The 111968-nt window shown below is 41.1% G+C and overlaps 2 protein-coding genes and 1 non-coding gene across 5 annotated transcripts; all 3 read right to left on the bottom strand.

The window, feature by feature from the left end:
• Positions 1-2878: 2878 nt before the first annotated feature.
• Positions 2879-34438, bottom strand: MTMR12 (myotubularin related protein 12). Its single transcript, XM_069880099.1, has 16 exons — positions 34311-34438; positions 25830-25884; positions 24859-24998; positions 22982-23054; positions 21633-21763; positions 20919-21012; positions 19023-19146; positions 17797-17872; positions 15916-16022; positions 13558-13682; positions 12156-12234; positions 10460-10530; positions 9244-9416; positions 8334-8501; positions 7274-7435; positions 2879-5684 (listed from the first exon to the last, which is right to left on the bottom strand). Exons 1-16 carry the CDS (start codon positions 34368-34370, stop codon positions 5109-5111), a joined length of 2214 nt encoding a protein of 737 aa, XP_069736200.1. The 5' UTR covers positions 34371-34438; the 3' UTR covers positions 2879-5108.
• Positions 34439-48965: 14527 nt separating this feature from the next.
• ZFR (zinc finger RNA binding protein) lies at positions 48966-97487 on the bottom strand. 3 transcript variants are annotated; one of them, XM_069880083.1, is made up of 20 exons: positions 97379-97487; positions 96782-96866; positions 79083-79365; positions 77266-77410; positions 76258-76476; positions 74751-74998; positions 73556-73747; positions 70704-71004; positions 69581-69774; positions 67115-67234; positions 65998-66143; positions 65461-65623; positions 63489-63694; positions 63105-63255; positions 61566-61707; positions 56505-56602; positions 55591-55686; positions 51261-51372; positions 51053-51150; positions 48966-50466 (listed from the first exon to the last, which is right to left on the bottom strand). In XM_069880083.1, the coding sequence occupies exons 1-20, from the start codon at positions 97413-97415 to the stop codon at positions 50287-50289; spliced, it is 3216 nt and encodes a 1071-aa protein (XP_069736184.1). In that variant the 5' UTR covers positions 97416-97487; the 3' UTR covers positions 48966-50286. The 3 variants fall into 3 exon arrangements, 2 of the variants coding, with proteins under 2 accessions (XP_069736184.1, XP_069736185.1); XM_069880084.1 differs by having other exon boundaries at positions 70716-71004; XR_011339376.1 differs by lacking the exons at positions 48966-50466; positions 51053-51150; positions 56505-56602 and having other exon boundaries at positions 51339-51372.
• Positions 83420-83556, bottom strand: LOC138733758 (small nucleolar RNA SNORA66). The gene has a single exon (XR_011339450.1). It is a non-coding gene; the product is annotated as a small nucleolar RNA SNORA66 (small nucleolar RNA).
• Positions 97488-111968: the final 14481 nt, after the last annotated feature.

The raw sequence follows: 111968 nt of genomic DNA, 5'->3' as shown, positions 1-111968 counted from the left end.
ATGATAAAGAAATAATTGCATTAAGAGAAACTGAGATACTTGTTCTGAGGTTATTCTCCCTCTGTACTCGGCACTGGTGAGACTGCTTCTCGAATCCTGTGTTCAGTTCTGGGCCCCTCACCACAAGAAGGATGTTGAGGCTCTGGAGCGAGTCCAGAGAAGAGCAACAAAGCTGGTGAAGGGGCTGGAGAACAGGCCTTATGAGGAGCAGCTGAGAGAGCTGGGGGTGTTTAGCCTGGAGGAGACTGAGGGGAGACCTCATTGCTCTCTACAACTACCTGAAAGGAGGTTGTAGAGAGGAGGGTGCTGGCCTCTTCTCCCAAGTGACAGGGGACAGGACAAGAGGGAATGGCCTCAAGCTCCGCCAGGGGAGGTTTAGGCTGGACATTAGGAAAAAAAAATTCACGGAAGGGGTCATTGGGCCCTGGACCAGGCTGCCCAGGGAGGTGGTTGATTCACCTTCCCTGGAGGTGTTTAAGGCACGGGTGGACGAGGTGCTAGGGGGCATGGTTTAGTGTTTGTTAGGAATGGTTGGACTCAGTGATCCGGTGGGTCTCTTCCAACATGGTTATTCTATGATTCTATGATTCTATGACTGTGAAGGAGCAGATTTTCCTACGTGGGAGATGCACTGCTTTTAGCTTCAGAGCTGCAGGTACAGGGGTTTTAGTTTCACTCTCCCACCTTGATTTCTGTAGTAACCACACAGGGCAGCTCATCTGATTCCTCTTCACCCACCTGCACCAAAGCTTTGGAAAACAGATAATTTTGATTGTACTTGACAGATTTCCAAAGTTACTGGATTCCAACAGGCAGCCAAGTCATGTCCATTTACTTGGTCCGTCAGGAACCAAGATACTGAATTTGGCTTGCCCAGCAAGTCAGCAGCAATGACAAACCTGTTATCTGTTGGTACAGCAGGTGGTGTAAGAACAGAGAGGAGATGGATGGAGGGAAGGCTGAAGGTGCCGTGCATGAGCAAGGGTGTAATGCCATAATAAAGGACAAAGTTGAGGGACCTGCAGTATGGCCACAAACAAGACAACTCCATGGGAAATCAGTCTTCATAGTTTTGCTGTTCACAACATTAATTAACAAATGCACTTCCTAGATAAATGTTATCTGCCTGCTTTTAGCAGCCAGACATAATATTAAGGGAAGTATCTGTTATTTTACTGGATTGCTGAAGTGAAAAACTGAGAAACAAATGCTCGCTGGAAATGGAGTAGCATGCTGCAATTGAGCAACAGTGTTTAGCATTCCCTTTATGAAGACGGGGTTTCACAGTAGTCCAAAACACGGCAGCATTAAGCATCCCTTCCCCATATATACACTTGCCAAAATGTTAGCTGTCGTTATTAACACCTCAGCCTCTGTAACAAGTTTAAAGCTGATACTCTTCAAAGTCAAACTTACCTCCAAGCAAGCCTCTCCAGGACTCAGAACTGTTGGCAGTCTCTACCATGTTCTTCCAAAACAGCCCAAACAACCCTCATTTCTACTCCTCCTATATTCGATGTGGAGGTGCCTCCCCACAAAATTGTTTGTCCAGCTCAAAGATCAGCTGTCCTCACCCCTTGTGTCTAATCCTTTGTAAGATAACCCTACTATCCCACCAGGTAAAATATCTGCCATTCTGTAAATGCTGACAAAATACATTTGTCACTAGATAACTTTGCTGTAAACTGAGATAAAGGACCTGAGATCTTGAGACAGACAGATTTTGCCCCTCCCACCCACTAAATTAATCCTGGAAGAGCATATGTAGTTCTGTATATAGAATGCTCTTTTTAGACTCAAGAGTTCACTAATCCACTTTCTCCCTGTCCCAGAAAATGAAGTCCATCCCACATAATTTCTAAACAGAGCTTTATGCTAAAGCTGGCTCTATTCAAGAGAGCACCAGGCAGTAAATACTGCATATGAACTTTCCAGATAAAGATCAGAATGAAGGTAACCTCTGCTGTGACAAAAGTAATCCATCATAAGGCATCTAGAGCAGAAAGTGTTGTACTGCATCCTGAAGAAGTTATGCTTCCATGCTTTAAGCATGAATAGAGAAAACTGTAGCTGGAGCACAAGATCAGGAGGCCGAGTTCTGGCAAGTACATATTTGTACTCCAGTATGGTGTACATCAGTAACTGAACATTTACACTCGTGAACAGAGTCTTAAAGCCAGGTAGTCAAAGTACACTCACCTATCCTTAGGCGATGTGGGTGAGGCAGAGGCGCACATGGTGTTACGTGACCCAGAACTTCACAGACACTGCAAAAGCTATTGCTCTGTATCTGACTTCAAGAACAAGTCTGTGGCAGTCTTGTAACATTTTTATCTATGAAATACCTGAAGTGGCATCATTTTTTGAATGTATGATCTATGCTAGTGCTTTTTTGTACAGAAGCTAGTAATTCATAATCTTGGAAAAAAGAACTTAATTTATACTCAGAACTTAATTTATACTCAGTGGGTTGCTATGACCGTTTCCCAGTCCATGCTCAATACACTTTTGGTTTGAGAAACCCAGCTCTAGCGATTTCAAGAAGTTGTTTAGTTTCACATTGTGAGAACAACATTCCCCCCCTGAAACAAGACAAGTACATTGCTAAGACTGAAATAAACAGACCCTCAAACACTGATAGGCAGCAGACAGTGTCTAGACCACCTTAGTTACTTCTGCTACACGGCACTGAACTTTCCTCTTTCCTGAACTGACAGCGCCTCTTCCACCAAGCACAGCACAGCTTCCTCCTCAGAACAGCCTGTTAAAACCAAGCCTGTAACTAGAAATGCTGTGTCAGCACAGATTGTCAAGTTTGCTGTGGCTTAAGGTATTGCTTGCAAAATCCAAGCTTAAACATACATTCTCATTTCAGGACAAATACGTTAAAAGTATATTTTATTGATGTTCTCTGAACAGCCCGCTAGAGAGAATGACAGTATTAAAAAAAACCCCAAAACTGTAAAGCTTCTAGCTTGCATTCAGTGTAAAAACTTGGAGGTAAAAACAGAAGCCTAGAGTAAAAATATTAAGTACGTTTCCAATCCCACAGTGCAGAAAACCAATAACAATGGTATTTGCTTTACATTAGATGTGTTCCCATGTTTAATTCCACATATATGTTACTCTTCTACATAAACTTCTGATAACTTCTATACAAATAAGATGTCCATCTGTTCTTTAATATAAATAAGTAATCTTCATGACTGACACATTACAACAGTTTGATCAAAAGTATAGAAAAATCCATTTATTTTTTTTATAATGGCAGTGTTTAAATATCCCCTTGAATGCAGATGACTGTAGAATAATAGTTATTTCTTCATCATAAAAATGCACTGCTCATTCAACATGCAAAGCATTATTGCATACATGAGTCACTTGCACTACAATAATAGAGTCTGAAAGACATGTGCTGGACAGCCCATTCTTGCAAGTGCTAACTGTAAGGTCTTCTGTATCACAGAAGAAAGCATAAGTACTAGTGTATTTTTAAATAAAACAATACAAACTCAAGTATTGTCCTCGCACTACTAAGACTTAAGGCAATCAAGCTGGGAAACCTCAGTTTGGCATAGCTGCATTAAGCTCTCACCATTTCCCAACTAATGCATTTAAATATGTTACAATAAACTCTTTTTTTTTGAGAGCTGCTGATACACTTTTGCTATACATGTTAACAACTCAGTGTGAAGTGACTGGTCAGTAACCTAGCTTAATATCCCCAACTACACTGAGCTGCTCCAGGTTACGCAACAGCCAAGTTTTCCAGCATGGATTTCTAAATTGGTATGAGCATAGAGAAAATACTCAATGTCTGCCCTCTCAGTGTAACTGATCTTATCACTTGCATCCATTCTTGGGGTATTCTAGAATTTAAGGGTTTAAAATAGATTTGACAGTCACCTAATATTCAGCTTTACAAAGGGCAATTATTTGCAGTAGAAATACTTTATACATAAACATACACACAGTAGATCAAAGTCAACAGGTGTTTCTCTATGGCTTTTTTCACTGAGGTACTGTTAGAACATCCAGCAACAGGATGCAAGTGTTCATCTGGTATGAACGCCACATTCATAATCAGTACCACCAACTCATGACAAGTGGCACCACACTGCAAATCCGACTTCACTGTGGGATTACAGAAAGAGTCTCCCCTTCCATGTGAAGGGTCTCAGTGCAAGCTACAGAAAGCCTCAAAGGCAACTGGCATAAAGAGGGAAAGTAAAAATGAAACTCTCACTATATTAAAAGGAGATAAAAAATACAGCAAATTAAGAATCTCACAGTCAGGCCACTTCTTACAGTTAAAAGAAAATATTTGGGACTTAATATTCCAAGGCAGCAAGGGCATATAGCACAGCAGCCACACAATGAGACTTGAAATGTGTAGTTAAGCTCTTGCATCTGATCCTTAAGCTAGGTGCATGCACAGGCTTAGGGCGGCCAAGCTGCTATGGTAATACTGCACACAGTGAAATGCTGCAAGCCAGAGATAAGCATTGTCAGAAAAGATGAGGTCGACAAGCACACGACTTCAGCTGATGCCACAGCAGACATAAAATCCCAGGTGACCACAAGTTCATTCCTCAGCTTTAAAACGTTACTTGCGAATGCACATGTTACCGTACTTCCCCTGTTTGTTTTACACGGTGTGGGGGGAAATGCAGATGTATTGACAGTCCCTAGTCATGGTCCTTCCAATTCAGGTACTCTTAGCATAAGGAGAAGAAGTTTTATTTTAAAATAGTGATTGTTGCTGTATCTATTTAGTATTCTATCTTTACATCAGAAAATAATGGGGTTTGTGGTGGTTTTTTTGGATTTTTTTACTAAGTGGCCAAACGGCTACTGCAGCCCAGACACCCATTTTTATTATACTTATGCTAAAAATGTGTTTCTGCAATAAATACTTCTAGAGTGAAACAGAAATTCAAAATACACTCAGTTAATTGTGGCAACTAATTCTTTCCAACCAAGCTGTTTTTTAACTCCACAAACACAGTAAACAGGCTGCAGATGCTTGACTCAGTTCTTTATGCAATACAGCAAAACATATAAAACTTTGAGCTTAGCCACATACAACTCATTAATTTATATACAATTTATGACATATCGCCACTTAGATCAACAAATTCGTCATCCCTCTTGACTAAGTCATCTTCATCTTCCAAGTCTTTCCAGGTGCTAGTAGGTAAAGCTGGTTTGATAGACTGTCTCTGAAGTAAAGCAAATGGAAACAAGGAGGACAAACGGGCAGAATTTCTCAGCATTGGAACAGAATGTACATTCCCAGAAATAGCTTGACTATGTTCTTCATCCATTTTTACCTGCAAGCTTTGCACCTCCTCCATCAAGTCCAAAATCTTGGCAGCTGTAGCTATTGTACCACCACCATGGAGCTGGGCTTCAGGAATCCATCGTAAATACCGTTGTGCCCAGACTTTGATTTCAGGGCCATCGATGCGAGGTAGCAGAAGACCATGATAGTCAACAGGTTTACTATGCCAGCTATCATAAAATTCCCTGAAGCTATTAGGAGGTTCATCTGAAGAATTTATGAGCTTGCCAAATCTTTTACCCAGAATGTTTTTAATTAAGTGATCTGTTTCCTCCCTGAAAAATCCTCGCTTCGTGGAAGGTTTTGTTTGTGTCAATGGCAAAGAAAGTTGCCGTTGATGCTTTAGAAGGAAAGAAAAGAAAAATATACTGAGATAAATATTGATGGGACTTCAGAATACATCTTAAGAAAAACATAACTTGTACTCAGAAAATACATAAAAGCAACGAAGTCACTTAAACACAGCCACTGCTTTGCTCTATAACCTAGAACTGTTAATCATTGATGGCTAATCCACCAAGTAAGCTGCCTGGAGGAGAGGGACCTGGAGGTGTTGGTTGACAGCCGTCTGAACATGAGCCAGCAGTGGCCCAGGTGGCCAAGAAGGCCAATGGCATCTTGGCTTGGATCAGAAACGGTGTGACCAGCAGGTCCAGGGAGATTACTCTGCCTCTATACTCTGCACTGGTGAGACCGCACCTCGAGTACTGTGTTCAGTTCTGGGCCCTTAACTACAAGAAGGATGTTGAGTCCAGAGAAGAGCAACGAGGCTGGTGAAGGGGCTGGAGAACAAGTCTTATGAGGAGCCGTTGAGAGAGCTGGAGTTGTTTAGCCTGGAGAAGAGGAGGCTGAAGGAAGACCTTATTGCTCTCTGCAAGTACCTGGAAGGAGACTGCAGAGAGGAGGGTGCTGGCCTCTTCTCCCAAGTGACAGGGGACAGGACAAGAGAGAATGGCCTCAAGCTGCACCAGGGAATGCTCAGACTGGACATCAGAAAGGGTGATTGAGCACTGGCAGAGGCTGCCCAGGGAGGTGGTTGAGTCACCATCCCTGGAAGGTGTTTAAAAGACAGGGAGATAAGGTGCTCAGGGACATGGTTTAGTGGCAGATAGGAATGGTTGGACTCAGTGATCCAAGAGGTCTTTTCCAGCCTGGTGATTCTTTGAGTTTATGATCAAATACTTAACACAGCACACTTCATATTCCCAGATACCTTCCCCACACTGTAACTATAACAACGAAGTAACAATGAATAAGGTGTTTTTCTTTGAAAAAGGAGAACTCTTCACATACATTCAAGAATTACACAGACTTCCGTGTTTCCTTTAAGCTATCTATCACTTGAGGATGCTTTGTACATAACAGAATTTAACTAACAGGGAATTGAAAGAGGATACTCTCAACAAACTTCTTACTGAAGTGTAATGAAGTGGTCCACCCATAATCCTCCATAACTCAACAACAGTTTCTGTTGTTGTTGTCCCCCTCCCCCTCCAAGAGCGCGCACACACATTCCAATTACACTCACACAAAATTAGGGAGGTCATTATAATCCTCCTTCATATTTCAATTCAGTACTCTGTGGAATAACGAAATAAACTCACTCCAAACAACTGAACTGCAGTTATCACAGTTAACATGAGTAACCACTACACTTACATAGAATTACGAAAAGCATAACAGATCCCTAGTATAAAGGAATCCCTAAGGTCACAGCTATGCACAGTAGCTGCAAAGCCATGACTTATAACTGAGGTGGGTGCAAATTGCATTCTTAAGATAGATTCAGGTGAGTTTGAGGTGGACATGTATTTTGTAAATTAAAAACTTCACACCAATACTTCACTGTGAGTACATTTGAAGCATGAGTTGTGCAAAATACTTATATAATATAAAAAAAATAAAATAGTTAAACAACACACATCTTACTTTGAATCGTGCAGTTTTCCGTTGACTTTTATCTGGTTTTGGCTTCTCTGCATAAAGAGGGTTGTTCAGGAAAGCCTGGGCCTTGGGGTCAAACTGCACAGACCAGTCCCACACAGTCAGAAATCTGAAAGGACCACTTTGTGTCTTAAGGCTTTCACCACTCTGCCAAAACAAACAGGTCACAACTAATACTGCTAGGAAGGAATTCTGACCAAGTCAAGGTGAAATTAAGAAACTGGCTTTTCACAGAAAAGGCCAAAGAGTTGCAACAACACACAGTTCCTATGTATTCAATAGCTGAACATTATTAGATTTGAGTATAGACACAAAGGATCTCTCTGCATAATTAACTCTAACTTCAGGCAGTATTTCATTTCAACAGTGCAATCAGACAGCACCAAGAATGGCTGCCACTGTTTAAAATTAGCTTAAACAATCCAAGGAAAAAAGAGTTCTCAAAGTTGGGCCGGGGAGACACTTGAAATTTTCAAATGTAGGGGGCATATTAGGATTTGCAGTATAAACCTCTCCAAACACCAAGAGTTAATTGCAGTTATGCAGTGCTACCAGTTTAAATTTTATGATCAATGCTTTATTTACATGCAAGACAGCAATCTCAATTTTTTTGTCCACAATTGCTTCTAGCTTCTGAGGCTAGAGACAAGCATGAACCAAATGTAAATCAACATTCAGGAAATGTTGATTTTGGAAGAGAACAGAAGACACTATACAGCCATTTAATAGATAACTTATTCTGCAGGACAGAAGGATATTCCTCTTAAAGTTAAGGAGCTCCATTTTCACTGAAGAGCAGTAAACACGAACCCACAGCCAAACATTAGGAGGAATATGTTCCTGAGTTATCTTCCTTTTGTCATTATAAACTCTTAAGTACTGAACTTGACTCATTACACCCAAATCTGCACTCATTCGCCCTCCAAGACACCAGCCTTCATATAAGTATGGAAAAATGTGCTGCTAGGGACTTTTTTTTTAGTTTTCCTTGCTTGCTAGTCAAACCTGTTCAACAAATTGCATCCACAAAATTACAAATCCTTACCGTGTTAGTGTCTTTTTGATGTTGTGAGTTGAAGAAGAAAGTGCTAAAAATAGGCACATAGAGGCTGTCTGACAAGACAGTTAAGTAAGTTTCTGTGAACTCAAATGCTGGAGGATACTGTTGTACCAACTGCCAAACGCAATTTAGCAGGAGCAGAAAAATGGGAGCCTAAGTTAAGAAAATATTTCATCAGTTTAAAAAAAAAAAAGTATGTTTCACCATGCAGAGTACTTATAGTATGTAGTGTCTCTAAATACAGATCTCAAGTAAAACAATCTGGTTAACTGCAGAACTGCTGCATACAACTGTGGCTGAAGCCTGAGGAATATGTTCTGAGTTGTCCTTGCCAACAGTTGACAGAAGAGATGAACACTTTCTAACCTGAATTTGCAGACATAAACTTGCTATTAAAGTTGTTGCTATGCAGCCTTTTAAAGTTGGCAAATAATAAGATAGTTTATAGCAATTCTTTATCAGAATCAGTTTACACTTACAATTTTTATTCTGTATGGTAATTTGATCTATTTGCAAAATATAAACAAAAATGGAGAGGTGAGACTGCAACATTTAGCAAGACAGTATAAACTCCAGATGTGACAAGAATAGGCAGTTCACTTGAATTATTTCTTCGGACACTACTACCATTTAACAATTTATAAGGACATGAAATGTCCTTAGTCAAAAGTCAAAAGACTTCAAGACTGAATGGGAAATTTTACATTTGTTCTCTTTATTTACAAAGACAACTCTAAACTCTAAACAGCAAAAATGGTACAAGAACTGTACAAAACATCAACCCATAAAACAAAATGAAAAATTAAAGATCCTGGAACTTCTGGATTGATATCTAAACCCCTTCTTATGCAGACTAAATTTTTAAACAGTAAGTAAGTAATAGAAGAAATCATACCTCCTCTTTGTCACTTTTATGTAAGTGATTACAACGATCCAAAAAGCCATGTCCTCCAGCTACCCACTCCTTCTGAATAAGGCTCTGAAACCCTGACTTTGTTCTGCTGTGTGAGTCCGTCATCACTTGAACCAGACTAGAGATTACACAGCACAGATCAGTAGCACTCTCTTCTACAGAACAGAACAGAAACCACATTGTCAACTAAGCCACTCCTAAAACTCTGGGTTAGAAAGCAACGTACTGTTAGCTTCACATGAACAAAACTGTATTTCAAGATTAGAGAAGCACAATTTGTTTGAAGTGTTACACCAGAGAGTTAATCCATGTTTCAAATACATTCTTTGTGAAAATGTACAGTTTCTTGTACACTTAGACTAGGATAATGCTTTGATTATAAAACCTGAAAACCCCTAGCTTTTATTACTATAATTTTGATGCCTACGCTCCCCAGGCTCCAACAATGCACTCACTGCCCCTCCTGCCCCATGCCACCAGGCCAGCTGTCTGCCCTCACCCTTCCTGTCCTGCACGCATCTTATCACAAGGTGTGAAATGGCCTTCTCATGAAACATGCATTCCCCAACCTTAAGGGTTCTTCTAGAAACATCTCTTCCCTCTGCTAGGGTGGCAGCAGTGTGTGGAAAAAACAACTAAATAACTTATCCAAAAATAGCTTAATGGTTACCATGTAGTTTGGTTTTCCACACAATCGCTTTACTCAATCTAGGAAAGCAAACTGCTCAAGATGTGTACAAGAAGCATATTCTTTTATATGCTTTTAATAAAAAGACTATGTAGTATTCAGTGTCTATTTAGAACATTGAAAAGTCTTTCTAGAAAGGCCTTCATGCTCCACATTCTTTGTCGTGTTTGCCTGCTCACTCCTTGAAATTACAGCAAAAGGTCTAGAAGACCTATAATAAAATAAGCTAGGAAACAGGAACGCATAAACAAGAGGTAGCATGGGTCTCCTGCCAGTTTACCAGCAGCCTTCTCATTTACACTATACTTCTCTTAGCTGGAACTATGCTCACTGAGTTTTTTAATAGCAGGAAGTATTTCCAGGAGTGTGAGATGTAGGTGTTTGGTACTTTAGGTACTCTCTGGACTTCACCAGCTTCTACCATAATTATAAACATGACAGGTAAATCTACATGTAAAGAAAGAAAAAGAAATTTAAAAAATGTGTAAGATAATCTCATTAAATTCTCACCTATAAGGAGAACGTTTGTGTGCTGTCTTTCCAGACACTCCACAACTTCAATTGCTTTCTTCAAGACTCTCCTGTTGCAATACAGGAAAAAACACATCAACATTTCCACAGAGTTCTTTACAATTAAGTTTCTTACATTAGCTTCCCTAAAAGGGATTAGAATGTCATACTGAACTTGATGAGTCCTTTAAAACAATAAAATCTATGCTTGGCTTGTGTAAATGAAGAACTGTTTAGCCTCCAAGAGGTATCCTTACTTGGCCATTGGTCATGCATTTCCAGTTATCTTTGTACATTTGTAATGTAATACTTTATTTTCTATCAACAGAAGCCACCACACACATACACTGAAATATTACAATTGCTAAAAGCAGGATCCTTATCCTGGAAAGACTCAACATCACCACACTTACGTTTCAGTCTGCTGCATCCCACATTTGTCCCATAATTGTTTTTAAGAGGCTGAGGGAAAGATCAGCAATCAAATCTTGCAAATAGGCAGACAAAATTTATTCAGAGGTTATAATTACATAAGGAAGACTGAATGGAATTAAAGATCACATAAACCCAGATGTAACGGCATTGGCTTCTAGACCTAAGTCTTCACAAAGTTGGTTATCTTCTGTGTAAGTTTGTGTAAAGATTAGGATTCTCACAGTTGTTCAGGTCACTAATAGAAGCCGACAGCTTATTTCATAAGTGTGGAGTTGTCAGATTCTTTATTCTAGAATCTAAAATAGCTGAGAAGGCATTCCTGCTAACTGCAGAAGCCAAGAACAGGCTGATCCAGGAAGCAACTGGATCCAAGTATGGAAATGACCAGTCTCAAAACAACATAAGGACAGGAACTTGGGATGGGGTTTACTTTAAACCATTTCTGATTCTGGTTATGTCAATGCGTTTCTCAACATATGATCTTCACCCAGAACCTCTCATTCAAGATATATTTAAATCCTGAATTAAGGAAGGACTAACTATAAACATTTATTAATTGTTACTAAGACTAGAAAAAAAAAGAAGCTGATGGCAGAAGTGCTTCATGATAACAAGCTGCTCACAGAATAAACTGGCAGACAATACAGCTAGCACAAAGTAACACTGAAAACAAATAAAACCCCTCAACATTCCACTATAACAAGCCTTGAGTTAGCCAACACCATTCCAACACTTACTGTGGACTGCTGAGAGAAGAAAAAAGAACTTGAGGAACAGTCAGGAGAGGAAGGGGACAAAACTGAGAACAACTGTCATTTTATAAATCTTTGGTGGGCTAACATCTTGAATACTGCAGTTCATCCCGTCCTAAAGGATTTACAGAAGTAGAGAGTACAGAGAAGAATGGCAAGGCTAGTCAGAGACACAGAATAGGTTTCATGCAAGAAATAAACAGGATTCTTCAGTTTTGAAAGAAGGTGACTGAGTGAAGGTTTTAATAGGTTTGCTGAAGAGTTGTAATTAGAATGATCTGCTGCTTCTCACATCCTTTAATGTGGGAGGCTTAACACAAACCTCCACTGTAAAAATACTGTCTCAAGTTGTAGAAATAAGATATATAAGAGGAACCATAGGTCTGTCTTAATTTTCTTTCCTACTGGAGGTGAAGGATGTCGTCGTAATTCAAGAAACTAGCTAGAAAACCCAGCATAAATGCATTTAACAACAATCTGAAACTCGGAAAGTTACAGATAGAACAAACCTGATGATCTCTAGCCAGTTTGTGCTTTCCAGTAACGAAAACCATTTCACATCAGTTGCCCAGAAGTCTGTACTGTTATCTGAAAAACAAAACCAAACAAAAACATGGTTTGTTCACATATACGTAGTGCTAATTAACAGCCATCTTCAGTTATGAACTGTTATAAAACAATTAATAGTAAGGAATCAATAAATCCTAATCGATCGATATTAAAGTTGACACTATCTAAATAAGGAAGTAAGGCAGACCTACAAACATTAGTCACTTTTTATAGCACTGCTGCCTTTTAGAAAAAGTATGCTGTAGTTTCATAGCAACCAAACAAAGTAAATAAATCTGTTGAAAAATATGTGAAAGGAAAAGAAAAGAATTTTCAGAGAGGCGATGGTTCTTCAGTTTCCAGTTGCCTTGACTCTAAAGCATGAGCAATATGAAGTTTAACATGAGGACACTGGATTTTGAATGTCACTACCATTAAGTCAGAAACACAAGTGGGTTTTAGAAGGAGGTTACATACATGTATGGAACATTCCTGGAAAAGGTTTTAAACAGTTTCCACTGCAACTGAAGAGGCATTACAGAACACTGAAAGTAGAATAGCCAAGATAAACCAGGAGGCCAGGGGCAATACCACAAAGTCATTAGTGAAGTTCAACAAAGGCAAGTGTAGAGTTCTGCATCTGTGGGGGGAATAACCCCATGCACCAGTGGAGTTGAGGGGTTGACTGGCTGGAAAATATCTCCATGGAGAAGGACCTGGGAGTCCTGGTGGACAATAAGTTGACCATGAGCTAGCAATGTGCCCTTGTGACCAAGAAGGTCAGTGATATCCTTATTTTAAAAGCTGTCAGACAAAGACACTTAATGGAATGCAGTTTTACTCCTTTCAAGTGGACTTATTTACATTACCCATGTTTAGCCCCACGGCCAGAGTGACAGAATTTTAATCCAAGCTCATGTTTCATACATTTTGCGATGTGGCTAGTTTGCAACAAAAGCTAAGGCAAAAATCAATTAGCATTTAGTCTCAACTCTTGACATAGCAATAAGGCTTAAACAGTTAATACTTCACATTCAATTTCAGTGGACCACAGATGATGGAAAAAAGCTCTCCCATGAACTTCAATCCCACTAACATTTAAACTCCATGTTTACTCTCTTTGAAAGTCACTTTCAGATACTGTGACTGCTCAGCAAGAGGTAGTAAGTGTAAGAACTACAAACCTCAGTTAAGACCAGACATAAGCACAGTCTTCAGTTATATATTCAATAATCTGCTTCTAACAACTGTTAAAAGCAAGACACCAGTCAAGACAAGGACTGCATTTATAAGACACAAACCAGCATTGTTATGCTTTGGATCTCAGTCATTTTAGAGCCAAAATACTAAAACTTGACTTACCAATCAAAAACAGCTGTTTAAATCTTGTGTATGCAGTCTGGATATCTTGCAGAGATGGAAGGCTGCTTGACAAGTCATCCATCTTCAGAAGTTCATAGGGTGGTTTGCTAATTGTCTTATAGATTCTAAATCAAATCATCAAGAGATTAAACCTTCTGCTTCACAAGTCAAATAATGCACTAACTACCACTAAAGACAAAGTTAATAGGCATGGTTCAGGAAACAGTTGTAAGACAAAAAGATAAACACCCTGGAAAGCTAATGGCCTCCATGCATTTTTAATACTTGCTGGAAGCCAGCCTATGAGCATATGGTAAGTTTTGCTGCTTTTAACTGTTACACTAATAAAATGATATTTGTGCCTATTTGTGCAGTAAGCAATATTACAAGCATTACTTGATTTTTACTGGTACACAGAATCACTAGGTTGGAAAAGACCTCCAAGATCATTGAGTCCAACCGTACTTCTTTAGTACTGACTTCCCCAGACACACCAGAATTACTTTACTAGCAAGCCGTGTAGAGTGCAATCCAGAAAGAGGAGATGGATAGCAACAGCCAAACTTCCCAGTAGATGCTTATAATTTTTTATGATTTTTACCAACCAAATTACATTCCAATACCTAGCTGCCGAGGCTGCTAATGAAAAACACAACTGAAAGAGAGAAGAAACAATCTGGACTCAAACAAGACTATATTCCTGCCTTGTATTTCCCTACATATCTGCTATTCTTTTCACTAGGAGGAGAGTAAAAAGTACCAGGCCAGACAGAGCTTTGGTTTGGACACAGTGTCGCCTTTTGTTCAGACACCATCACTCAGATGAACATCAGCTTAGCAAATACCTCTGATGTCCTGCTGGCTTTTTATTATAAAGATTTGAGGAAATCTGCTCTGGTAGATACTTCAGAACTGAAGCCTTGCAGGCACCTGTCCACATAGGACAGAGTACTTCATTTCCTGCATGCTGCAGCTCAGAAGCCTGCATTAAGTGAGAACTACAGGAGTCCACATCAGAACTGCATGTTACTAGACCTACCAGAAAGTACATCATATAGGAGAACTGAGGCAAAGCAATCATTTGTCAGTTACAATACTTCTTCCAAATTGAAGCAAGCAATATGTACTAGATCTGGCTCTAAACAACTTTTATTGAAAAAGAAGCTGTTAATTTTAAACATCTGCTGTGTTCTTGTGTTCTGACTACTATTACGATGGTACATGAACACACCCTTATTTACAATTTTTAGATATATTTTTATTAGTGTTTAACCACCAGCACTGAATAGCAGAGAAAACCACCAGTACTGCCCCAAGTTCAGATGGCCACAGACAAGAGATAAAAATATCAATTGCTGCCTTGTTACAGCTTACTGATAGTTCTACTTACTTGCACACTATGAAACAGCATTATAAAGAGCTGTAAGTCACGTAAACTTCCCCATTTCAGGGAAGAATCATCAGACGATCCACAGGAAGAGTCAAAAGCCTTTCCAATGCAAGTATAATTAATTTTACAAACGAGGTTTTAAGAGCTTTAGCAAGATATTTTCTGTTAGGTCTGTGTGATTAACAGGTTCTCCATCTACTAGGAGAAAAAAGCTGGTGGTGAAGCAGTACAAATTGCGCATGCTAGCCTGAGGTAATAGCTGGCTAATAACAAAGAAGTTCTCCCCAGGACACCTAACAGGTTAAAAAAAGCCAGAAAAAAAACTCCCAAACACAGTGAGTCATTACTGTAACTCTCAGCTAGGGACTTGCCCTCTTCCCCTTACGTTAACTTTGGCATTTTTCAGACTGCTGAGCTAGTTCAGCTCACTAACTCAGCTGAAGAAAAGTGCTCTCTCCCATTGTACCTGGAACTAGCAGGAGTGAACTCAAGATTGTCTCAGTCATTGTAGGTCACTTTATATAAACTTATTTAAGAACACAAATCTAGTTCTAAGAAGACAATAGAGTTCAGAGATATTTAAAACTCTGCTTGCAAATTCACGTTTAGAGATGGACTCCAGACTACACTTAAATGAAAATGTTACTGAGCCCATCGTCTAGCGCTATTTTAACTGTGATTAAGGCATACAAACTTTGGTGCTGCTTTACCTAATAACAAGCTATGGTTTGTACCAAGATTCATCCGAGATATATATGTGTATTTCCACAAATAAGTCTTCAGTAACATTATGGTCCTGCACAATTGACCCATGCTGCTAGGCTTAAACCCATTCCACTACAGAAAACTACTTTTAGATCTAGAACTTGTTTCCTAATGCGTGCAAGCTTAAAGATATAGCATATATGGAAAAGAGAAGCAAGGTTCATACCAAGCAAAGTGTTGTGGACAGAATAGCTATTACTGACCCATCCAAGAAGGCTTTTTGCGTTTGTGCAGTGCTGTCATCCTGCTCTTTGGGAAACGCAGACATTTTGAGAAGAGCAGCACCATTATGGCAAGACCAACACCAAATCTGCAGAAAGACATTTACTGGGTGATAAAAATTGGTAAACTGTCCTGTACAAAGTATTTACTTAAGTGACTGAGAGATTAGAATAAATTTCTGTGCTGCGATTTATTCAATTTTTATTGTATTCAATGAACCCATCAATAGCAGCAAACTTCTTCGTCTGCACCAAAACTACATGCCTCAGCACAATGAGTTATCACTTGCAAGCTTTAAGTTAAGCTTTATACAGGCACAAGGAAATACATATCAGATTGTATCAGAATGTTACTTTCTCAACTGTGTTCATACGTGAAAAAGACATCAAAATGTCTATGGCCAAATTATGTTGGAAGACATACAACAGCAAGATGGCTCTTGTAACTCATGTATTAGCCATCAGCTTCTCCACACAGATATTGTAGTGGTTTTTTTACAACTCAGCCTTGAGATAACACACAATAGATACAATGCCAGGCCTTTCTACGTGAGGTACACATAAAAGGGTCAAAAAAAGATACCAAAACAAACAAACAAAAAAAACCCCTGCATAACTATATCAGATTGCATAGTTACAGTTGTTATCTGTAGCAAGTCAGTCCTCAAAGCTTATTAATTCCCTTTTTACACATGATTTCTTGACTTACATTTACTGCTTGAACCTCTCAAGTTGATCTTTAACCTCACTTTGAAACTGGAAGTCAGTTATTTTTCATCCGGAGTATTACACCACTCCAATTAGGAAGTACAGTTCTCCTACCAATTTACAGTAGCCCCAAGGTGAACTTCAGAAGGATGCAGAAGTCTCACAATCATCAAGAATGGAAAATGTAACTGTATTGTCCTTTCAGTGCCACCTCACACTGATTCAATACAGTCAAGCTATTTTGACAGTAGCTCCCCAAAAATGATTTGGAAATAGTTAGAAGAGTTCTACAAGGCCTCTCAACAACACAAGATGCAATTAAAAGTCAGTTCTCTTTCTGTGTAACAGCCACTCTAATTTGTTTGGTTAACTATCTGAGAAAAAGTGAACCAAACTATTTCAAACTTCACTACCTGAAAAGACAGACTGGGCAGGACTTCTCAATGGACTGATTAATTTAAGAGCATGAAGTGAACATAATTTTCCTTGGCAAACTTGATAGGCATGCAGCAACTACAATAAGACCTCATAAATGAGGTTAATTTGCTCCTTGTTTCTACCTACTCTGTCTTACCGTTTCTTAAACTCTAGTGTGACGTAGGAAGCCAAAGCCAGGTTGCTACAGGGCACAAAACAGTATATATAACCTCGTTTTCTGTTGAGACTGGCTGAACTAGTTTTTTCAGCTAGGCCACTTGGCTTTGTAAAAATGCTACTTCATCACAGCCCTACTACTTACCAGTACCCAAGCTGGGCAACTGAAGGTGCTCAGCTGTATTTGAACATTCATGGTCTTCACTTCAACATCCAAAGAGCATTTCAAGCCTTACATCCTGCCCAGCTAGATGCCAGTCAGTACTCAGTTTCATGAAAACCAGGATAAATGGACTACGAGCACATGAAGACTATCAGAAATTAGACACCTGGTATAAAAGAATGGGGGCTGTGAACCTCTATTTTGCTTTACACTGTTTAAGAGGAATATAGAATACTTTGAGGACCTCTCTTTCCAGCATCTGTTTCCCCTTCTATAGGTGACTATGTGTAAGAGTAAGCTGTTAAAACAGAGTTCTAAGAATATTACACAGTAACACCTGAAGTGCTTGTTGAAAGCTCACTAAGATTTCTTATCCTCAGCCATGCATATATACTTACAGGAATGCCTCTGCCTTCGTACTTCAAGATATTCTCCTCAGAAACGCATGTGGGAACAACAAAATACAAAGGCAACCTAAAATAACAAAAGAAGAGTTTCTTGCACTTAAAAACTAAACAAAGAACAATTTCCAAGCTCCTTTTAATGATGGTGAGTGTTCTAGCCCATGTGCTATATAATTATATAAGCACTCTTACAGCTACAATAATCCTTCCTAGTAGATAATTATATTGCCCTGAACACCTTCCCTTTTTTCCAGCTGGATAAGGTATTTTCTTTCAACATTGAGCTGTTCATTATTTTCACTGTAACATTCCCCTAGCTTTCAAAGGCTGCAATTAAGTCCTACATGCAATTCTAAGACAGAATAAGACCACCTCGGTTCCCTCACACTTTGTTATTTCAAAAGATCCCCCTGTACTATTAGATAACTAGTTTTGTTTCCATGCCTTGTAAGCAGTTCACATCACAATTCAAGGATGTCATGAATTTCTAGTCCCAGCCAACACTACACTCAAGGTCCACAGAAGCAACAAGGATGACTGCTAACCTCAGCTTGGGCCTCTCAAGACAAGGTTCTAGAATAAATAGTCAAGTCTTGTTTGAAAATTGCTGTTCCCAAGGTCTGTAAAGCCTTCCAGGATTTGACTAACAGTAGTGCACAAAGCGTTGTATACATCCTAAAGTGTTCACCAACAGATACTATTCAGCTAAACTGGTGGAGTATACATCAATAACCTTCCACTAAAGGCAATGCATTTTAACTTCCATCACCACACTCTGCAGACATTCTTTAAACCAGTTACTCTTTCCCCACCCTGTCCCCCAAACAAAACAGAAAACCCAAAGTGCATCGAACTTTTAAATTTTACAACAGTAAAGGTACAGGACTGAGAAAATGTTGTCGCAACAAGCAAGAATGACACGTGTTGGTACAAGACCTACATTTTCTATTCCATTTTACGGTAGTACTCTCCACCGCTAAAGCTAATCAAAGCTTGACTGACCAAGGTCCTGAATAGCCTGACCTAATGTTGAAGTCTACCCTATTTGAGCATGGTTGAGTAAGATGACCTCCTGAGGTCCCAAATCAAAGTACCCCATAAATCAAAATGGAAACCAAATCCTAAAAAATCCTAAACAACACTAATGCCTAGCATCAAAGGTAGCACTGATTTTTGCAACTCTTATATCCAAAGGTAACTCTTAACCACGGCAAGCTTACTTTTCAGAGACTCTGTAGCCTTCATTGGTAGTCACCACTTTGTATTTCACATTCCCTTTGGTCCTCTCCAACTCATCACGCCAGTCCTCAAGAGTATCAAACATCACAGTTTGGTTTCTTCCATCTGTCAGGCATCAATAACGTTATACTCGATGATCCGGTGGGTCTCTTCCAACCTGGTTATTCTATGATTCTATGACTATGGGGAACTCTAGCATGAAAGCATTCCTGAATCAAGTTGTTAGTTTTCACTAAGGTAAACAAGGAAAACCTCTTGTGTACAGAAAGCCCCAAGTCAAAGATAAAATGTCTTTTGTACAGCACTGTCCCTGTCTGATCTTTAACGAATGTTCTGTCAAATACTGCTTTAACTAATAACTTCAGGAATAGTTTCTCTTGTAGAAATGTATCAGTTCTTACTGAACTTCCATACAGCTGAGGCTGTCCTCACATCCACCCTAAAACTCAGCGTGCTGTGCAGCAAATACCACTATATACTAGTGCAGCTGACTGGTATCTAATAATATATATTTAAACATAGAATTAGAAATTATACCAAAAGCCTTTCTGCAATTCAGATATTGCATTGCCTTTAAAATTCATTCTTTGATCACAGATAAGAGTTTTGTACAAACATTTCGGGCACTTGATAAACACACAAAACTACAGCAGAAAATTGATTATGGCAATTCAGTCAATCACTTCAATTGAGAACGTTTCCTGTATTGCTACTTAGCCAACTTAGCAACAGTTAGGACCACAGGCTGATTTAGCCTCAGATCCTGTATAATAACTATATAATTCATGGAGTAAGGCAAATTGTTTTAGACTTCCGTCACAATTAAGTATCCTGCAACATCAACTAACACAGAAATACCAAACAAAGTAGAATTTCCATGGAAGATACAGTGGCAAGTGGAAAATTTCCACTGTAAGATGATAAGGTAGGTGAAAAATTTACTGCTGGAAACAGAACATTATTAATAAGCTGTAAGGGAGATATTCAAAACCTAAGTGGATATTACCCTGACAAGCTTGCTGAAGTTAACCCTACTGTAAACAGAAGCACATGGACAAGAACATGACTAGATGACCTCCAGAGGTTTTTTCCTAATCTAAATGAGTCTAATTCCTTGACATATTTTGATAAATGTCTGATTAATAATCTGGGTCAATCAAAATTTCCCTCTGTGAAAGGAAGTGCACTAACAATCAGGTTCCTAATTCAAAACAGCACTATTACTTCAGTTGAAGTCTCAACTATGCAACATTAGACAGTGCACTAACATTTTCCCTTGAATCTTGCAGCTCACCATATTATTAAGCTAAGTCTGATAAACTGGGAAGATTATGTAATAGATCAGCTATAGGAGGAAGCCCAGTGTCTACCGGAATCTTGCTATGCAAACCTATGCTTTTTTGCAGCTGCCTGGGAGAAACAGATCACTTGCAAATAACAGCAAAAAGGGAAATACTTTCTGTCAGATGCTGCTGAAAATGTAAGAATTTAGGAATTAAGAGCAGGAAGTTTGGTTCACTGCAATAGTACAGAAAGAAACCATTGTTAAAATAGGCAAAAATATTTTCTACATGAGAGCGCTCTAGTCAGAAGCACATGAAGCATTTGCACACAGACATCACAAAGTTTTCAAACCAGTGACACTATTCTTGCTTGGAAAATTTCTTGTGCAACTACACTGAAGAACACAAAAAAACAACAGAATTTGCAGATTCTTAACGAGTTTAACAACATATAACAAGAGAAAAAATAATCTTGAGGCCATCTACCACCAAGGCAGAGTCACAAGATGAGCACAAACTCAGCTACTAAGTATCTTAGACTACTTAACAAACTAGCAGTATGCAACAAATACAAATCAAATCCAGAATATTTACCTGTGTTGTTTGGGGCCGCTGATGCATAAGAGAACAGAAACAAGCGTTTAAGCAGCTTAGGAGTCTGGCTATGATGAACTATACCACTGACGATCTAGGAAAGGACCAAAAATTATCACTCTAACACAGAGTAAGACTGTCAGTGTAAAAAAGTTATATTTTACCCTCTCTCCCAGGTTTCAAACAAAACTATGCAATGGGCTCTGTCCCCAACATTTTAAAAATTACTTTTAGAAAGCCTTCTCTGTTGTCTGCAAGCCACTATATCTACTTGGCTTAATGAGAAGTATTAAACATGTTCAACTTCCTGAATGAGTCTTATTTTTTAAATAAAGGTAGCAAAGTCCTGGTTTGGCGTTCAGGTTAACCTGTCAAAAGAACTCAAGTTGTTCAGGAAAATAATTGCTTTGAAAAAGGCAAAAAATGTAATAAAAATGTAACAACATGTAAATAAATATAAAATGTAATAGAAATATTTATCACAAAAAGAACAACTTTACAAGTTTGCCTGAGATGAAGCTGATTAAATGACGTTTAATGAGTAAGTTTAGCTAAAAATCACAGTCTTTTACTTTCCCTCTTCACTGGAATGATCAGAAAACACTTCAAGTTTAAGGGATTTCTCTGCTTGAATTTCATCATTCCCTCATCCCCACAACTACACACCCAACAATAAACTTAAGACAGAAAAACAAAGCAAGTTTCTATACTTACTCTTTTCACTTCCTCTTCTTTTGTATACCTCAGGCAGAAATGAAATACTCTAAGGTCTTTACAGTAGATAATTAGCTTCTCTGGGTATTTTCTCAGTTGTCCAGTTAGAAGTTTCTTTTTCTCATCATAAACTGAAAAATTAAAAGCCTAAGTAAACATCAAAAAGAAATTTGCCCTCAGCTAATAAAGTTATCCCTGCTTCACTCTTCAAAATTGTCAAGAAACTAATTCAAGGCCAAGTTTTAGCAAGTCAAAATAAGCACTAGAACACAGACTGGCAAGTGCTTGTGCTAATACACTCAAACTACTTCCTGTGAGGTAGTAACCAAATATGCACCAAGCCAGCAGCGTGGTGACTATTTCTGCTCACATTCTGACTATGTGGCAAGTTTAAAGTTCTGAGACAGATAAAGAATATAGCAGTTTTACCCAAAGAAAAGTTCCAAAACAGCTGAGATAATTCCGAGTTCCTAAAAGAACTTTCTATTTTTTTTTAATCACCACATAGTCCCCAAGAGAGCCTTTGTGAACGTCTGCTTGAGGACGTATTATTTCACAAGTTCACAAGCTGTCAGCTAGGCTATTGTACATGAAACTAAACAAGGTTTCATAACGAGACTCCACTTGCCCCCCCCGGTATACTTCTTCACAAATCCACACCACCATTCATAAATATTCTGCATACTCTAACACTACTCCAAAGTCAGGCTTCTCAATAAAGCCTTCCTCACCCCTTACAAATTACCAGCTCCATTCTTGTTTACATTTTTAGCAACATGGGCACACTTGTAAGCCCTGCTGCAAAACTCTTTGATTTATTTGTAAATTAAAACCTTATTTTCTGTCTCCTTTGGTATTTTGAAGATATAATAATTCTCATAAGACAAAGTTCCTTTGCACAAACAAATACACTGTTTGTGAATTTGGCACCTGTTCCTCCTGCAGGGCTGCTGCTGCTCAGATGAAGTGAACACTTTGATATTTATGGAAAGAGCTGATATACTAGAAGATCCTTGTGCACCAATCTTAATTAGAGACTTTTCACAGTGCACACTACTTTGAATCTACATAGCATTTTGAAGGAATTGTTTTGTCTGTCCCAGTAAGACAACTAATCAAAACACAGTTTTGACAGTCTTGTGGGATAAGACTGAATTCTGATAGATCTGTCATTTCATTGTTAAATGTAACAGCAGCTGTTTTTCCTAGACTACACAGTCCTAGTTTCCAAAGTGACATCTCTCATAACTTTTCTAAAAAGGATGTACGTGTATAGACAAAGAGCACCAGCATTGTAAGATAGTTTGAAGTGTATGGCATGTTAAACGATAAGGAGAAAGCTCACCTACCTCCATAGATTTGATCTACACATTGCAGGGTTATGTCATTTTCTCCTACAATCTTATTCTTAAATTGTGGCTCCTAGAACATGAAAAAAACTACTTAGAAACCTCACACTACTAAGCAGTAGCACCTTGTCACAAGTAAAGGATGTATTTAGAACATATTCTAATATCAGCATAAATTCTTATATGCTGTGTGAGGCAGAACATTGAAGAATAGTTGTTAAAATACAGACAGGTGCAGGCATAATTTATAAACTGCAGATTCAGTTTTATTTAAATCTCAGCCATACTTGAAATGTAGATAAGAGTTTTTACTTTTCAAAATAGCTTCAAAGCATGCATTTCTGTGCAGTCACTTTTCAAACTGGAATCGTTACAGTAAACAGGAAATACAGTGACGATGTAATCCAAGCCCTTTGATGACAAATTTCCTTGCTATGGGAACCTGGCAGGAAACAAAGCTTCTTCAAAGAAAGAGTATGCCAAGAATATTCCAACATATCAGCCAGATTTATCCCTGAGTAGAATGAAGGCACACACAACACTATTATCTACTGTTTTGTATGTTTTAAATTATTTGGGGCTCTCTTCACTTTTATCATTCCCAGAGTTCAGAGTTAAAATTTACATTTGAGTCATGCCACAATTAAACCTCATTATGTTAAATATGATTACTAGAAGGTCGATGAGCAAATAACATTTTTCACATGAAGACAGCTGTGAATAGAGTTAACTTCGTTCCAGTTATTTCCAGATCTGCACTACTTTGAATCAGGTGGCTAAACTTCTTTTAAAAGAAATACTAAACTTCTTCTAAAAGAAATATAGTTGATTTGGCACATTATAAGCCCAAGACCTAAAGTAGGTGATGTTTCAGAACTAGCATAGTCACTACCAACTTCAGCGCAAATCTCACATGATCTGTGGAAAGGGCTCTGCAGCTTTTTCCCATTTACTTTCCAAAGGTCCAAGAATCCGTATTTGGCTGCAGAAGCCTTACTTTAACATTTAAATTCCCTGAAATTTTACACCATTAAACTTTTGACTACAATCAACACGTGCCAAATCAATTTTCCCATTATTCTCCACTGTAAAGATACTCTTGCATTTGGGAGACACATACTAGGCTCTCCTTCACTTTCATCACCTAAATAGGCCAGACTGTTTCAGATACTCAAATGAGTCAAAAAAAGGCACTGCAATACCATTTCCCTTTGACAGCTGAATTTGAGCACCTAAAACAAAGGAAACAGCTTCAATTCTAAGATTTAGAGACTTTTTAGCTTTTTAAATGTTTGCCAGCTCAACAGTATTAGGTTTTAAAATCTTTGCAGTCTAACACTTGACTTTGAACGGAATAATTCAGTACTTTACAGAGCCACACAAACCATTATCTAGAGTATTTCCATTTAATATCATCTTACTCAGTCTTGGGCACTGAACCTTGAAATGGTTATGCAGAGGTAGCCAAAATCAAGTTAGACAGAGATTATAGAACACTAGAAGTACATTTGACATTCATACTTTTGCAATAACTACTAGCTAAGTAGCCAGAAATTAGGTTTAAACAAACAGCTGATTTAAACAATTAATTCTTTTAACTTAAGTTTCACAAAATTACCAACTCACTAAAGTTATAAACTATGTCTAATGCAAGTCTTGTACCATTGTTACTCAAATAAGCCATCACAGCTTGAGGAAGGATCTGCACAGACCAAGCAGGTGCAGGCTGATTACAATTAGTCTGCAGCTATTAAAACTTTTCATAAATCTATTTTCATTCTGCATCCATCTATAACGGAAAGGTATGATTACTCAATCAGATACACTATAAGTCTTCAGAGCCTGTTTGGTCATAATTAGAAGATTTGTCTTCCTACATTATCATCTGAAGCAGAATCATCATCAAGGAAAGCAATCTTGAAGTTTGTGCACACAAGTTTCCCATACGTGCCACGATTTGACCCATCTTCTTGTATGTACTTGTATACTGTGCTGGCCTCGCAAAGCAGCAGTTCACCTGTGTAAGAGAAACATGGACTTGCAACATAACTGACGTTCACAACTGAACTATTACAACTTCTATCTTAAACTCAGCATTAACTTCCTGACAGCTTCTCAGAACTGTATGCCTGAAGATATTTCATCACTGTTTAGGATGCAAGTGTTTAGGAGTTCTGTAACCACAGGTACCTGTACCACGGCCTGCTGTAAGTGGTAGGAAAACAACACATGGAGTTGCAAAGAGCAACCATGTAAGTGCTTACTTGGAAAAAAAAAAAATATCAAAGCCCACTGAAGAATAGGCAATACAGCCAATAAACAAGTTGAAAATTGTTCCAGTTTTCCTTATTGCTAAACTCTCAGAATGCTGAAACAGTTGAGCTGATTACTACAAGTTCAGTGTAGTTCATTTTTCATAGCTTTTACTGGAGATGTTGCTTATTTTACCAGTTCCAGGGCTATTTTAAAGTTCTCAAACACAAGTTTGCATAAATAATGGTCAATGAAGTTCTAATCTTAAAGTTACCAGGATCTGAACTTCAAGTTTAAGAAAGTAAAACCAATTTTTAACACATATAATTAGTTCAACTCTTGGTCTTTCCTATCAAATGCAGCTTACCTGAAGACACCACATTGTACAAAAATTTCAATTTTTGTGATTTTGCAACAACCCATACAGATATAGGTATATAATACATTTCAACCTGTTGTTACACCAAAACCTTTACTTTACTACTAGGGACACTGATGTTGCATAAGTGTTTGCTACAGACATAGGAATATTTAAATATTGGTTACATTATTAACTTTGCATTACTTAATTCCAATAATAAAATGCACAAGTTACCTGGTAATAAGTGAGGATTTACTTCCTTTTCTATGGGTTCCTTTATGTGTATTTCCTGAAGAAAGAACGAACAACTATTATTCTGCAAGCATCATACCTTTAAAATATGCTGTAACATGCCCTCTCTTAAATTCCTCGCATTCTAGCAAACAGGCTAATTAAAAACAAGGAAAAGAACTTCCTAAATGAAGGAGAGTAAGTTTGCAATGTGTTTCTTCCACTAAAGGTCAGTAGCCTACCAGCTAAATAATTAAGTCAGTGGCTTGACACCCACGGTGTCAGTTACAAGCAGCTGTGAAGACAAAACAAGGAAACACATTATTCGTATAAGTAACAGATAGAAATAAAGCATTACCAATACTTGTAAAGTCCTCCCAGAATACGTAAATGGGTTAGCATCAACTTAGTATTACAGCACCACATCCCAGAGTTCATTCATAAGCTTTTCCACATATAATTTAATATTTGTTTCTAATTTACCCTTCACAGTTTCTCAAGCATCACCCTCGATTGTCTTGTTTCTGATTGCCTTACACGTATTAATGTAATGAAGGTACAGAAGTTACTTAAACAGTACTACCAAGATTTTAGGGAAAGGGATTTCAGAATCTCAGAGCCAAAAGGTAAAATCAGGCACAGCGCATCCTTTTGGTTGGACTCAAACTGCATAAAACAAACCTATTAAACTCTCTGTCACATTCCATCCTTGAGGCACCGACAGGCTAAAATCTCCAGCCAAAAGACTATTAAACTAGAGGACATGCTACACCCTTCCTGCTCAGCCAGTTCAGAACTTCCTCCTCCAATTCCGGATCACTTCACATGCACTGGAGTGTCCCTGGAAAACTATTACTTAACTGGAGACCCCCCACCATGGGACCACAGAAGTAAGCAGGCTAATTTTTGTCACCAACATCCAGAGTCATATATTTCAAATCAAGGAAAACAATCAAAAGAAGACATAAGCAATAACACTTTTGCTGGATTAAATACAGAGAAACAAAAGCCTCAGAGAGCACAAAAATAATCCTCCTTTGCCATTCATATAAGCAATTGGTCTCAACACTCAGAAGACCCAAAACAAAGCCTGAAGGCTGCACAGAAGAACTATAACCACCAGGAAATGAAGCCTTAGAAACAGCAGAGACATTCAAGACAGGCTGAAAAGAGGCAAAGGTTATAAAATGAAAGTGGTAGTTGTGTGAAAAAAGAAATCAGTAACTACAGCTGGCAACTAATGCAGAAAACAAAACACAATTTCCTACCTTTGACTTCCAAGTCTGGATGTTATGTAAGCAAATTTTAACCTGAGTTCATGCTTGTCAGCTAAATAAGTTACTGTACAAGCATGGCTCAAGCTGAACACTGCGGCATTCAGTGTTCAGCAAAGAAATACACACACTTTTTCCCAATGTTGCCTCTTCACCACTGGTAGCTCTAAGCTTACTAGTCCCTTTACAGCTGTCTTCCACTAGCACTATTCATGTGCAACTAAATGCAGTGCTGTTTGCTCACAAACTATATGCCAACAATCATTGCTACAGAACAGCAAAGCAGCACAGTAACTAGGTGTTTTCCCAGTACCTTTTACTTTGGAAGATATAATTAGGTATGTAATAACTACTGTTCATCATATTTACTGCTTGACTGTTCATACTTGTTGCTATCAGTACCAGTTTATGCCAGTGTTGGCAGGTAAGACCTTCAGCAAAAAAAAATACTTGACCCCAAAGAAGTTCTTTGTGCTTATATCCATTTGTTAAAAAGCAATGAAACTTTAGTAACAGGTATACAGAGGCAAATAATTCTGAACAAGTGGTTTGGGCTTTGGTTACAAGTTAAACTGGTTTTCTTCAGAAAGGAATTAGAATTTTAATTAAACAGCATCAGATCTCACACAGTGCGATCAGCTCGTGAAGTCCAGTTTCACTCTGTGTTGACAGAAGCCCACAGACATTATACATACTATATGCAGAATCCTGTTACATACAGCAGTTTCCAAGAGTTGAGTCTCTAAAAGAGTTCTATTTAGAAGTCAATATTTATAATTTTATTATAGAAGTATCAATATTTTAAAGATGGTTTACATTCTACACACGAGGTATAACAATGTTCATGGCTTGCCTTCTAGCTGAAGAATCTATGCTGCTCCACTGATTTGCTAATGAAGGGTATTAAAATCCATTAAATTCTACTGATGTCATATATGGTGTTTGTTCTTTTAAGAAAGAAGGCAAAAATCTTTATGAATAAAAGTTAACTCACCATGGGTTAGTGCAAGTTGTGTGGGAGCCCCTCTGCACTCAGTTTCAATTTTATTTTTCTAGTGGATTTTGGGTTCAGGGCAATACAGATCTTAAGACTAACCTAAGAGCCTGCTGACACTAGAATGCATGCTCCTCAACAACCCTGTCATCAGTCATGCGGCTTGTACTCACCCACCCACTCCTTTTACCCCCTGGGTTTATCTGACTGCATGGTGAGGTAATTTGATGTATAAGATCATCTGGGAAATGTGTGCTTGTGCTACATTTGGTTTTGTTGTTAGTGCCTACTGTTAGCAGAACTGGCTCATCAACAGGTCAGGTCAGATAAGCACAAAAATGAAAGAAAGGGAAGCAGCAGAAGCAACTCTCTCCTTTTCCACAAGTTACTAAACCCTCTCAGCCCTCGGGAAAGTTCACAAACAAATGGCTGGCCATTTAAGTGAAGCACGCAAGCACTTCCACATATGACCACTGAAAGCTCCATGCACCTCTAGACAGATACTTCTTCATCCATAGCTTCCCTGTTCTGAACGCCCCAAGCAGCATATTGGCACTTCTTACTCAAGATACAACAAAGCAAACCCTCCTATCAGCAACAGCTGAAGGCAAATACCCGTAGGATGCTATGCAAATACAGAAAAAGACTTTTGTATTTTCTCAGAAATGACAGAAACAAGGACCTCATCTCTGCTGCAGCTTTTAGAAACGTCTTACTCAGAGGTGCTTCCCACTTGCACACTTACCTTGTGCTACATTCCTTTGTCCCGGTCACCAGAGCAAGCAGTGGCAGCCAATACAGGAACACCCCAAAATTACCAATTGTAACAGCACAGAGTAGCAAACCATACCAAAATCGCAAGCTGATACCATATTACACCATACTAATTCAAAATGCATCATAACTTCAGCTGATAGCACTACAAAACCATGAAGTACTCAGAAAAGGAGACACCAAGCTCCTTGCAGGTGCTCTGCTTCAACAAGGGAAAGACAACACAGTTCTGGGCCTCTCACCACAAGAAGGATGTTGAGGCTCTGGAGCGAGTCCAGAGAAGAGCAACAAAGCTGGGGAAGGGGCTGGAGAACAGGCCTTATGAGGAGCGGCTAAGAGAGCTGGGGTTGTTTAGCCTGGAGAAGAGGAGGCTGAGGGGAGACCTCATTGCTCTCTACAACTACCTGAAAGGAGGTTGTAGAGAGGAGGGTGCTGGCCTCTTCTCCCAAGTGTTAGGGGACACGACAAGAGGGAATGGCCTCAAGCTCCATCAGGGGAGATTTAGGCTGGACATTAGGAAAAAACTCTTCACAGAAAGGGTCGTTGGGCACTGGAACAGGCTGCCCAGGGAGATGGTTGAGTCACCTTCCCTGGAGGTGTTTAAGGCACAGGTGGACGAGGTGCTAAGGAGCATGGTTTAGTGTTTGATAGGAATGGTTGGACTCGATGATCCGGTGGGTTTCTTCCAACCTGGTGATTCTATGATTCTATGATTTATCTTTATCAGTTGTACAAGTCAAGCTGTATACTGAAATATTTGCAATTTATTTGTGGTGCTTCAAAAAGTGAATAGAGCATTAGAGCATTCCTGAATAAAATAAACCAAACATATGTCTAGCAGTTCCACTAGAACTTCACACAAAAGAGGAAATACCCGTGGACATGTTTAGCGTGTACTTGTATTCAAAAATTAACCAGAATACAATTGGTATTTTCTGAAAGACATTTTCCTGGTCACACAAGCCTAATGCCATGCAATCCAGAGAGATAGCTACTACACTTTAATAACAATGCTGAAAATAATCTCTAAATGCCTGTTTTCCTTCCTTTCACAGCTCCATGATCCAACAGCCCATTAGATCATAGTGCATATTTTCCATGTCCGTTTCATCTTTTATCCTCTCCTCTTTCCTTAGATTTTCCTGTCCATCTCCTCTGACTTCAGCACCAGGCTTCCCCCACGTCAGTCCAGAGCCCAGCTGTCCACTCCGGTAACTCCTATTCCTTATGCCACCCTCAATTCCATTGCTCCAGTTTAGGAATGTCATACTATTTTAGAAGTGATCACTACAGAACATACAATATCATACTGAGGTTCACAAGCAAGAAGTATTCGTAGTGATTATAAGCTAACAGCCATGCAGATCTGAGACACAAAACAGAAGTACAAAAGCTGCCCTCAACTCAGCAGCCTGAGATACACCCCACATTTCACAAACAAGCAGCAGGAAGTAGATGGAATAATACAAGAACTAATATCCTATAAGAAATAACACAAAGGATTTAACTTCTAAGAATGCACACACAAAAAGTTAACATTAAGCTTCAAATTAAGTTTAATATATACATTTTTATTCAAATTAAAACTTCTAAGGAAAACATGATCGGCTTGAAAGCCTTGCAAGTGCTTTCAGTTTCAAAATATTAGAGCTAGAACTCTGAAATAATCCACTGGTTCTTGTTTCTACATCTCCATGGACAAATATCCCTCGTCTATGATCAGACACATCAAAACACCGATTTTTATACGCTGGTGTTCACCTCACTTCCTGCAAGGTAGCCAAGTCTGTCCAAAAGGGAAGTGTGTCACTAGTATCAACATCCTACAGTCTCACTCTCAACAGACCATTGATTGATCTGTTGTTCCATACAGCAGAGCATAAGAAATGTCAGATGTCAAAAATGCTGCTTTTTCAGACATTCTGGGGTTTCACAGCTGAAATAATTTCTGTTCTTTTAATTAACAGTATTTTCTGTTCACTCCTTATTTCTATTATATCTTGCCATACATTAACACAGTTCGCATTTCTTTCTATATTCAAACAAACAAACCCCAAAAGCAGTTTAAAGCTAACTTAGTTTTATTTTTCTGAACATTGCCTAGGGTGCCCTTTGGGTGTTTGAGGAAGCACTATATAGAACAAAACTCAGCTCTGCCTGTTGCAGCAGCTTTCAGTCTCAAATAACTTTCCAAGTGAACAAAGATAAGCCAAATGAACCCAGAGGTTGAAAACAAGGGGTCTACAGCTTAACACCACTTTAATGCTCTGTATTGTATTGTTTCAAGCCAGAAGCATAAACAGACTCAAGGAAAGGTTCCTTAAGTTCACAGATAAGTACATCATTAACTCAGATGCCATCTAGATGTAACCTCAAACTCACGAAATCCCTGAACTGCCAATTCCCACCTTCTGACAGGAACTATCCGAGGAAACAGGACACCAAACAACCTGTAGAGCTCCCCAAGCATCTGCTACTGAAAGAGACAGGGTGTCACTTTGCCCTGATATGGCAGTAACACTGTCTTTATGAAAGGAAAGTTCCCAGTTGACCAAACTGTTTTCTGTGTAAGAGGGATTAAAGTTTATTTCCACCATTCTACCAGTCTAGCCCCATTTTTAAAATTCAACTACATGAAAGTTAATAGGTACAAGAAATTGCTGTTCAGAAAGTTACTTTTCTCACATACATACAGAATTTGAGTTCCTTGAGAAATGCTCACTTCCTCTTATTTTAAAATATGTAATCAATATAAATTTTCCAGACCCCCAATTAGCCTCACAGTCACAGGTTTCATGACTTATATTAAAAGGTTTATTTTTAATCCTCATAAAACCCATTGGAGTCTTCAGCTACCTGTGGAACCGTCCCATGAAGGCAGCTATATGCCATCAAAGGGAGAGCAGTACCCAACAGATCAAAAGCACTAAACTTGCCTTACTTCCTACTGGAATCTGACCTCGGTTTCACCGAGCTTTTGAAGCTGTGAAAGACACCACTTCTATGGGAGAAGTCAGGTCTATGCTTGTGTGGCAGGAGCCCAAGAAATTCTTAAAATTAAATGCATCAAGTAGATAGTTAAAAGCAGCATTAATAAATAAAGTGAATGACTGCAAGCTCCAGTGCACCACAACATTTCATTAAGAGCTTCACTTGCAGTATTAACTACCCTTGTTATTCTTCCTGCAGCCATCAGGATCATTGAAGAGTTACACCACTGTAGTTATAACCATGTTAAAGCACTCTTTGTTGTTTGGTATCTTACTGTACTACATGTGTTTGACTTGCACCTTTTCCCACTGGCCATTTTTTCCAGCAAGCTTTAACCATGCAGCATGCTCGTTTAAACGGTGAAGTGCCTTTCAGTAATTCCAATGAGGCAAGTTCTAGCCTTCCCAAAACTCAGTTCCTTCTGCACACACTTTTTTGTATGTTTGTACGATGTACTTTCTGAAGGCAAAAGACTTACTTCACACAGAGGCATATCTGCTGACTCCAAAAATATCTATACCTATCATTAACATCCGTTTTCACTGGGAAATACATGGAAGGTAGAAAGCTTTCAAAGTAAACTGACATAATTATGAGTCACCAGGGCTGAACAACATATTAAAAAAAAAACCAAAGCCAAACCAACAAACAAATCAGAGCCACTACTGTGAAATAAGGACATAAGTTTTAAACAGCACTGTTGACTTAAGCCATAACTCCTCTGCATTTTTAGCTCAGGTTCAGTGAAAAATAAAACCAGGAGGTTCTCCGAGGTCCTATCAGTGACAAACTCTGTACTAATTAACAAGATAGACAAAAATAACTTCCTTAAGATGCTATCTAGAGAACTGAATAATTAAGGAGAACCAGCTTGACAAGATTACAAAGAACTATGGAGAGGTAAAAAAAAAATAAAAAATCTAGTTTTCCTTAAGATTAGTCTTCCTAGAAAAGTGCCATTTACTAGGAATAAGAATGAAGGAATACTGAATAATACTGACCTAATACCACCTGCTAACAACACAATCTCAGTAAATCAACCCTAAAGCCACTTCAGCCAAGCTGCCAGAAGACATTTCAATAAATAAAAAGAAAACAGGAAGAACAATGTGAAAGACGTGCACAGCCAAAAGTTCACCTTCAAGCTGTGAAGGAGAAAGACCCAGGGCTCTGCAGGGAGGGAACCGAAAACGCGCAGTGGGCACAAGGGGATGTCCAGGGACGTGGGCAAAGCCGGGCTCGGAGTGTCCCACCTCATATGCTGAGAAGTCACAACCACAGCCTGGCACCCAGGCAACCTCACAGAAACAACTCAAGTGAGGCATCATTGTGGGGAAACCATCTGGAAACCAAGCAGTCAGGTATATTTCACAGAATCACGGAATCTTAAAGTTCGAAAAGACCCACTGGATCATCGAGTCCAACCATTTCTACCAGTCACTAAGCCATGCCCCTCAGCACCTCATCCACCTGTTTCTTAAATCACCTCCAAGGAACGTGACTCAACCACCTCCCTGGGCAGCCTGTTCCAGTGCCCAATGACCCTTTCTGTAAAAAACTTTTTCCTGATGTCAAGCTTGAACCTCCCCTGGCGGAGCTTGAGGCCATTCCCTGTCATCCTGTCCCCTGTCACTTGGGAGGCCATCACCCTCCTCTCCACAACCTCCTTTCAGGTAGTTGTAGAGAGCAATGAGGTCTCCCCTCAGCCTCCTCTTCTCCAGGCTAAACAACCCCAGCTCTCTCAGCCATTCCTCATAAGGCCTGTTCTCCAGCCCCTTCACCAGCTTGGTTGCTCTTCTCTGGACTCACTCCAGAGCCTCAACATCCTTCTGAGCTCCCTCGCGCAGGAAGGGGAAAATCAGCTCGAAACCGAGCGGCCGGATACATTCAGGAGCTGTCTCGCGTAGGAAAGAGGAAAAAGCTTTGCAAAGCGAGCAGGAAGATACATTTTTGAGCTCTCCCGGGCAGAAAGGGAAAAAAATCGGCTGGAAACCAAGCAGCCAGATATATTTAGAAGCAATCTCGGGCAGAAAAGGAGGAAGATCAGCAGGAAACCGAGCTTGCAGGTATATTTCTGAGCTCTCCCGGGCAGAAACGTGGAGAAATTAGCTGGAAACCCAGTAACCAGATATATTTAGGAGCTGCCTCGGGTTGAAAGAGGAAAAAAATCAGGTGGAAGCTGAGCAGTCAGATGGGTTTCTGAGCTCTCTGGCGCGAAGGGGGAAAAATCACATGGAAACCGAGCAACCGGCTACATTTCTGAAATCTCCCTGGCAGAAACGGGGGGAAAAAAAACAAACAAACGAGCAGGCGGATACATTTCGGAGCTGTCTCGGGCGGGACGTTCCACCCTCCCCGCTCCCGTCGCGGCGCGTCGCGTCCCCCGCGGGGTCGAGCAGCCCCGCCGACCCCTCGGGAGTGGAGACCGCGCCCGCCCCGCCGTCCCCGCACCTCCGGGCTGATGTAGGACACGAAGGATGGCTTGGCCGCCCGGGCGCCGCCGCCCAGCATGGCTCCGGCCGCTCCGGCTCCGCTCTCCGGGTTCCGCCTCGGGGCGCCGCGGCCGCCGGGGGCGGGGACCGCGCGAGGCCGCTTCCGGTGACGTCACCGGGCACGCCCACGCGGGGATCCGAGCTGCCATTGGCCGGAGCCGCCGCCAATCAGGGGCGCGTCCGCCCCCCAGCGGGGCCTGAGGGCGGGGCGGCCGCTGCCCGCGCTGATTGGCCGCGGCCGGTCGGGGTGCGGGGTGTGAGAGGGGAGAGGAGGGGCTGGGCCGCGGGGCTGAGGGCTGCGGGGTGGGGTTCTACAGGACCAAATGGCGGGTCCTGCCCTTGGGGCACAACAACCCTGTGCAGCTACAGACTAGGAGAAGTCTGACTGGAAAGCTGCCTGGAGGAGAGGGACCTGGGGGTGTTGGTTGACAGCGACTGAACATGAGCCAGCAGTGGCCCAGGTGGCCAAGAAGGCCAATGGCATCTTGGCTTGGATCAGAAACGGCGTGGCCAGCAGGTCCAGGGAGGTTATTCTCCCTCTGTACTCGGCGCTGGTGAGACCGCTCCTCGAATCCTGTGTTCAGTTCTGGGCCCCTCACCACAAGAAGGATGTTGAGGCTCTGGAGCGAGTCCAGAGAAGAGCAACAAAGCTGGTGAAGGGGCTGGAGAACAGGCCTTATGAGGAACGGCTGAGAGAGCTGGGGTGTTTAGCCTGGAGAAGAGGAGGCTGAGGGGAGACCTCATTGCTCTCTACAACTACCTGAAAGGAGGTTGTAGAGGGGAGGGAGCTGGCCTCTTCTCCCCAGTGACAGGGGACAGGACAAGAGGGAATGGCCTCAAGCTCCGCCAGGGGAGGTTCAGACTGGATATCGGGTAAAAATTTTTCACAGAAAGGGTCATTGGGCACTGGAAGAAGCTGCCCAGGGAGGTGGTTGAGTCACCATCCCTGGAGGTGTTTAAGAGACAGGTAGACAAGGTGCCAAGGGACATGGTTTAGTGGCAGATGGGAATGGTTGGACTCAATGACCCAAGAGGTCTTTTTCAACTTCATGATTCTGTGATTCAATAAAAGGTGCACCCACCTCGTGGCATGCCTGGTCCTCCATGTGTCCCACTCAACACCTTCTTTCCCGTATGACCCCCCTCCCAGTGTGTTGTACGATGCTCCTTCTTTTCCATGTGTCCGCCATGCATTCCACACTGCCTCTGCTTTGCAGAGCGATGGATGGCTGGGCTTCTGCTGTTTTTTTTTTTTATTTTGGGGCACCCATGTGTGTTTCACGTCTCTGCGGACACTGCCTGCTTCTTCCCTGATCTTTGGGCCAGCTGCCCTTGGCTTACATCTGTTTCTGATGGCAGGAAATGGTCCCCAGTTTCCCCATGGGAGGATTAGATTAGATATTAGGAAAAATTTCTTTACTGAAAGACTGCTGAAGCTTTGGAACTTAATCCTCACTTCCTGTTGTTGTTCACGTAGTGGTGTTATGCATGGTTCACTTTGTTTAAAAATCAAAAGAATTGTTCTAGTCGTAATGCAGTTGCACATCAGTATAAGAAAATAAAGTTCATTTCTGTTTAAATAATTAAAACTTTGATGTATTCAGCACGGATGAGGCTGCACCTTGAATGCTGTGTTCATTTTTGTGCCACTGACTACAAGACAGACATTGAGGGGCTGGAGCATCCAGAGAAGGGCAATGGAGCTGGTGAAGGGTCTGGAGAACAAATCTTACAAGGAGCAGCCGAAGGAACTGGGGCTGCTTAGCCTGGAGAAGATGAGGCTGAAGGGAGACCTTGTTACTGTCTACAACTCTGAAAGGAGGTTATAGAGAGGTGGGTGTTAGTCTCCTCTCCCAAGTAAGAAGTGATATGATGAAAGGGAATGGCCTCAGGCTGTGCCAGAGGAGGTTTAGATTGGCGATTAGGACAATTTCTTTACTGAAAGAGTGGTGAGGCAATGGAAATGCTTTGCCCAGGGGAGCAGTGGAGTCTCCATCCCTGGGGGTGTTCAGAAAATGTGTGGCATTTTGGGACATGGGTTAGTAGGCATGGTGGTGTTGGGCTGATGATTGGACTGGAGGATCTTAGGAGTCTTTTCCAGCCTCAGTGATTCTGTGACCATGTTGTGTCTGTGCACCCTCAGGAAAGAACTGAAATGCTAACTAAAATCCAAAGAAAACATTGAGATGCTGGGGTTTACAGCAGACGTTCAAGGAAAATGGCAGAAAATGGGCCCTCCATTGAAATAATTTTCTGAAAGTCCTTTAATTTTTAGGGGACTTCTAGAAATCCTCCATACTCTGACGGCTGACACACCCCGCTAGGTCCTGTGCCCCACATCTATTAAAGCGTTACAGCCACAGCCTTCCTGGAATGTCCTCTCTGGACACTGTATAATCAGAGCTGTAAATGAACTCCTGGTTTACCAGGTATCTAGGTTACTTTTAAAAGCTTAGCTTTTACACGGGTACAGAACAATGCACACATTGTGGGCTGCCCGTGGCCACGCAGCAGGCCTACCCAGCAATTTAAATGATGAATGGAACACAGGCAGCTGCTTCCAACAGAGCAGACTTTATGGAAATGTTTTTACAAAAATAAAATGTACTTTACAAACTTCAGCAGACCATAGGATGTGCAAATCAACAGCTCTTTCAAATTCTAATGATAAGTACTTTTAATATTGTTCCCCCACTCTTCATATCGCTCCCCCCTGTTCCTTGCAATGCTTCACTCTGTTTAGCTTGCTCCAAGCCCAAACCTAGGGAAACTAAAGGAGGAGGAAAGAGCAGCATGGAGCTACAGTTGGACTGATGATCCTGCAGTTGGACTTGATGATCTTTAAGGTCTTTTCCAACTTAAATGATTCTGTGTTCTGAGTCATAAGACAGCATTTATAAAAACAAAATAGAGTGACTGTTTTGTTTCAGTAATAAATTAATTTCCCTATTTTCAGTCTCAGGGAATGAAAAGTCTTTTGGAATTAATGACCTTCTGCCTGAAAAAAAAAAAAATAGAAAACTCAGAGACTAGGCTGCGTTAGCATCTTTATAACAAAATCTGTTCTGGTGTGGGATCCCATGCAGAAGAACTCTCATGTTTTACTCCGCAGCTGCTCCCACATAATTCCTTTGCAGTGTGAATCTGACCTCAGCTGCATAGGTCAAAAGTACAGTGTGATTACATTGGTGTGAGACTAGGGTGAGGAGGTACCTCCATGCTTTCCAGTGTTTTAAAATATAAAAAGAGTAGCGCTGTATATAAAATTTTTGAAAGCATCTGAATTTAAAATGGAAACAGCAGGATTACCTCCAAGCATGCCCTGAAAAAAAGCAAAAAGCAGCTACTTAGTGGCCTAGCAATATCAGAAAGGAAGGGATATTTTGACACCAGGCCAGAATCTTAACCCTGATGCGAAGTGCAAAAGGAGCTTTAACTCCCACATAACACATGGGAATTCATTCTTCAACAACTCATCAAAAAAGCTCTACATCCCCGAAATAGGAATGTAACTGCTATTCTGCTTCAGCAAAATATCAACATTGTCCCGTATCCTGTCCCTAGTAATGAAGAGGGAGTGCTCCTTCCTGGGGTTTGCTCCCCAGACTCCCAAATGTGCCAGGTTGAAGCTGTGGCAGAAGGGGTTTGAAGCCCTTTTACTGGAATTTGAGGGTATGTTTTAGATCCCCACTTCATCAGTCAGTTCGTTGATCCAGAAAGGACTAAACAAAATTTCTTTTACCGAGTAAAAATGCTGGAGGGAGAGGGCACATGAAAATAACAGAAAAGTTAATATGTGACTACATAAATGAGAGGCAGTGGGTGACCACAAAGGGAGTGTAAAGAAAAGATGGCTTCAGCCTGCTGAACTGATTTCACAAGGCACCCAAAGCACCAGGCTGTCTCTTGAAGCTGTTTGTGAACAGGGAGTTTATTCAGTTACCCCCATTGCCTTTGGAAGGTGCCTATTTCCCTGCACTGTCTGCAGGGGAGACCTACAGTGCCTGGCTTTTGTGAATGCTCCTCACAGGCACTCAAGAAATTAAAAGAGAAAGGGGGGAAACTGCTCAGAGATCTTTCTGGGGAAAGAGAAGATAATCAAAGCTCTTGGTTCTCTGTAACGTGGAGCTGCACTACTCTGTAGTGTTTTTCTGAGTCACTCCCTCCCTGTGAGGAAATAAGATGGTTCAGTGTTATATCATTTGGGGTTGTTATTAAGACTTATAAAGATGTTTTAAAAATAATCTCTGCAACAAATTGCAGTTCCTGGGGTGTTGTATTAACAAGATCAGTCTTCCCATGTTACTTCTAAATGGGAAGTCTTGTTCCATTCTGCCAATGACTTCCTATCCATTAAGGGGAAAAAAAAAGAGTTGATGAAGTCCTGTCACTTGTTTTTGTTCCATTTTAGATGTATGTCAATGACAGTCATGCAAATATAGAAGAGTAAAACTTTTTAAAAGTGAAGTTCTAGTTTTGCTGTTGTGGGTGAAGAACTTACGGCATTTCACTGCCCCATCTTATCCTTATGTATTTTGCATTCTTTCTAAAAATATAATCATGATATTTACCTTTAAAGTTGTCTGCAGGAGTCATTTCTCATGAACAGAGATTGCTTTGTTTGAAAAACTTACACACCATAGATTATTTCTTTGGGCTGAATTCTCAGCTGTGTCCAGGCTCAGTAGGAACAGCTGATAGAGGGGAGCCACAAAGAGGATGTTTGCAGCTTTCCTATCAGTTTTCTTTCAGGGATCCTGTTATCTACAAATAGTATCTTGTATTTTCTTTTGTGGCAGTCTTTCTTGTCATGATTGCCTTGGCTCTGGGAAATGGTAATGTTATCATAAGCAATATCTAGAGCACAGTTGTCAAAGATGACTGAATACAGCTTCATATCACATTCATCTTTTCTGAGTCTGGGGCTTTGTAAACCTCAGTGCCCTGGGGATTCCTAAGGGTGTTCGGAGAAGCAGGGGTGGCAGGTCAGTCTGTTGGAGCACTTCGGTGTAGGTTGGGCAGGTGTAACTAGTTAAGTATTAAAACCCATTCCTGAGTGTTGAGCAAACTTGCGTGGCTACATCTTAATTTCTACTCCCTATTTCCTCGTTTTGAGGGAAATAAAGGGAGGCTTTGTCATGCTGTAGACCTGCAGAGTTATGGGTGTCTGCAGAGCTTCTGTTCCAGGGTGGTAAATCACTGGCAGGGTTCTGAAACTGTGCTTCCCCTTTGACCCCACACTGCAGCTGGCTCCAGGTCTGGACTGCTTTTAGTAGATATACTTGTGATGATGACACAGTTCAAGATTTTGGAGCAGCAGCTGGAAACAGAATCCCACTGTTACCAATTGTCAAAGTTTCTCAATCCTCTTTTTATCCAGAGGAGCTACCTGGGTAGAATTTGAACATTTACTTGCTTTATGCTGGCCTGGACATTATCAGAACAGTTGCCCCTAGATGTACAGATCTGGAAATTTCTGTAGTTAATACATAATTAATCTGACAATTCCCAGAGATCTGGAGACGGCCATGTGGGCTTAGAAGGCGAAGTGTTGGATTTATCCTGAGTATACAGAGATTGACCATGCATATTGGGTCTTATACTCCCTATTTGTATTGTTTGATTAAACAACTCCATTTAGGGCTTAGTGTGTTAAACAGCATGAGACCACGTTAAAATCTCTACAATCAGTATGCCAGAAAGATAGGAGACTTAAGATTAATCTGGAAGTCAGACTACTGGAAACTATCAAAGAGAAAAAATCAGAAATGAGGATTGTACTGTGATGTGCTTTGGGGAAAGGTCAGCAAATCAGTCTGCCTATGAACAGCCAGCAGCTATTTCTGCTTTACACAGGTTAATTTCCTGCTAGAAGTCATGTATGTTAGCTTTATTGCAAATTAAGACATCTCCAAATAAAAAAGAAAAAGAGAAGGTGAGAAAAGCAGGGCTGTGCTGTAAGATGATGGTTTTAGCACTTGATTCACATTGATGTTTTTGTCTGCTGGAACTTTCAGGTATCCTTTGGGAGTTAGTTTCTATACTCATCATTTACAGACTGGGACCTTCATCGTGAATGCCAAGGTAATATTTAGAGCTTTGGAATATAACTGTTGTTTTCATTCTCACTTACTATGTATATGGTTGGAGGTTGTGTAATGCTGTCCCCTGTGAAATCTCTGTCTTTATCTTTGTTGCAGTGCTCTTTTTTTACTGTATCGCGTTTCAATTTCTATTCATTGTTGTGACAACCCAATTTCTCTGGGGAGGTTTGGCATGGATCTCCCTCAGTCAAAAGAAAGCAGCTCTACACCAGCTTTCCTCTTCCAAGACCTCCAACTCCTGCACTATCCCATGCCTCAGTCCACAGACATGATATGCGCAGTTGCTCCCTGAACGTGATTGAAGAGATGCATTTTATTTCTTAAGTAAAGCCACCCGGGAGGTCTCACATGGCCAGTTCATATCTCAGAGGGCAAAAAGCAGTTCCTTCAGCGGTAGCAAGACAGGCTATTGCAATTTTGCATCCATAGCTTAATTATTGGATGGTTTTGTTCTACGAGAGCCTTCCAGAGCTAATGAGCAAACTGAATGTTTATGTTTTTGTCAAGTGATAGTCTAGATACTAAAAGGCTGCAGAGAGGGGCCATGGGGACATCCCACCTCTTACCAGGAAGGTCCAACTGCCATTCATGCACGCAGTGCCAAAACACTAATGCAGAAAAGTGCACGACTAAATGAACGAGTGCATAATGAAGAGTAGGACAGAGGCATTAACTGCTGAGAACACACCCTGGACCAGAGTGTTTACTTTAGTCATAGAGACGCGGCTGAGAATTACATGTTTTAAACGTGATGATGGAAAACAAAATACTGCTGTGAGACTATTGAAAACAGAGGTAACAAAGCACCTCACATCTAATAGCAAAACCACCTCCTTTTCTTAGCTACAAGTGGGAGAAGAGGAAGTGAGTAACTAATAACTCTGGTTACCCAAGGAAGTGTGGGTATCACAAACAAGAACACAGGAGCTAGGGAAGTTCCCCGCCTTTTTTTAGCTCTCTTGAAAGCAAACACAATTACTTGTTCACAGGCACACAGAGACTTCTTTGTTGTGTGGTGAACATCTTCCTCTTATTCTCCAAAAGGCCAATTACTTCAGGCTACAGCCTTCTTTTCCTTAACAGTACTCAAAGGGTGAGCCAAAGCACATTCATACCTGGAGAAAAAACTACGTCACAGCTGGATATGAGGCAGAGTTACGTCAGAACTTGCTTCTCACCCTTAGTTCTTATCAACCTGCAGTCCTAAGTGAGATGCTAGGGATTGTAAGCTCTTAGGAGACAAGAATGATCAAGAGCTACACGGTCCTCCTGATATCAAAGAGCTCAAACTGATTCTTCTGTCTTGAAATGAACTACAGGAAAGAAAAAAGCAACACTCAGCTCCCAGTTTGTCTGCCAGTCCCTGAACGGGGCGATGGAAAAAGATGCCAAGTGGTCCTGCTGGAGTTACTAGGTAGCCCAAATTCTTTCTGCTGAAATATTTTCTCCAAACACAATGTGGATGGAAAGTCCTTGGAGAGTTATTTCCAGCTCTCCAAAACAGGCTGGGAGTATGGTCCATCTAATTAAATAGACATTCCCTACAGGGCTCTCCCTACTGGCCATGAGGATTCCTGCTGCTGGAGAACAGGAGCTTGTGGGAACTGTCCAGCATCCAAGTCACAGGGCAGAGGACAGGCAGGTTCTAGTGTATGTGTAGGGAGAAATACTTGGTATCAGGTATAGACAGTAGCTTCTTCTCTTTGTGAGGTACACACAGAGACTTGAAGCTTTTGCTAGTGGTGTCCTGTCTCTTCTCTTCTTTCCCTTATCAGTGAAAACTATCTGCTGCTTAACTGTAGTAAAACATGTGCTTGGTTTACTTTGCCTACCAGGCTCTTGACATATTCTTGGCTTTGATTTCCTAATGACAAATGTATGTGTGAGTCACTAATCACAGATGTTGGGTATTGACAGAAGCCATCCAGTTAAATGTATGTGGTGTTGTCCTCGGCTACCATACAGCTGCTTTAACTAAAAAGTCCAGCCAGATAATTTAATAAACAGGCACAAACCTACCTCTTAAGTAAAGCTAAATGCTTGTAGAAGAAACCAACAGTAAATCACAAATGTGAGTCTAGAGGCTGGCTCTAGCCCACCTTTGTCTAAGCAAGTTAAACCTTTATTTGGCTAAAACAAACCACTGTGAGGTAGCAAACTTCCTAGAAGCAGAAAATCTTGTATCATGAAACCATATATTCTTCGCGGTTAGTAACTGTCTTTGATTTGCTAGAACATTTTTCTCCAGAATCGCTGTAGTTTTCAGTTCTAGGCCTTTGGAATGTTTCTTGACCAAACTTTCTAGAATTAAAACATATTCACTCTGAGATCTGCATGGGAATTTGGCCTGCCTAAATGTCAGATGAGTATTTGGAAACGTGTCTCAGGGACTCCAGAACTCACTTGTACTTTCAGAACTCCAGAAGGTTTTCCCAAGGAAATATTTTAAACCTTCTATTCTTCTTTGATGCGTGGGTGACATTTGTAGAGGGACTGTTCCTCAGGGAGAATACATAAGCGAGCAGAGGGTCAGGGGAAGTTTCTTGTGTGGACTTTGTTCCAAGCCCTTGGCTTTCGGGTCTGTTTTCTCTCACTCTGCTTCAGTGCTCCTTGGGAATTATTTTAGTCTTTGATACTGCTGTAACAGGAACGCTGAATTGGTCACACAGCTTGTAAACTGGCACATCTTATGCCTTTGAATATGCCGGAGCACATGTTGGGAACATTAGTTAACACATCCAGGATCCTGGGTTATGATTTACTACTGCCATAGGAGGAATGTTTAGCCTGAAGCTATTGCCCCAAAATCACCCCTGGCAGCAGCTGCTAGAAGTTTAAGAAATGGACGCAAGAAAGCAAAAATACCTTCTCACACAAGAATTGCATCTGAAATGTCTGTCTTCTGTTCCCAAAGATTTGCCTATTATACTCTTCTGACATATTTTCCTAAGATTTCCTTTATAACTTCTTTTTTCGGGTCTACTTCCTCAGCAGGAAGCCTAACCTGGGAGAACTGAGGCAGCTCTTCTTTGCAGCCACTCAGTCTCTGGAGAAATTTAATCTCTGTTCTCCCTTCTCCTGTAGCCTAGTCTGAAATGCTTCAGTTCCTTACCCCCAAAAGTATTTACTTTGAATTCATTCATGAGACAGTCTTGGTTGTATTTCCAACCTCTGCTCTCTTCTTATGCTCTAGCTGAGATTTTCTATTGGATTTTGCAGCATTTTTTTTTAAATTAATTTTTAAATTTGTTTAAAATGCATTCTTTGGCAATAGGAAGGAACACTGAAACAGATGAAATCCCACAGTTTTCACTTTGTTCTTGTCACAGAAAGGTGAAAATCAAGGCTGCCTTTCCCAAGGAAACTGCTGCTAACTACGTAGCACTCCCTGCTGCTGTGAGCACACAGAGACATTTCAAGCATTGGCCAGTCTGTTCATTTACTTCATGATACTGTATTTTGGTATTTGGCTGTGCAGCATTTTGATTTACAAGTGTTTGGAGAAGCGTGCTCACACACCCCCCCCCAGCACTCTTTTTTGTTCATATGTTAGGCAGTGAGGCACTGACACTAGAAGCACCGTATTGTCTGTGAAATAGGATGGACACACAAAAGGTCAGTCCTTTTTCTTCATCTTTCTCTTCACCTTTCCTCCCAACTCATCTCCAGTGATGTATCATTTAAGTTTTTAACACCTGGCCTAAACCTTTTCGGTCTCAGCCTCCTTAATTACCTGGAACTTCTTTTTTCTTCAGTCTTTTTGTGAAGCACTGCAGTTACTGCATGGGTGGCAAATCATGAACTGGACCAGGTATTCTCTTTCCATGAAATAGAGCCTTTCTCTTCATTTTCCTACAATATTTTTGTAGTTTGCATCTGTTTTACTACTTGATATAACTTTTCTTTCATTTTTAATTTAGCTTTGATTTGTAACTCTCAAAAAGCCGTGCTCATTTTATTTCTTCTTCAGTTGGACCCAGTTAATCAGTCCTGTTCTTGTTTCTGATACCATTTTTCTTGGGTTCCTTTCCCTCTGCTCAAAGGCGTAATTCACTGAAAATCTACTTTTCATTGGAAAAGCACAGCTCTTGAGGTGATTGACCATCAAAGGGAAAAAGGGTGGGAAAAGCAGACATTTTCCTGCTAAAATGTGTGCACCCTTGGTTTTGTCAAAGACCATCAAAGTGATTATGAAACAGGATATATTATCAGAAACTGCATAGGGCACAGAGATCTGTGTACATCAAAGACAGAAGGATTATTGATGTCAGAAATACCAGGAGCACCTGGCAACAGTCACCTAGGTATTAGGACTTTGCCCCCTAAAAAGGTGGATCAATAGCTCAAGTGCATCTACACCTACGCATTTACGTTAAGGAGTGTTTTGGCTGTCTAGAGCTCGACAATGGTGACAATAGGGTTGGGTGTTTACAGGTGAGTCAAGGGGAAGGCCAACAAAGTGTCATGGTGGGAGTCTATTACAGACACTCAACCAGGATGAAGAGACAGACAAAATATTCTGTAAGTAGTTGTGAAAATCCTCACAATCAAGAGCCCTTGTCCTCATAGTGGACTTTAACTTACCAGGTATCTGCTGGAAATACAACAAAAAATAGCCCAGGTCTCCCCTCAGCCTCCTTTTCTCCAGATTAAACAGCCCCAGTTCCCTCAGCTGCTCCTCATAGACTTGTTCTCCAGCCCCTTCACCAGTTTTGCTGCCCTTCTCTGGACACGCTCCAGGATCTCACTGCCTTTCTTCTAGCGAAGGGCCCAGAACTGAACACAGTGTTCGAGGTGCAGCCTCATCAATGCTGAGTACACGGGCAGACTAACCTACCTGCTCCTGCTGGCCACACTGTTTCTGATGCAAGCCAAGATGCTGTTCCTCTTCTTGACCACCTTAGCATACTATCTCATTTTTAATATTAAAATAACCTTTTACTGTAGAGAAAGTGATTTTTTTTCCTCAGTCAGCTGTTCTGTTCTCTTGGATTTTTAAACATAGAAATTTGAAAAATCCATAGAGGTTTCTTTATCATATCCTGTGTTTCTTTGGATTTAGGTTATCAACCTGAAATAGCGTTGATGTAGAATACACGTGAAGTATTTAAGCTAGGCTCAGCCTCTAAAAGCTGATAGACTTAAAACTCCCCTGTAATAACTAAATCACTGTCTTCGAATAAACATTAATGGCTGTGGGTTTGTGAAGCAGTTTAAGAAAACATTTATTGAAGAAGACAACTCTTCATGACGACCCTTGCTAAAGCAGATAGATCATTGGGAAGCATGCACTGAGCAGGACAAAACTCCCCGCAACAGCTGCCAATCGTGCACCCATGAAAAACAAGAACCATTACCCTGTTAGGATCTATACACTGGTTAAATATTATTAGGCAGAGTTCCTTAAAATGCAAACTGTAAAACATCAGAAAGCAACAATAAACAAGATTGGAGGACTCTCTGTACTAGGAATACATATGCATATTTTCATAACCCAAACAAGAAAGGAGAACAAAATGGGAGAATACAAATTAACAGCTACAGTATAAAGCCTGATTTTTATTTGGATGTGAATCAAAACCATTGTGGTAACTGTAGATGGTAGACACTCCTTGGATTTTTTCTTTTTCCTCCCCAAAAGACTAGATGTCTGTTTCATTTTAAAAAGGCTGAGAAAACCACATTGAAGGAAAAATGTCTTGAGAAGATGTATAAGAGAATCTCTCAGGAGAAATTTAATTTGCCCGCCTTTTTGGCTAGAAAGCTCTTTGGCTTACAGCTTTTAGACAAAAAAAAACAAAGAGAAGGAAAACAGAAGTTTTTGCTGAATGTATTACTGTATTTTGTAAACCTACAATGTAAGTGGAAAAAAAGACTGCAAATTGCACCTACTACGCTTTTCCTCCCCTCTATTATTAATGCTATGCTACTAAAATCCATTTGTGCAGTGCAAAGAGGTCTTAACTGTTTAATGAAGAAATGAATTCAGCATTGCTTGAACACTCCACAGACTAATGATAAGCAGATATCCAGCCAGCAACAAGAATGTTAAATATGCATACAAATTGTTCAGAAATATTTGAATTTGATTCTAACTCTCAGAAATTTGCTAGGTACAACTTTAACTACTATGAAATAACTTCTGAGTTATGAAATAGGTCTAAAAATAGAAGTAGTAAATGAGCCTATCACATTCAATACCTCTATGAGATTAACAGTTCATCTTGATTTTCATAACAGGGCAAGAATTATTTCTAGCAAGGCCCCTATGCAGGAATCCATGTGCAACCACACCGCACACAGAGAGAATGCACTGACAAGCCAGGCAGAGAAATCGAAGTGTGAAAAAGCTTCAAACCAGAACAGTGCACACTTTCAGAAACTGCTCCCCTAAGGTGAGCACTGAGGGAAAATCCTTGCTGTGCACCTTTCTCTTCTGTGTACCGTTCCGGACTATGGTGTCTGGGATTGTGATTTAACGCGCAGCATTGCTGAATAAAAAAAGGCAACCACTGCTTATTAGTAAACCACTAGCGTTACCAAAGCCACAAAATGTTAAAATGATTACATGTTCATAGATTGATTACTTGGTCTTGGTTTTGTCTTCCTACAAGCACAGTGTAATGTTTGAAGTCAAAGCTAGCCCAATAGTTATTAAAACCTTCTTCTCCCATTCTCCTCAGAATAACCACAGAAAGGTAAAAAGGGTAGAGAAGATGACGCTGGGATCTACCAAACTGTCTGCCTCACTTCTGTGCCTGGGAAAATCATGGAGCAGATCGTCCTAGAAGTTACAATAGGGCACACAGAGTATGGGGAGGTGATTTCTGGCAGCCAGCACGGCTTCACCGGGGGCAAATCCTGTCTGACCAACCTAGTGGCTTTCTATGATGGGGAAACCAGACAGCAGACAGGAAGACAACTACCTGGACTTCTGTAAAGCCTGTGACCCAGTCCCCCACAACATCCTTCTCTCTAAATTGGAGAGATATGGATTTGATGGGTGGACTGTTCAGTGGATGAGAAACAGGTTGGATGTTCGTATTCAGAGTAGTGGTCAACAGCTCGAAGCCCCGATGGAGATCCGTGACAAGTGGTGTCCCTCGGGGGTCTGTACTGGGACCAGGGCTATTTAGTATCTTCATCAATGATATAGACAGTGAGATTGAGTGCACCCTCAGCAAGTTTGCAGGTGACACCAAGCCGAGTGGTGCAGTTGTCACACCAGAATGATAGGACATCATCCAGATGAACTTGGACAAGCTGGAGGAGCTGAAAGGGGAAGATTTAGATTATACATTAATAAGAAATTTTTCATAATGAGGTTGCTGAGGCACTGGCACAGGCTGCGCAGGGAAGCTGTAGATGCCCCATCCCTGGAGTGTTCAAGGCAGGGTTGGATGGAGCCTTGGGCAGCCTGGTCTGATGGGAGGTGTCATAGCAGAGTCCCATAGCAGAGCAGTTGGAACTGGATGATATTTAAGGTCATCTAATGCAAATCATTCTGTAACTCTGATTCTAACAAGAGTCAAAAGTTAACTGAAACAGGCCCATTATAATGGGCAGGAGAACTGGAAACAAACTGCAAATTCATTCTTTACCACACAGTGAAAAAATCATGGTCACAGCTTCATATTTAATGTGGAATCAAATTTAAGTATACAATATTTCAAAATATCCAGAAACTTGTTAAGAGTTAAAAGTCAGTAGAACAAAAATAAAGGAAATTAAAGTACATCTTTGACCTTTTTAATCCTAAATTTTAGCATCTTATGCCTGAATAGACAAGTTCACTTTACGAGGAAAGAAACTTTGGTATAGAGTTGAATTAGCCACATGAATAGCACCTGTAGCTTTCAAAATAAATAGTAATAGCCAAGTAGACATTATGGCAGCCAGATACACTCTTAAAAAGAGGACTAAGGACAGGCTTGGAGCTTTGCATCAATGTGGGTCAGCAGAAACTAGTGTAATCAGTTTTTAAAGTTCCTGTAAAGCACTTCTGCTTTCTATTATTTCTGATGCTGAAATTAGTAAGTAAATCTTTCCTGCAGTGGGAAAGCTTTCCTTTTACTTGCTGAGCACTAATATTCATCCCCTTAACAACTGCACACTGATGCCTGAAGGACACTGCACTAATTTGGGAGGTTTTTTAAGTCTTCAGACTCCCTCTGTTTTTCTACAATATCGGTTTTTTTTCACCAACTCAAACTATTAGCAGTAGGCGCTGCAAACTGAAACATCTCTGTAATCCAAGAGTTACTTATTAAAAAGGTCAAAGATAAATTCGACCTTAAAAGAAGGGAATAAAAGTTTCTTTTAATAAATGGTACCAGCAATAACAACCGATCTTTGTAATGTGTGACACTCCCCTACAGCCATCAATAAAGCAGTTACCAGAACATTAGTCTATGTTAGTCTGTGTTTTATGGGTTTGCAACAAAGTGTAATACATGTTGGACAGGAGTGAAACTTCAGTTTCCAGTGTAGAATGAATTCTAGTCACTTAATAAATTTCAGTTTTTATTTGTGTATTCCACTGTAGTGCTGTGACAACAAATCACACCTGTGTACCAGAGCATACATCAACAGTATGATGTAACTGTACTTACACCACTGCTATATTTAGCTGTTTTGAAAGAGACATAAGCATACACTATGGCCACATCAAATAATTTTCTGGGTTTTTTCCTTTGATAACCTTCACTTTTTCAGTAATACTTCACTTTTAAAATTTGAATTATTGAAAAAAAATCACAGAAAGTTTATACAGGAATAGCTATAAGGAAAAACCTCACAGGCACTGATATGACAAACATTTATTTTAAGGGCTAAGAGGCATTAATATCATGTGACAAAGCTGACTGAAAAGAACCACTAACTTTGTCCAAATGGGAAATGCCTACTTTTGCTTTTATGTTGAGAAAAGAAATTCAGAAAGTTATTTCTTGGCCTTGCTATATCACAAAGTCAATCATACAAAGACCTATGCATTTAACCTAAAATGATAGTTCCAAAAGCCCTTTCTAACAAGAAATAAAAACATCATGCAAAACTTTGATCAATTATGCAGCTGCTTTTAAACTGTTGCAAGACCATACCGTATATATTAGCTTTTATACTGCTAATGCACAACTAACAGCAAACTTTATCAGATTAACACAAATTTGTCTTAATTACACTGTTATATCACACTAAGGAGACAAATGCCACAAGATAGGCAAAAACATTTTCTGAGCACTCAAATGGCAGGATAATTATGTGTTGTAACCCTTTAATACTCAGAAAAAACCAACTCAAAAATCCTGCAGTCTCACTTTACAAAAAAAAAGTTCTGTAAAATATTAATTTGAAGTGGAACAGTTTATACCATCTAACGCAAAGTAACTTATACAACTAGTGTCAAAGGCAAACAAAAAAACCTGCTAAATAAAATGTCAAAATACACATAGCAACAGAAGCACAACTGCTGCATTAAATACAGTCAATATAAGACAACGCACTTGTTAATAAAAAAAAAAAAAGACAAAAAAAACAAAGAAGAAAAGTTACTGAAGTTAGCAACACATTTAAAGAAAACACAATGAGTGAAATCTATTTTTTTTCTAGGACAATAGAGTTTCCATTTGCAGTCTTCCATCCATAATTTGTCTGGTACAGTACATCCGTTAAAATATCCAGAATATCACAGAGAAGCCAGGTTGTTCTCTTCCAACTCTTAACTCCAGAGTTGGTTTTGGATGTTTTAAACAGACATTATTATGAATGAAGTAAAAGCAAGGCAACAAATGGACTTATTACCTTCTATCTTAGCACTGACGACAAACATTTTTAAAAGTTATCATAATCTTTTTTGTCCTTTTTCCCCTCTGCTTCAAATCCGTCAACCCCATCACTGTCCCTTCTCCTTTTACGATTATTATGTATGTTGAAGCGCTGATTCATCTGCGGTAACGGATCCATTCCTAAAACTTTGTGTATTTGACGGAATGCAAGGAGTCTCAGTGCAAACTAGAAAAAAGGTAAAAAGAAGATTCTGTTAGATGCCAACTTTGAGTACTTTGTAAACAATAAATGAGGAACATTAGCCACGTACGATATTACTCTTAGCTCTCATTATGCCCTGTCTTTTCCACCAAAGGCAACACAATAAAATGTATATGTCACATTTGCTGCTTCTGTATGCAGTACATCATCTTAGCTTAAAAACAATGTACATGTGTTATAGCTGCTGGACTTGCGCCAAAGCAGCCAAGGCTTGTCACAAAACCTGCTGGGAATCTTTAGCAAAAGGACCAAGTGAAAAGGTAGGGACAGTAACCTCTTAAGCTGCACTTGTTACTGGTCAATCCTGTAAGTAAATACTGAATATGTATGGTCAATCCTGTAAGTAAATACTGACTATGTATGGTCAATCCTGTAAGTCAATACTGTCTGTTGTGACACTTTTACTGCCTAGTTTAAGACTGACCATCTGAAAGACTAGATTTTATATTCTAAGAGACTAAAGTATAAAGCTCCACTTAAAAAACCAACCCCTCCCCCCAAACTGACATAAAAATTTAGTCAGTTCACACACACACAGACGCTTCCTTACCTGTGCACTCGAAGTAATATCCTCTCGCTGCTGATCTGTCATTACAGCAAGTGTGTCAAAAGGATCTTTTTCACAAGGGTCCAAAAGGCCAGGACCACCTACAATTGTTAGGCTAGTTAGTACCCAATCTCTATTTTCTTTCAACCAAGATCACTGATTTTACATTAGTTAACTGCGAGTATGCAGAGACTGATCAAATTCAACTTGCCTTTAAGGATGATTCCTGATGATATACACTCAAAAACTCTTCTCAGTGCATCCCCAGGACTCTGTGGGCCAGTGGCACTGCTAATTGCTTTTTCCACAAGCAATTCCATAGCCTAGGTCAAGAATAAGAAATCCAGCCATTTTAGAAGACAGATTAAAATAGGAAAAAAGCTGCTGCCGTTGTTCAGTATAGAACTTCTGAATCTGGAGTTTTGAAGAATACTACACATAACAGGATGCTCTCAGTTAAAACGGAAAAAAAAAATCAGATGTTTCATAAAGATGAATATAAAGAAAGCTGATGCAAAATCTTCATGCTATGAGGAAAAAAAAAAAAAAATAAATGTTTCAGGGGTCGGTGCTGGTGAACTGCGGTGTGAGGGGACGGTGGGGAGTGAGGGGTGCAAAGGGATGATGGGGAGTGAGGGGACGATGTTGCCGTGAGGGGAACAAAGGGACAATGAGGAATGAGGGGACCACGGGGAGTGAGGGGGATAAGAGGACAATGGGGAGTGAGGGGATGATAGCACCATGAGGGGACAGTGGGGAGTGAAGGGCTGGCACTGTGAGAGGAATGAGAGAAACAAGGGGACAATGGCACCATGAAGGGAATGGGGGACAACGGGGAATGAGGGGACTGGTTGGACTCGATGATCCTGGGGGTCTTTTCCAACCTAGTGATTCTGTGATTCTGTGAAAATTAACACTGAGGACTAATACTGATACGCTGCTTCTCACCACAAGCTGATGCAAAATTAACACTGAGGACTGGTACTGATATGCTGCTTCTCACCACAAGCTGTTTGAAAGTTTTGTAGAAATTTACACAGTAGTAACCTACATGTGCAGACAGAGAACTTGTCTAGCCACTTTTTGAGAGTATGAAACATGGTGGATCACCTGAATCTGTCAGCCACATGAACAAACAATACACAATGTATCTAATGAAATTAACAGGGTGCTATAGAAAAATAAAAGATTTTCTACAAGAGTACAGAACTTAAAGCATTAAAAATTAAATGATCTTTTAATGTTGAACTGTTTACTAGATTTTCAGTATAGCTAAAGTTCATAGCCAGTTTTCTCCTGGATACAAGCTAACACTAACTCAGATGTTAAACAAGTGCAAAAAAACTCTTGATGATAAACAGATTCTCTAAAATTTATACACAGGGTGATAAGGCACTGGCACAGGTTGTCCAGAGAACCTGTGAATCCCTGGAGGTGTTCAAGGCCAGCTTGGATGGGGCCTTGAGCAACCTGATCCAATGGGAGGTGTCCCTGCCCATGGCGGGGAGGGTTGGAACTGGATAGTCTTTAAAGGTCTCTTCCAACCCAAACCATTCTATGATTCTATGATACATTGTTTGATAGTAGTTAAAATGGTTTCAATGATTAGCTGTACTTTAAACGCTAGTTTTTATGCAAATACTTCCACTGTTTACTTCTATCAAACACTATTATTGCCAGAAAAACCTATAAAAGAATAGCTTTCCCTAGGGTTTTTTTCAGCATTAAACAGATGCTTCAATAAAAGTTTATTTAAACTTTAATTAAACTTTCACAATTTTTCTTCTTAAAAACAAGTCTCTTGGATTTTGGAGGGTTGTTTCTTTGGTCTCTCCCTCCCTGACAAGCTTACAGTTGTTCAAATGGGCCTTTTATTTTTACTTTCCAGGACTAAATGCCTATTCTGATGCACATAAGTAACTACAGGCAGTGCTGATTATATTCTTTACTATGGATGCCCATTCCTCTATTTTAGCTCCATTTAACTTTCAATTCTTCAGCATGTTATTTCCATACTTGAAGCAGGATTTAACACAGTTGCTTTCACATACTAAACAAACTGCAGCAGGGAAAAAAAAAAAAGTAGGTAATATTTCTGCATTTACTCAGGTCTAGTTCTTTCGGATCCTCAAACACTACACTGAAGTCTACACTTCACAGAATCACAAGGTTGGAAAAGATCCCCAGGATCATTAAGTCCAACCATTCCTATCAACTACTAAACCAGGCCCCTCAGCACCTCATCCACCCGTCCCTTAAACACCTCCAGGGATGGGGACTCAACCACTTCCCTGGGCAGCCTGTTCCAGTGCCCAATGACCCTTTCTGTAAAAAATTTTGTCCAGCCTGAGTGGAGCTTGAGGCAACTGCCTCCTGTCCTGTCCCCTGTCACTTGGGAGAAGTGGCCAGCTCCCTCCTCTCTACAAACTCCCTTCAGGTAGTTGTAGAGAGCAATAAGGTCTCCCCTCAGCCTTCTCTTCTCCAGGCTAAACACCCCCAGCTCTCTCAGCTGCTCCTCATAAGACCTTTTCTCCAGCCCCTTCACCAGCTTTGTCGCTCTTCTCTGGACATTTTATCCTATGAAAATGTGAATTATGATACCTTGGTGTTTATTTGTGTGAAAGGCTGGATTTCAAAAGTCAGCCGTGAATAACAGTTCCTTCTGACTTGTAGGAACTTGACAAAAATATTCTAATTCAGTTTTTACTTCTAGGTACATAAAGAAGGTGCTATGAATGTCCATAATCAGACTTCCTAGTATCTTTTATGTTTTCAATTTCTTAGGTTTCTTTCAAAGATCTCTTGCATCTCTTTGGTTCATAACAGGCTTCTGGTATACAGGTTAGAAGAAGTTCTGTGTGCAGAAAAATATACTACTTCAGCCTATGAGATTCCATCTGTGACTTGCAGAAATTACATACATTTAAAATCAGGATTTTCATACTATCATTGATTTTATGAGTAAGACTTCGCAATTGGCCAAACGCACAGCTGAATATACAGATATCAGAAAAAATTTTTTCACAGAAAGTGTCATTGGGCACTGGAAGAGGCTACCCAGGGAGGTGGTTGAGTCACCTTCCCTGGAGGTGTTTAAGGCACGGGTGGATGAGGTACTGAGGGGCATGGTTTAGTGGTTGATAAGAATGGTTGGACTTGATGATCCTGGGAGTCTTTTCCAACCTAGTGATTCTGGGACTTCAGTGTTGATCCACTTCATTGGCAATGCATTAGGTACCAGGAGCAGAACAGGAATCGCTTTTGGATAGAACTGAGACAGAGCTAGTCCTGACACACTGCTTCATTCCTCTTTTTCCCTTCTGGATGTGCCTTAGAACAGATAACGTGAGAAACAGGAAATGGTCCTTGTTCCTCATCTATGTGCCTGCTGTCTATGTTGCAATAGTTCTTTATCCAAAAGCATGCTAGGGTTTATTCCATGGCACCACAGTACCATGGTGATACTAAGACGGCACTTCTATACTTTCTCAATTCTCTTAAGCTGTATTTGTACAGAGCACCTTTCATGATGCTTTCTGCACAGAAACTGGCACTATTTTTTTTTATTTAAATATTTAAACCCCAGAAATTACTGCTCTGCATTTTTTTTTCAGAAGAAATTATTATCAGAAGTAATTTAATAAAATTGCCTGCAAGCTCAGTACAGTTGTAAAGCATTTCTCACTGCAATGCTACTAACTGCTCAAACTGACTTGACAATGTTGGCCTCTTCATGCCAGAACTGAAAACAAAGCAACATAGTGCAGCAAGATTTGGTCTGTGAAACAGAATAGTAGGAGCTAAGTTTACTTTCACACAACAGATATTTCAGAGACTTTGTTTCAAACTAACTCTGTCCAGCCTGCAGACTGAACATCTGTTAATACCTGGAGCACATGCTGCACTCCTGGAAAGAATCATTTAAGCTGGCCAATGCAAAAGCAAGGCTCCTAGAGCACTCTGCTGCAAGAATTACAACAGGAAACTTGGTACAAGCTGGAGATATCAGTGATGCAGATTAAAGTGCTAAGGTGACACATCCACAGGCTGAAGTACAGGGGTATTTTGTCTTGCAGAAGAATCGTATTAATGATCACAGGAATTACTGTGATTTTTTCTTTCAAGTAGCCTTTTTGTTATTACAGAAATATCTGGGCACAGCTTACATTATTTTAAAAAAGCTTCAGTAAACTCCAAGCAATTCAGAAATTCAGTTGTTGAAAAAATTAGATTCTTTTATATACAGGAAAAAGTGTTAAAATCTAGAACAAGAATGCTACCCACAAAGAATACGAAAGAACAAGAAAATTCCTTGGGGGAATTAAAAAAAAAATTCCAGCTCCAAATAACAAAACCTCAGAACATTAAACTTCCAGAGGGAATCTAGATTATTTGTTGGGAAAAACCCCAAAAAACCAAAACCCCGCAAAACCCCCTAAATAATTTCTTGAAAAAGTCTAAATTTAAAAACTGTAGTAACACTTCCCCATGCTCTGCTTGCAGTACCATGTGTAAAGAGACTCATTCAAAGCATTACTCACCCAGCTAGGAAAATCAGACCAAGTGGGAACCCGTTGACAGAGGTCACGAAGAATACGTATGATAATCACACAGGACTGCAGACCATTAGCTCTAGCCTTGAGACCAATACAAAATCAAATTAATTAATCCCAGCACCTACAGCAAACAGGATTTGTTGAACGACTAAAACACCACTGTTCAATGGAAGCTCAGATATGAGACTGAAACAAATAATTCTACAACTTTATTCCATGAGCTGCCATTTACAGCAGTATTTTATACAGGGTTAGTAATTTAAGGTGGTAGAAGTCAAAGTGCACAGGTTATACAAGAATAACATTTCTTGATCCCCTGTACACTTTGACCTATGTTCACCTGTAACAATAAATACAGTATCTTTCTATATTAGAAATAAAAAGGATAAAGTAAAGATCTAGGAAGTAGGTATAGAGACTGAAAGGTCAAGGGAATCTGTTTGGTTTCTTTATTGTGCCTTTGCCAGAATGCAAAGTCACTAAACCAAACAGTTGCTTCTCACCTTTCATTCCCTACACTTAATGCACTTAAAGAAATAGGAAAAAAAAGTCTTAAATCTAAACACAAAGCTTTAAACACGTATTCCATTATTTAAAGCAAAGTTACTCTGCAGCCTTATGGAATATATAACAAATATACAACATATGATCACCCCAAGCGAGTCAAGCTCTCAACATCGCCTTCTCAATGACCAGAAAAAAAAATCATGTCAAATGAGCAATAACTGCATAAAGCAGTTCCTCCATACTCAACCTACATTTAAATTTAGGGACCAGAAAATAATTAAGTATTATTAGCATGAACAACGCTGAGTGTTTTCACACTATTAAACATTCATATTGCAACTGAGCTAATCTCTCATAAGGCTACAAGAAGAAAGTAAAATGATGTTCCGAACCTGGAACCACTTAGCGTGGCGTAGAGCAGCCAGAGCGTCAAGGCATTTTTGCCTGTCCAAGACGTCCGGTGGGTCTTTCACCATACCCGAGGTTACATCTAAAATGGATTGAATTGGCAAAATGCAGTGAGGAATGGGTGTTTGACCAGGTGAGCAAGACACTTCCTTAAAGTAGCTTCAATGTCACACATGCCATTTAAAGTTTAAAACCCTTGAACAACAAATGTAAATGTTGAACAAAAGCCACTCAGTTCAGATTAGGGCTTCAACCCAGTATGAACATCAAGAGCATATTGTACTTTAGCTCTGAGGTCATTTTCAAATGCATTGCGGATTATGCAATGCGTAGTACTTCTTCATTTAAGCTAACACTGGAAAAACACATATCCCCTGAAATTAAATACTGAAGGAAGGATGGTTGGACACAGTGCACCAGCACAGAGAACACAAGACAGAAGGAACACAAAAATCCACTTTAACCAAGTAGAAAGATTAGAACTTATTTTCTTGTAAATTTCAATGGTCATTTGTTCTTTGGGCCCTATTCTTAAAAGAAAAACAAGTGTAACATCTTAAAAGCACAAGGTGTTTAGTAATGATGTTATTTTAATCATCTTAAAGATGATGATTAAAGATCTTAAACTTGAAATTATTTTGCTTTAAAAGCCTGACTAAAGGAATGTGAAATGTTCTTTAATATTACAGAGTTCCACTACTTTCTAGTACCCTCTTTCTTAATCATATAAATAAAATTCCTCAGCCCATAGTACATGTGCTCCAGTATAATTCACCATGCAAGGAAGGATCTTAAAAGGAACTACTTAAGGTTCAGCAGGAGAAAGAAATACAAGGTGTAGTTTGAAAAACAAAGCAGAATATCTGAAAGATAAAGAAAATATAACAGATCTTCTGTATTTAAATGTTCAGGAAAGGATTTAATTACCAGGCTGACTGTTGTGCTGTCAAAAATGAGGAGATCATAGGCCCCTTGGAAGTGGTTTTATCAATTAAACTAGAACCACTGAACAATGTGAAATGATATTCTAGGGTTACTTAAAGATTTTACAGATAAAATGAAGTGATCAGCTTTAAAAGTTCCTTGTACTACTAATTATGGAAGTAGCTATTGTGACTACTAAAAAAGTATGTTGGTAGCGTAACTGGTGATACACCAGATAAGATGAAACAAAAAGCCCTCACTCAGTGGCACTGAGCTGCCACAGGAGCTGGCTGCACAGAACAACAGAGTTCACTCTAGCGAGATATAAATTTAGGTAAGTCAGAGAACAAAACAAAATGAAAAATAATAGTATATTGAGACTCATGAAACATGCCTGCAGAAAGTCAGCTCTGAAATTACCTATTTTACACAAATGTAAAAAAACCCAGTAGAATACTTTACTACTCAGAGAGCTAAAGAGGCATGAGTGAACATGGTGGTGCAACTCTGCAATACAATTATGTTTAATCTGAAGTACTACATTCAGATTTGAACATTTTTTTTGATAGTCCCATTGCTCTGCATAGGGCTACAGGGGGGGACACTTCAAAATACAAATGAAGCTGAGGAGAACATAGGTATCTTCTCACAGATATTCAAATTTACCGACTATGTGTTAAAGTGGAAAGATGAAAATCTGCACTAACAACGCATTTACAGAGCAAATGAAGACATTTAAAGCAGAATTTCCTTTAAAACAAAACAAAGCCAAACCAAAAACCCCTCAAATCTATACAAGAGAGGTGCCAGGTAAGATAACTGATGAAACGAGTACAACCTCGATATAAGAGACAAGGAGTACATTTAGAGAAAACTCACGCTTGGAAAAAAGTGGCAAAGTAAGGTTGAGAAATTAAAGGTGAAAATAGGGGTTATGGGCCTAGTAACCTAATCAGTCATCTATTTGCATTCTTCTAAAATTAATGTGCAAATAGTTGACACTGTGCAAACTTTTGGCACAGCAATCAATTAATAATTTGAAACTCCAATTACTTCTAGCTCTGAAAAAATTTCAATTCGGAAAATAATTTTACTGAAAAAGAATTACAGTTTAAATACACAGAAGAGAATCTTATTCAGGGCTGGAAATGTCGTTCTAAAATATACTACTAGTAGACATCACATGAATTTTCTTCAAACTTAAAAGACTCTGAAAGTCTGAAGATGCCAAGGTACCTATTGAACTGAGAACATACTGACTGAAAAAATGGATCACGGAAACTCTTGTAATATTTGATCTGTGGATTTTTGCATCTGTTTCACATTTCAGGATTAACCCCTTAAAGACTATTTAACTGAATTCAGATGCCTAATCTACCACCCCCTTAAGCTAAGATAAAAGAATGAATTCATTTACAAAAAACACAAGCACAAATGCTTACTCTGTGTAACTTACTATTTCTTACTATCCTAAATATAAGGGGTTAATCTTCAGTTAGACATGCTGTGTCCACACTACCTCTTTGTTATCAATGAATATCAATTTTGGTAAGTTTTATTATGGGAAATATATTTTACCCAGTCAACTATTTCAAGACTAGTGTGAACACCGCTTAATTCTAGGAAAGAGACAAAGACGAAAAGGAAATAAAAAACAAAACACAAAGTAACAGCAGATGCTAGGACTATGCATCCAAACCCCCTCCTTTGTAAAGCATGGCAGGTGTGACAGTGAGCTTTAGAAAACCTTGGTCAAAAATCCTTCCGATGATTTGGCAGCAACCCCTGACAGGAATCAAGTCCCTCTGCTAGAAGGCTTTGGACCGGGGCTGTTGGCTAAGGATAAAAAAAGACACACGCGCACACATATATACGTTGGTAGGCATGTACATTTTGTTTGCTGAAGGAAAGATTCCACAGCAGGGGTTAGAGCACTTTGAGTGTATGAGATTCAGCAAGAATCTCATACAGTGAATCTCATTCACTGTAAGAAACAGTGGCTATGCGGTTAACAATTTTATTTCATTGAGTATTTTTTAGACTTTCATCATGTAATGTGATTATGACATATCAAACATGATTCTACTCCACGTGCAAGTCTCAGTCTCATCTTTACTCAAACTGGTTCTTCCGGTAAAGCCTTCCTTATCACCTGAACCAGCTCCCCAAGCGGGCTAAAAAAAATGAAAACTTTAAATCATGTTAAGACACAGAGCATGAGAAGCTGCAGTAAGAAAAAACACAAACACATACGGTTACTCTGCAGCAAATAAGCAGCAGTCTTCGTAATAAGGCCACCTTTGCTGTGACAATTCACAATTCGGTCTTCTGTTTGCTCTAGTTTCAAAAGTGAACTTATCTCCACATCCATTTTATACTGCTCAGTGTCTTGAAGAGAAATCTGATTTGACTTTGGCTTGCCTAGAGGCAGTACTGCATTCAGCAGTGAAGAAACTCACAATGATCATTTTAATTCAAGTGTGGGTCAGACAAAAATACAGATTTGTTTCCTTTAGGTGACATAAATGAGGGATTAATGGCATAACTTGAAATTTATTTTTAGTCCACATAATAGAATTTTAGGCCAGAAACCACTTAACTGAAATTGAGTACTGTGGCAGGAATCGATATCGCACTTTTGCAAAGTACATGAAAAAATCAACATGGTGTTTAAGGTTAACTTGTTTTAACAGTTAACCTAATTTAATAATAAAATTTTTAAGTTAAAACAATTCTTTATAAACTTAGATAACATGTAAAGTCTGATTCAGCACAGACAAACCAAGAGTCATGTCACGCTTAGATTGTCAAAACCCAACTAAATTGGTTAGGTGTGACAGTACACATACAAAGCCCTTACAGCTAGCAATAATACACACAGTTAAAAAAATCATGTAGAAAGCACTCTTAGAAGACTCTTCAGAAGTCATCCAAACCAGAGAATGCATCTTGACATTTGTCTTTCTGGTTATGGAGGACGACTTTGTTAACCCAGCTTGCTTAAAACGTACTAGTCAGAGCTACGGGACATTTGCTAATGCAGTATAAAAACCTCAAGTATTTTAGAGGACATGTAATAATGAGATGAAATAAAAAAACCTCTGTTGTTATATAAATACGTATATACACAAGCACATGTATACATATACACACACCATTTCTTTAAACCTGCATGAGAAGTGTTAAAGATACCCTTAGCTTTCCTAATTGTAGGTTCACTGTCAACCAGAACCCTGTTTGCCATGACCTCTTTCAACAACGAAAATACAGGATTAAAAGGAAACAAAAGTTAATTTTATCTGACCCATAAACAAACAGAACCAATGTACTGCAGACATTAATCATGCTTGTTGGCTTAAAAGCTTTTGGAGCTTTGAAAGTGTTACAGAACAGACCCTAAAGCAACACTGCTGGCACCAGAGAAACTGTGGACTTCCGAAATGTAAACTGATTTACAAGCTCCACCTTCTGCTTCAGTTCAGCAACAAAGCCATTTCTTACTGCACTAGTCTGGGTTTGCCAGTTGGATGGAATACTGATTGTAATACCAGGAGCCTAAACATACTCAAAAAACACTCCAGACCAAAAAGCAACCTCAGAGAGCTGGAAAAAATCACATAGTCTTAATGCTAGAAGCACTGTTACCATCGAAAGTATTACAGAAGTGCGTTTTAAGTGGTATTGCTATTTGGAATGTGTAAGTGATGGTAATACCAATCCAGTTTAAACCCAAGAACCTGTGACTTGATTTTCTAATACCATACAATCTTTCTGTTAGGGCAAGACTGCTCTAGAAAGCCGGTTTACAGCCACTTGTTATGAAATACTTAGTTTTCCATATAATTTTAAAAGTGGGGTGAAGAAAACCAGTCGAGTTTGTACCTTTTCCAGGAAGCTGAGGTTGGACATAAAATCAGAAATTTTAAAAATTAAACAAACACATCATATAAGCACTTATTTTAACCAACTGGTCTCTACCAAGACTAGCTGTTGAAAAACAAAGTTTCAATCAAATACATGTGCCAGCATGTTGCCTTCCAGGACCTTAATGCCATCTTAAGCAGAAGAGATAAACAAAATAACAGGTAAGAAAGAAGTAACATCTTTAACAACTTCCCAACCTCCATCCCTCATGTTCTCCTCCCGAATGACCGGAGATGTCAGTGTGATAGTAACTTGCATTTTGGGTTCCACACACGAATTTAAAATAATTGCTGCTTCTGGGACTGCACACTTGATATCGTATTTCTCAGGACTTATTACCTAAATATTGAGAAACAGAAATTTCTATTAGCATGTGACCAATAGAAGTGGAGGGGAGAAAATGGATTTCAACAGTCTTTTGAAAAGAAAGACAGATATGCAATACAATTACTTGAAGCATACCTCTGTATTCATAGGAAACGATTTACATTATATATATGGACTCGCATACTGTTTCCAAACCATTAATGCAAATACTCAGCAGTTACCAACCATGCACAAGATAAAAAACTACTCAGAAAGGAAATTTATACAGAAGTAAGTTACATAACAAGAATCTTGACAGGGTTTGAGATAAAGCAAAGCCTCAGTGCCATTTAAAATGCCAGCTGGATATGTTTCTCACTAGAACACAGAAGCCTTTAAAATGCACAAAGATGCACTGGTTATTCTTCAAGCTCACAGTTACGGGATGGGTGCTGCTAGGTACATTCTACACTTGGCTGCCACAACATAGTAAGAACAAAGGGCAACATAAACAGCAGGGGAAAAATGTAAGGGTAACTAATAGAGTGCTTATTCTGAACTGCTTCTTGCAACTAGACGCAATAGTTCTAAATACCCCCAAAAGGAAGCTATAAGCACCCCTGCCACCTTCTTCCACCAATTAGAGGTACAAATGGTTTCTCCACAAAGCCAGAGCAAGGCATGCAGTTTTCTTAATTTTCTTCTTTTCTGTTACTTCAAACAGGAGCGAACTCAAGATTATTTTCCAATTAACCTAATCCTGCTAAGCTTCTACCATGCCACTGATTCTGCTGAACATTTTACCAGACAGTCTTGAAATACTAATGCTCTGACAAGCACTCTGTAATGCCTGTAGACAGGCTTTGTTCAATAGACGGCAGACTTCCACAGTTTCATTTACTGTGGAAATAGAGCAAATAGATGTATTTTATGAATGGCCTAAAAATGCATATTATTTTATGTTTTTTTTTTGTTTTAAAAAAACTCCAATTACACAATACCTAGTTAACTAAATGTGGAACTATAAAGCATTGACACGTACAAATTGGACACCAGACCTAAGCACAAACAACCTGGTGTCAATGGAGAACTTGGACCTTCAGGCAGCAAGCTTCATGTAACATTGCGCTAATTACCTCTACTGCTGTTGGTAACTGGGGAATGGTCTTTCTTCTGTTCTACTTCCCAATTAAACGAAATCTATTAAATTATGATTGATAAACACCTAGACACTTGTATGGATACAGTGTGCAGAGAGCAAAACATTCAGCATAGTCCCTGAATTCAGATGGAAACACTCAGAAAACTGAAAGAAACTGATCTTAAGCTATGAGACATGGCCCAGCGAGCACTGCTGGCATTTGACTTGAAGACAGATTTTTACAGTATCATTTAAAAAAGTCAGAATCAAAAGTCTAAATTCTACTTACTGCAAGTTGTTTGGGGAGACTTTCAGCAATACGACTGAGTAATGACTTTGAGGGCTTCTCAGCACATAACAAAACAAGGTGGACATTTCGGTCTCCACGGAGTAGCAAACCTTTAGCCAAAACGCCCACCCGTAAAACTCCTTTCAAAGCTCTGTGAATTATAGTTAAAAGTTGCATTTAAAATAATATAAAAACCTTAAAATTAAATTAATCCTGAAGATAGGAAAGTGAAATATAATAGGTATATTACACATACTTTTGAGCCCATAGTGAAATATACTGAGTCAAAACCCAAAGAGAAGAGAATATTCTGCACTGATAACAGCCTAAGGAATAACTTCAGAAAAAAATTGACGAAATTCTTGAAAAGGCATTAAGAAATACCTGTCTTTACTGCCATCTTTTTTGTCATCTCCCTCTTTGTTCTTGCTTTTTTCAAGATCAGTCATGCTGTCAGAAACAAGTTTCAAAGCACGCTCAGTAATAGAAACAATTTTTTGGACTGCCTGAAGTTCCTCTTCTGTTGGATATATAGCGGCATGTTTGGTCATCACATAGCGGTCGTCAGAAGAGTCAGGGCGGCGTAAAGGCTAAACAGATGAAAAAATACTTCTGAAATCTGGTTACACTTTCAAGTCCACTTTGACAAGTGGCCAAAACCAAACATGTGGCTAAAACCCAGATTATTCAAATCTCAAACCACTGAAATGCAAAAAAATATGAATTGAAGTGACCTTAACAATTTACACTAGTCACAATCTATAATTTCTGAAAAAAATAATTAAATGTATCAAAATAAAACAAATTATGAGATCCCAAGGTCAAAAGTATCTTTCCAACGTAAGTATCTATTGTCTTTTTATCTACTGGAAAACACTTGTATACTGCTGCAAAATAGAATTTGCAGAATCACAGGAGAATTCTAAAAGGAAGGACCGCAGGAGGCCCCCTAGCTCCATCTCCTGTGCAAACTGGGATCAGCTCTAAGAACACATCATGTTGCTCTTGGATTTTTCCAGCAGATTCTTGGAAACTGCCAAAGATAGAGGCTGTACAACATCTCTGTGTAATAAATTATTTTCTGTATTCAATCTGATTCTCTTTTGTCTCAGCTTAAGCTGGTTGTATCTTGCCTTTTCTTGACTGTAAGGAGACTGGCTCCATTATCTTTAAAATGCACTAGTATTAGAAGGCTATTAGAGGTACTATAAGGCTACTAGAAGTCCCACTGAAGCTCTCTCTTCCTCAGGCTGAACAAGCCCCGACCCCTCAGTCTCTCCTCACAGGACATGTATTCCAGATCCCTGAACATACTGGCAGCTCCACAATGAACATGCTATGGTATACAATATCTTGTACTGTAAAGTCCAAAATTGAATGCAGTATTACAGTTTGCCTCTAATGAAAGTGTTGATCACTCCCCTTCATCATTATGCTCCTGTTAATATAACGCAGGATGCTGTTGGCCTTCAGTGCTGTCAGAGCACACTGCTCACTCATGTTCAGCTTGCATTCTGCCAAGGTCCCCAGATCCTTTTCAGCAGGGCTACTACCCAACCTGTTGCCCTCCAGCCTGTATCTGTGCGAAAGGTTACTCCTTCCCAAGTGCGGCACTAGGCATTTGTCCTTGCAGAACTCCCTAAAGTTCCTGCTGTTCCATTCCCCCAGTCTGCCTAGATTCCTTTGGATAGCAGCACTACCCTCAAAGGTATCAACTATTATCCCCATCCCAAACTGATTCAGTTTCACGCCAGCCATAGACCCTATGAGTGTGCACTCACTCCATCATCTTTTTCATTATTGATAAGGTGCTAATAAGACAAACCCCAGGACAAAATAAGACAAAACCCCAGGATCATGGCAGGGAGGTTGAAACTCGTGGCAGGGGCATTGGAACTAGATGATCTTGAAGGTCTCTTCCAACACTAACTAATCTATGATTCTATGATAAACTCATGTGGCACTTGAATCTCCAAGCGGAGTATGACCCACCACTCATAATTGTCCTCTGGGACAAGTGATCCAACCACCTTCATCCATACATTTATCCAAAATTAGATAATTAAGTTTATAAAGTTTATAAAGCAATTAAGCAAAATAAAAAGTAGTATACAAAACCAGAGTATCTTGTATTTCAGAACAAACAGTATTTGTCTTTAAGGTATTCTTTGTCACTTCAGTGGACAGGTCCACGTATACAGTTTCATTATCACACAATTTCTTTTTCAGTTTTTCAAATCCTTTATTAAGAAAAACAGAAGACAACATAAGGAGCCTCAAATAATTTATAGTTCTTAACTGTGCCTCATGGTAAATATGATCTCTTTTTTTTTTTTTCTCAAGTTAAGAGACTCACAGCTGGTCCTTGGGGCTGAGGAGGCATTCCTGGTCTAACTCCCAGCAAGCCTAGAGGTCCTGGAGGACCATGAGGATATCCTCCATCTGGCATCCTGCGACGGTCATCCCAGTGATGCTGCTCTTCCTCCATTCTCCTCCAGTACATGTCTTCTTCATAGCGCCTGAAGTGCACCAATCAGAGTTCTCTTTATATAGCAGTCAGAGCTTGCAATCATTTAAAATAAATTCTAGTATATCCTCACTAACTCATTTCCAGCAAGCACAAGCAAATATCAGTGAAATCCAGAGGGTAACTAAAGTGAATGGTTATTCTCAAAGCGGGTCTGAATTTGTAGCAAAAAAAGTCTGCATTTTTCACTGGTATTGAACACTAACAAACAAAAACCCCAGAGGGATAACGACAACTGAATTTTAAACGAGACAGTACGGAGTTCCTCAAACAAGTGTTCAAAATAAGTAACTACAGAAACAGTGTTAGTTTTAGACAATTTGACTGCAGCTTTGTTTCATTCATTGATAAAACAGAATGCATTACCTCATTTCCATCCTCCAGCGTTCTTCCTCTTCTCGTCTTCTCCAGTATTCTTCTTTCTGCATCTGTTTCCTCATCTTCTCTTCTTGAATTTTTCTTGCTCGAATACTGGGTTTTACTTCTACTTGTAAGTCTGGATTTACTTTTTTCTAGTTGAGAGAAATAATGAATGAAATGTTTTTTCTCTTCTCATCTCAAGGTTACAGAGTTCTTCTGACATACTTAACACACATTACGGCTCTATGATAAAATCAAGGGCAGTAAATTGCAGTTTTAGTGCTGCATTGAAGGACTAGCTGAAGAAACATCTGTGACCAGTTATTTAAAGGAAAGAAATAGCAATATCTTACTAGCATGAATCTCTTCTTCACTTATATCAGAATAAAGCAATTTAAGATTAAAATGTTACGTACGATACAAAATAATTAGTTGCTTGTTCTTTAGCAGGATAACTACTCTATAGCCTGAAAAAACATTTCATCTTAACTACAGTGTGCTTCCTGATGCTCTGTTCCTGAAGGGTCCCTCATACAGAGATGGAATCATGAGCTACTGAATAAAACTTTCCAGCAATTTTTTTCTCCTTTCATCCCTTTCACGATTATGTGGGGCCACTATTCTCCTGTGACCATAGCGGAGTCTCCTAATATAATCTTATAACAACCAAAATATCAGTATGATATAAAAGTCAGTGTAGGAGTGTGTCTATTCATCACTAGAAAATCTGCAATGCTTGTTTCTCAGATGTCTCTACAAAAGGTTTATCTGGTCTATCCTGCCAAAAATGTTAGCCACTACTATTTTACACTGTTTAAAATTCATAGTAAAAAACACAAAACCCCTACTGTTACTTGCCTATGTTGTACCACATTTTAATGTCGCTAAGATTTTCTGAAGACAATGTTTGGAGTGTTTAAGAAAAAAACAACCCGAACACAGCTTCACAGTCCACATTACTGTTCTTACATTTAAAGAACAGACAAAATTAAGAACTCTGAGTAAAAAGCATATGAAAAAAGGTAGAGAAATAACTTTTTGCAGAGTATAGTCTTGAAAAAAAGTAATCAGTCAGTTGACAGCTGGTGGATTTTCAGATAGACACAATAGCATTTCTACTAACCTTATACTGAAGCCTGTGCCGCCTCCCTTTTAAGTGCATCTCCTTGGCATTAGGATCATTAAAGCTGCATTCACAGAGTTTACAGTGAAAGCGGATCACTTTACCTTCATCATTCCTTACCTGGAAAATAAAGTTATAACACATTTGGGTTTGGTTTTTTTTTTTTAACCAAGCCTGATGTAAAAATTAATCTAATTCAGTGACACTGGATAATGTCTACCTGTCTAAAAACATGCTAAAAAGCCCACAAAATAACTGAAAGAACGCAATGTAGAACTTTCAGTTCTAACAGAGAGACCATTGTTCTTCATAATGAAGAAGAAAGTTCTTCCATTTGAAAGAATATAGAGCTTTAAGAGTTCAGACTCAAGTCTGAACATACTGAGTTGAATAATTAAAAACCTACAAATCATGAAAATTTACATCAGCTTCATCCACATCTCTCATGTCACCCACATGCAGAATGCCCCACTAAGCATGAAAGAAACATGCATGATGTTTCTTAAGCAAATATAAACATTTGCATAAGCCTTTGCAGGTTGAATGCGTTGTCAACCTCATCTTCAAGGAGGACACAGGGAACTACAGGTCAGGCAGCCTCACCTTGATCATCCCTAGGAAGATGATGGAGTAGCTAATCCTGGAAACCATTCCCAAGCACATTAAGGGCAAGAAAATCATCAAGAGTAGTCACCATGACATCACCAAGGGGAAATCATGTTTCAACAACCTGATGAACTACTGCAATTAAATGACCAGCCTGGTAGGTGGCAGGTCAACAGTTGATATTGTGTCTCTGGAATTCAACAGCCCTTTGACACAGTTTCACCATAATATCCTCAAACATGAGCTGCTGATGTCTGGATAAACATATAGCAAAGTGGACTGGAAGCTGCCTGAATGGCATGCCCAGAAGGTGGCGATCAGCAAACTAAAGCCTAGTTGAAGTGCAGTAACCATTAAGGTACCCCTTGGGCCAATTGTGTCCAGTCCTGTTTAACATCTTCATTAACTATGTGGATGACAGGGCAGAGTGCAACCTCTGCCAGTTTGCTGATAACACAAAACTGGGAGGGGTGGCTGGTACGCCAGAGGGTTGCATGTCATCCAGAGCGACCTCAACAGGCTGGAGAAATGGACTGACAGGAACCTCATGAAGTTCAACAAGGGCAAGTGCAGGGTCCTACCCCTGGGGAGGAACAGCCCTTTGCACTGATACTTGCTGGGGCCACGCAGCTGGGAAACAGCCTGGCAGACAAGGACCTGGGGACGCCCTGCGCACGCCAGGCTGACCATGAGTCAGCGTGTGCCCTGGCAGCAAAGAAGGCAAACGGTATCCTGGGCTGCATTAGGCAAAGTGTTGCCAGCAGACGGAGAGAGGAGATCTATCCCCTCTGCTCAGCACTGGTGAGGCCGTACCAGGAGTCCTCTGTTCAGTTCTGGGCTCCCCTGTACAAGAGAGTTACAGACACACTGGAGAGTCCAGCAAAGGGCTACAAAGCTGATGAAGGGACTGGAGCATCTCTCCTGAGGGCGCTGGGACTGTCTAGCTGAGAGAGAAGGCTGAGGGGTGTCTTCTCAATGTCTATAAATACCTGAAGGTAGGGTGCAAAGGCAGGCTCCTTCTAGTGGTGTCCAGTGACAGGACCAGAGGCAATGGGCACAAACAGAATACAGGGGGTTCCCTCTGAACATCAGGAAATACTTCTTTTACTGGGAGGGTGGCCAAGCACTGTCAGAGGTTGCCTGGGGAGGTTATAGCGTCTCTATTTTTGGAGGTATTGAAAAGCTGTCTGGTCACAGTCCTGGGTGACTGGCTCAGTGTGGCCCATCTTGAGCAGGACTGGACACCCGCCTGACCTCCTGAGGTGCCTTCCAACCATTTTTGATTCTGTGGTTTGGAGAGGGAAAATGCTTGTAGTTGGTACTTACTTTTTCAGGCACTTTCTCAAGGTCAGGTTTTTTATGTCTTGTATGCTCTTATTGTGAACAGGACTGTTCACTAGACTTGAATAAAATCAGTGGTTTGTTAATGAATAAAGTAGTACAGGCCAGGAGCTAGTTGTTCATTGCGTGCAACTGAATAAAGGGAGGTAGATACACAGCATATATTGCATCAGATATTTGTAGTTATGTGGTGATGTACAATAAGGAAAGATGCAAAGGGGATGGAGCCAGGCTCATGGGCACAAACTGAATATTGGGAAACACTTTTTTTTACTGAGAGGGTGACCATGTGCTGGCACATGCTGCCCAGGGAAGTTGTGGAGTCTCCATTTTTGGAGATATTCAAAAGCTGTTCGGACACAGTGCTGGGTGACTGGCTTAAGGTAGCCCCACCTGAGCAGGTGGGGTTGAACCAGATGACCTCCAGAGGTACCTTCCAACCTCAGCCCCCTTGTGATTATGTTTCATGTTGGACAAATATTCACTAAAGTAGTTTAAAAATAATACACATTTTCATACCTCCTCCACATAGTCATGGCCCACTGGCTGGACATCACTTTGCAAGGCAGCAAGAGTTGTGGGAGTCACTGGTTCAGCTGCTGTGTCTGGTTTTGCTTCCTGTGTTTGTACTGCAGCAGGAGGAGTTGTTTTAGCACTTTCAGTTGATTTCATGTCTTCCAGTTTACTTCCCGTTGTCTGAAGCTTATTGCCACCTACAAAACAAAAAGTTAAATCATTAACTTTCATAAAACGAGAATGCGATTACACACGATTTGCAAAATGAAGACTTTGTTTGCAAATATTCATGTTCTGGCCAAAGCAGCATTGTTCTTAAAAAATTAGTTAAAACTTAAATGTTTTTTAAATGCAATTAAACATTTTTTAAAATAAATTTAAGAACATTCAAGTTATTTAAACTCTTAGGGTTTTTTGATTTTAGCTAGAAAAACTTTTGCTCTATATAACTGCAATTTTCATTACTCATTTTCATGCTTTTTCAAAAGAGAGAGGATGGAATAGGAAAAACTCCGTGAGTATATTTTAATAATCTCTTTTTAGTCTTCAGAGAATTTTTTTTCATAAATGGATCAAAAAAGTATGTCAAAACCTTGTAGTATTTGTATTAATAAAGGTAGTACATGCTCAGTGTTGCCACTGCACAGGTCTTTCCTTCAAGAATACGATAGCTTATTGCTGAACAGCTGCTTCCTATCTCCAAATTCCTGTCACACTCATTTTAAAAGCTCCCACTGTTGGCTTTCCACTGTTACAAGGATGTTTCAATTGCCCTTTTATCAACTGCCAACATGCTGCCAGTTGCCCTAACAATGCAGGATGTAAACTTAAATTAGGACCTACTGGACTATCAACTGCAGCACTCCAGCAGTTGAAAACATAAGAAACCAAAGGTGGGAGGCTTTTTATGAAGGCAGAAGAAGCCTCCAGCCAAGGTGAGGTGGAGAAAACTAGGCAGAATACATCACAAATTTGGAAGCAAAACACTTTTAGATACATGCTTATTATCCTGTCTTGAACACAACAGATATAGTCATACATGAAGTCAACTAAATATATTTGTATTTGTCTCACTAAGTGTTAAAAGAAGTTATAGAATAGGTTAGGTTTCAAAATAAAGACTGACTTCTGTACTTGCCAACAAAGTTTATTTTCGGTGTAGATATTTTCTTTACAGCTATATTAGCAGCAGTTGAAGATGTTTTGTTGTTGGATGCAGTATTGAGTGGTGCGTTTGCTGTGGGAGTAAGAATTTTCACTGCAGAGGATGCAACGGAGGAGTTTACAGTACTGCTGCTAGTTGTTATATTTGCAGCAGAGGCAGTTGGTTTGGATGCAGATGTGGATGCTGAGGAAGTAGGCTGGGTAACCACATTTGGTTCAGTTGAGGGAATAGGTTTGCCAAGTTTTGTGTGCAACTTCACTACCTGTAAGAACAAAGAGAAATTCATAATATTATCTTCCTGGATTAACTATAAAAAAAGATGTAACACACACATCAATGTAACTAAAAAAAAAAAAAAACAAACCAGTATCACCAAAACATTTGATATTGCTTTTTATAAAACTTGACCTTTGCCAAAAAAAAAAAGGATGAATATGTAAAAGCTCTTGTCATCTGTAACAAGGAAATAGTTGACAGTCACCTGACACTGCTTAGTTCCATTACAAATTCAGACACTTAGTCCAAAAAGCTGTGTAGATGAGAACAGAAAAGAAATAAACTCACAAGCCAGTATAACTCAAAAGAATTATTTTGATCCAACCATTTCAGTGTGGTTGTTTTGCTGCCTGGCTGCTTTTTGCTCTCCCTATAAAAGTGCAGTACATTGAACTACTTTTGCCGCAAACAGTATTTGTAAACAATTATTTAATTCCAATTCAACAATACTGTCTCTTTGATTGATCACTACATTTTAAGAGTATTGATATGGAAAATTTCCAGGTTACCAAGCAAAACCAAGGAGATTCTTTAGGCCAAGAGTTGAGGATTTTTTTTTTAAAAGAACATCTGCAGAGGAAGATGCAAGAGCTGGGTTTCAGAGCTCTTTGGTATCTCACAGAAAGTAAAGAGGTACGTGCTTATTCTTAGAAGTAATAAGCTGAAGCCTTCCCATGACACGCGTGATAGAATAATATTTCCTTTTGGTGACAGCTGACTATCAACTGAAAAAGAAATGCATCTAGCCCATAAGGACAAAACACGTAAAATCAAGATAAGGACCAGGTTTTGACAACAGCAGTAAAAAAAATACAAATCTGCGAGACACGCCTTTAATGCAAACACATCCACATAATCATCACCCACACACACAACTGTGTACACCCCCGCTTGGGTTTTTGTCCATATTTTTTAAGTATGTTCCCCATCAGTATATACATAAAGTTATAGTACAGTGTGACACTAAAATATAAGTTCAAGCAATAACTCAAAATTACTTTTTTTTCCAGTAAAATGCACAAGATTCTTCAGTGTACCACATAAATAAATAGCCCTTTAAGATTTCATTTTTACACTGATGACAACCAAGACTAGCAGTGGATAGAGACTATATGCAGGGAAGATAAATTTACATCCAAATACATAATGATAATACCCCATCTACCTATGGAGTTATTTGGCACACCTTAAAAAGCATAGAATTATAGATTTGCTTGGTCAGAAACGAACTTCGACATTATCAAGTCCAGCAGTACCTGTCCACTACTAAACTATATCCCCGAGCATCTTGTTTATTCATCTTTTAAAAACCTCCAGGGACAGCGACTCAACCACCTCCCTGGGCAGCTTATTCCAGTGTCTAAGAACCCCTTTGGTGAAGAAATCTTTCCTGATGTCTAATCTCCCCTGGTGAAACTTCAGGCCATCTCCTCTTGTCCTATCACCTACCACTTGCCAGAAAAAAAACAGCATCCACCTCACTACAACCTCTTTTCAGGTAGCTGCAGACAGTGATAAGGTCTCCCCTCAGCCTCCTCTTCTCAAGGCTAAACAACCCCAGCTCCCTCAGCCACTCCTCATAAGACCTGTTCTCCAGCCCCTTCACTGCCTTCGCTGCCCTTCTCAAAGGTAATGACTGAAGTTATTAACAAAAGAAAGAACAGTAGGCAAGTCTATCTAAACTATAATTTTTGCTCTGGTGGGAAAATTGCTTTAAGTCTGCTATGAGATTTATTTATTTGTATAGGAACAATGGTAAGGATGCATCTTTGCACAGCATTCAGAGATGCAAAGAGCTCTAAAAGCTAAATATTAATACTGTATTTGCTACTGACATTAATCTTTTCATAGTAATGAGGAAATCTGTAATATCTAAATACACATTTGCATTTGTTATTGTATGGCCAAATTTAAAGCATATGTCACAGGGTTTCACAGTGCAACCCACAGTCTTTATTCCAGAATGCCCACCACGCTGCATCCAAACAGTAGGGAAAATATGCTTGCCCAAACTTCTCCAAACATACTTCATAATATTACAAAAGTCTACTACAGGACATTGTTCCTTGTTCACATACGCCATCTTTCTTTGCAAGGAATACCAAAGAGCGATGCATAATAGTCCTGTCCCTTGGCAGAGATGCAGCTTGCAGTGTTTTGAAGTGTACTGGAGCTTCACAGCACCAGAAAAATAAAAATAATGTCAGGAAGAGTCTTGAAAAGAGTTTGGCTGCACAAGCATGCTACCACATGACTTGGCTTCCCATTGTACTCTGCCACTTTTTCCAGCAATTCATATACTTTCATCAATGCATCCTTTTCTCACTGATCCCACGACAATATTCTCCCCTCTTCCCTCCAATAAAACCTTCCTAATAGTAAGCTTAAAGCAAAATGTGAAGTGGAAAGCAGAACTAAACATCTTTAAACAAAATAATTCAAACTATATTGTTTCTGCATATTTTATCCTAAGATAGAAAAAACAAAATGAAGAAATACATGACTGACTACTATAATAAGAACAAGAGGAAACTTACTTTCTGGTGCTTGGCTCCACGGATATGGGCAGCATAAGCATCTGCCCCTGTACAAGAAACATCACAAAGCTCACAGCGCAACTGATTCTGAGTTCCACGAGCAGAAGTGCTGCTGTTGTTGGTGTTCTGGGAAGCTTTTAATGCTGCTTCTTTCTTTTTGTGTTTCTGGCCTTCCAAGTGTTCTTTATAAGTCTGTCCAATAAACAAGACACACACAATAGGCTGTTTTTACACTGCTCGTTCACCCTTCATGTGAACACAAGTAATGAAGAATACAGCACAGAACACGTTTTGTGTAAGAAAGTGTTTCTACACTGAATCCTTCTTCCATATGCCATCACTAAGGCATTAGCAGGCCACTTCAAAGACCAAGAAATTTTCTCCTCCACTTTAAGGTGATACAGTATTGGGCTTTTCTCCTCTACCTTTTCACCTCCTAAATCAAGTACTGGTCAACAGAAATAACCACTGAAAACTTGGCATGACCAGAAAACTGCAGTTTCCTGCATTGCATTCGATTATTCTTGACTTTGTATTTTCCTCCAACTACACAAGCACAGTGACCATGCATATCCAGAAAACTAAAAAACAAAAAATCAATTAAAAAGGAGGTAGTGCCTAAATAAAGCTGTGCTGAAAATGAAATGCAGAAGCTGATACTTGTTCCACTAACAATTTAGAAAGCCGGAAACTTGTTATTATCTCCCATCTATCTAAACAGTAAGATCTGTTTAGCCAGACAGCCATGTAAACACTCTTCATGGACTGTTATCTACCTTCTATGCACTTGTATCCACTGTGAAGGTAAATTGGGGTGCTGGAATACAATGAAGAATAAATTTACAGGCCTACCATTCATAAAATGTATAATTCCATAGTATTAAAGAAAGTATTTTTAATAAGTTTGCTACTTCTTAGATTTTACTTTTAGCAAATCTATGTGATTTGCTAAAAAAGCAAAACAAATTCAAAACTTAAAATATTTCTGAAAACCAAAGCACAGCTGAAGCTTCTCTATACAAGTTCAGGGGATGTATTTCTTTGTCTTCTCAAAGGAATTTTCATTTAATTACTCCTTCAGTACAAGTACATGATCAGGTCTTTAAAAATTAACAATTATTCTTAAAGGGGTCAGTATTTTAGCTGATGCAATTATTTCTAAACTGTATAGCAGAATATTACATAATACAGGTACCTGTGGTCCAGCACAGCTGATCTTACAAACATCACAGTAGTGGATCTGGGGCGGTTTGGGCGGTTGCTTTGGTTTCAGTTGCTTATTTTGGAATGGTGTCTTTTTAGTAAAGGTGGTCCCTGTCCAAGCAGCTGTTGCAGCAGCAGCAGCAGCAGCTGCTGCTGCCTGTTTCTGTTGCTGCTGCTGTTGCTGGTAATAGGACGATGCAGCTGAATACACTGCAGCTTCATAGCCCGAATAAGAGGTACCTCAAAGATCAAAATAAAATATACATTACATCACTGTACATCATGTATCAATTACATAATACACTAATTCAAAACATGTTGCATAACAGAGCTGGGGCGGGGGCATGGCAGGTTATAAATGATTTATTGAGATCTCGTTAGGCAGTCTGAATTTCATGGTCCACAAATACACAGCTACCAATTGCATCAAGAATGTATTTGATTTTAGACATGTATTTGCAGACACACAGCAATGTTAGATATATCAAAGCATCCCTATATCATATATGAAATTTCCTGGTACATCTGATAAGACTGAGTATGATGCAACAAGAATTTAATAAAAGACTTATCAAAGGCTAATTGAAGTAAGCTAACCAGATTTACTGTTCAAGTTTCAAAATGGCAAGGAAGAGAGACATTATAAACAGGAAGGGGAAAAACGAAGATAGGAGACAGAATACCTAGTGCGATTACATTGTATTTCACCAACTTAAGTTGGTTTAGTACAGAGAAACTGCTTGCCCGCTAAAACCTCGCTATGCAGTCCTTGATTTCTAGTACTGAAGTTGAATAAATCAAGGAAACTGGAATTTCACACCTTTCAGCCAGTTTTCCCATTAGCTTTCTACATCCACTGGTTCAACTATTTTAATCCTCTGATCAGGCTGTCTCAAGGAAGTCTTAAAATGTCTTTTTAAACAGAAAACAAAAAAGCCAAAGAGTTCAAGGTAGTCATAATGTGCCAGCTGATCAACATCTAGCCATTAAGTTCACCTATTTTAATCTTTAACTACTTTTTTGATTTCTAATATTTAAAGGGAAGTCTTTCAGCACCCATTCCCCTTCACATTTTGAGTCAAGACAGCCCAAATTTACAAGATTTATACTGGACTGCTCCTCCTGTCTCTGCAACTGCTGTTGGACAGCAGCACTCTCCCTTCCAGTTCCTCTGGGTAATGTTTGTGTGGATGTGTTTCCCTTATCTACACTTCACCTCACCTTTTCTTTGCAGATCCTACAGTAGGTCACAAAACAGCATGCATGCAGCAATGCCAATGCTTTGTGTATTCTCACATGTAATAAAACAAAGCACACGAAAACATCAAATGGCATTTAAAGACACAGCACAACACTTCATCATGAGAATCATTTAACTGGTTGACACTTCTCAGTGGACTACAAAGTAATTGAATACAAACTGCTAAAATTCTGAATAATTAAAGTCTCGCTTGTAGCAACTGCAAAGATCCCAGCAACATAATATGTCAAATTCTTACCAGAATAAGTAACCGCTGTTGTACTGTACGTTGCACTTTGAGTATAGGATGGAACAACAGTAGCTGCAGCAGCTACTGGCTGCACTGTAGAGGATACCGGGTATATAGAAAATGTTGTCGTTGCTGGACTTGGGGTTGCAGGTTTAATAGCTGTCACTTGTCGTGTTTGCTGGGCTTGAGTATACTGAGTTGCCCCTTGACTATATCCTGCTTTTGGAGCTAATTAGGGTAGAAAATAAGTGTACAAACACAGACGTTTTAGTTGAATGAAATGCAAACCATATGTAGTGCTACTTAATGATATGCTGGGGAATAAATGGGAAAGAAGTAGGGTTCGGTTTGATTTTTTTTTTGTTTGCTCAATTTTGCTTTTTGGTGCATTTTTTTCTGGTTGTCGTTTTGTTTGTTTGTTTTTTACAGTCATGGTTATGCACTGTGTACCATGTTTCACACAACTATTGAATCATGTCACACTAGTAAGCCTTAAATTTACTTATTTAATAATTTTTCATTGGACTATCCTGTTTCCAAACAACCTTCTCCTTCAATGGTTGGACTAGAGTACACTACACAAAAGCGCACCTAAACTCTCCTATTATTTCTAATTAAGTAAATAGGATCTGTGCTTTGTAGCAATCATGATACCAATAACTAAAGAACTGGATACATTAAGCAACTGAAGAATTAGAAGAATTTTTCTAATCGAGTTACCTGAACCTACCACTGATTATTTGAACCTTCTTCAGCAAGGTACCCAGACAAATCAACAAGAAGTTTGCCTGTAAGTATGTTTTGAGCGTATTTAATAACAATCTAATCCTCAGAGATAGCTACTCGTGGCAATGCCACAACAATGTTAAAGCTCTAGTGCAACTACAACTAATCTAGCTCTACTCTTCATTATATTTCCAGTTCTAATTATCTGGATAATATGAAATATTCTAAAAAATGTTAAGGTATTGAAGCAGTATATAGGTTGTATCTAACAGTTTGAGCCATGCCACCCACCTGTCTGGTAGTATGATTCGGCTACTGAAGGCTGAGGCTGGGCAGCGGCAGCCACAGCTGCTGCCGTTGCTGTGGGCTGTTGGTAGTACTGTTTGCTGTCGTAAGCTACAGCTGGGGCAGTAGATCGAACGTAAGAATAGGAATCCTAAAAATCCAAAAAGGAAAGTCAGCAAATTTCTCCTTTAAGTATATATCTTGAGTAACAAAAGCCACTAGGAGAGCCATGTAAACAATTCTCTTATGGTCTGCTAAAGTAGATTTTAAAAAGCATTTACAGGTAAAGCATATACAAATAAATGCATTAAAGAAATTAAATTTATTTTTACAGATACTTCAGGCCTGAAAACAACCCTGATGGTCTTTTTCAGACTTAATACAGGCATTAATCTCACGCTAATGCTATTAAATGATTTTCCCTAGCAAATTGGTTTTGTTACTGAAAAGCCACTACTCTCACTAGTTTTTCATAATGACTGTATCAGATTACAGTTCTGTAAAACACGTAGTGAAAAACTACCACAGATCTCCACAAAACACGTATTTCTACAAATCACAATAAATGCAAAAGTTTACAAATATGACCCTATATTGGGTTTAAAAATGCCACCATTAACAACAGCTTGCTTGGTTATATATTTTAGAGTATGTAAGTGATCCTTTCGAAGTCTTCTTTACTTTTGGGTATATCAGCTAGATCACCAGGGCACCACACCTAGTCTGTAAACAGCAAGGCAAGCAGCCCATTTGACACCATCAACACTGAGGAGATGGCTAGAAAGTTTAGAAGGGGAGGGCCTGGAAGCCACCATATGTATGTACATATATTCTCTCATCCACATCATATTTGTGGTAAAACTTAAAAGACTTGATCAGCTAAAACGTAGCAAGGCATGAATTACTAGGACTGAAATTTACAAATTTATAAAAATTCTTTTTATTTCCAACAAGTTTAACAACAAATTCTCTTTCCAATACAACCTGTGTAAACCAGAACTATTTCCATTTAGTTTAGGGGACTCTCTTTTCTGTCTCAGTGCAGGTAATAACTGACCTCATGAGTACATGTGCTATAGGAAAGCTGATTCATTACCATATGTAACAAATAATAAAATCTGTATAAAAGAACAGATAATATGCAGCAACAGTATAGTCCTTTTAAACAAATCAAAACACCAATTAGACTCTTGATAATGCCTTGATAAATTGAGAACTAAAAAGTTAAAGAATTATTACAAGAAACATGCTATTTTCAACATCCAAGATGAAAACAGACACACAGTTCCCTTTTGTGGAAGCCTGTAGCCACTGAGGTTAAGCAATCATCACACAAAGGGTTCCCAAAAGCTACCCAAATGGTAGTTCCTCTTCTAGGACAATCTTCCAACAACATATGTTTGGTCCTAGAACTCCTGCGGCATCCAGGAACCTAACAAAGTAACTATTGCTATGTCCGCCAAGAATTTTTATCGCAACAGCTTTTTCAGCTGCACCAGTTTACTGCACTGGAATATCTAAGCTAGCTGAGACAGGACAGTGCTACTCTCCTCAGCACTAGCTTCACAACATCACTTGGAGGTAAACATTAGTTTATTGCTCCTTGTACAACTGTTTAAATCCAGTGCTGATAATCCTCTATACCGGCTGTATGAGACTGCAGTCACTTAACAGTGTATCAGGTTTTGCTACTAATTAATTTGAGTTGTACCCAAACTGTGATTTACAGCAGAAAAAAACCACATAATCTTACGCAACCAGGCCTCCTCCTTTTGATGTAACATTTAAAAGGCTAAGACAGAAGTAGCTTTTTTGGATCTCACCTGGTAATTCTGCGTCGTCACAGGAGGTGGTGGTGGTGGAGCCTCTTGTTGCCTCTGGGTGTAACCATAATCAGTAGCGGTGTGTGCAGTGGGATAGCCTCCATAGGCAGCAGCTGTCGCAGCAGCCGCAACTGCTACTGGAGCAGGCCTGGCTACAGCAACTGTAGCTGCTGCCGGAGCGTAGGCTGCAGTAACAGTATGCGCAGCGACTGGAGCCTGATGGACAGTGTAGCTAGCAACTGTAGTTGGATGGGAATAGGCTACACCCGAAGCTGGCTGCTGGCTATATTGGAAAAAGAAAGTAAGTAATCAGAGTAATGCAGACATTTCAAAATCCCAGATATGATTAATATTCATCTGTTCTACTAACAGATCTGGATTAGCTGCTGAGCTACACATAGGCTTTAGTGGCTTTTATTACTCCCTTGGCATCCCCGCTAAAAGGGCTGTATTGCTTAGAAGCTTCTGTGGATGCACACGTATCACATGGGTGTTGACTTTCTTAGCAAAGGGCACATTTGTGTTGCGTTTTTTCCAAGCAGTAGAACCCAAGTCTTGCATTCACAAATCAGAAGTCTTAAACTGTTATCTTCCCAGGGCCAACAGGTTGCTGAATGCTTTAGTGGTTCATCAATAAAACCGACGTATCTGTCAAATTAAAGCAAACACTACTTTTCTGAGAGACCTTACTACTGACCTGCACTTGCAGGAAGTTTTTCAACAAACCATAGTAAAATAGTAAGATTTTAAAGCCTTTCATGAAAATTAGCTCAGAATTCTTATATTTAAGGCAGAGACACTTCAAATACACACCTCTGACAGCGGACTTCTCCCACAGAAATTTAAGGTTTGAAAAGCTGGCTCCACTTGTTCACACATAAGTCCACTGCCTCACAACATGAACCATCAAAAGAATTACAGAATCATCAAGGTTGGAAAAGACCTCTAAGATCCTCCAGTCCAACCATCAACCCAGCACCACTGCACCTAATAACCAATGTCCCAAAGCCTACTCACTTCTTGAAACCCCCAGGAATGGACTCCACTGCTCCTCTGGGCAAAGCACCTCCAATCCTTCATCACTCTTTCAGTAAAGAAACTGTCCTAACAGCAAATCTAAACCTCCCCTTGCACAACTTGAGGCCATTCCCTCTCATCTTATCACTTCTTATTTGGGAGAAGAGACCAGAACCCACCTCACACAACCTCCTTTCAGGGAGTTGTGGGGAACAATAATGTCTCCCTTCAGCCTCCTCTTCTTCAGGCTAAACAACCCCAGTTCCCTCAGCCACTCCGCATAACACCTCTGCTCTAGATCCTTCAGCAGGTCCGCTGCACTTCTCTGGACACTCCAGTCACTTAATATCTATCTTGTAGTGAGGGGCCCAAAACAGGATTTGAGGTGCAGCCTCACCAACACTGAATACAGGGGCACAATTCTCTCCCTACTCCTGCCGGTCACACCACTTTGATTTTTAAACAACAGTCAGACCAAGCAAGTCAGCCCTGTTCAATGTCTTTATCAATGACCTGGATGGAGTCATTGAGTGCACCCTTAGCAAGTTTGCGGATGACACTGAGCTGGGTGGAAGTGTGGATCTGTTGGAGGGTAGGGAGGCTCTGCAAAGGGATCTGAACAGGCTGGACCACTGGGCAGAGTCCAGTGGCATGAGGTTTAACAAGGCCAAATGCCGGGTCCTGCACTTGGGGCACAACAACCCTATGCAGCTACAGACTAGGAGAAGTCTGTCTAGAAAGCTGCTTGGAGGAGAGGGACCTGGGAGTGTTGGTTGACAGCAACTGAACATGAGCCAGCAGTGGCCCAGGTGGCCAAGAAGGCCAATGGCATCTGGGCTTGGATCAGAAACGGCGTGACCAGCAGGTCCAGGGAGGTTATTCTCCGTCTGTACTCGGCACTGGTGAGACGGTTCCTCGAATCCTGTGTTCAGTTCTGGGCCCCTCACCACAAGAAGGATGTTGAGGCTCTGGAGTGAGTCCAGAGAAGAGCAACAAAGCTGGTGAAGGGGCTGGAGAACAGGCCTTATGAGGAGCGGCTGAGAGAGCTGGGGTTGTTTAGCCTGGAGAAGAGGAGGCTGAGGGGAGACCTCATTGCTCTCTACAACTACCTGAAAGGACGTTGTAGAGAGGAGGGTGCTGGCCTCTTCTTCCAAGTGACAGGGGACAGGACAAGAGGGAATGGCCTCAAGCTCCGCCAGGGGAGATTTAGGCTGGACATTAGGAAAAAACTCTTCACAGAAAGGGTCATTGGGCACTGGAACAGGCTGCCCAGGGACGTGGTTGAGTCACCTTCCCTGGAGGTGTTTAAGGCACGGGTGGATGAGGTGCTAAGGGGCATGGTTTAGTGTTTGATAGGAATGGTTGGACTCGATGATCCGGTGGGTCTCTTCCAACCTGGTTATTCTATGGTTCTATGATCCTATGACTGTTATCAGAGCTTTGGCCATCTTCCAGGCATGTGCTGAGATTAATCCCTCTAAAATCTGCATATAGGACATTAATGTGTAGCTATTTACTCAGAAGAAGGAAATAGTAAGAGAGGAAATAAAAAACGACGGCTTTACAGGTTTAATTATTTCAACAGAAACGAATACGATCAGAAGCTTAGAATAGTTATTTTGATTTTTTAAAAAAGTGAACCATGCAAAACACCACTATCTGGAACAATAATACAAAGTGGGGATTGAGCAATTGTTCTGAATTTTTTAGCACACTTCTTGCACTGTTGTTCAATAATATTTAAGAATCTCTATAACGTTTCACATCCCCATAGCACTATTAAAAGATAATTCAAAACCAACTTGGTGTGAATAAAGGAGGCAGCTTCCACAATTTTTCAGAAGAAAACACTTGAAGCAAACATACTCAGTGGCACAACATAATTGCAGATGGTTATGATCAAAACCAAAAGAAACTGGTTACAGTATTTTTCCCTAAAGTCTGTAGTATTCACTCTGACACAACTATCAGAAACAAAGCACCTTATAACTGTACATACTATTATTTTTACAAAAGAATTCCCCATGTTTAGTAATTTTATTTATTTATTATTTCAGAAAAACTGGTTGTAATTTTAATTACAGCAGAATCCATAACTTCAAGGCATATATAAAAAACCTAACATTCCTACAGTTGAAACAGAGAAGATTTCATTATTCTCGGACCTCCATACCTGGACTCCACCAGACTTCTTAAAAGACCACTTGCAATCCATTAGAATTTAATTCAATTGTGAGTCACACTCACAATTACGTTTCATTTTATTTTCAATTGCCTAGCTTAACAGCAAAAGAAGACCCAACAGACTTTGACATAGCTCATACCACTGGTTGAAACAATTATTCCTGCTTGCTGTACATAGATTCTTCATTTTGTCAATTTAAGGGGAGCTCAGGTGAGCAACCTGATCCAATGGAAGGTGTCCCTGCCCACAGCAGGCGGAGGGCATCCCTTCCAATCCAAAGCATTCTACAATTCTATGATTCTAAATTGGACTCCAGCAGAAAATTCAGAAAGACTATTTTATGATAGTAAAAGTGCATGACAGTCTATAAAATTTGGCTGCATTAACTGCATAACTAACAGTAAAGAAATGTAAAATATTCACAAATTAAAATGAGGTAATTATTGTCACATATCTGCTAAAACCCCATTATACAGAGAAAACAGACAGCAAAATATTTAACTCTCACTGTAGCTGAACAGAACAACTGACCATTAATGCCCACAAGGAAAGTCTGACTACCCCCATCCCCATTTTTATTATTCCTTCCTGTCATATACCAAACCTGGCTATGCCATCCTATTCTATCCCTGGTGCTAGCTCTTCTACTTGTCAAGCTATTCTGCTCTGATTTATCTCATTAATTTAGCAGAAAACAATGAGATGAGTTTTGGGGGTCTTTTCCTAGGCTCATTATTTAATGTAGTAGAAGTGTCAGAAACACTGGAGCTCACAAAACAAGTCATCTGAGTGCCAGAACCCATGTAAGTTTATACATAGACAAACAGAGAAAATAAAACTAGGAGGAGAACAAACAGGGACCTGTCCAGGCAGCACTGACTTGGCTCTTCCAAGTTTCATGAAACTGTTTAAGTTACTATTGCAAAATACAATACAGTGCTCACAACATGCTATGAAGTAAAAGTACCAGTCAGTTTATCAAAGATGCTTCTGTTCTCAGAATACAAGTGATTAAAGCTACCAGGCAGTGTTCAGTTTTTAATATCGTGAAGAGATTATGGTCATTATCAGCAGGAACATTAAGAATCTGGTACAGAGAGTTTCATTTCTTCTGTGCTATTTTTGTATTGAAATTCCTTATCATGGCATAGAATTAACAGCCTCAGTCATTTGATTTTTGAGGCTGAGGTAGTTCTATGACCATGTTTAATTTGGCAAACCTGTTCCCCTTGCTTCTGCAACTTCATGCAGAGCTAGTGATCGAGTTTGCAGGACTGCAAGAAAAATGTTCTAAAATTGACTGCTTCTTCCTTGTTAAAATTATGTTACATTATGTTACAGAAATTCATGGTGACACCTTTGATTACATTCATTATCCTCCCCATGGTCTCACTGAAAACCTTTTAACATTAAGATGACCACCAGGCATTTTTCTGTAAGCAATTTACATAACAAGATTCTTACCCTCCATACTTCTTCATACCCTTCTTACTTCTTCATTTAACTTACGAGATCTTTTGTCCTTGTTTGGTGATTAGTGCCTCATCACACCTGCCAAGACGAACTTACCTCCTCCTAGATTATTTTGCCAGACTCGGCATCCCACTGATCTTTATTGCAGTTAAGTTGATCTGTGCACCTATCTTAGTACTATCTTTTACAGATAGCAACAACCATACGCATCATTCAGAGATGAGGTTCCAGCTGTGCTACCCTCTCTGCTCCAGATAGTGCCTTCTTTCCTAACACACTGTCTTCCTCAGAGCAGCTTCTCGTGAAGTTACCTGTGCACTGACAGTATTTGTCTTGCGCCATATACCACAGCATGCCACACTAATATAAATACTAGGTAAGACTCATAACCAATTCCTAGGGAACAGCACTGCAATTATTCCTGCTTGACAATCACTCTTCTAATTCTACTAACCACTTCCATCAGCTCCTTCTCTACAATTATTTTACTAATCTCTATCTTAAGTAACAATTTTCCATACTGCACCACATCAAGCATTTCAGCTTAATCCAAATAAATAAGACTCCAAAAGATTTAGGCATGTGATTGAGTTATTAGAGCAGCAATGAAATACAGTATGTCAGCTGAGCTACAGTAACAAACCGCATGTGTTCTTCACCACAACAAAGACAGTAATTCAGTTTAGCTTAATCACCCAATACAGTGTGAAAAGGCTGAAACAAATTAGTCTGTATGTTCTATAGGCTAGGGACATGCAAACAGGTACTGCAGCAGAACCTACGCAGCAGCTCACTCACAGACCTGGTAACTTAGCAAGTTTTCCTTGTAGGTCAATCCTTCTCTTCCCACAAATAAATTCTAGGATATCTATTAGTACATTGAGCACAAGGAATTCTAGCTCTCTTCATAGGAAAAGATACTCAGTCCAATTTGCTTGATTAACTAGGTGGAGCTTAAAAACCATAGATAAATTTATAATGCCTTTGAATGATTTGAGTTGGAAGGGACCTTAAAGATCCTTTTACTCCATCACCCCTGCCATACGCAGGAACACCTTCCACTGGATCAGGTTGCTCAAAGCCCCATCCAGACTGGTGCTGAATATGTCCAGGGATGGGGCTTCCACGACTTCTCTGGGCACATGTTCCAATGCCTCACCACCCTCAACTCAGGCTGAAACAGAGACTTGGAGGTTATCTGTTGCAATCCAGTGCTCAAAGCACAGCTACTTTCAAAGTTACATTAGGTTTCTCAGGGCTTTGTCCGGCTGGGTTCCAATCACCTCCAAGATCAGCAAGACTGCTCCAGACAACTTGTTCCACTGTTTGAGCACCCTCACTGTCAAGAATTTATTCCTTAGTTTATAAAAGCATCAGTTTCAAAAACAAGTCAGTTCTAGACCTACACTTACATAATGCAAACCCAGTTTGTGACCACTGAACTCAATGTGACTTCATACCGCAATTCCAAGTGTTTCAACTTACTATCAAAATAAACATCATTCTCTGATTTAAGAAGTTGTGGATGAAGGACCTGTCAGCTTAAGATCATACGTAATATTACCTCCTTTGTCAGAAGTTTTCATTAAAAAAAAGAATATATTTGTTTCATACCATACCTATTCATTTATCTGAGACAGTGCCTCCTCAGCAAGATTACTTTAATTTCTGTTTTCTAGGAAAACCACACATTCTTCAATGCTCATGTTCCAGCTCAGGTATCTATTTCACTGCATTTTCACCATGCTGGCCAAAGCCAGCTTACAGCCTACATGCTGCACTCAACTGTTCTGCACCAGGTTCTGTAGGTGTATGTTTCAGTCAACACCAGAAGGTCATTTCCAGCACCTTACCTCACCTGGTTTGTCTCTCCTTACCCACCTTAAACTGCTACATGCATATCACTATTTCCCCAGGGTCTTTGCTTAGTCCTTCAAAACAAGTTTACAGCCAATTGTACAGCTAGCTTGCTCTCACCTTTCACATTTTACCCAAGTAACCTCACAATTGAGACAATTCTTTATTCACAATGATCAAAGTACAGTTATGAGAAAATTATTTTCTGTAAAACATCTTTGACTCAAATACTTGAATAATTTCTACTGACACTGCTGATGGGAAATACTAACCTTTCTGGTGCGTTAGTATTGGAACCAGTGCCACGTATTATGAAATACCATTATGGTATTAAACCTCAGTGAAGTGACCACATATCTCTCTCCACACTAATCTCCAATTCCATGTCAACTTGATTTTCTGGGAGGTTAGGGTCCACACTGGCTCACAATCTTGTAGAATCCATTCCAGAGCAAAGGCCACAGCAAAAAAAACAGCCTTGTCTACAGTGCTGCCTCCTGTATGAAACTTCTCTCACTAAGTGAAGGTACATTTTCCTAAGGCAGGTGCAAGCTGGACATAATACTAATACTGCAGCTGTTTTCATGGTATTAACATTTGATATTGCTGTGTACACACAGAACTGTGATTCAACATTACTTGAGTACAACATGAAAAATCTCTTCATTTGTGAAGACTCCACTTCAAAACACTGAGGCATCAGAGTTATGAAGACCTCCGTGCCCAACTCCACACAGCAAAAATCAATTGAGCTACACTACAAACTCTTCCAGAAAGTGTAATTCTAGGTAGACACCGAGCCAGAAGAATTCCAGCCTGCACACTTACAAGCTGTATTAAAACACCAGTAACACAAAGTCCACACCCTAAGAACAAGCTCTCAGAACAGAAGGTGCTATCCATCTCTACTCCATATTAGTTATTAAAGTAACAACATTAATTTCACCTTCCTGTTGGTAATTTCTATTCCCCTCAAAAAAACCCAGAATATTCAAGAAGAAATCAAAAACCTTTTCTGAACTGCACAGGATCTTTAACAAGGAAATTAGCAGTTGTTTTGATATAGAAAAAAAGACATTGACTCTAAAAGTCAAAATAAGCTAGCAGCACACATATAAAAGTTGGATGCTGACTAGGAGGCAGAAATTGCTGATCAATAGCAATTAATAAAGTACTGGTGTTTGCATAGCAAAACATTGTTCTCCTGTTCCAAAACCACACACATTTGTCTAACTTAAATAGCTGTAAAATACAGGTTTGAAAACAAGCAACACCCTTTCACCAAAAAAGCTTAGGTGATAATTTGTATTGTAACTGTTTAGATCTAATATAGCAGAACCTTCATTTTTTAGTTACTTTCATATAACCACACTGATTGAAGGTCTGGATCTCCTGTGAAATTTGAACCCAAGAATGGCAGAGAATTAAGAGCAATTAAAAAACAAATACTGAATTCTTTCTGTAGAACACTTAACTTAGTCCTTTTTTCATTTCCAGCTGTTGGCATTTTCTAGTAAAAAAGCATTGGGGCTTATTTTTTTTTTGTAAAAAATTAAGCTGAAAGCAAAAAGTTGTATGTTTTTGCACATTAACAATATCAAGAAAAAACAACACTAGTACAATACCATCTATTTTGGCAGGTAAACATTTCAGATGATTTAAGTTTATCAGATATGTTATTTTCCACACTAAGTTATTTGTGGAGTAAGTCATGTTCTGGAATTTCATAAGTTATGTGTGGCAATTACTGTCAGAGGAAAACACAATATATTTACTTATGACATATTGGTACATGCGGAGAAAACATAGAAAAGGTTCCCTGTAACCCTTCTTCTCCATCACACTGACTAATTTAATTTACAAACAAAAATTAATTGTAACTCATGTGCATGTAAGCAAAAGAAGAACAAAAATGCTGATCTCCAGCACACGTCTGTAGTACAACAAAAACACACATGTATATTAAAGCTGCCACTATTACAGCTCTGTTTGGGGCACAGAACACTGAAAACTCTTCCTAGAGGCAAAGAACATCTTTCTTTTTTTAGTTTTCATTCCCTCAAGAGTGCTATTTTGATAGAGTTAAGTTCAGGATGAAAACCAATTTTGTTTCTACCCAAACTATCACCTTGGTCAGAAATTACAACTTCTAAAACACATTTCTCTAAGAATTTATTTTCATTTGAAGAAATGCTTCTCAGGACACCTTAGCACAACATTTCAGCTACTTCAGAAATATTGTTTTAGATACTAATATATCGAATCCCACAAATTAAGTCTTATTCCTTGAACTTTAACATTTAAGAACATTGAACATTTCAGCATAAAGGAAAGCGTTTACTGAGACCTAACTGCCAGATTTCTCTAAGTTTCATAGATTTTTCTACTGGTAGCAGAACAGCAATAAAAACCCCTAAAGTTTTGCAGTTTTTCTTTCAGGATATGAAGACCGAAACTAGAATGATGCAATTCTACAAAGCCTGAAAGAAGCACTACAATCTGCTGCTTCTTCAGATCCTAACCTAGGAAGATGACTATTGAAGAACTGGTCAGATGAAGTTTCAGGTGCATTAATGGAACCTGGGCTAAGTAAAAACCAAAATAATACAAAAAAATCAAAAATCAAAAACCAAACACGAAACACAACACAACACCCAAGTGAGCTTTATTCCTCCTAAACACGCTTGACAATAAGCAGCATAAAATGGTAAAGTGAAATATCACACAGCACTAAATTGTATTTTAGAAGTAACTTCTGTTTTTCTTTAGCCTGTCACTCACCAAAGGCATAAAGTTTTGAATAAGACAATATACCTTTTCAGAACTTTAATGAAAATTTCCTATTATTACAAATTTGTGAACAGAACATTGCTCATAACACATTGGTAAGAATCCAGAGAAGCCTGCAAAACTCTTGAATTCTGTTACATTTCAGCAGCTTCTAGTAATATGTTCTACGGTTTAGCTACACACAGCCTAAAAAACCCCAATTTTTTGCAGCAATTTTGAGTTTCCCTTCCTCTTCCTTGTTTCAAAAAAGCCTCCTATCATTACAAACAAAAAATACTGACTGCTACTAGATAGCTAAATTATATCCTAAGTCAGATCAAATATTAATATCCTCATGTTTTCAATGCAGCTTTACTGCTTCATTAATTTTCATGTTTAGTCTCATGACCCAATTCAAATCCAATCAAACTCTGCAATGCTTTCCTCATTGTGTATCACCACGTAACTACAAATATCTGATGCAATATACGCTGTGTATCTACCTCCCTTTATTCAGTTGCACGCAATGAACAACTAGCTCCTGGCCTGTACTACTTTATTCATTAACAAACCACTGATTTTATTCAAGTCTAGTGAACAGTCCTGTTCACAGTAAGAGCATACAAGACATAAAAAACCTGACCTTGAGAAAGTGCCTGAAAAAGTAAGTACCAACTACAAGCATTTTCCCTCTCCAAACCACAGAATCAAAAATGGTTGGAAGGCACCTCAGGAGGTCAGGCGGGTGTCCAGTCCTGCTCAAGATGGGCCACACTGAGCCAGTCACCCAGGACTGTGACCAGACAGCTTTTCAATACCTCCAAAAATAGAGACGCTATAACCTCCCCAGGCAACCTCTGACAGTGCTTGGCCACCCTCCCAGTAAAAGAAGTATTTCCTGATGTTCAGAGGGAACCCCCTGTATTCTGTTTGTGCCCATTGCCTCTGGTCCTGTCACTGGACACCACTAGAAGGAGCCTGCCTTTGCACCCTACCTTCAGGTATTTATAGACATTGAGAAGACACCCCTCAGCCTTCTCTCTCAGCTAGACAGTCCCAGCGCCCTCAGGAGAGATGCTCCAGTCCCTTCATCAGCTTTGTAGCCCTTTGCTGGACTCTCCAGTGTGTCTGTAACTCTCTTGTACAGGGGAGCCCAGAACTGAACAGAGGACTCCTGGTACGGCCTCACCAGTGCTGAGCAGGGATAGATCTCCTCTCTCCGTCTGCTGGCAACACTTTGCCTAATGCAGCCCAGGATACCGTTTGCCTTCTTTGCTGCCAGGGCACACGCTGACTCATGGTCAGCCTGGCGTGCGCAGGGCGTCCCCAGGTCCTTGTCTGCCAGGTTGTTTCCCAGCTGCGTGGCCCCAGCAAGTATCAGTGCAAAGGGCTGTTCCTCCCCAGGGGTAGGACCCTGCACTTGCCCTTGTTGAACTTCATGAGGTTCCTGTCAGTCCATCTCTCCAGCCTGTTGAGGTCGCTCTGGATGACATGCAACCCTCTGGCGTACCAGCCACCCCTCCCAGTTTTGTGTCATTAGCAAACTGGCAGAGGATGTTAAACAAGAAAAACTTTACATCTGGCAAGTTCTCTATAAAAGGAAACTTTGCTAGTATGGAAAAGGTATTGAGTTTCTAAAACATTCTATATTAACATCCTTTAAGCAACTACTTTGCTTCTGTAGGACCAATAATACAACTACAGTTTAAACCACTGTAGTTGCATTTTAGTAGCAGAAAAAGCTTTACACATAATTTAAAACCTCAGAGTTAAGCCTATCAACCATCAAACCACTCTGAGCCTACAACTACCAAGGCCTGTAACTATGCCATTAACAGAAAAGCTTCCCCAAGTGCTCCGTTCCTAAAGACATGAGCTGCAACTTTAAACTACCTGGCAGGCTTCTCTCCTAAAAATGACAAAGGCTCCTCCTTCTGTCTCCCCATCACTAATCAGCTGCAATCCTTGCGCACAGCCCATGCTAACAAATACAGAGCCCTTTACTGCCTTTCTAATGTTGGCATCTCTCCTTTTGGGAGTGGGCCCTCACTGATTTGAAAATAAGCCTGCTACAACCTTTTTAAAAAACAGCGGTAGCTTCTGGAGGCTTCTTGTATACATGAAGTAAGCTACATCAGCATGTTTAGGATAGCTTTTAAAGCCAACTTTGGCTGAGAATTGGCATCATATCATATTCACTGAAGTACCTTTTCCTAAAAATGCATATGCTTTAAGACCTGATGCATCTCAAGATCACACGCGCAATAAGTTCAGAGAAAGAAATTATTTGGAGTTGTTACACTATGATAAAGGTATGTTCATCCTATGATGAAACTATTTACCTTCATTCCTTGTGCATTTTACCATGGGGTGCACATAACACAATGTAAGATGAATAAACGCTTATCTTAACGTAAGTTTATGTCTAGTAGTACATTTTCACTTCAGAAAAAGCTGTAAAACCTACTCAGTATTGTCAGTAATATCTCCTATTGTCCCCCCGTTAGAGGCTGAAATACTTCAAGCTTGAGCTAGTATAACTGTGTAAATTACAGCCCTAATGTCTCTGAAGACTCAACACTTCTGAAACCAGTATCTAGTTGAAGAAGTAATTGTAGCCAACACTGAAGACAGAAGTACTAGTAAATGTCATAAAATCGTTCTATCCGCAACTTACCCAATCTACAGTATTTCATCTCGCTTTGCTGTTCTGCACCAGCCTCGAATATCCTGCAACATCAAGCACTGCACTTGAATAACAAACCAACTATAGTTGCAGGAGTTCACTTCCAGATGGCTGTCTTGAAGATTGCATCTTAACCTAAATTCACAGGCATTGTGGTCTGCTCTGAACTGCTAAAATTGCCTTTATCTGTGGTGGGTCACCACACCCACTGACATTCACACTACTCGAGGGCTATTCAAAGTTAACAACTCACTCCAACTACCCAAGAATCTCCAGCCTGTTACCTGTCTCATTAGAGCAAGGACGCGGTATGAACATCATTATGATGGAACTCAGTTAAAGATTCATTATCAATAGAAACCAAAATCTTAACACAAGGTTAACTGAGACCAGCCCAATTTTGCATACTTCTATGTCCAAATATTTTTGAATGCTTCTCTCTCCACCAGCAGCCCCACATTTCCATCGGTCAGCTTTAGAATACAAATAACCATGCCTCTCTCATCAAACCAAGAATGCCAATACTCTTTACACGCAGAAGACAACATTAGATCATTAATTTCAAATGGAATAGACACACGGTGGTTCAGGTAACCTAAAGAACGCACATACACAAAAGGCTAGTATCACCAAATTCCACATTCACTTCAGGCTCCTGAACAGATAGATTAATTGTTACTTAAATAATTAACAGATAAAGTTTGTGTTGTGCGCAGGTTCATAATCTCAGGTCATAATAGCACCACTACCAGAAAACATAAATTCTAAAGGTATTGTAACATTCAGGGAAATTTCCTGTGTACCATAGAGGTTGCATACTCTTGACATTTCTCTCATTAAGGCATGATATTATTGCTGGGTAGTGCACACAAAGAATTTTGAATGCACAGGCAGCAGGAAATTTTATGCAGTGACAAAACTGAAAGGAACAAGAATACTTCTAATGCATTACTTATAGGTTCGAAGGGCTCTTAGTTAGCTCTTTTGCTGTTTTGATTATAGATGAAACAAGTTCAAACGCACTTCACAAAAACTAGTTTTTATGAACCAATACAGACAGTCATCAATTCTCTCTCATAGTCAATTCAGAGAAGCATACTGCTCACACTGTTAAAACAACAAATACATTATCCAAATCTGAGATCCAACATCTGAGCAGCTACCAACCTTGGTAACTGCTTCAAACATCAGTGTTTAATGTTTAAACTATATCCCATGGACAAATTTTCATTTATCCTTCATGTGAAGGATGAAGGAGTATTTACATAATTCACCATGGTCACACATAAATGAGAATTGCAGAAAGACAAAGTGATTTCTGTGCCAATAACAGCTTCATTATCTTTTCACTTGCTGATTTAAAGAAGCTATTTCCTTGAACCCAATAGTTCTACTGCATTGTAATTTGCATTAATAGTAGTGAAAGAACAATGTCATCGTTTGGAGAAACTGGAATTCCAGCGGGGTTTAAACTGGTCTCCAAGAAGTCTAGAATTAAATACAGAAAACCTTTATTACAAGCATCTTTCAAAGTTTTTCTCCTTCCAGTCTTTTAAATGGGACGACCACAGCTGCAGAACACTGACTTCCCATTTGAGGCCACTAAAATTGCAGTTTTGTCTGCTAAATGTTCACAAATTCATGGGGCCTGATGGGGTTCATCCCAGAATAATGAAGGAGCCAGCAAATGTTATGGCAAGATGCCTTTCAATCATCTACCACAGCTCTTTGGAGTCTGGGGAGGTCCCCAGCCAGTGTTATTACAGTTTACAGGGGCATAAGGAAAGACCCAAGGAACTACAGACCTGCTAGTGTTATCTTAATTCCTGGAAAAATTATGAAGATCATACTAGGTGAAAGGCATTTAAAGAGAGATTAATTGCAATCATCAGGCAAAGTCAACATGGGTTCACAAAGGAAAAGATTCATTCAAGTAACGATGATAAGGTCACACACTGAGTGGATGAAGGGAAGGAAGTGGCTGTAGTTTTTCTGGATTTTAGCAAGGCTTTTGGTACTGTCCCTCACAGCATCCTTCTGGACAAGGCATGCAGCTGTGGGATGGGCAGGTCCACAGAGCACCACATGAAGGACTGGCTGAAGGGCACAGTTCAAAGGGTTGTAGTGAACAAGGCTACATCTGTCTGGCAATCGGTAACCAGTAGTGTTCCTCAGGGCCATAAATACTTAACAAAGTTGAATGCATTGTTAGCAAGTTTGCTGAAGATCCAAACTAAGAAGTATGGTTGACTACCTTGAAGGAGAGGAGGCCTTGCAGGGCGATCCTGACAGACTGGAGTACTGGGCAATCATCCACTGCATGAAATTTAACAAGAACGAATGCTGGATTCTGCACCTGGGATGGAGTAAAACCAGGAACAAGTACAGATTGGGAGAGAAGTGGTTGGGGCGCAGCGCTGCAGAAAGAGATCAGGGGGTGCTGGCTGGCAGCAGTACAACCAGAGTCAGCAGTACCCTGGCAGCCAGGACGCTGCATCCTGGGGTGCATCAAACACTGCATGACCAGCAGGTCAAAAGAGGTGATTATCTCACTGTATTTAATGTTGGTGTGGTCTCACCTAGAGTGAGAGGTGCAGTTCTGGACCCCACAGTTTAAGAAAGATCAGAAGGTCCTTAAATGCATCCAGAGGAGGGAAACAAAGGTGGTGGAAGGGCTGGAAGGAATGTCCTTTGAGGAGTGGCTGAGGACATTAGGTTTGTCTGGTTTGGAGAAAAGGAGGCTGAGGGGTGGCCTCACTGCTCTCTACAGCTTCCTGAGGAGGGGAAGTGGAGAGGGAGGCACTGAGCTCTTCTCTTTGGAATCCAGTGACAGGACACGTAGGAACAGTTCAAAACTGTGCCAGGGGAGTTTCAGACTGGACATTAGGAAGCATTTCTTTACTGAGAGGGTGGTCAAACACTGGAACCTCCTCCTACGGAGGAGATCAATGCCCCAAGCCTGTAAGTGTTTCAGAGGCATTTGGACAATACCTTTGGTCTGAATGATCTTTGTAGGTCCCTTTGAACTGAAACATTCAATTCTATTTTTTGAAATTATTTGTCAGAAACTAATATTTAGACTCTCTTGTTCCTGATACAAAATTTGGGTTTTATTTTCCCCTTACTTTTCCAACTGAAGGCTAAACAGTTTCATATTGTGAGATATTCCAGTGAAGTCATGTATCCTGGAACGAATTGCACAGATTTTTTGAACTTAGCTGAAGTAAGTGCTGAAATCAAGAGGATTCTATATATGATCATCAGGGAGTACTGAATGACATTCCTTTAAAGTTGCAGTCTAAACTTCTACCAATACATGGTATTTTTTACAGCCATTTTGCCAAGAGAGAACGCCTGAATTGTGACCAATATACTTATGATGAAAATCTCTACTAACTGCTATTAAACTAAGACTTCTAAATGGCATATATCAAAGAACCAGCCTAAGGTATTCAATTTCAAAGGCCTGATTTGCCCTCTTAAAAACAACTTACCGTTTTGAGTAACTATGCATCAGTTCTGTGGCTAGAAATTTGCTCTGGTAGATTTATGAGGCTCACCTATGTACTAACTATACAGATAAACATCCAGTTCTTGACCTGGTATCCTGGTTTCTAATAATGTAAGGATTTTATTACTCTAAATGTTACTTCAAATACCAGTAACAGTTTCAGAGAACTTGTTGCAATATTAAATCTTTTGTGATCTTCCTCTGCCACCATCATCTCTTTCTCTAATGTACTGGACTGAAATATATATTTTATGTTCACTCTGTGAACAAGCTGCTGAGGACCTGCCAAGTCTGCTTCATGAAGGGAAACTCCATTTTTAGATACTTTAAGTAGCTCCTAGGTTTTCTGCTCAAAATATTAAATCCATTCTTATGAAAGGATTGCTTTGACACAGGTTGCTGTCTCTCTTCACTTTTAGATGTGGTAAATAAACTATTTGTAAGACACGGAGTCTTTAGCTGATAGCAAATGAAGTAGGATCTTGCACCTGTGACAGTAAAAGGAAAATCTTATTTCAGTAAGGTTTTCCATTTTCTCAAGCATACATTTGGGACTAAACATGAAAACAACTTTTTAACTTCCAATGTTATTCCAACTATATGCTTTCACACTGCAATTCAAACAGAAACATCAAATGAGTTGCTCAGGTTTGTAAGTCTAGAGACCACCTCAGCTCCACAATAGAGGGGATCAGCATTTTAAAAACCCATCTCCATTTCAGAACCGCAGACGTATGGCTCTCAGGTTATTATTTACTTAAAGATAAGTTGCTTCCTTTAAAAAGAAAACCCTTTTCAGGAACTCTTTCATAATCCATGACAACACAGTCTCAAATGTCAATATAACTGTCAAGTAAAATGTAAACATACTGCGAACACCTAATCTTAAATGAACTAGAAGACGAGCTAAGTTTAATCCTCTCCTTTAATTACTAAACATTGGAGTAAATGAAATTTAGTGTTCTTTATGGCCATTTGCCGGAAAAATAAACAGAAAAATAGATTGGGAGTAATTCAAAGACCTCCATGAAATTAGATACTCCTGCAACTACATCAGGTATGCAGCTTTGATTAGATGGTTAACAGTAGCACATACCTGCATTCATTTGTTAATAACCCCTACGTATTTGCTTTACTAGTACGTTTTTCCCATTAACCAAGACTTGGGAATTAAGGAACGTCTTTGTTACAGATTTATGACACAAATAATGTAGATTCAAATATGGACTTTAAGGTGCTACTCCAACACAAGCCAAAACTGTGAAGATGTTTCTGTTCTGTGCTTTACCAAATCAAGTAAACCGATTTCAGAAAATGCGAGATAACCAATTACTTTTTAACACTCTGATACACAATTCAAACACACTAAACCCACAAGGATACAAAGACTTACGGCAGCATGTCTATCCAAAATCTACGGCTCCACTAGAAGACCTACTCCTGCTCTTGGATATCACAGTAGGAAATCATTTTCAAAGGTGCCTTGCCCTCCAAGTACCTTCCTGAAGGAGGCCTACCCGAAAGCTGGGGAGGGGCTTTTACAGGGGCAGCTAGTGACAGGATGCAGCAGAGGGGCTTTAAATCGGAGAAGGGAAGATAGAGATTAGACACGGGAAGAAATTCTTCCCAGTGAGGCTGGGGAGGCACTGGCATAGGTTGCATAGGAGGCACTTAGGCATAGGTTGCCTAAGGAGGCTGTTGCTGCCCCATCCCTGAAGGTGTTCAAAGCCAGGTTGGATGGGGTGCCCTGCCCGTGGCAGGGGAGTGCAACTAGATGGGCTTTAAGGTCCTCTCTGACCCAAACCATTCTATGATTCTATGATTAATCATAGCACTTCTGTAAGGGAACGAAGCCCCCTGCCCCTTCTGTTGCCGCAGCCCTTCCCCTCTCCATCCAGTTCCCCACCGGTGGGGCTGACAGAACCCTAACCTACGTCAGGACACATTCCAGCCTCCCGCACCGCCCGGAGCGGGGGCCAAGCCTCCCCGAGGCTGCCGGAGGAGGAGGCGGCGGCGCGGGGCAGCGGGCGGTGCTGCCGCTGGCGTTGACAGCAAGTGGCCATTTTAACCGAGGGGCCCGGGGAGCCGGGGCTGCCGCCGCTCCTCCTCGCCGGCGGTGCCCGGCTCCGCACAGCCGCGGCGATGCGGCCAGGCCCTTCCCGGGGGGAGGCAGAGCCGAACCCGAGGAGCGGAGCGGTTACCTATACTGTGCAGCAGCCCCGCTGGGGGTGAATCCAAAGTAGTTGCCGGTGGCCATTTTGGCATCTTCTCCCAGCCGGCTGGGCACTGCGGCGGCGGCGACCGAGAGGCGGCGGCCGGGGCCATGGCGGGGGGGAGGAAGCGGGGAGGAAGGGGACACACGGACAAGGGACAGACAGAGGGCGGCACGTCAGACACAGAGCAGCAGGGGCCACCCCAGCCCCGCCTGCTCCCCCAGCCCTGCTCCCCCCCGCCTCCCCCTGCTGCCTGCTCCGCCCCCACCGCTGCTCTCTCCCACCTCCCCCCTAATCCCCGCTCTCTTCCCCCCCGCCCCTGCTCCCCCAGCCCTGCTCTCCCTGCGATCCCTGCTCTCTCCCCGAGACCCCCCACAAACCGTGCTCCCCCAATCCCTGCTCTCTCTCCCCCCCGATCCCCCCAGTCCCTGCTCCCCCATCCGTGCTCTCTCTCTACCTCCCCCCCAAACCCTGCTCCCCCCCCTCAATCCCTGCTTTCCCCGCCACCTCCCCCCAGTCCCTGCTCTCCCCCCACCTCTCCCTCGGTTCCCCCCCTTCCCTCCCCGCCCCCACACCGCCGCTTACCATAGGTGAACGACACCACCGGGCATATGGGAATCATGAGTCCGAGCTGGCAGCGACAGCGGCGGCTGAACTCTCAACTCTCAGCCCCCTCCTCCACCTCCTCCTCGCCGCCGCCGCCGCGCTCCCTCACTCGCTCCCTTCCCCCCCACCCGCCCACCTACGGCGACACCGGCGGAGCTCGGCCGGGGCGGCACCGTGCGCATGCGCGAGAAGGGATGGAAGGAAGGGGGAGGGGGAGTGCGCGGGGGGATCTGGGGGTTGTAGTCCGGCGTGAGGCAAAGCCCCGCTGGGCGGTGCGGGAGTCGTGGCGGCGCTCCCAGCGCAGGATCACGTGCGCGCGCCCAGGGGGACGCTGGGAATTGAAGTCCGGCCCCGCGGCAGCGCCTCCTCGCCGCAGCACCGGCCTCCGCCGGGACCTGTAGCCCTCTCCCAGAGACCCCGGCGCGATGCTGAGAGGCCTTCGGGGAGCGTAGCGCCCGCCCGACCCCAAAGTTGGGGAAGGGTTTGGAAGTGAAGCCGTAGGAGGGTTCCAGCCTCTCTGCCGTGGGCAGGGACACGTCCCACTGGATCAGGCTGCCCAAGGCCCCATCCAACCTGCTCTCAGACGCTTCCAGGGATGGGGCAGCTACAACTTCCCTGGGCCAGGGCCTCGCCACCCTCATCGTGAAGAAATTCTTCCTTATGTCTAGTCCAAATCTGCCCTCTCCAGTTTATGCCCTTTCCCCCTCATCCCATCATCACGAGCCTTTGTGAACAGCCCCTCCCCAGCTTTCTTGTAGCGCCTCTCAGGTACTGGAAGATTGTTATAAGGTCTCCTTGAAGCCCTTCTTCTCCAGGCTGAACAACCCCAACTCTCTCAGCCTGTCCTCGTGTGGGAGGTTCTCCAGCCCTCTGATCGTCCTTGTAGCCCTCTCTGGACCCAAGGTTTAGGTTGGATACTGGGAAAAGGCTCTTCTCCCAGAGGGTGGTGGGGCACTGGAACAGGCTCCCCAGGGAAGCAGTCACAGTGCCGAGCCTGACAATATTAAAGAAGCGTTTGGACAACGCCTTCAGACACACAGTGTGAACGCTGGGGTTGTCCTACACAGGGACAGGAGTCGAACCCGATGATCCTTCTAGGTCCCTTCCAAATCAGGACATTCTACGATCCCTCTGTTATTTCGTGTTCCACACGCACACGACAGCCCTGCCCATGGCCTCATATGCCAAAGCCAGGGCTGGTCTCTCATTCTTGCCTGCAAAGACACATCACGTCGCAGTTGGTGGCTGCTGTAACAAAAGCCCAGGTGAAGCAAATCCCTGACCCATACCTCACCCCAGGGTGTGACACCCCTGCCCCCTCGCCTAGACTGGTGGCATTTACCAGCTCCCTAATGCAAGCATGTGGCCAGCTGAAGCCCTGTATGCACAGGAGGTGCCGAGTTCATGCTCTGACAAGACTGTGGAGCGAAAAGGCAGTGACTGCCAGCAGTGCACACGTGCAGAGCTCAGAGCCAGGCACACACCTGTCTAAACTTGTGCTGGTCAACAGGCAGCTGAACGTGAGCCAGCACTGTGCACAGGTGGCCAAGAAGGCCGACAGCATCATGGCTTCTACCAGAAGTAGAATGGTCAGCAGGAGCAGGGAAGGGATTGTGCTCCTGTACTCAGCACTGGTGAGGCCACACCTTGAATGCTATGTTCAGTTTTGGGCTCCTCACTACAAGAAAGACACTGAGGAGCTGGAGCGTGTCCAGAGAAGGCAACAAAGTTGGTGAAGGAGCTGGAGCACAGGGGTTACGAGGAGTGGCTGAGGAATCTGGGTCTGTTTAGCCTGGAGAAGAGGAGGCTTAGGGGAGACCTTAATGCTCTCTACAGTTTCCTGAAAGGAGGTTGTAGTGAGGTGGGTGCTGGTCCCTTCTCCCAAGTAAAGAGTGATAGAAAGAGAGGAAACGGCCTCAAGTTGTGCTCAGAGAAGTTTAGATTGGATAGTAGGAAAAAATGGCTTTGCTGAAATAGTGGTGAAGCATTGGAACAGGCTGCCCAGGAGGTGGTGGACTCTCCGTCCCTGGAGGTGCTAAAAAACCCCCATGTAGACATGGGACTTCGTGACATGGTTTAGCAGGCATGGTGGTGGTGAGCTGATGGTTGGACTGGATGATATTACGGATCTTTTCTAACCTTAATGATTCTATGTTTCCATGATTCTGTGATTCTAAACTTGAAATCTGTTTTACAGAATCACAGAATCACAGAATAACCAGGTTGGAAGAGACCCACCGGATCATCAAGTCCAACCGTTCCTATCAAACACTAAACCATGCCCCTCAGCACCTCGTCCACCCGTGCCTTAAACACCTCCAGGGAAGGGGACTCAACCACCTCCCTGGGCAGCCTGTTCCAGTGCCCAATGACTCTTTCTGTAAAGAATTTTTTCCTAACGTCTAGCCTAAACCTCCCCTGGCGGAGCTTGAGGCCATTCTCTCTTGTCCTGTCCCCTGTCACTTGGGAGAAGAGGCCAGCACCCTCCTCTCTACAACGTCCTTTCAGGTAGTTGTAGAGAGCAATGAGGTCACCCCTCAGCCTCCTCTTCTCCAGGGTAAACAACCCCAGCTCTCTCAGCCGCTCCTTATAAGGCCTGTGATTCCAGGCTTCTAGCTGCACCACTATAGTGGCACCTGTGAAGAGCAAGAACCACTCTCATCCAACCGCAGCCACGTGCACATCCTCTGTCCTGTCGTCCGGCACCACAGTTAATGCGTGTCCTCCAGTTAACTCTCCTATGGTTCCCATGCATTTATTGTACACATGAGGCAGAGCTTCACACACACAGGAGCCATCCATCTGAAGTTTTGAGGCACCAGCAGCCCCTCAGATTTTTCCTGAAATCCCTTGGGCAGCATATCGCAGCCAGTGCAGCAGCCTCCACTTCAAAGTCTTGGAATTTGCATCTGTTCTCCAAGGCCTTGTTCTGCCTTCAGGCAATCCTTCCCTCTGAGAAGCAAATGCTTTTAAAAGCTCTGAAGAAAGCCCTTAAATACTGGCATCTCATTTTTTCTGTGCCACAATATGCATTTTTCATAAACTAACCAAGGCTTAGAAACACATCTGGTTTAATTAAGAAGTTCAACTTCCATTTCAGAATTATTTCTTTTCTGTAAGCCACATCTACTCAAACCACCCCTGCCCGGAATGTCCCACAGCCCTCATAAAAAGCAGGGATTTCCCTTGCCTCACAGTACCTGCAGTCTTCTTAGTCAGTGAGACTTCAACAAAGATATTATTCTTCATAAAACCAATGAGAAAAGTAAAGTAATTTCTCACTTACAGCTTACATGTTTGCAGCTACATCTGAGGTATAGCTGTGTAAGATGCCAAACATCCTCGCCAGTTCACTGAACGTAATTTGTTGATCATTATTATTACTTTGCATAGGAACTAAATAGTGCTGTACCCTTTGCTCTTTCTTATCCCAATAAAGCACATCAGGAGAAGGAATGTACATGGGAAAGGGAATGAATTTCCAGCCTCTGTGATGCTCTTTCACTCAAAGTGCTTTTCTGCGAAGAAAGCAGTTATGGGGTAAGTACATTCAATTGCTATTGCTTATGAAAACAAATGCCCTCATCCTTACGTTATAGACAAGAGTGCACCAGGAGAGGGCTCCACACAAACACTCTATACAATAATTTAGGGGGCATGACGTCTGCCGTGAGAACAAAAATGGGCATGGGCTACACCAGTAGTACTCTGTCCTGAGGAAAGGTTGAGAGACCTGGGTCTGTTTAGCCTGGAGAAGAGACAGCTAAGGGGAGGATCTTATCACTGTTCATAAATATCTAAGAGACAAGTGTTTCTAAACGTTTATAAATATCTAGAGGGTGGGTGTCAAGAGGATGGGGCCAGACCCTTTGCAGTGGTGTCCAGTGACAGGACAAGGGACAAGATGAACAAAGTTGAACATAGGAAGTTGCAGAGGATATGGACACCACACGACCAGTATGATCTAGTGAAGCCGTTTTATTCAGAGTTCACAACACATTTATACGTCTCTTAGCAGAGGCAAGCCATGGTGTTACAAGCTGATTCGTCAATTCTCCTTTAGCAGCAAACAATCATTGTTTACCTACAGTATTACGCTTTCCCATGAGAAAGGGCTATGTGAGCACTCTGGTCTACAAAATAACAAGTCAAGGACTACTGAGGAAAGCTTCCCGTGAGAAGTGAGAGGAGTACAAGACAGAGCAACTTTCTAATGATACAGAGAGAAACCTTAAAGACAACGTGTCCTCTGCAGTCACTAATCCTTTTGCAAGGCTGGCTTTATTCAGGTGCCAAAGCTGGGTTGTGCACGTCTAAATATCCGTGCCCATTTTGACCTAAAACCTCCTCAACAGGAAGTTCCACGTGAACATGAGGATAAACTTTTCTACTGTGTGGGTAATGGAGCACTGGAACAGGCTGCCCGAAAAGGTTGTGGAGTCTCCTTCTCTGGAGATATTCAAAAGCTGTCTGGATGCACTCCTATGCAACCTGCTGTAGGTGACCCTGCTTTAGCAGGGGGGTCAGACTGAATAATCTCCTTAGGTCCCTTCCAACTCCAACCATTCTGTGAGAGATACCTATACCTTCTCTTTCTTATTTTTATTAACAGTTGTCCATAATTGGATCACTGCATCATGATGCTTGGACAAGAAGGCAATGGAAGTTTTCCTCGTTCCACTGTCTTTCAAGCTTTTTCATTTATAAACCTCCCAATTTACTGAAAAATATGCAGTGCTCAATACCTAGTTCCTTAGAAAGATCATCGTCTATATAAACACAGGCATTCAGACATTAACTAACACTGTACCACTAAAGCTATATTTTGCAAGAGGGTAGGCCTGCAATTCCTTATTCCTCCTTCACTGATGAGGGAAATTTGGAATATTTACCTTCTTTTCAACCTTTGTATCCAGAAGCTGACAAAAGAAAAAGATTTCTTATTCACAGTACAGATTTCTACTTACTTTTCACAACTTCTTTAATGCAAGTAATTTCTAGTAATTCTAAATCAGGTCCACCCTATATCTTGTGATTACATCCCTGCATATGTCTGAACAGAAGCGCCCGTCTGGCAGCCCAATTTCAGTTGCAATTTCAGCAGAAGTTTCAGGTCACTTTTCTGCATGAATTTTGCGTACAGAATCTTCAGTGCACGTCTCACTTTAAAAGGATCATAACATACTTTATGAGAAGTCACACTTACTCAGTGTGACCAACAAAGAAAACAAAAAAATCAAGAAGCTTTGCCACTTTCTTGGAATTTCTCCCCCTGAGTGGTATTATACAAGTCTTTCCCTCGGCAGTTTCCTAACAAGAACCTTATCCTTCCCAGTGACTCTGTGAACCATTACAAAATATCTATTTATGTTACTTCCAGCTCGCAGGATCCGATTCATAGTCTATACTTAAAAAAACCTCAGTGGGTTATAGAGCAAGATTACTTCTCTGTAAGAAGACTACTAGATTTGCTTCAAAATGAAACAGTAATCAATTCAGATTAGATACTTCGGAGCACTTCAACGAATCATTCAAAACTTTTTTTTTTAAATAGGAAAAAGAAACTCCTCCATCTAAGATTACAAAAGAATAGGTGAGAATGTCCAGAATGAAAATATACGCGACAATGCAAAACTTTGATTTGGGATTAAACAGTACAGCTATTGCATTTGTGCAAAGTTCAGTGCATCTAAAAATATTGCAGACAAAAAAGGCAAGCTAGCATTCAGAAAAAAGAATCTTTGACCTTCATTTTATCTATATTAAAGGACAGCTCCAATATATACATGGTCAGAAGAAAGCACCATGTAACATGCAATGTCATCAAGATGACTATTTAACACCCAAGAGGCATATCTTGCTACAAAAGGCCTGCAAAAACGTAGCTGAAACACAATGGGGAAAACTCTAGAGAAATTCAGGCTATGCAGGAGGATTGACGGTGGTGATCTCCCTCCATTCTCGAAGGTGAGGGTAGGAAAGGCTCTTCAAACTCCTTGCAGAAGAAGCAGCACAGGGAAACATCTGAGGCACCTGCCTGCTCAGCACTGACTCTATAAGCCTCTCCTTAGGGCACTGGAGAGGCAGAACCCTGCCTTTCCCCTCCTGCTGTCCTTCTGTATCTGGGCAGCTCTTTGGGACAACACCTTTGTAGTGAAGCTCTCCTTTCACCACAGTTCAGTGCTGTTGCAGCACGGAAAGCAGAGTGGGCTCTCCTCGGTCCGTCACCTGGAAATAGGACAGCCTATGATCAGAGAGCCCATGCTTATGCCTGCTTTGAATCTGCTTTGCCAGGGCTGCAGCTCTGACTTGCTCTCTGCTCTCCCAGGCTATGACTGCTCCCCTCATGCATGGAGTTGTTTGATTGGTTTTTCTGTCTCTGTTAAAGAAATGGCACCCACGATGGCCAAGTGCATTTGCTCCACGCTAAGTGGGTTCCCCTAGTACTGGGAGCTATGCCAACCATTCCCCTTCTCTCCTCTTCCCTTTACACAGACACTAAAAGCCCCAAACCAGGCGAGTTGGCACCTGTCCTCAGCAGGGTTCCTGCCCTGAAGCACAAAGGCTGGGCAGAAAGGGCTTGCTCCATTCCCAGCCTCTGCAAGTCCAGGCTGTTGTGCTTGGGCAATGTTTCTGGCCTTCCAGGGTGCTTTGGTGGCCTCCATTGCCAGTGGGCTTGTTGAGCAGCAATGCTGGCAAAGGAACAGCAGTTCGGAAAACTGAGAGGACATTGGGATTTTGGGATCAATAGGCTCCTTTTTCTTCTCCCCCATCACCTGTGGCAGGTGCTAGAGCACGTTATCTACCCCAGATCCCAAGAATCCCTGGGGAGACACTGTGCTCCCAGGAGCCTGGAGTGTCAGGGAGCCAGGGCTTGAAGACACCCTTAGCTGCTGTGCGAGCACTGCTGCACTCCCTCGGCATCCCAGCCCAAGAGTGGTGAAACACCCTGACAGGGTTGGCATCAGTATTTCACTCTTGTAAAACAAACAAGAAGACCTAAACCTCTGGCAATGGCAACCAAGTCCTGAGTAGAACAGAGACGAGGCAGTGGTTTGTGATGAACAGAAACTGTCCCGTGCTTCTCTTGAAGCTGAAGGATCCCTTCTCTTGCAGTCAGAGAGTACTTTCTGAAAGTAACAGCACGTCTCAGATTGCTGAACAGAGCTTCTTCCCTTCAACAGGAAGGAAAAGGGGAAAATTGCTTGTTCCTCTCATGGAAGCCCACGGAATTGGGGGTGACAGGAATAGCTTATGGCACCAGTGCTGGTTTGAGCATGAGCACAGTGCTTTCAGGAGAAGTGTTCGTGCATGAGGGACGGCCCTTGGTATGGCATCCAGCACGTCAGTGGTGAGCATGGACTGGGCTGTAGAGGGGCTCTACTAATGGGAATGCTGGCAGGGCTGCTCTGTGGCTAGAACTGGGCTGTGAGAAGTGATGGGAGCGGCAGCAGTGCTGTCAGATCTCTGCCGTTGTAACTAACCAAGTCGACAGACTCTGGTGGAAGCCTCGTCCCAGGGCACCTGGGTGGCAGAGGTGCAAGTCTGACCCCTTCACCTGCAGCCCCTCGCTGGGATGCAAGGCAGGGAGGGCTCCTCTTCCCTCCCTGGCCTGGGGAGCAGATGGACGTGCTGGCAGGGTCATCCTTTGCAGGCTCAGTGTGAAGGAAACCAATATTTTTAACTGGGCTGTGGGGAAGGGAAATAGTGGGTGAGAAGTAGTGCTTGTGGAAGGGATCAGGTGCCTTTTCAGCACAGACGACAGGTGAGAAGACAGAGGCTTTCAGCAGCACAGACAGAGTGGAGACTCTGGAGGGGAAATAGGGATTCCCTCTTCAGTCTTCAGGAGCATTCAGGAAGCTCCCTTCCCTCAGTGTCTGGCTTGCAAAACTTCAGAAAGGACTCTGAACGTTACCTATTTGATTGTGCTCATTTGCCACAGAATTGCTGCTTTCTGTGGTCGGGGCCAGTTACCATGGACACCTGCTGCAGCCTGGTGACACATCCCCAATTGTGATGAAGTTCCTGAGGTTCCACAGTTGCCAGGCTCAAGGAAGGAGCACGTCAGAGCAAGGGTGAAGCTGTGGAGGACAGGTGGTTATCCTTGGCTCTCCCAAAAGCTTTCCACTTGACTGCGATATAAGAGTCAAAGTGCTTGCTCGTGATCTCCAGGCTTAAAAGTCATGCTGGGGAAGCGCCGAATCTCCGACATGGACAAAAGCTTGTTGGAATTTTCCTCATATTTTGAGGAAAAGGAAGAGGAGGAGGAATTTGAAGAACCTACAACGCCCTTTGAGTGGTACCTCTCCTACGACCAGCCCCAGAAAAAGAAGAAGAAAAAGGTCAGATCCTCTGTGTCAGCTGGGGAGAAAGGCCGGGGGCACAGCAAACACAGTGCACCCAGAGACAGTGTCAACAGCTCAAGCCCAAGTCAGAAAAGCCCAGGCCACCAGCAATCAGGGGAGGAAAAGGCGGAAAAAACCAACCAGAGCCTCCTAATCCAAACTGGGGAAAGTTTTGGAGGTCTCAAGGGGAAGAAAGAAGTTGGGATCTGCTCCTCTCACTCCTGTGCCCTCCAGGGCTTCTCAGTTTTCCCCCTGGAGACGTCCCATTGCTGTCTAGACCTGTGACTCTGGGTTCCTGCTGGGAGACACTCTCTTCCACGTGCCCTGTGCTGCAGGCAGGGCTTTGTTCTGTTAGCTGGGGAAGTTGGTAAACAGGGATGGGGAAAATGCTTTTTTAAAAACGACAGGGAAAGTAAAAGAGAACCCCTTCAGCTACAGACTCCTAGGGAAGCAGATTGGACATCATACACTGGTTGGGTATGGATAAATCTTGCCATGTGAGTCAATGTAAAAGGCAGCCTAACATGCAGTGCACCTCCACCTGCGAGTGAGAGAGCCACACCTCTCCTTTCAAGTAGGTCTGCTTCTCTAGAACAGACCTTTTCTGATCTCTAGTGGTACTGCACTTTTGTTAACTAAATCCGCTGGTCTCCAGAACGGAGGGAGAAATGGGAGAACTGGTGTTACGATGCAGCCTGTTCTAGAAGACAGACCTTCTTTGGTGAAAGCTTGACAAAGGAGTAACAGTTCTGTACACGGTCATTGCCACATGGGGGCCAGGGTTTCTATACCAAGAGAGACTAAGGTGTCAACTTTGTTCTTCCAAAAGGGGTTTTCTAATCTTAGCAGCCTTTGAAAATCCAGGATTGCCATCCAGTCTAATAAGTGCCTCACATCAAAGTTCTTCATTTCCCTCAGCTGGTAAAGTTTCCCTCTCCTCCCCCACAGTGGAGGATTTTGCAGGAGGCAGTGTGGAGAAGAAGAGACAGCACAGGTCAATGAATGTTAGAGATGAAGGCAACCTTTCTGCCAGGTTTCTCTTGTGGATTTTCTCCAGTTCTTTGCATTATTTGTCTGACTTGGGTTCTTGCCAGAGGCCTCTAGTGCTGAACCCCGTATGTCAAAGGTCATAGAATCCTAGAACATATTGGATTGTAAAGGACCTTAATGATCACCTCATTCCAACCCGCCTGCCATTGGCTGGAATACTTTCCACTAGACAAGGTTGCTCAAAGCCTTATTTAAGCTGGCCTTGAACACCTCCTGGGATGGGACTCCTTGGCGCCTTTTCCTTTCCAGCCTAAACTAGCCCAACACTCTCAGCACATCCTAACAGGGGAGGTGCTCTGGGAGCACGTGCATGGCTGATGGAGCAGGGACAGGAGGTGTGGATGGCTCTTCCGGGACAGTGCAGAGTGATTCAGATCCAAGGTTTGGCTTTGTTGTCTTGACAGGTGAGACTGAGCCACAGAGACAATGCCAAAGTGCAGACCCCCTGGAGGGTGTTCCCTGTAGCAAGCTGATCAGCATCGAGTGGCTGATTCTAAATATCAAACAAAATGCACTTCGGGGCCATTTGTATGCTGGCAGGATGGAACATTCCCCTGCATTCTTGTCTTACCTCCATGTACATCCTTTTGTTCCAGATCCTTTCTCATGCAGTACCAGAGGTACCAGACATCCCACTGCCCCTGATCCAGGCAGATGATCGCTCTCTTCCTTCAGCTGGGACTCCTGCCTTGTCCCAGAGAAAAAGGGAAGGTATGTGGGGCAGGAAAAGAGGTCAGCAATGGGCCAGCCACTGTTTGTTCCTTTCTCCTTCCCCGCTGTGGTGGCCTGCGGCACTGCTGTTTCTCCCCTGCATTTCAGGGGAGCAAGCGCTTTCCTTGGCAAGGAAGGCGCAGGATCAAGACTTTGTGCATCTTGCTTCTCCGTAGCTATCTCAGGAGCCAGGACTGGAGAGATGCACCCCAGAGGGGCGGTATCAGATGGAGCAACGTCAAAAAAGCACAGCACCTCCTTGACCGAAATGCCCATTCCATCTCTCTTGCAGAACACAGCCACTCCCGTGCCCTTCTGGCCACAGCCGCACTGGCGGGAGTGAGAAGCAGTCCTGTTAGTGGGCCCTGCACCCGCAGCACCCCTTCTGTCCTCAATTCAAGGAGCACCTCCTCCTCCCAGAACGGCAGGAAACCACCAGCAAAGAGTAAGTACAAACCGCCCAACATCCATGTGCTCTCCTAGAGCTCCTCTTTTACAAGTGTACAGAGCTGCTGCTTTTGTTCTGAGAGCAAGCTAGGCGATGCAGGAGGGTTGCTGTTGGTGGCCTCTCTCCACTCTTCTGCAAATACGACAGGCCATGATCAGAGAGCCCACGCTTACTCCTGCCTTGCATCTGCTTTTCCAGAGCTGCAGCTTTGACTTGTTTTCCGCTCTCCCAGGCTGTCACTGCTACTTTCATTCGTTTGGGGGGGATTTTTTTGGGTTTTTCTTTGGTTTGATTTGTTTGTTTCTTTCCCTGTTGCAGAAGTGCCCCCACTGCTGGCCAAGACTATCAGAGACTACAAAAAAGTACTGTCTCGCAGATAAGCCTGCTGTGCGGCTCTGGGTCTTTCCTTATCTTCGAGGACCGGCACTGAAGGCAGAGAAGGCACCTAAGCACTTCTCTCCTCTGAACTTCGTGGAGGCTGCAGTGGCTCGGAGAAGCTTCTGTCTGCACAAGAGAACAGCGCTGTGCTTTATCTTCTAGTCTGGTGTCTTTCTCAGGGTCAAGCCCACCCCCACAAAACATTAAAGTTGCAGTCTAAACTTCTACCAATACGTGGTATTTTTTACAGCCATTTTGCCAAGAGAGAACGCCTGAATTGTGACCAATATACTTATGATGAAAATCTCTACTAACTGCTATTAAACTAAGACTTCTAAATGGCATATATCAAAGAACCAGCCTAAGGTATTCAATTTCAAAGGTCTGATTTGCCCTCTTAAAAACAACTTACTGTTTTGAGCAACTTTTTAAAAATCTATGCATCAGTCCAGTGGCTAGAAATTTGCTCTGGTAGATTTATGAGGCTCACCTATGTACTAACTATACAGACAAACATCCAGTTCTTTACCTGGTATCCTGGTTTCTAATAATGTAAGGATTTTATTACTCTAAATGTTACTTCAAATACCAGTAACAGTTTCAGAGGACTTGTTGCAAGATTAAATCTTTTGTGATCTTCCTCTGCCACCATCACCTCTTTCTCTAATGTACTGGAGTGAAATATATATTTTATGTTCACTCTGTGAACAAGCTGCTGAGGACCTGCCAAGTCTGCTTCATGAAGGGAAACTCCATTTTTAGATACTTTAAGTAGCTCCTAGGTTTTCTGCTCAAAATATTAAATCCATTCTTATGAAAGGATTGCTTTGACACAGGTTGCTGTCTCTCTTCACTTTTAGATGTGGTAAATAAACCATTTGTAAGACACGGAGTCTTTAGCTGATAGCAAATGAAGTAGGATCTTGTACCTGTGACAGTAAAAGGAAAATCTTATTTCAGTAAGGTTTTCCATTTTCTCAAGCATACATTTGGGACTAAACATGAAAACAACTTTTTAACTTCCAATGTTATTCCAACTATGTGCTTTCACACTGCAATTCAAACAGAAACATCAAATGAGTTGCTCAGGTTTGTAAGTCTAGAGACCACCTCAGCTTCACAATAGAGGGGATCAGCATTTTAAAAACCCATCTCCATTTCAAAACCGCAGACATATGGCTCTCAGGTTATTATTCACTTAAAGATAAGTTGCTTCCTTTAAAAAGAAAACCCTTTTTAGGAACTTTCATAATCCATGACAACACAGTCTCAAATGTCAATATAACTGTCAAGTAAAATGTAAACATACTGCGAACACCTAATCTTAAATGAACTAGAAGACAAGCTAAGTTTAATCCTCTCCTTTAATTACTAAACATTGGAGTAAATGAAATTTAATGTACTTTATGGCCATTTGTCGGAAAAATAAAGAGAAAAATAGATTGGGAGTAATTCAAAGACCTCCATGAAATTAGATATTCCTGCAACTACATCAGGTATGCAGCTTTGATTAGATGGTTAACAGTAGCACATACCTGCACTCATTTGTTAATAACCCCTACGTATTTGCTTTACTAGTCCGTTTTTCCCATTAACCAAGACTTGGGAATTAAGGAACGTCTTTGTTACAGATTTATGACACAAATAATGTAGATTCAAATATGGACTTTAAGGTGCTACTCCAAGACAAGCCAAAACTGTGAAGATGTTTCTGCTCTGTGCTTTACCAAATCAAGTAAACCGATTTCAGAAAATGCGAGATAACCAATTACTTTTTAACACTCTGATACACAATTCAAACACACCAAACCCACAAGGATACAAAGACTTACGCCAGCATGTCGTAAGAAATCATTTTCAAAGGTGCCTCGCCCTCCAAGTACCTTCCTGAAGGAGGCCTACCCGAAAGCTGGGGAGGGGCTTTTACAGGGGCAGCTAGTGACAGGATGCAGCAGAGGGGCTTTAAATCAGAGAAGGGAAGATAGAGACTAGACACGGGAAGAAATTCTTCCCAGTGAGGCTGGGGAGGCTCTGGCATAGGTTGCCTAGGGAGGCTGTTGCTGCCCCATCCCTGAAGGTGTTCAAAGCCGGGTTGGATGGGGTGTCCCTGCCCGTGGCAGGGGAGTGTAGCTAGATGGGCTTTAAGGTCCTTTCTGACCCAAAGAATTCTATGATTCTACGATTAATCATAGCACTGCTGTAAGGGAACGAAGCCCCCTGCACCTTCTGTTGCCGCAGCCCTTCCCCTCTCCATTCAGTTCACCACCGCTCGGGCTGACAGAACCCTAACCTACGTTAAGACAGATTCCATCCTCCCACACCACCTTAAGTGGGGGCAAAGCCAAAATCCCTTTCCCCTCTGCCCTTACCATCCCACTTCTGCCTTTGTCTGCCGTCAAAAGAATTGTCTAGAGAATCTCCAGACATGAGAATATATGAAGCGTTGGCCTGGGTTGCGAGTGAAAGATCCAGAGATTACTTATTATTTCACCTCTTAATAAATCAGAACATTGTTTTAATTCGTATTTCACCCCTCTGCCCTGCTGTTATTCTTTATGCTGCTCCCAGTAGTCTCTGCTCTCCCATCCAGTACAAGGGCAGCCTCTGCAACTTCAGCTGGTAGGAATCCGCCTGTCTGAGCGGGCCCTGGCTGTCATGGAAAACTTTCCACAGGATCTGTACCTGCTGGGCCCAAAGTCCCACCTGGGCTCTCTGGGACAGCTGCTCAGTGAGCTTCTGGCAAGCATCAATTCCTCAGGCTTTGAAACCACTTGACAGGGGTTGGAGGGAAATGAAGAATGGACAGCAGTGTGGCCTTAATGCATGCATGCTTGGGAGCAGGAGTTCCAAGAGTGTGCTTGTCCTTAAGGCCTGAGGAACTGGAGCTCTAGGAGGAAAGTGTGTCTGGTGGCCATTGTAGACCATAATGCTAAGCTTGGTGGAAGTATGGGGAGATGCCTGGAGCAGAGCTCCTCTTGGAAGGTCAGAGTTGCATGTTTGTGATCTCAGGTGGACTCATTGGGGCTGTAGCGGAGAGCTGAACACATCTGTGCATTTGCTCTTTCATGGAAAAACTTACTGAGGGGAAGATTTCCACCTGGGGTTTATATCTTCCTGGAAAGCAAGCTGCCCCAGAGGTAGTACAAGCTGTGGATGGAGCTAGTTGGACTGATGTAGTGAATGAGACCACCTCTCTGGTAGCGCTCAGCATTATGACAAGATTGGAAAGGGGAGGGGAGAGCTTCTCCTGTCCCAAGCCATCTGTTCTGCCGCAGGATTGCAGTCTAGAGGGAAAAGTTGCTGTGAGTGGATGCTTCTTGTGGTGGCAGCTCTTGAAAAGCTCTGCAGCTGGCTTTCTGTGACTGCCAAATCCCAAACTGGTTGAGCTGTCTGTGTACACTAACTGGAGGAAAGCTTGCTGTGAAGAGTCCTCCCTGGAGGTCTCCAGGAAAATTCCTCTATGCTTCTGGCTTCTCTCTTTTTCTCTGTTTTGTTTTCCTATCTTTCCATCTTTCATCCCTTGTGAACATCCGTCTGCTGTTTATTCGGACTGTTCTTTTCCTCTTTGGATGGGCTCACTGGAGCTTTGAGGAAACGGGATCAGTGCGAGGCTTGAGAAGCATCTTAGGTGGGCACT

This window comes from Phaenicophaeus curvirostris, chromosome Z, assembly GCF_032191515.1.
Source record: "Phaenicophaeus curvirostris isolate KB17595 chromosome Z, BPBGC_Pcur_1.0, whole genome shotgun sequence".
In the NCBI taxonomy this organism is placed as follows: Eukaryota; Metazoa; Chordata; class Aves; order Cuculiformes; family Cuculidae; genus Phaenicophaeus; species Phaenicophaeus curvirostris.
This window is presented reverse-complemented; position numbering and strand designations above follow the sequence as displayed.

Bases quoted from the DNA above. Each gene is read 5' to 3' on its own strand.
- MTMR12 (XM_069880099.1), bottom strand. From the start codon at position 34,370: ATGCTGGGCGGCGGCGCCCGGGCGGCCAAGCCATCCTTCGTGTCCTAC. The intron at 7,436-8,333 runs GTAAGGATTTGT...TTGTTTTGGCAG, and splicing joins ATCAAAAAGACACTAACACG to AGTGGTGAAAGCCTTAAGAC. The intron at 5,685-7,273 runs GTAAGATGTGTG...TTCCTTCTAAAG, and splicing joins GGAAAACTGCACGATTCAAA to CATCAACGGCAACTTTCTTT.
- ZFR (XM_069880083.1), bottom strand. From the start codon at position 97,415: ATGATTCCCATATGCCCGGTGGTGTCGTTCACCTATG. The intron at 76,477-77,265 runs GTGGGTGGCATG...TACCCTAATTAG, and splicing joins CGAATCATACTACCAGACAG to CTCCAAAAGCAGGATATAGT. The intron at 63,256-63,488 runs GTATTTCTTAAT...TATAATTCACAG, and splicing joins AAAGATGGCAGTAAAGACAG to AGCTTTGAAAGGAGTTTTAC.